The sequence below is a fragment of the Corvus cornix genome, chromosome 4 (assembly GCF_000738735.6).
Source record: "Corvus cornix cornix isolate S_Up_H32 chromosome 4, ASM73873v5, whole genome shotgun sequence".
NCBI lineage: Eukaryota > Metazoa > Chordata > Aves > Passeriformes > Corvidae > Corvus > Corvus cornix.
In genome coordinates, this window is record NC_046334.1 from 15614385 (window position 1) to 15750125 (window position 135741).

At 39.7% G+C, this 135741-nt stretch overlaps 1 protein-coding gene across 6 annotated transcripts; it reads right to left on the bottom strand.

Annotated features, from left to right (window-relative positions):
- Positions 1 to 2754: 2754 nt before the first annotated feature.
- Positions 2755 to 116175, bottom strand: PTPN13 (protein tyrosine phosphatase non-receptor type 13). Of its 6 annotated transcripts, none has more exons than XM_039550574.1 (48): positions 116099 to 116175; positions 89740 to 89859; positions 81933 to 82102; positions 78175 to 78240; positions 75343 to 75528; positions 72278 to 72371; positions 60235 to 60798; positions 50603 to 50698; positions 48856 to 48955; positions 42300 to 42519; positions 41282 to 41356; positions 40998 to 41172; positions 40634 to 40787; positions 40362 to 40500; positions 39779 to 39931; positions 38254 to 38436; positions 37088 to 37250; positions 33478 to 33901; positions 33213 to 33310; positions 31345 to 31401; positions 29544 to 29636; positions 28156 to 28263; positions 27313 to 27444; positions 26597 to 27063; positions 25497 to 25640; positions 23601 to 23694; positions 22734 to 22819; positions 22038 to 22200; positions 20943 to 21157; positions 20763 to 20861; positions 18733 to 19094; positions 18361 to 18535; positions 16871 to 17029; positions 16464 to 16635; positions 16149 to 16359; positions 15037 to 15107; positions 14307 to 14368; positions 13485 to 13641; positions 12982 to 13158; positions 11612 to 11694; positions 10364 to 10419; positions 9171 to 9274; positions 7902 to 8050; positions 7237 to 7327; positions 6242 to 6579; positions 5500 to 5715; positions 4617 to 4679; positions 2755 to 3605 (listed from the first exon to the last, which is right to left on the bottom strand). In XM_039550574.1, the coding sequence occupies exons 2-48, from the start codon at positions 89852 to 89854 to the stop codon at positions 3525 to 3527; spliced, it is 7560 nt and encodes a 2519-aa protein (XP_039406508.1). In that variant the 5' UTR covers positions 89855 to 89859; positions 116099 to 116175; the 3' UTR covers positions 2755 to 3524. The 6 variants fall into 6 exon arrangements, with proteins under 6 accessions (XP_039406508.1, XP_039406507.1, XP_039406506.1 ...); XM_039550573.1 differs by lacking the exon at positions 116099 to 116175 and adding an exon at positions 115817 to 115968; XM_039550572.1 differs by lacking the exon at positions 116099 to 116175 and adding an exon at positions 115821 to 115903 and having other exon boundaries at positions 25512 to 25640.
- Positions 116176 to 135741: the final 19566 nt, after the last annotated feature.

The window sequence follows — 135741 nt, forward strand, 5'->3', positions numbered from 1 at the left end:
TTGTAAGTCTGCTCTTCGTTGTCTTTTCAGTATATGCAATAAAGCATTTATTTGTATCAGCCACTTTTTGTCAGCATTTTCTGTCCTAGTGTTGAGTTGGCCTTTTCTTCTCTGCTGGCTTGTTCATTCATTTATTTGCCACTTTGCCCAGCCAGGAGAATATCATTCACTCAATGAATATTTGGTGAATGAATGCTCTTAATATTCAGAGTCCTTGCTGTCCTCTCAAAGCTGCTCAAATGCTGAGTAACATTTCCCTGAGTTTACCCCTGAGACCAGCTGCACAGAACAGACTCTCCACTTCAGCTGCACCAACATTCACAAGCCACTTGATGTTTGCCCCAAGTAATGATTTGCCTAACAGTGGATGTCACAAATTCAAACTTCCATCCAGATAATAGTTTAGTTTTAGAAGGACCTCAGTTGTAAGGAAAGAGGCTGCTCAGAAGTATTCAAGGAACAACAGTAATGAGCCCTCCAAACAGTTTCCAAGGAGCAACTGGAATTCTTCCTTTGTTGCCCTTCTCTTGTGGGCAAAGACCAGCAAGTAAAACAAAGATATGATAAACTACTAACAGCACGGGCTGCTTATGTGGCAAAGTGTTTGTGCTTCTGTCAGCTAATTCTGGCTGGAAAAACAAAAGGATCCTTTCTCTCTTGGGTTAACACACAGGGTCAGCTCTTTAATTAGAACTATAATGGATTATATATCAGTTTTTTCCCTAGTCTGGTAAACTTCCTGCTAAAAATCAGATACCTATATAAAGGAAAATCCCTTTCAGCTGGAGCATGTCCTGGATGCTTACTCAGTAAGGCATCACAGTTCTAAAAAAAAAAAAAAAGCCTCTCAAGATCTTTTTCCCCTGCAGATCATATAGTCAGCATAGTAAGAAAGCACACAGCAATTTTCCTCCCAAGGAAATAGGTTTCTTAATAATTTTACTTCTCATTTCTTCAAAGGGGGCATAAAGATTTTAAGTAACCTAATTCTTTGGAGAAAAAGATGAGGAAAAGATGAGCATTGGTGCATATTTCCAACCAGATTTTCCACAGAAAACAAGTTTAAGCCATCACACTGCATAAGCACATCCATGTTTTGGTAATGAGTTTTGAGCTGTGGGGTCTATTTCAACCAAACTGACCACATCAGGTGTCACAGAGGGGAAGTTCCACCAGAACAGACAACCTTCCAGTGTCGTCAGCAAGTGTCAGACTAGTGAGCATTCGGTCTTCATTTGATACTCTATTCCTCAGTGTTGAGACAAAAACCCAAAGAAATTCAGAGCACTTCTCTAAGGAGGCCAATGCCACCTTTTATCATACATACACCATTTCTTAGGAACACCTGAATGCTTTGTGTGTGTGCATGTGTTTCTTTTTTTGTGTGTGTCTCTGCTTTTTTTGTTTGTGTGTGTCCTTTTTCTGAGAAAGGTTAGCTCAAGTTAGTTATCTGCTGCTTTTCTGTGTGTCCATTGTTGAAAGGAAATTGGGTATAACATACCATACCATAGGATCATCATCATATCTGTGAGGACAAGCAGCAAATCCTGGAATCTTTTGCTGACTTGTGTTTCCCATAAGCTGTAATCTGATGCAAACTGTTTGTGCTGTACTTGGCTTCGTGCAGCACATTATAAAAAATCTGTTTCTGTTTCTACATTGCTTGCCATGTACCTGAAAACATTTAAAAGAAGAATTTAACTGCCTTAATCGTACTGTCTGGTTACCATAACACTTCTTTTGTTTCTAAAACCCAGACATGCCCAAACCCTCTGAACTCACTATTTATGTTAAAGCAGCAGCAGCAGTGTATTAACTAGCTGTGTTTACTTACTTTGCCTGCTGACAACTGTTGTCCCGAAAATCTTCTGTCTTCAGTTTATAGCTCCTTCATATAGGTATACTGCCGACATGGCTAATCAATTTGTCTCTGCTTCTATCTACACAGAATTAATTTTCCTTCCTCAAACTATGCTGCTCTGAAAAATGCACAGTTTTGCCATGATGCTGAAGGAAATACAAAACACAGTATTACTGTCAAGTGACACGTGAAAAAGGCAAGACATTAATGGTCTCAGTTTTGGGACACTGGAACACTGTGGGCTACTATTTTGAAGAGTGAAACCCTTGAATAATAACCAGCCTCTGAACTTATTTCCACCACTTCAATGCAGAATGCTGTTAAATTATACCCTTCCTGACAGCACAAGTCAAGAGCTTCAGTTCTGGCAAGCATTGCTGGGACAGGAATATTGCTCAAGCCCTCGAATGGCTACTCGAGGCTGATGGTATTTATTCACCATCCAAGGCTCCCACAGAGCTTAAAGTGAAAATTTTCTATCAGAATAGTTTTGACTGCTTATAGTATCACTAAACCTCTGAGCTACTTAGAATCTGATATCCTGCCTCCAACCTCAAACCTGGTTGCTGTGGGCAGAGTAGGTTACATTGTTGTCAGATCATGGCTGTAGCAGTGCAAACACCACCCAAAAAAGTGATATGGTCTCAATGCCCAGGTGTGCTGAAAAACAAGGAGGGAGGGAAAATAAACTCTTCCTTTCGCCATAGTAGAGAAACGCTCCAGAAAGGAGCCCACAGTTCTGCCAGATTTTTCAAACAGATACTGAAGAACAGAAGGACACAAAATTTGAAATGTGCACAGCCTTCATGTCTTAAGGGCAGCAACCACAAGGAATGATGCCATGTAAGGCCAAGACAAATCAGTCACAATTACATAAAAAAACCGAGACCCACTGACCAGTGTACATTAGGTATATTTTTATTTACAGAGTAGAGATGCCTAATCAATTATAAGGTTAGACACCCAATAATTCAGCTTTTTTTGTGTGTAAAAGTATATAAATATATACATGAAATTCTACGAAGTAAACATTATTAACTGTGATACAGTTAACATTCACTACTACCCTTATGCTAAGAGGCATCTTTTAGAGCTTAAATGCTGATTTCAAGATACCCTCTATAAAATAGCTGTAATTGTACTAGAAGGGCAAAAAATTCTGTGCCATGAACAAGCTTTCAAAATAGACTAGTAAAATGTCTTTGTAATAAAGTTTGTCAGGATAAAAATACTGCTTCATCCCTCCCACTTGCCCACCCTGTAAGAAACAAATACCCCCAAACAGTTGCAGAACTGCAGGAAGTACTATAGGATTACTTTTTTCTTCCCCTTTACTTTTCTTTTTAAATTAAAATATTTTTATTTCAGTATTTTATGACATAATAAGGAAGCTGCAAAAAAAAAAGCAGCTTTATTAAATATTGTTATACAAAAATCTCACATGTGTATCCACGGGGCTGAGTACAACAGTGGTATTTTATGAGCTATCCCTTTCCCTTAGAACTATATACCTTATTTGGAATGATGGAGAGACTTTATAGAAAAGACACTGGACAGCAACTGGAGAAAGGGATTAGAAAACTACTGGCAGGACAAATAAAATGCTCAAGAGCCTCTCAACCTCCTTGATTCCATATTTTAAATGCACTTCTGCTTCAGTATTTTATTTGTCTCTCTGTTGTTCTTCGTGTTGGAGATGATTCAGGACATAAAGGACAACTTGATAGCAGAAAATGTACTGATCCTGCAAGGAAAAGGAAATTACAGAACACGTGAAAAACGTCTGCACCACCTAAGTGCTCTCACTTGCACTTCACAGTTCCGTAGCACTCGATTTTAATACTAATTACTCTATTAAATAATAAAACCAACAACAACAACAACTCCCAAGGAGAACAAAGAAACCCAAACAACAAAAAACCCAAACAAACAAAAAGGCCACAGTGGAAAAATATGCAACCTCAACTTAAAGCAAATACAGACACTGATCTGCCACTAAAGATATATTTCATATGGGATGTTTATCCTTCTTTCACACCAAAACCACCTAAAGGAGATGAGGCACTTTACAGAAGTGAAATGAAGAGAGCAAGTGAATTTCAAGGTCTTTCATCAATGCCAGCAAATAGATAACTCAGATGACAGTGCAGCTTCTTACCTTAATCTCAGTGATAGAGGTGTGGGGGCTAATACATGTTTTGGGGTGTGAGGTGGGGATGAGACTGATAGTTTTGTGGTTTGATTTCAGGGGTTTGTTAACTATAACTTCACAATTCCTTCCCATTCAAAGAAAAAGTGCAGATTTTAACAAGACCTTGTGACGACCATCTCTAAAGTTAATTAGCTGTAGATCTAGATTATTCCTAAAAGATTTGAATTTCTGGCTGAATACCTTCCCAAAGGAGATCTCAAGACATCTCTGATAGTATCAATGATTCACAGCAGCTACACTTAGACCTTCTCTTCAGTTTATAATGCAACTTTAAGCCCAAAAAGCTTAGCTGACTTCCTCCAATAAACACATGCTTTTGAAGATGAAAATGCACAATTATCTTTTTAAAACGCAGATCAAAACAATACAGCATGTTAAAAACGGCTTGTGTTTATAAATGTTAAACACATCCTGCTACTCATCTGATTTAATTCCTGTGACACAAATGTTACATTACAGTGCACAAAGACAATTGCTGTGTGCATCGTGAAGTTCTCTAGCACATCAGATGGTTGAGTGGACACCTGGGGAATCCAGACTCACCTCTGTCTGAACCATTCCATGTCTCTGCAGACGCATCGTGCGCACCAGGTCTGAGATGTCAAACTACCAAAACAAACAGCAAGGTAAACATTCAAAAAAAGGCAGACATGCAGAGAAAAGAAACATCCCTAGCATCAAACCAGGGAATAGAATTAGGTAATAATAACAAATAATTCACTGTAGCCTCTGTATGTCAGGTAGACATGTAGTGTCTCTGGGCAATCTGGATGTGGTCCCACATCAGACACTCCCCCCTTCCCTTGTTTTCTTTCTGTACATATGTCCTCTTGCTTACTCTAAGCTAAGTGTGCAGAAAAGAGCCCCTCAGTCCAACCTAACAAAACACTTTTTTTTTCTCAGGTCTATAAAGTTCTAGACATTCAGAGGGTGCTTAGAAACCCAATTGAGCTAAGTGTGATGTAGCTCATCTTCTCCAGAAATTCACCAAAGTTTTGCTACCCCAGGCCACTGAAGGACATAAACAGGGAAGCTAGCACCCTCCTGTGGGTCACCCTAGAAGGCATTTCCCTGGTTGTGCTGGAAAAGTTAATTTGCATACCCCTTCCATCAATTGCCCAAGCCATCATGGCAACACCATTTTTCTCATGCCATATAGCAGAAGTCCACTATGGTAGAAGATGTCCTTGCAGCATACTTCAAGTGGCACCTGGTTGCTGAGGTGACCAGCAGACAGGACACTTAAGATTCCCTGAGCTAACCCAAGAACCACTAGATATTAGAGCTCTCCCCACCTGGGATCACCAAGAAGCAAACACGGTACTGCCAACAGCATGGCACGCTCTTTAAAAGATTGCATGGATCCAGTGGAACACATTTCCTGCAGGTCAGAAGCACCACTGAGCCCATCCCCTGGGATACTCACGTCGAGGTCTCTGCTGATCAGCCCCAGAACCACATCTATACAGATGAGGGTGCCCGACCTCCCGATGCCTGCACTGCAGTGCGTGATGATGGGTCCCGACTTGTGGACGCGCCGCATGTAAGAGATGAAGGTGAGCAAATCATCTGGCTGGGAAGGGGTGTCGTGGTCAGGCCAGGCGATGAAGTTCAGGTGGGAAATGTGCCGCACTTCACCTGTCTGAGGTTTAAAAACACCAACAACATGTAGCACGTGGCAGGAATAAAAAGAAAGAAATTGAGTTCCCAAAGAAAAGTCACAGAAAAGAGGGATTTGCCCAGTGAAGATGCTTTGTAACTCAATAAAACAAGAGCTGAACTGGAAGTAGCTAGTAAGTAATTTAAATGTGTAAGGTTTACTGTCCAGACTGAGCTGATCACACAGAGGAGTCAACCAGCCAGACTGAATTATCAGTGGATTTCCTATCCGTGTATGCTTCTGTGGCCAAAGGGAGATAAAATTTAGTGTCTCGTTAGCATAATGAAATCATAACCGGGCCCAAATGCCTTCTCCTATAAAGGTCACAGAGTAGCACAAGCTGCAATGGGGAACAGCTGCCCAGTAATGATCACTGGGCAAAGAGGAGAAGCCCTGGGTTACTTCTCGATGTAGACAAAGCAAGTGAAAGCAGGCAAGTCAGAAGTATAAGGATAAATATGGCAACACTCAGAAAAAACTCTAAGCATGCAGAATTAGATTCACTCACCTGAATCTCTTCGAGCTCCAGCACTCTGATGATAAAGCCCTTCAGCTGCTGAAGTCTCACAAGAGCAAGCCGTAGTCTGTCATTGATCATGGTGGTTTTATTGAGCACATCTGGCCAGTAACGCTGACACTTTATCTTTTCTCCCTCGACCTCCTGAGTCATCATGGCAATCACAGTACAGTTTTGTTCCCAAACCATTTGCCAGAAATCTGCTACAGTAGTAGGAAGAGGTCCTTGGCATGCAATGTAAACGAACTCCTCATTCCCCACGGGCATGTGAATGAAGCTGGCATTGATGTATCCACCTTCAACACCAAGAGGGACTCTGGTGGTGTCATCTGCAAACCCCACACAACAGAAAGACCTCATGTTAGGTGTGCACATCATCTGACCTTCACACAGTACAGATGGTGAGCCTTACACACTCACACACGCACTCATCTCCACAGATGTTTCCACATCTTGCTTTAAAAGAAATAATTCACTTAAATACTTAACTTAGGGTACTAATCAGTACTTTCAATAAAGAAAAAGATGTCTGCAGGAGAAATAGAAATCAGCAGACAGGCAGGATAAGCGATTTGAACTGCAGCAGCTCTGAAAAAGTGAGGTTGAATTTTTCTCAAACAGAACTAACCTCTGTCCATTCTTACTTCTCCTCAACACCTAACAAGTAGAGTTTTATGGCAGGAAATTTACTGACAATAGTACATGTGTCTGTTTTTCCAATTCTGCATGGGTAAAACTGAAAAAACCTTGCCTGGTTCCACATGTATACATCATTTAAGACATGGGACCTGCTGAAACTACTGAAAAGTCTATGACCATCCATCCATACCTACTGCAGCACAGTAGTATATTGTTCACTGATCTTAAACTGCTTTATAAATGCTTGCTTCAGTTTTTTCCTTACTAGGAATTAGGAATCCAATCCATCTGGCCATACAGGTGGTGACAGAATATGAACAGTGAATTCCAAATGAGTTAGGACTTACAAGGAAGTATGTTTTTGTATCTGTTCTTTCTCCTGTTCTCCTTTGCTTGTCCAACCAAACACTGATCCAGAGGTTTTAACTCCTGAAGGTTCTGTAAGGAAGCAATTACATGTGCATTAGGAAAGCACTGAATGGTAATAATATTAAGAGCAGTTATGTTATCAAGTCATTAACAAATAGAATCATTAAAAATCAAATCCTAATGTGGATATGCAAAATAATGCAGGAAGGCATCTTTTACACAGCCAAGAAAATGAAATAAACAAAAAAAACCCCCCAAACCAAACCCCACCTACTAGCCAGTAAATATTTTATCTCATTCAAAAAAGAGATCATGTAGCATGGCTGACTTAAGACTTTAGAAAGACTGGTTTCACGTTCAGCAGCTGGATTTCACAGCCTTTGTCTATGGCTGTTTACCTCATATTCACTTGGTAACTTACCAGAAGCAAGATTGATGTGAAAACACTTATGAATTGAATTCAAACTGATCTCATCTCTCAGCAGCTTGTGGGGGAAGGGAGAGAAATCTTTGGTGTTAAGTCTTTTCATCTCTTTTGAGCTTCCAATTAAAGAGCTGTGGTATTCAAGGCAGTAATGATGCAGCCATTCTATTTTTGTTTCATACTAGGAAAAAGGACTTTAAAGGACAGATAGTTACTCACTTCAATCTCTTTAGAAGGGACTCCCTGTTCCAGCAATCCACGCAACATTCTGATCACTGACTTCAACTTGGCTCCTGAATATTTGCCTCCAGGGAGCACATTCACAGTAGGGAGTGCAGAGATCTCTTCATTTGTCACTAGGGGGAAATCTAGCAGAAGATACAAATATAAATAAATAGCTAAAACCAGGGAAACAAGCTGTAGCTCACAGCCGGATTTGCATGTTGCTGTTCACCACTGTACTACCTGTTTTCTCTTGAATGCCCCCATACACCAGAGAGAACACACAGCTGTATTCTCAGTTTGACAGGCAAAACCAAATTAACTAGCAAAACCAGTAAGACACAAAATCGGCTCTGATGAATCCAGGAACCGAACAGAGTATTTTCCAGAACTTCCAATTTCCAAATACATTGAAACGAACTTTAAGTACATTTTAAATGTAAGTTCTTCACACAAGAACCTACAAAGATGGATGCATGCACACACATATGAATTCAGAACTCTCCACATTACAGCCTGTGACTTGTTTTCAGCACTAATACTCAACATGTATATAACACATCTTACAATTTTCACTTGGAAAGGCATTTTTTTGCCAATACAGCTTACCTCCCATCAGGCCTTCAGTGCTTCTCTGAAGCCCAACAAAATTAATAAACCAAGAATCTGTCTGGCATTGCAATTAGAAATGTCTTAAATCTACTTAGTCTGAAATACCACATGGATTATCCTTTTTTCTTTTAATGAACGCAAAGGACCGCTGTATATGAACTTCAGGAACTGGCATTTCTAATGCTATTCCAAAAAAGTGAAGATTAGATTCTGCCAAACACATCAAACTGCAGAGAGTTCCACTCTGCCACATCGAGCAGCACTGGAAGAATGACAGTCAAGATGGAAGTATTGCCTAATCTGAGCATGGAGTAGCTGGTATGTGAAGCACATGATGTAACAATAAATATATAAGTTTGATTGTGATTAGATTGATACAGCTTTTGTCAGATAGATACTAAGGAAGGAAATATTCAGCTGGTCCCAGCACCTGTACAACTACAGACACAACACTGCCAATACTTGTTCCTATTAACTCTCACACACCTGTCACACAAAGCTGTAGAGATCCTTTCCAGTGCATTGCTGAGCTGTTAGAATCCCCACTATACCTGTCGTGACACCCTCAAAACATATCCAGGACGTCTTAAAATTCATTTCTGTCTATTTAATGTGACCCTGAAGTTTTCCACTGATTATGTTAAATGTCCTTGCCTTTATTCACACGTTCCTGGCTGACTGATTCAATCGGCAGCTCATCGCTTCCCCACGTGATTTCATCCTCATCTGCCTGGCTCAAGGAAGGCTGTGGAGGAGATCTACAAGAGGACAAGGTATGGAGGTAAGAAAGAACACCTAGAACCAACACATTTGCAATCCAGTTAAAAAAAAACAAACCCCACTAGAAAGTAATTTATAGCTACAATTATTTCTGGACTGGACCCCTACCAGTGATCTCAAAAACCTAACTTTTCTTTCCCCTTTTTCTCTTCTACATCCCCAGAGGGGATCTGAAAAAGGTAACAGTGGAAAAAGAGCCAGGAATATACAAATCTAGTAATAACTACCACTGCAATTACTTTTCAGAGGCTAAGCAATTAAATAGCATCCAATAAGAGATTGGTACCACTCATACAATTCACTACACTTGAGTATCTACTTTCAATTGCAAGTTTTCTAGCTTTGTTGAAGATAGTGATGAATGTATTAAGTACTTTAGGTCATAATGTCATTGCCTGTGCCAAGTCTCAACCCCAAACTTCCCACAAGCTTAAAAGCATAAAAGCATATGCACTTTCACTGAAATTTCTCTTAGACCAAAATTATTTCACAAAGAAAAACAATATTGGGAATTTCTGAAGTTCAGAGTGGCTCAAAGGGACAGCTAATAACTCGGCCAGGCATATGCTTCATGCTTCATGGAAAAAACAGAAAGCCCCAGGCACCCAAATGGGAGCTGATGGAGCATAGCAGCTCTACATTTGAGTTGCAGTGCTTTAAAACCAGAAGATGTAACACTAATAAAGCTTGTATAGATTTGAACTGAAGACAGCACTGTTTGAATATTTTCCTCACATCTAAGTACCAAGTTGTTAGCACAATGCAAATTATGTTCTTTGGAGACATCTGAACACAGTCCAGTAACCACTTATGAAAGGAACAAATAAAAGCAGGGCATAGTAAACCACATAAAGCTGACTAGTATTCAGGCAAATGACAAACTTTTAAGTAAGGAATAGACCAAGAGAAAATTCAACAAGACATTGTACAGATATTTTATTGGGTTTGTTTTGGGAGTGGTTTCTTGCTTTTTTTATTGTTGTTTTTCTCTCATAACAATATACTACACATCAGACTTCCAGACATCACAGGTTTGCTGTCAAGCAACACTAGGAAAGAAATCTTACCTTTCTGGCACAGCTTTTACTCCACAATAGTCTTCACAACCATTTACATGTGTTGGCTAGAAGTATTTCAAAACACATTAAAGGACATAGTTACAACATTCACATACTGCAAATTTTAAACAATTAACAATTACAGGGACTACTTCTGAAGGGTACTAAGTTCAAAGCAGCACACAATGAAAGACTTTCCTCTTTTAGACATCTCATTAACCCAAAATAACAGAGGACGAGAACACTGAGCACTTGGACAGATACTCTACTGTAACAAGGCCAAAAAGCTATATTAAAATCATTCCTGACTCACAGCAGCAATAGAGTCATCTAAGTTTTCCCCAGTTGGCTTTTTTTGTTTCTAATACCTAGAAACCCTTTACGAGGTAAGCTTGATAAGTGAAAACTTCTGCCTTCTGTCAAGCCACAGTTCCTGTACTGTGGATATGTAGCATAACAGGGCTCTACCTCTAAATGACACACTCCTATTCACACCTTCCTCAACAGACAATGAAGACTCAGCACAGAGGAAGGCATTTCTACCCTTCTTCAAAGAAAAACTCTACAAAATCATTTATACTTTTTAGGCCAGCTTGCTTTTCCACTGCCATTCTCGGACAATTTTACTCCTGGCTCTCCCTGGAGCACATTGACACAGAGCCAGATTCCTGATTTGATTTTCAGCTCTACTAACTGGACAGAAAGCTGGAAGAGCCAGGTTGTGCTGGATAGAGAGTTATGCTGATTTGAAACAAGAGACAAAACCTAGGCATCCAGTGACTGATGTAAAACAAGACACATGATAATGTAGAGTAAACCACATATAGATGTTATTCAAGCTAATGAACTTATCCTAGCAAAAAGCAGCAGCAGAAGAAATTTCAAATACACATTTTGGACAGTAAAGCCTACACAGCATTCATTTTCACTGTGACTGCTCCCCTTCTCTGAGCAGGAATCACTGAAATCTTTCACATTAAAAAGCTGAAGTAGCATTAACAAGGTAGTTTATTACCACCCTTTTTGAAAAGAAAGCTGATGGACTTTATATAACAGTGTAAAATAACTGTATGTTTTGTTCTCTTATATAGCTAATTTATGACAATCACATGCTATTTAAAAGTAAATATTCATCCATCATTTAAAGCTACAGTGATGTTCTCATTTAAAAGACACGTATTGTTATTTCCACTAGTTCTATGTCAATAAGGAAAATAACAAATTGAAAGAGCATCTGCCAGCTTCTTGCCATCCTACCTCTGAAAAATCTTCAGGTAAAGATGACCCATCATAGTCTGTGTCCTCAGACTTATCTTCTGTCACCTTTCCATTCATCTCTACTGAACAGGAAAACCAGGAGATACAGCATAAACACACCAGAAGATGCCCAGGAGCCACCCTCTCACAGACACGAATCCTGTCCCACTTGTCTGGCACTAGACAGGGAATACAGGTGCCAGAATAACCAAGAGATATTTCTTAAGGCCCTTTGCTACCGGCGTGTTGGAAAAGAACTCTTACTGTATAGGATAATCAGACTTTAGGTTTCTTTATTTTGTAATTGGAACAGCTGCCATGATATGAGGTTGTTTGCACAGAATATCTGTGTCACAGCATAACTGATGGACAGGCTGCAGCTACTAAGTTATCATATTCCCCATGCCAGAAGTTTTTCTGCAATTCAGTTACATTTAGACCAGCAGTAGGTCCAAACCAGGATTCTGCTCACTCTTTAGATTAACAAAATGTAATTAGGACATGCCAGATAAAATCTGACTTGCATCTGTCTGCTATGGAAGCACCCTGCTGCCACACCTTACGGATTCAATTCATCTTGAGCTGCAAAACACAGCCTACAAGATATTGGAAGTACTGGAGCTCCAATGATATTCCTCAGCTGAGATCCTGGCACAGCCAGTCATCCCTGACTTCTAATGCAATGACCAATGACAAGAACCCAATGACCTTGAAGTCATGACCTGAAATAATTATAATTTTGGAAGGTGTATCTTGAGTTTTAGAAGGAATCTCTACAGAAGGAGCAAGCACCTTGCTTGAATTTTTGGAGCGTGCATACATAGTGTGACACCACAAAGGAACTACAAATCCTACTCCTCACTACATCTCAGTCAGGAGCCAAGAAGACAGAATGAAGGAAAAGAAAGATGTACAGTCAGAAGTAGGTACTGACAAAAAGCCAGTCTTTCTAAAAGAGACAAAGCAGGTTGGCAAATTGTTTGGTTTTGAGAGATCTCAACACATTTCCAGGTTGTGCAATCTGAAATCAATGAAATGCTGAAATGCTTCAGCATGCCAACATGACTGCAGCTGCAGGACCAGGTACCTAAACAATATGAATTTCACTCAAGAGACAACTCTAATAGGAATAATTTTCCCAGATTACTTAAACCAAAATCCAGACTGATCAAACCAGAACCTCACTTTTTACATTGCATCTCAAATTCATGGTAATTGGCAACTATTTGTCTGTGTTCAACTTGGGAAACTTCCAGTCCAGACATCAAATCAATGTCAACTCTCCCTGTTAACAAATCAACTGCTTACTTGGCACCTTGTTTCAAAGTGTTTTGCTGTTAATGATGTTCTTTTTCAATGGCTCACGTTACCTGGCAGGTGATTTTCTGACACAGCCTTCTTGAGATGCAGAAGACTCTGAGCCCCTGAAGTCGCATTAACCCGATTTAAGAGGTTCTGGGCTTCCTCATCTACAACATCCAACAGATACTGGACAACTTCATTGTGGTCATCCTCATCATAATACTCATCATCTGGAACCTCTGTTCCTGAAGACAAATAGTACAAAATGATAAGTTTTCCCAGTATAGGATGGTTTGGGAGAACTAAATTAAAGGGGCAGACCCATGGCATTATTTCTAGCTGTTACCGTGGCTGGCCTTCATTTCTCTCTAACACAAAATCCAATTTCTATAAATCTACTTTCAACATCAACTAACTCCTCTAAAGCAAAGCACAAGACTTGGAAATGATCTTCTAAAACTGACTGCCAGCCTAACATTTACTTATTTCAGCATAGTCAACAATACCATGATTCCCTTGGACTGGTACAATACAGACAGAATAATGCTCTTCCCATCTCACCTCCTCTTACCTGATTTGTCAACGTGTTTAGAAAAATCTGATATCTCATTGGCAAGTCCAAGGGAAGGTGCGTCTGCTGCTCCTGAGAGGTTCATTAGTGCTTTCGTGTGATGGATATTGTTTTCTGTATTTCCCTGAGAAGGTCCTAGGATGCCATTGCCATTGACCTGAGAAAGCAAAGAACAGTGCCCATTAACTCTTCAAGAGCCCGGCAATTTGCTGAAGCAGTAAACAACTGCTAAAAAGTTCTCCTCAGCAACAAATAAAAACCTCTATTCATACCATATTCTCATCTGAGATACCTGGGTGATGGGTGGGAAGTTTCATATGACAAGAACAAATAAAAAAAATTTAAAGCAACTAAGAAAAAAACCCACATGATGACAAAGCAGCAGCTTCTACAAGAGAATACATAGTAAAATTTAACATTATTATAACCCCTGTAAAATGTATGCAAGCTTCAGTACTTTTGGTCTCACAACACAGCATTTCTCAGAAAAAACTAAGGGAAAAAAGAAAGAAAACCACCTAGCAAATATAATATGCAAGCATCTGCAGAAACTGGGGGCTGAATGGAGAATTTTGGATGATAGCCTTGCATCCTTCTCATAAGACAATTTGTCTTTCAACAAAACCGTGCCAAAGAAAGAGCAGATCAATTAAAAAAACTTGCATATTTATTATGATCACTGCTTAATCATGTCAATTGACAATAGTGGGTTTACATCCTTTGATCAACAGATTGTTTCACTCATTTATTTAGTTTTAAAATTGTTTGAAGTAGATTCTTTTCTCTGGTTAATGGTAACAGGCACAAGACAGGAGCATTTACCTTGGGCCCATAAGCATCAGTTGTCTTTTCCATTTTATCACAGGGATCACCACAGGAACAGCCTAAACAAAAATGGGGAGAAAACAACAATCTCACAGCAACTTTTTCCCACAAACTAAATTTGCCTCCATAGATCATTTTTATAAAAGAAGCAGGGTATTTAATACCATGTTATGACAGGAATAGCATTTCTGCCTGGTTTCTGTGCGTTGCCAAACTTATATCTGAATGCCTACACTTCATATAATGGCTTTTTGAATGTTCTATTTGATAGGATCAGAAAGCATTAATGCCAATAAAAGTAACCACCTCAAAGCAAAGAGAAACGTTGATAAGTAGTTTAACCACTTACAGTGGAAACATGCACCTTTGGGAACAGGGTTGATTCCCTTTTCCCCAAAATGTACAAGATACAACCCCACAAACACCTGTCACTGACTACTTTTTTCTTTTTTTTTTAAACACTATCTGACATCTGGGTCCTTGTTCAAGGGGACCCTTTAGCTCTCTCTGTATTAGAGAGCATTTCTAAACTAGATGAGAAATGGCATCATAAAGACACTACTGCTGAATATTGCTCATGGAGCTTTTAGAAGAAAGATCAAGCAAACTCCTGTTTGAGCTGGTCACAGTAAGTTGGATTAGGATAGTATCTTAAGGCCCATATCAGTTCCTTTATTTTTACAAACAGGTGCATTTCACTTGCAATGAGTAAGCATGCAAAACTTACCATTAGCTTTCAGTGGCCACGGATTTGAGTTCTCAGGGCTTTTGGATTTTGGGAACACTGCATGGCCATCTCTGTGAAAAGAAATATTTACATAAATATTTATTAAGGAAAATAAGTAAATTACGATAATCATCAGATATTAAAGCAAACAGCACTATTGGTAAAACTGCTAATCATTCCCAGCCAGCTTGGTGTCATCTGTGACCTGAGTGAGGACACATTCAACCCACTCTTCCAAATCATCAGTAAAGAAATGAAACAGGGCTGGCCCCAGTACTGAGCTTTGGGGAACCTCACTAGCACCATTCACCACCACTCTCTCACTCCAGCCAGTTCTTAACCCAGTGAAGAGAACACCTGTCCAAGCCATGGGCTGCCAGCTTCTCCAGGAGAATGCTGTGGGAGACAGTATCAAAGGCTTCACTCAGTCCAGGTATAAACATCCACAGCCACCAGATGGGGAACCCAGTCATGAAAGCACATCAGGTGGGTCAGGCAGGACCTGCCTTTCCTGAACCCCTGCTGGCTGGGCCTGATCCCCTTGTTCTGTACCTGCTGTGTGACTACACTCAAGATAATCTGTTCTGTAACCTTCCCTAGCACTGAGGTCAGGCTGACAGGCCTGTAGTTCCCTGGATCCTCCTTCCAGCCCTTCCTGCAGATGGGTGTCACACTGCAGCCACCTGGGACCTTCCCAGTGAGCCAGGACTGGTGATAAACGATGGAGAGCGGCTTGGGGAGCTCCCCCACCAGCTCCCTCCATACCCTTGGATAAATCCCATCCAGCCCCACAGACCTGTGAGTGTCCAAGTGCCACAGCAGGTCTCTGACTAATCCCTCCTGGATTGCAGGGGATCTATTTGAACACCTGTAGTTCATAGCTGGACACAGCCATGTGTTCCCAAAAAGCACAAAGCACAGCAAGTACCACATTACCCTTGTGCTCCACTGCAGCACAAAAACTGTGAATTTACAGACCCTTTCTGTGGAGTCAGTCCTCAGTAACATTTGGTGAATTTCCTGTCATACCAGGAACAGGTTTTACTCATATACACATGAAATCATGCAAGAAAAACAAAAAGTACAGGGAAGCATTTGCTGCCAGAACATACCTGGTTGCTTTGAGCACCACTGTTGGAAGGTATGTTTCCAGCATTCTTTTGGCTTCTTTCAGAGTCATTCCTTGTGTGCTTACTCCATTAATGTAATGGATAATATCTAATACATGGAGACTCTCCTCTCTGGCAGCAACCGATTTGGGGAGAATGTCACTAATATACACAACTTGATAAAGGCTGTCATGGCCTCCTGATAATGACAAACCTTCACAGGGAAAGAAGGGGGAAAAAAATAAAAATCAAGCTTTCCTTGTAACTGAAGGGGAAGATTTTTCTTTAGGGCAAAAAAGCAGATTAATTCCGTGTTACCTAGCTCCTCCTTATGGCACATTAGTGTAATATCAGGCAGCAAATGAGGCAACACTGGCATCTTTGGTAACTCCAGAACACGCCCCAGCACTAATCTGACAGTCCTCGGCGCAGCACGGAGAAAGCTGACTGCATCAGTATGGCTCATGTTAGTGACATCGATGTCATTAACCTGCAACAACAAAAGCAACACAGGCGTCCTCGTTAGGTCCCAAGAAGGACAGCACTACTGAGGAAGCATTTACTGCTGTTCCTCAAGCACTATCAAATCATGCCTCTCAGGAGGTGCATGCCTTTGTCCTGTAACCACATTTGACTTGGCCCACAATGCAGTTCACTTTATTTTTTTAGACTCAAAGTTGTCCTTTTTGTGCAATCCCTGTATCCGAAAACATGAATTCCCTTACTTTTATCAGTCGGTCTCCAGGCCGTAGTCTCCCATCGCTCTTGGCAGGATCCTGAACGATGTCATGAATGTAGCAGCCAACATTATCATTACCTTTGGTCACTGTAAAACCCAGACTGCCCTTTTCTGACTTCGTCAGAGTCACTCGGAGCTCCACTTCCTAGGAGGACAAAACAGCACTTTACAACACGGGCAGTCAGAAGCAATATGAACATTTTACTGAATTTAAGACAGCTGGAAGCAGACAACTGATTTACCAATTTATTTAAGTGGGACACAAGCCTGGACCAAGACATGTTTCTTATAAGGCTCAGCTTAGCTGCTCCAAATAAGCATCTCTGATGAGTTCAGACAGAACCAAAAAATGTTTTGCATGGAAATAACATGTCTAATAATAATAAAATAATAAAAATAAAAGTCTATGAATAAACAAAATTTTGAAGGCACATATCAAAACTGACACCTTATTTTACCCTTATCTAGCTGCCATATATAAGAAAGCCTCTGTATTTTTAAATATCTCAATGTATCCATAATTATTCAGAACAAAATAAGTGAACATAGTTTCCTAAAGTGAGACACAATACCACAGAGCTTATCTTGAAACTGAACACATGCATGTGTTTTGCCCATTTTAATTTGCATTAATTTTGATTTGAAAGATATGGATCTGCCTCATTTGCATAAAAAAAATCACAGAGCACCAGGAAGGATGAAAAAAAACTTCTGAAGAAGGGACTAAGAAAAATACAGTTTCTTGTCAAAATGGAGTATTGGCTAGAACAGCTTTATAACCTGGAAGACCCTCCCAACTGGGACTACCAAGATTCAATCTCATTTTTTTTCAATCTTTGAACAGGTTATCTGAGGATATGGAAGTCCCTTCTGATACACAAGACATTTCTGTGGTGGCAAGAAGCTTTCACAGAAGAGCCTCAAAAAGAGGCTCCATCTTGCAGCAGAGCAGAAAATCTTTGGGATTCATAGTTATAAATGCAGCAAAGAACAGGGTCTTCTGATGCCCTTCATGCCTCAATTTATTCTCTGACCTCTGAACAACCCCCTAAAACTAAAAGATAGAAGCAAGATATCTGCCATTTAAGGTTCCTCTGCGTACATGGTTTAGAGGTAGTTAAATATTTATAATACCAAGGTTTCCAGGATGAAATGACCCATGAAATGGACATATACACATCCACCTATGTACACATGGATGCCTTCACATTCACAGATGGAAATGCATCAATTCTTCAAGAGTCCACACCGAAATTGCCTGCAGACATTGGTATGAGCAGCTGCAATTAACTGATTACAAATGGCACTTGTATGTACCATTTACAAGGCACACACCCAGATTAGTGCAAGTATAACCTACAACTATCCCATTTGTAAATCACTGTGCCTAACTTCTATCCAGTCACTCCCAAAATCATGGCTAAAACAACCACAGCAGGACATTTATGCTCCTGAAAGACAGAAACAGTGTATTACTGGCTCGTATTCTTCAGCATTTTTTTCCAGCTGGGTGAGTAATGAATCTATTTCTCCCAGTTGTGAAGTCAGCTCAGAGACAGGAGTAGCATAACAGTCATTTATTAAAATGGACGTGGTAACATCAGGTACAGTTCTACAGGTTGGGATCACTGGCAAATCCAAAGGCAGATCACTACAGATAAAGCAGAAAACAAAGAAAAACAGGGATAAGTGCAATGTGTCTGTCACTCATAAATTAATATATGAGCCAAGACTGACTTTATGCAGATCTAAAAAGCAAACAAAAAAAAGTATTTCTATGAATAGGTCCAATAAACTACTCTCTTCAACATTTCTGCAGTATGATGAGGATCATTATCAGCAGCATACCTGTCCTCAAGCTCTGCCTTGCCGGGAGCCTCTTGATCAGGATACAGGATGGTGCGAACAGCATCCTTCTGACCAGGGTGTGCCTCATACTGACTCTGTGCTTGTGCCTCAGCTTCCCCTGAGCTCTGGTACAGTGCAGAACTCCAGCCAAGGCCCACCTGCGCTGCTGAGTCCATCACCTCCTCATCACCACTTCTGCTGCTGTCACTGTAGCTGTCTCTTCTGGAGGGAGACTTCAGCCTTTTCTTGCTCAGATCAGTAGTTTCATTTTCATCTGAGCTGTCACCTTGTTCTCCATTTGATGGACCAGAGACTTCTCTGCTGACCTCTGGAAAAACTTGCTGGGGTGAATGGATGGGAGTCTGCAAGAGAAAAAGCATTTAATTCATCATAATCAAGTTCTGATGACAAAAGAAAGTTTCGAAGACTGCATAAAATTACCAAAATCAAGGAGTCAGTGGCCACTGACTGAACTGTGTAAACATATCATAGCACAGTTTCAAAACGTTCAATGCAACTTGGGCAAGACAAAGTGTGCAAAACTTTCAAACATATGCTGCTAATAACCTTTAAAGTCATCTAAGGAAAACAAAAATACTTTTGCCTTTAGCTTCACAAAACCTACTGACAGATGCTTTTAAGCTACGCCCAGCAGTCTTCTATACAATCCCTTCTAACCAGAAGCTGAGGCTCAGAGAGCTCCTGAAGTCAAATCGATCTCACAGGAGGCAAACAGAGAAGCTCTCAACCAAAAAGCAACAATAACAGACTACAAAAACTAAGATATTTTACACCAAATGGCGACTGTTAACCAAGTTATTGACTCCCACAAGAACGAATAACAATTTTGCCAATTGTCACACATTCCCAAGAATTATGCCAGCCAGCAGACAGAAAAAGTTTTAAAGCTTCATTTATGCTTTTATAGCCAGATTCTTGTGTACATGAACACATCAATCTGTGATAATGTTATAAAGAAAATTTTGACTTTCCTCTTCTTTTAATACATGCACTGTTTTATTAAAGTTCCTGTTAAAGTTCTATGAAGCTCTACTAAATTTCCTGTTATTCCACATTACAAACAGGTCTGTTACAGGAGTAGTTATTTGTATTATTAGTTTGCTCAGTTGCTTATCTCTTACTCCAATCCTAACTTCACTTAAATGTGTATTTGTACATTTAAACTTCTCTCATCAGACTTGAATGATCTTACTGTTTGAAAATAATGTTAAAGTAACTCAGAATCACAGAATCATAGAGTATCCTGAGATGGAAGGGACCCACAAGGATCATCCAAGCCCTGCACAGCACAGCCTCAGGAATCACACTTTGTGCCTGAGAGCCTTGTCCAAACACTTCTTGAACTCTGGCAGGCTTAGTGCTGTGATGAATTCCCTGGGGAACTTAAATTGAAGACCTGTCTCCATTAGTTTTACACTTTCCTGTATTACGAAGAGCCTAATTTTCAGGCTATTTGTCTTCTACACTCTCTTTTGCTGAAACACATTTCATTTCCACTTCTTCAAGCATCCTAAAATGGCCTTCTGTTCTTTCAATTCATTTACTGGAGCATTTTGAAAATATTCTTTGGGACACCTCTAGTTTCCAGGAGGTAAATAGGACAACCTTTTCCCTGCTTTTACATGCATCAACACCAGACAAATTGGTGTTTTGCAGAATATCCTTCACAGAATCACAGAAATATCCAATTTCTACTTGATATCAACTTCAAAACATTGGGCTGCAAAGAAATCTCCACCTCAGACACACTGTATTAAACCAATTTCTCACGTCTTAGGTCACAAAATGGAGGAAAAAAAAAAATCTTCAAGCCATGCATTCCTTTAACATTGCCACAAAATGGTTAGTGCACTCCTAAGGGATTTATTCCAAGAACCTCATTTCTATGAGCCCTCTCCCCATTTTTCCATCTGCATCTTGCATTTAACTAACCCACCAACCCACCAGAGTGAATGAATGAACCTCAAATAGCAAATAACCTTCAAAAAGTCACATGCCATACACCTTACCAGCAATGAAGGATCGATGTCTGGCAGTATTCCAGATGGCGGCCGGCAAAGGAGAAGAGAAACCTCTGGAGACGTTCCCCTCAGAGCAGAGATGACTTCCTATGGCCACAGAGGGATTCACTGTCAGATGCAGACTTGCAGGACTACCACAGTATGAGCTTCACTACTATAGGTACAAACCTGCTGGGACAAACCCTTCAGCGATGCCCCGTTCACTTTCAGAATGACGTCCCCGATCTCTATTTGCCCACTTTCTGCAGCTGGCTGCCCAGGGAAGAGCTTCTTCACCCTCACAATAGTTGATCCCAGCTGCTCCGGGGTAAGGTTATCTTCACGGCAGAAACTGAACCCAAGGCCCGAGCTGTTCTTCAAGAGCTTTACCTCAAATGTGTTGTCTGCAAATGAAACATTAAATCATTATTTCCTACAGTGCACTGGCCGTGAACAGAGTGTTTGGTGCTCTTATCCCAGACATGACAATGTGCAATCTCCCCCTCACATGATTCTTTCACTGTGTTGAACAGAAGCGTTACCTAAAAGACCCCTCCAGGTTAAAGAGGACAAAAAGCTATCACAACTTCCCAGTCTGCTTGCTTGGCCTGACAACATCAATATGCAGAAAGGCATATTGTCTCCAAAGGACTATTCCCTAGGAAGTCCATTAAGGAGCCTTTTAAAGCACAGGGTGACCATTCCAGCCACTGATCAGGCATTAGTGAGAGCAGCAACTGGAGTTCCTGGCAGACAGGATAGGTCCTATGCAAGAAGACCCAAAGTCTGTATCTGCAGTGGTTCTGCCATCTGGGCAGGCGTCCCTTCACTTGCACAAGTCACCAGCAAGAGAGGATGAATTATGTCAATCTCTAGTCAGGGGCACAAATCTTTCTCTATTCAACTAGCTCTTGATGTCTTCCCTCATCCAGACAGGAACTGCAGGACCCACAGAACCTCTCATTTATATATAACTATCTTAATTCCCCTTGGCACCCCTTAGCAGCACCCCCTTTACTCCAACCTTGCTACACCCTTGGCATGTAAGGCTGGTGAAATTGGAAACAACAGTGAGAGAGCAAACACTTAATAGCAGTTCAACAAAGTAACCAAGATGTGAAAGGAAATCTTAAACACAACAGCACAAAAAGAAAGAGACTGCATTATGTGCAAGGGCTTAGTAGAGATTCTTACCCGCTCCATTCCCATCCTAAGAAGTGAAGAAAATATTATGGAACTGAAGGATGCTTTGACAGTTAAGACAATTGCTCTACATGACCTGACCTGCAGTGACAAAGCTGTAATCTTTGGCATTTGTAGATTCTGTTGCTGGCTTCTCCTGCTGCTCACACTGCCCCACCTGGTTTGGGAGCGTGCACTGTGGTGTCACTGGAGCATGAGCCTTGGCCCCTGAAAGCTGACCTTTTTCCAACAGCAGGTGCACCACCTAAAGAGGTGAAATGTTCCCCAGTTAACTGGCAACAGCCACAGAGATAGCACAGTCTAGAGTACATGCTTCCTTCTAATTTCTCAGGGTAAACACTTTTACAGCAGCAAATGTTACAGACACTCCCCATCCCATATATATCCTCCAATTATTCCGTATTTTTAAGGGTTGTTAAATGACAACCTCCAAAATACAAAACTGGCCTTGCAAGATACTTGCCAATAGAGTAAGAAAGGGTTTTCTTCCAATAAAGTTGTGAGGGTGTTAAGAGGTGTCAAAGACAGTGTCATTTGCACATTTGTACAGGGGATTAAAAATATTTTATAAAGTGAACACAAGTAGTAGTCCTCAGCAGTTCTCAATGTGTACACTCACTGGCTATTTTCAGGTGTGCCAGGAAGCCAAGGAGTCTAAGAAAACACACCTAACCACAACAACACTGGGGAGAATTCCAGTCTTGAAGTTCCTTTACCTCTTTTCACTCATGGAGAACTGGTTTACCACAGACAGGAGTAGAAGCAGCAGCCACTCACCTGGCCAGTGTTTCTCAGTGTTTCAACAGCTTGCTTATGGGTAGCTCCTTCCAAACTAATCCCATTGACAGAGAGCACACGGTCACCTACATTAATAATTCAAGAAGAAGTAGGCAGAGCATCACCTATAAAACATCTGTGGTGCACAGAAACCTTCAAGTCTGAGCTATCAAGGACAGTTATTTATGGAAATTCTCCCTCCCCTTCATGCTCTGAGTCAAGAAGAGAACTTTGCAAATATATTATATGGTTCAAATCAGAGGTCTTTTCCAATCTAATGATTCTGTGGGATAATCCCATGTCAAAACTAGTGTTAACCACCAGAATGACAGTCTGCCACAAAGCTCAGACTCTTTATTTAGAATAAGTCTTAGTCCACAGTGGGAATGCTCACTTTAGTGAAGAATGTGGCCTGGCTTACGAATACGAAGAGCCATAACAATTACAGCATTTTCTGTATTGAGTTGCCAGGCATGCCAAGCAAGAAGGCCACAAATAATACAAAGCCGTGTCTCTCTGTGCCTGGAACAGGGAAGCATTCTCCCTTAACATAGGCTGCTTTAGAGAACAAAAATCCCACAGCCTATCTCCTATTTTTCCTCTCCACAGCCTCAGCATTCCTAGTTCTGCAGTTGTTCTACATCAGTTTTTTAATCTTCACCTGCAGAATTAGCTATCAAGGCAATATTTAAAATGACAACTGCAACAGCTTGGAAAAACAGCTCTTCTTCCCAGTGAAAAAGGTACAAGGACATGAGGCAAACAGAGTGCTAGCTCCAAGCCACAGGATATTCTCAAGTCCACCACAGACAGTCCTCTGCCCTTTTTTCACATTAAGAGTCCCCACTAAAAGAATGGAAATACTACCTTTTTCTATTCTGCCATCTGCTTCAGCTGCTCCCTTGGGAATAATCGCTTTCACATAAATACCACCATGCCTTATGCTAGTATTTACACCACCCTAAATAGAGAGTAAAAATAGGATTGTTAGTCTTTTTGCAGTTAGAATACTTAGTAATTAAACACAGCATCACACAAGGAAAACTCTACTGAGGAAGCATTTGGGCTACTGGCATGTAGAAAACCCAGACAAACTATCAAAACCAAAATGTTACATCAAGCATGTTCTGTGCAGTCATGCAATTTGCTATGAATGAAGTTGGGGTGGGAAGATTGTAAAAACACAATGCATCACAATGCAAATGCACAAAACACAAATAAATGTCCTTCAGCAGAAGCATGTCTGCATTTTGTCAGACTTTAGATGCTTGCATGCACACCAAAGCTCACAGATGTGCAAGAGCACAGCATGCCAAAGCAGGAGATGCACACCCATGCAGTGTCCTACTCCAACACAACTTCTCTGATGTAACAGGAAATTAAGGAGTGCTGCTTTCACTCAGCTCAGACAAGTTTGAAGGTCTAAGCTGTAAAAAACTGCTCAAGCTGAACTGACATTGTTTCTGGAGGGCCTTGGTCTTTCTGCTTATTGCAGCGGGGGTAGGACTAGGTGATCTTTAAACGTCCCTTCCACCCTAAACCATTGTGTGATTCTGGCTCACTGTGCTCCACAGACTTGGAGGGAAGAGGAAGAGCAACAGTGTGCTAATGTTCACTCCCAAAGCACCCAGGACTACATGCGAAAACTTAACCCACAGTTAATTGCACGCCTCTCCTCATCACCACTGCACAGGAAAACAATGTGGGGGCAGAATGGAGGGTGGAAAAGCGAAGGTCAGTGAAGACGCCACTTGGTCACCCCTTAAGGGAAATCTCTGCATTGGCTGGCATCTTCTAACATCTCTACAAAGCCAATGCATGCACACAGCAGGCCTGATGCTACTCAGTGACCAACTCCTGCTCAGCCTCTCTTCCTCCAACTGTCTCAAGCAATGGAACATGACTTGGAATAGCCTGGGATGCCAAAATAACAGAATTTCATTATGCTCCTCTTACACTCCTAGCCATACATATGCAAACAGTGATAGGCTTGCAAATTGTTCCTCCACTGAAAATAGCTGAATATTACAATACATTAAAATGTATTTTTTAATACAAGGAGAGAAGCAGTGGAACATGTGTGCATCTCAATTGTAAATTATTCTCTTCTTCCCTGAAGTGCCACTCTGCAGTATGACAGGCCCTAAACATAAAGCTACCTTCAAAATCTTATAGCCTTATATATACATATATAAAATTTTATATATATTATAAAATCTTATAGAAATCAGTCTTAAAAAACATATTTTGTCTCATATTGCAAGAAAGCAGCGTCAGCCAGGTCCCATTTGGGTTTATGCAGTTTTTTTGGTTTCTGCCTTTTCTCCAGCAGAGGGAGAACCCTGAACATGGTGAATGTGATTGAGCGTGCACAGATACTCAAAAATAACACTGCTGCTTCCACTGCCTGCTGTGCCAGTCTGGGAGGGTTCTCTCTTCCTTCCTTGCAAATTTGCCACAGGATTAGGTAGCAAGGGACAAAGACCATCTTGCCTTTTGTAGTCACAAAGTAGCATCTGTGATAAGAGTCTATTAGGACTTTGGGGCTCCAACCATAAAACAAAAAACAAGAATTACTTAAAAGGGCAGATGACAAGAAACGGGATATAAATTACTAGGACTACTTTTCAGCTTTGGTAAGATTAATCGTACATCAATAAATCTATATAATTAAAAGTGTTTCCAGAAAATATTTTGCTTCCTTGTAATTTAGCAATTTAATGGGTTGCTGGGAGTAGAGAAAAAGAGAAAACATCTAAAAACCTTGTCAAACAGTACCGTGACACTTATTCCCAAGCCGTTATCTTTTTTTGCTAGTTCAACCTCAAAGATATCTCCAGGTTTAAGAAATGTTGCAGAAACCTTTTTAGAATTCACTTTGTTTGCTGTATTCCATGAGGAAGAATCCTTTATTTACAAAAAAAAAAAAAAAGAGAGAGAGAAAGAAAAAGAAACAAACAAAACAAAAAGAGACAATGATTTGCCTTTAGAACGGATGTTCACAGGTAAGACCCTAAAGGGTGGGGTTTTGAGTCAGACACAGCCAGAAGGAGTCCACCTGGCAAAGTACCAATTAGTAAGACTCAAGGCTCACTGCTTCAACTCTTCCATTCCTGCCATTGAACAGGTTTAGCACAGAAATATGCTTGGCCTTTAGCAGCCAAGTCTTTATTGGCAAAGTGAGTGGGTTCCAGAACACTGAAACTGCAGTACTTCAGTATTACAGCAGCCTAGAGTCTGTTGGATTAATTAGCATGAGCTGCCACAATTTAATTGAATAACCTCCATCAGCTGAACAGAGAAATCACTGCAAGCTGGAAATAAATTTGTAGTACTTGTGATTGTGCACTTTTGGAAAGGTGAAGCAGCAAGCTGTGTCTGCTCAAGAGCGTGACTCACTGCTGAACTTTAATGCACAAGAGCAGTTTTTCATGGATTAGATCAATCCCAGAAGACAATGAGCTCTGCTGCTACCCACTCCAGATGTATCACTCCTACTTTCCTCTATCTGCCAAGTGAATAAACTTACCTCTAGGGGTGCTCACTAGATTATGAGCATATTGGGCAAACACACAGAACTGAAAGGTGGTTTCCGACAGCCTCAGCAAGTACACTATAGGCTCATCTCAAAGCACCATCTGCCTCTAGTAAGACACATCCTGTGACATTGGAAAGCTGCAAAGTTGATTCAAGCTACAGAAGTGATTTTCCCCGTTTATTTTGAACAAATCACCATGCTATTGGAAATCAGCTACTAGCATTAGCTGCAGGCTAGGCTAGGCTCTCTTTCCTCACACCCAGAGACAGCTATTTCAATACCACTATCCCACTGATGGGAAATATTCATATGAAATCCACTATGCCTTTTTAGCTGGCTGCTGCTCCTGACTGCCAGAGTAAGTTGCTTCATCCATGTCAGAATCCCCTCGGTCAGAATATTCCAGAGGCTCCACTACTCCAGGCCTTTTATTTTTCGCTCGAGTACTGTCCGATGAGGATCTTCTCTTCTCGATCACTTTGGAGCCCCCAGCCTGGGAATCACTGTACTGCTGGGCATCCTGCTGGGCTCTCCCACTTGGACGTTTGCCAAAGAACCCGGCTGGCTGGCTCTGGGACAGGCTGGCGCTCTCGGTCCTGGAATCCTGGGAGCTCATGCTGCCATCCCGCTTGCCTCCCGACAATCCAGACAGGCTTCCCGAAACAGGCCTCTGGTGACCACGGGACCGGTTGTGTTCTTCTGAAGAGGACTCTGCCTCGTTGTCCTGCACTGAAGAGGGCCTCCTCAAGTAACCCCTGGCTCCATTACTGATATGAGCAGTGTTAGATGATGCTGAAAACCAGGAGACAAGACAGCCATCAGCAGCTGGCAACACCTTATCTGCAGCACGACACCCTTTTCTCAGCTTACAGCCGAGTAAGTTTTTACCCGTCTGGACATTCCACAGAAAACTCTCTGTTCACACTGCACCTGGTGTGCCCTCACCAAAGGTCACCCTAACACATCTCTTCATTGTCTCTGAACCCAATTCCAAGCCCACGCTAGCTGGGGTTGCTTACAGGAGCGACTGCAGTTCCCTACCTTTGGACAGCTTGTCCTTGGGCTGCGAGATCACAAGCGTAACGTCCTCGGGAGCACTGTCCAGGATTTCCAACGCTGCATGGTGGCTGACGCCTTCCAAACTCGTGCTGTTTATGGATATGAGGCGGTGTCCTGCACAAAAGGGGTTGTTCAGATACAGCCTAACATCTACATTTTTACCCATCAGTGACAACACGGAGTACAGGTCTGACAACCTGTACACAATGCATGGGTTAAAAATTACTAAACTTCAAGTGATGCTGGAACAGGCAGCTCTAATCCTGAACAACAACAACAACAAAAAAAGCCAACCCAAACTAACCAGACCACAAGAACTGGTTATGAATACTTCCTCTTTTTAAACCTGCCAAATCTTTCCATAGATTTCTACCTTCTCTTATGCTGTAAAAAAACCAGATGAAAAAGCAGAAACCAGAAGTTAAGTGAGCAATATGCAGTTCAGTTCAAGACAGAGACTAAAACGAGAAGGAAAAAAACCCACATTTTTCTCCTCCTCCCCCACTACAGTTATGGTTATAGTATACGGTTCCACTTCACTTTTTTCAAAAATCAAAATATGGATACTGAGTTTTAAAAAATTTAAATTACAATGCATCTGCAAGACAGACAACAGAAAATAAAGCCCTTATTTTTATATGTGACTTCAATTTTCTGCTACTTCAAGCTTTATCATTTTTACTTTGATTTGAGTGACTGTTGTTTTTGTATAGTTTAACAAAGAAGTATCACTAGTTCTCAGAAATTATCTGGAAGGTAACTGAAGGTCATCATTGTAAGGAACTGTGATACCCAGAGGCACAGATGGAATTTTACACTATTCACCTGGTTTTAGAGTTCCTTCCAAATCAGCTGGCCCTCCAGGAATAACTGAATGAATAAAAATTCCCAGATCAAGTTTCCCTGTCTTCTCTCCACCGACTATTTGAAAGCCTAAGAAGAAAAGGCCCAAAGCACACAAAAATGTCAGTGATCGCTGTGCAACTTAACACAGTACAAGTGCACATTTTAGAACAAACAAAAACTTAGTCATTCTAATAAATATAAAGTAAAAAAACTCAGACACCTCAAATTTAAGTCCACATGGAAACAAACAGCATTGATTAAACTTTTTTGTATACTCTTGTTTTAAGCAATTAATTTAGACTGTCTGCCTGTTCAGGACACTCCAGCAAAGGCTACAGAAGGTAACTCTGGCAAGAGAAACACACACAAACAGGTGACATGAAATGTGCATTTCCTGAGCAGATAAAATTTGTTTTCTATCACATAAAAATTTCTGGTTTTCTCCATTGTTCCATGTTTCACCTAGATGTCTGACCCTGGTCTTAAGATCTGAGTTTTACATCTCCCTGTTTTATTTTGAGGCTTCTAATCTATTTCTGTTCATTCTACAAGGTAAACCTGGGACGAATGTTCCAGATGAGATATCAGGTCTTCTCTATTCTAGCTAAAACAGCAAAGTACCACAAATTGCATGGGGAAGAAAGAGGAGAAATAGTACATTTCTTTTAATTTTTTTTCCTTTTTGCTCAAGTTGTACATTACTGTGCAGTGTAAAGACTAAGTATTACTGTCTTGTAGGCTTTTTTGCCCCTCTCAAATTTACACTACAGTCTGATTTTGAATGACAGAACAATGTCCTTACGGAGACCCTAGAGAACCTTCCTAAAGCACAATACTGACACCAAATTTTTCATTACTCATACGGGGAAAAATTATGTGGGTTTATGAAAAAAAAAAATCAGTGATAGAGGAAGGAATGTAATGCAAATATCTCATCTCCCAGGCTCCTTAAACATCAAATCAGTGTTCCATCTGATATTACAGGAGTAAGAAGAACACTCCACAATTAGCTCATAATGCCTTTATTGTGTCTTTTTTTTTAAAAAAAAGCATTCATTTAAAGCATTTTAAGCTGTGAGGTTCCACAGAGACAAAATTCTATACTGAGCACAGAGACAAACTTTAAAGGCCAACTTCTAGGATGACTAGTTCACAATATAAATATTATCCTACATTTACAATACGGAAAAACTGAAAACCAGACTTGCTTAACATCGCAGAAAGTGTAACTTAAATGCCTTCAAAATACAGCTACTGCCTGCACTGCTTTACTCAGTCCTACAATAAATGCTTAAATATAGACCAGAAAATTTTATTTTGTTTTTGGCCTAGAAATACATGACAACAGCAATTTTAAAGCCACTTACCTAAGCCAAACTTTTCATCCTTTTTCAAGTTCACCAAAGTGATCTCTCTCTCTGGCGTGGCAACTCTGTTCTGTGTTGTTTGAAGAGAGTCAGCTGTAAAGCCAACATTTCATGATCAGAAATTACCTCAACACTTCCCTTCAGGTTTACTTTAAAGTTCTTTTCCATTAAAAAAAATGACTTCTCTGATAACTTGACAAGCTGTTTTGATCTAGTGGGTCCAGCTTTCATCTTCTAAGCCATGGCCAAAGACAGAAAAAAACCTCCACCACCCTTCTAACCCACTTCCATCTTTCGCAGTTGCAAATCTTTTATTCCTCCTAAGAAAAGCAGTTAGCACAGTCTCGTGGAGTGACAACATAATTGAGTCCTAGAATCTTCAACTTCATTAGTCTCAGTTCAGGAAAGTATTTAGATCTGTGTTTATATGCTCTGTTCATAGGTAGGGAGGATGCAAACACATTGGTAAAATTGAAACTGAGGGTCATTACATGAAGTTACTGAAAGGTTACTGAACTCAGTGAGTTCTCTTAATGGTGTCTCTTCATTAAAAACCAACCAAAATGAGAAACATCTACTAAAACCTCTCTTGCTTAAATTGACTTCCCCATTTGCAACTCCCAGAGAACTGCTGATTCTCTTCTAAAACCTGACCATCCTCACAATAGAACTCTGTGACTCCTGAGGCTTCCCATCAGGCTGAAGCAGACCCAGGCACTTCAGAAACCCAAGGAGAATAATTTGGTGAAGAAAAAACCAAAACCACAAACAAACACCAACAAAAAAACCCCACCCCACAAGCAAACAAAACAAAATACAAACAAAGAAACAAAAAAAGCCCAGTCTCCTGAGAAACTTCAGGAAACACCAACATACTGCAAGTCTGAACTCATGGACTTGTTTCCTAGAGAAGATATTCATATCCTGGAGTGCCTGGGATACTTTTGCCCTAAGTGGAACAGGCAATTCCAGAGCTGCAGAAACCTACTAAGCTCTACACACTGGTACAAGGAGAGAAGAAGTGATGCAGGAGGGTGCAGCAGACTGAACATCACCCAGAAAAGGAGTTTTTTCTCCCACAAAACCACATCAAGCCTAAAGAACGAAAGAACTAAAAAGATAACACAGAACCAGTAACCTCCTAAGTAAGGGAAATGAGCTTTCAAGAGCATGATCTGGTAGGTAAGAGCACCCTTCCAGTCCCAAACTAAACAGACACTATTCATATTCGAAAAATATTACACACAGATGTCTAAACCTCGCCCAAGAAGCAATCCAAAATAAATATCAGGGGTTGCATTTAGGAAAAGGTCCTATCCAGCTAACTGGCAGAGGCACTTAAGAATACTGAAGACACAGGACTGGCAGAACAGTGAAGTATTTGCAAGTGACTGTAGATACTAAAAAGCTAGGAGCAGAGGAATTTTCCAGCTGCTGCACAATTTTGTGAAGTTTTTCCTTTCTCATACGGCTAGCTGAGAAACAGTGAAGAAGGTTTTGTAAACTAATTCTCTGTCTCTGCACCTGGGGTTTGTTTTCCAGTCTTGCTTTGGTATATTGGAAAAAATATTTTGAATGGGTGTTAGAGAACCTCAGCCAATCCTTCTAAGGGGTGGTTGGTCAAAGGACCAATGACCTCCTACCACTCTTGTGGACCACGTTACATAAACTGGTTTATAATTAATTCAATTGAGCTATTCTCCTTGGACTTGTGTCGTGATTCTTGCCGTTTCTCGGTACAGCAGCGACGAGTGACAAACTGACTGAATTAATTCTATAGACAGATTACTTATCAACTTACCACTCTCTTTTAATGCTGCTGATGACAGATGATTTTCTGAAGTATTCATGCTAACACCTGTGACATGAACGAAAATATTAGACACTCATCAAATTTTTTTAAATATAGAAGTTACCAAGAATTATTTCAGACTTTACACAGTTCACATGAGCTCATTCACAATATCAAACTACTTCTTTAAAAAATGAATAAACATAAAACTAGCTTTGTATTAGCAAATCCAAATTACTCATGTGCTCTGGTTGTAGTTAAAGGTTCAGATAGATGGTAGCTCATGCAAAGGCAATGAATTAAAGGAAGGACAGAGGTTTGGCCTTTATGACCACGCTTAACTTCAGATAAAAGCAATGGATCTTAAGCAATGAAGTCAAAGACTAAATTTTCTATCAATATTGGATGAATATTGATTCATCTGAATCTAATCTGAACCTAAAAAACCAACACAACAGTACTCTTGTAAGATTTTGTAAAGGAACAAATAAGCTGCTGCAGTAACAAGCAATTTGAACTATTTCTATTTAAAATCGTTTGCATATAGAATCACATTTTCTTTGAAATTATCACAGCCAAGCAAATATGGCCCTACTTTAAAGAGGATAAAATAATAAATGCACTAATATATGAGAGTAAAAGAGGGAAGATAATTCCAGCTTCTTAGGAAAGCAATCCTGGCCTTCTCCAAACCTACGACCCCTAAAGTTTCATCTGATGTGTTTCACCACCCAAAGTCCCTCAGCATGGGCAGTGTGATCCAGCAGGACTTTCTGACATGTAGCTAAGATCCTCACCAGAACTGCTGCCCAGAAGATTATGGGTAAGCACATGACCATATTAATTGTAAAACTAAAAGCACAGGGTAAATGGCTGCCACCAGTCACTACAGAACCTGCACGCCTCATCTCACTCTCCAGCATTTATGCTCTCAGTACTGAAAACGCATCATTCCCAAGTCTGTCCTGGTTTCAAGTGCACTGGGGGCAGACGTGGGATGTCACATTCTGCTTTTTTTTGGTTTGTTTATACTGACCCCCATCCCCAGAAAGCTAACCATCCTTCACTTTTTCTGATGTTCTGTAATTACAGTAAAGCCAACAAGCAAGCAAAGGCTACAAACATTTCAGTCATTATAGTTTCTGTTGTTATAACAGGGAGCCTTCAAGAACCAGAAACTGGTTACACACAGATATTAAAAATTCATGTTCAATAACCCAACGTTAGTTTAAATCTATTTAGCTGCTCTGAATCTTTTTTTTTAAAAGTATAGTAAGACTACTTGTGTGCACTCCAATCCTTGCCAAGAAAATGGAGTAAGTACATCTGGCTTACCTCACTACAAAAGTGTTTTTGTGAAACACCCAGTGTACTGCAAAAAAAATTTAACTAACTTATTATATCTGAACAAAAAACCCCCGAACAAATAAAAGAAATAAAGCCTCCAAAGTGTGGAGTTACTACTCAGAGGCACTAGCCAACAACAGCTTATGCCAAACAGTCATTTCCAAAAAATCACTCCCTACATCCTTTCCATAGAAAACACAAAAAAAGTTCAGCATTCACAAACAGACTGAGAAGACTAGCAAATTATTAAAAGATCCATACAACCAAATGGCACTCTGAAGTGACAACCTGGAAGATGTTTTCTGCAACAGCTTTTACTTTACACCCCTGTGCACAGACTGGTGCTTACCAATGGAGGATCTTTTGGATTCACTGCAATAATGGCCTGGATTGCTTTAACATGTGATACTCTGCTCCCACTTTGAAATCAGAATGTTACCATCAGTTAATAAATATATCAAAGCATTACACCCAAAGCAATTTTAGAGGTTAGTTAGTAAATACAGTAATATTATTTTTTGCATGCTGACCTACAACATAGGCTTGACCGGTATCTTCAATGGATGATGAGTCTGATTCATTTTTCTTTCTTTCAGGGCTTCTACTTAAACCTGCATGAGATTTTGAACTTAAAGGGGAGAAGGAGAGAAGGGGAACCAGACAGAGGGAAAAGGAAGTTGGGAGAGGGAAGGATCAATGTAATAAAATAATGGCATGAATAATAAATCAAAACTGATGCAAAATGTACATTGACTGTACACAAAGATACTGCAGGGTGGTCAGAGAGACTCTTACTTGCTCGGTTTTAATGCTCCTGCTGCTGATCCATTATCAAATTTTGGCATTTGCTGAAAGACCCTGCCCATTATATCTTCTATTTTTTTGGGGGAAGAGTCCAAAGTAGTAATAACATTTTTCCTTGGGGGGTAAACAGAGATGTGACTCTGACTCAGATCGTGAAACGACTTGCTCATAACTCTGGGTCTTTCCTCCCACGGAGTCTTCTCGTTCTTGTCCCTTGTAGAGCCAGGAAGTGGCTGGAAGAGCGAGAGCTCAGAGCAGGACAGTCTCTTGAGGATCTCTGCTTGGACAGACAGGGGTCGAACAGCAAGTCTGTTCAGAGTGCTGCTGGCCAGGCTGCCAGTACTGATGGCTCGGCCCATGTTGAAGCCTTTGACAGAGTCCGCGTGAAGGTTCAGGCTCCTAAATGAAGCCCTTTCTGTGGAAATTTAAAAAAAATCAAACCAAAACCCAAACAACTGAAGTTATTCAGTAGAGCTATTGTGACCACCTTGTGTAAAGCATGCTTTTTAAACAACCAACTCACACAAAATGTATTTTCTCAAGATGCTTAGCAGTATGTAGCATCAACAGAGACATACAAACACCCACCACGGAGTTTGCTCAGGAAGCAGAGTTTGGAGTTCATGACACTACACTAAGCCAGAGTCCAAAAACACAGAATAGCAGAATATTTATCCTCTTACTAGCATGAAGACTCATATTCCCCATCAGGGTGCTGTACCTTATATGCAGGCACATCATCTCTTTCTGCAAAACAAGTAATATCCTCAAGCCAAGTGACCTGGAAGACTACACTTCCTTTAATCTGCTCATAAAAGCCTTTTCCAGGGTTTGAAAAAATAGGGCTCCCCCATCTCCACACTATCAGATCCTACCAAACTTCCATTCATCCACTGCATTTCTTTGTTTTGCATGAGCCCCTCCACATTTACAGTACACCTGCAAGGCCATGAGGGCGGGGCAGCATCTCTGCCTGGTTACAGAGCACCAGTCCACTCAGGTGCACTTAAGGACGTCCCCTGCCACAAACATCCTAGCACGAAACAGAAAGTGTTGACTGGGGCTTGCCAGACTTTTTGACTCATTAGCAAGGATTCCCTTAAGCAGCGGCAAGAAAGAGGTTTTGGACTGTAATTAAATCACTGTCAGCTGAGTTGTGGGAACTGTCTGGGTGGCTGTTCTTAGCTGAAAGCAAATTCATCATACATCTTAGCCTAAACCCCTCTTAATTCAGAGCAAAGCTGAGCAGGGCTCCTTCCTATTATCCTAACTGCCTCCTAAGGCTAGCACTTAAGTTCCTGTGGCTTGGCTTTCACACAGGAACTTGATAAGCTGTGGCGACTTGTTGGCTGGTTAGAGATTTTAAAGGAAATCAGGCCACCTGAACCCTTCATAAATTTCACTGATGTCCTGGAGTCAGTTCACAGGGAAGTCTCAGGAAAAGCAATCCTCAACTGCATATATATTTCTGATTTAGGCTTAACCCGTGCTTTTTTTAACCCTACACACATGTAGGAAACAAGCTGCTTTAGAAAGCTGCACTGTAACTCAAAGGGAAAACACTATTTTTTGGTACACATCACCCATGAGGTTTAATGCTAAATACTGTGGCATTTAGGAGAGAGTGTATTTGGCAAATGCAGCCTCAGTCCTGCCATTCCAAAAGATCCTCCTTCCTCCAGTACCCAGGGCAGGAATTAACTGCCACAGTAACTCAAGCTTTCTCTGTAATAGGCATACAGATTGTGAAGATGTAGTTGTGGAAGGTATGTTTTTCTGTTCTTTCATAAGGTGAATTAGTATACAACTACCACTTCCTTGTCCACACCAAACACCTCCTCTAGCCACAGCCACTAGACTAGATAAGCTACAGTAGAATGATTTTGCCCAATCAGACCAGAAATCCACAAATCCCAGTCTCCTGACTCTGACAGAAGGCATCAGTGACACCTGCTCTTGCTGTGTTCCCATCCTGGGAAAGAGTACCCTAATAAAACATGCTGAGATGTTCTCTTGACATTGTATTTACCCTCTGAGAACATCAAACAGAATTTCTATGGATTTCAGATGAATACTTTCACATCATTATCTATATAGACATCAGTTTTTTCAAACCTTCTGCCAATCCTGTAACTGAAAATTCTCATGTGCTCAAAATTCATCCTCCATAAGGTTGACTTAACCCTCATTTCATTTTTTTGTTTTTCCATATGCCCTTTCTGGAATCTAGAGTGTCCTTTTCTTTCCTGTTATATATGTCCTTTTCTTTACTGTTTTGCTGAGTGCTCCCAACTACCAGCTTTTACTAACATATTAAGAGTTCAATTTAGATTTAGTGAAGTTATGACAACAGGCAATTTTTTAATTGTTTTTACTTTTAATAATCAGTGTGATGGAATTAACCATAATGCCTATTTGTTTGCTTCTGATTATGAGTGACTGGTGGAATCTGGGACCTCTGATTTCCAAGTGATCTGTACTGCACAGAAGCAAACTATTGTTTTCCAGACTCCCACAGCAAAACACATAATCCATCTGTCAAGAGCAACCAAGTTTGCCAAGCCAAGAAATCCTTTCCTGTATTGCTTTTCTTTGCAATTCAGGACAAGCAAACTCTAAATCAGAGAATAGTACAAAGGCTTCAAGTCTCTTGGTCCTGTTTCTTTGCCTGAAGTTGGCTGAGCCCAACAGAACAGAAAAAAGGCTGGATAGTTGCTACATGCCTTTTCCCACTCCTACTGTTCGGTTTTTTTTTTTAAATTAGAGATCACAATATCCACAGCAATGGGGTCAAACTCCATCCCAGCTACACTAGTGGAAGTCTGGATTAACAGCAGCTGGAATGCAGACAGATAACAGGGAACAAAGAAAGCGTGAGAAGGCAGATTGACCAAAACAGCACTTCCAGACCATGCTGAAGGCCAGCCAGCCAAGTGAGCTCTGCTCCAAATAGTGAATAAATTAGTAGTACAGAGGGATTTTTTCAACGATTAATATCCAGTTAACATTTGCTATCTAAAAAGAATGCCTTTACATTTTCTATTATCCATGAAGGAAATGGGAATTATGAAGGAAACTGATTCTTGGTGTTGTTCCTTACCAGGTCCACCCAACATTAAGTGGAATAAAGACAGCTGTACCCACACCTGAGAGATACAGCACCATGGAATGCTCCTTATTTACTTGCACTCCCATGAGCACACCATTCTAGCTGTAATTCCACATTATCAAACCAATCCCTTTCACATTAAGCAACAGATAAAAATCCTGCTATTGAAATATCTTCAATTTATTTATGAAAAAAAGTCAAAAGCCTTTAATTAAAGGGGGAAGTACTATTAGTGACCTATTTTTAGATTCCTTTTAGTTTAGAGGAGCTGCTGTGTGCCAGCTTTTCTGTGTTCTCCCAACTCCTTTCTCACCCCTTAAAAAAAATCTAAACAAGCTTAGCTAGTAGTCTCTTCACAGTATAAACCATCCAAATGTAGATCTACACATACACAGCACTCAGCAGAATTACTGAAGCTCCAGTTCAGTTTTTCTCCTTACAAAAAGACATCTAGATTGCTATTAAAAACTAACACAGCATCACAGTCCTTACCAATGTCCTGAGTGTCTTGGTTGCTCTGCCTGGTTCTCATCTGTAGCTGGAACTTATGCTGGGAAGAGCAGAGATGCAAAAGGTACTGGCAAGTCTTACTATTGTCAGTCTGAAAGGCATGCTTGATGCCATCTGATGTGTTCTGCAGAGTTATTTTCTTCTTCTACACAATGGAGAAAGAAGAAAGTTGAAGACAAATTATTTCTTTTAGCCTACAAAGAATTCTGTTATTTGCTTGTGCACAGTTACAGCATTCAAACTTTCCTGAAGCAAAATGCACTGATGGGAGAGGTTTCCGTTAAAATAGGAGTCAAAAGTAATTTGAGATTTACAAAGTAGTTCTTTAAAGCTACTCCTGGGCTAGATGAGAAGGTGCATTATTATTATTTAATCCGTCTCTGTTACTGTCAGTGCTCAGTAATGACAATCAGAACTATTACATTTTGCAGGATGGGGCTTTCAAAGACCCCTGAGGAAGTCACAAGGGATGCTGCCATTTAAGAAAAAAATAACTAAAAGCTGATCTAATTACCAAATGTATCAGTTAATGTTCCAGGTGTTGAACTTATCTTTTTAGTGATTTTTAAACTTCAATTTATCAATTCTAGCGGAAACCATCTCACAGATGAAATAGGCTGTAGCTTTTCAATAAGGTATCAGACAGAATTAGAAGTGCTGTTTTCAATGCCTTTATAAAGGTTAGCATTTGAAGCTCAATGACTCATTAAAAACTGTCACATGATCACCAGATTACAGTTCTTACAGTTCAACCCACTTAAGTTGGCTGGTATTGTCCAGATCAAGTGTCAGCCTGTTATCTATTATCATTTAACTTAACTACCCTTGGAAATAGAACTTGAAAGCAACATAGGTGCATCTCCTAGTCATACTGAGTACTGGCATTTGCCTGTACCCAGTCCTCTAATGCAGGACTCTCAGTCTGCTGCTCCTTCACCATCCTTGTCCATGCAAGCGAAGGAAAAAAATGAAACCTTTAAAACATGAAAACTCCTATTTCAATCCCATAATACAACAGCTACACAAAACACAGTCAGATTATGCTGTAAAACAGCAGCTTAATTTGCAAAAACGACCAACACAAAACTCACAGTAACTGAAGACACAGATAGAGGTGTGTACACACAGAGGAAAAGAGACCAACTTACACTAAAGGATATTTTCTTTGTCTCTCTCCATGGGAAGCGCAGTACAGGTGTACGGGCACCATTATGAACTTCAAAAATGACAACTCCTTTGCAGCACACTCCCAGAAGGATGCCTGTTTGGGATCTCTTCTCAGGCAGCACGTGATGAAGGTGAACCCCATATTCTGTGAGCCTCTGGCACAACTGTACCGACCAATGCAATGAAACTTCTATGAGTATGAAGTTAAGGCCATCACAAGTTTTTCACACCACTGTATAAAAGTTTTCATTTAATGTATGGATATAAATGTATGGATTTTTGCAAAAATAACCCTCTCTGCCTGCTGATTCCGTTTACTTATAGTTTACAGCCATTATGACAGACACACATCAGCTCAGGGTTTTAAGACTTGGTAGTACTTTTGACCTGCCAAACTGCAGCAAATGAACCCAATGTTTATTAAAATCAAGCAGGGAAAGCACAAACAGAGAACATGTGTGAGTAAATCAAACTTGCACAAAGCAGTTGTTAGCAAGAAACTGTACCTAGACAGATGCACTAGTTATTAACACATTTTTTAAACGCAAAATCAAATTAACACTGCGATTCTGTGATCATATTAAGGCATCATATGCAGTTGCACTCACTTTGCACTCCCAGTTATTAATCCCTGTTGTCTCTTCAGTACTGGTGTAAGGGACTGATGTAATGAATCAACCACAGGAATCTAACTGCTGCCCCCACCAGATCCCCAGCCAGGCTAGGTTTTAGCTAGGATCATGTCCCCTACTTTGTTCTCTGTGATTAAGTTCCAAGAATACTTCTGTAAAATGAGCAATAGACTAAGAATGGATAAAGTCAGCTGAGTGCCTCTTCCATCACATACTCAAGGAGATGGTGGAACTACACACTGTGCCTGTGGAATTACAGTGTAATGGTTATTTGGTGTTTCAAACAGCAGTCCTTCACCCTCTGAACTCATTTTGATCAAGGCACAACCTGACTATTATCCCACGAGCAAACACCATAATTAGATTTCTCAATGGGTCCTTTTAGAATAATCCAAATATATCTGAGGATAATGGCTTTCCTATCATCTTACATAGAACCTGCACAAGAAATTCTCCTTGGCAGTGCTTCTGGCTTGCTTCATACCAAGTGCCACACACAGCATTAGCTGTAACAAAATTTTTTGTAATTTATGGGTTTTTTCCCCTCTACAGAAAGCACAAAAGACATGGGGAATACAGAGTGTGCTGCCTCATAAACAGAGCTTCCTTTAGAGCAAACACAAGGATCAATAGTTGCTTTTAGCTGGCTTAAGACTACTGATTGAAAAAAAGTGAGAGAACTTCCCATTGGTTACAATTTCTTTTTGTTTGTTATGATGTGTCTTTTGGACAAAATCTTTTCAGCTTTCTTCCTTTCAGTGTTACTCAGACCCTGAGTTGTTATACTGTGCTTTCACTTGAAGTTCATGCACCCATATTCCAACAAGGGAATTCTCCAGTCACAGATGAAGGAAGCCAATTGCTGCCCACTTACCTTCAGAAATTCTAATTCTGTCTCTTTTTCAGAGGCACCCACATAAGTGCTGTGCAGTTTTGGCAGCTCCTCCTTGATGTAGGATAGATCCAGCTTCTCCATCACTCTTGCTGGGACATAATGTTCTAGTCTGAAATAGGACAAGCCGTGCACCTGCAACACGAAATATTCTTGTGATGGCTCCTCCATATACTGCCCTATGAGCACGACTGAAGCACAAACATTTGTTTTTACAAACAACTATACATTATAACTCAGAGGATCGTAAGATTTGAGTAAGGGAAGGGAATCACAATCCCCATCATGACCCACAGCTTATTTCATATCAGTTTCTCCATATTCAAGCCTGACCCTACTTCCACTGAAAAAAAAGGCTTTAGCACCCAGATCTTGAACTAAATTCTGCAACTATCTGTGTTAGACTTTAGGAACACCTGCTCACAGTAAAATCTGCCAGGAGCTACCAGCTGAGCTTCCAGTCTGGAGGAGAGCTGTGGAGCACGTGTGGCAGATCACAGTCCAGTCTTTAATGAAGCAGCAAGATCACAGTTCAACAAGATCAAAGGTGAAATTGATGATGTACCTCTGCCTGGTAATCTCCATACTCAGCTTGGAGAGCTAGGGATGCTAATAATAAGGCTGTTTCATCATCGCAGTGCATCCTGTCCTCTAGGATGTCCTTCCGCAGCTGCAGGTAGTACTGGTGACAGGTCAGCGTGTGCCTAGAACAGGAATATAAAACAAAACCATGAAAAAACTTACACACCACCTCTGGTACTCCAGTATTTGATTAATACTCCATTGCTGTCCACAAATTTAGGGTTTAAGGGGCTACAAAAAATTTCATACACTCACTGTATAAGACTGACATCATCCACAAAAAACTTTATGCGAAAAAACAGAGTGAAGTTGACAGGAGGCTTGTTCTTCTTCTTTGGTTCTTCCTTCCATCCTTCTGGAGCTATTTTACTTAGCTTTATGTCAGGATCCACGAAGAAAAACTCATTGTCTGCCACAAACATGAAAGACAAGGACATGGGTAAAAGCATTAAAACCAAGTATTTGCTCCAGATGGAGGATAATGACCAGATTTATAACTCTGAAATTGGGCACCGAACAGCCAAGTTTTCCATTGACTAACAGTGACTTAATAAGAACAATATTCCTTCAAGGGAATACTGAATAAGGACAGAAGAAATAATTTAGTAGTTATTCTTACCTCTTAAAGTAGCCAATCCAAAGAAGTGATGCTCCACCAAGCCAATATGGGCAACGACCATATCAAAGACATCTTTACATATTGTTTTGGTGTCACAGGTCAGCTCCAGCTTCTGCCCGCTCAGAAGCATCACATTTACTTTTCGCCTGGTGTCATCATTCTTGCCTTTCTTAGTCTGCATTTTGTGAAATGAAATCTGTCAACATTCACGCTTGTGATAAAAACACATTTGTTGGTTTAACATACTTCCCCTGCCACAGATGGCTGAACAGCCCCTTTCTTACCAAGATAGACTTTGGTAGATCCAAGGAGATGAATGGCTCAATCGTCATTTTCACAAACTCTGGGCCAAAGAAATTCTGCAAATCACAAAAGAGTATGAGTGAACACTGTGTTGCTGGAACAACAGGCTGAGGCACAGTTAACTCCTGCCCTGAAAATGCAAAAGAGGGATCAAAGGCTAAAATTTTACCATTGCCTGCTACCCATTGTGTACTATATGCAAAACATCTTCACAAAAACCTCTTAAGGGCTGGGGGGAGGAAGAGAGAGGAGAACGAACCTGGTTAGGTAAAGCCTACATAAAGTAACTCATCTTAATGTGACGGACTGGAGACAGAGACAGGAATTACTACCCTGTATTAGGGCAGCAAGTCCCTGAGTCTTGTTTCAAGTTTTCCCGTCCTTACTTAAAAAAAAATATCCAGTTCATGGAAAGTAGCAGCAGAGGGCATCAAGCCATCGTCTATTCTACACATCAGACACTGTTTACTTATATACCTTTGTCTCCTCCTTTGTGTGTAATTCTATATTTCATCCACATACCAAGACAGCTGGGAAAGCACCAGGGATTTGCACAGGGATTCCGGTGAACTTAGGGGCCAAATGAATCCTCTCTTTACCTTCCAAACTTGTTCATTTAATAAATAACCTCTGATGCTGGTGGGGCACATCCACACTCCACTAAGAGAAATGCAAATGAAGTGGCTGAAAACACCACAGGATAGAGGAGAAAACCTACGCCTTACCTTTGTTAGGATGCTATATTGTTTAATTGATGCAATTGTCAAGCCTTGCTGTCTGTTTTAGCATCTCTTGATGCCACTTTAGGCTCTGTAGCCACTAATGCCACAAAATCTCAGAAGTTTTACCCTGTGAAAATAGGCCAACACCACACACTTGGTATTTAATCTGCTGATGACTGTTTATTACAGGACCAATTTATGAATCCCACAGGAGAGTTTCAGTCCAGACACTGCTCTGTTTCAATGTAAACAAGTTCACCTGAGCTCAAGGCATTACCCTCAGTTTTCTTTGTGTCATGGCTGTTTCCAGGGCTATTTCCCTCAGTGGGTCTCTGGTGATGTCAAGCACTGAGGATCTAATTGCATCCCCTGGGTAGAGGTTAGGCCGGGACTGCCTCAGAGCCATCCTAGCTTGCAGTTGCACCATTTCTTCTTCCTGACGCTTCAGCATCACTTCTTGACTTATTAGCTTGCCTTCAAATGGTGCTTCATGCTGCCTGTAGGATAGTCAGAGGGGATGGCAGATTAGCAGGTATGCCTAAGACATTCTGCTGCTGTAAGCACATCCCTAAGTGGAAACACAGAGCACAAGCACCAGTCATCAAATACTGCATTAAACACATTTATTCAGCAGCCAGGAGGTTACCTCTGTGCAGCAACCCATCACTGTGGAGTAGAAAACAAGCAAACACACCAGGTTTCTGCAGCTGCCTGTAGAACTGCCTCATTTATTCATATGAAAAGAAAGGCTCAGCTGCAGTCTAAAAAAATACTCAACACTACAAACCCAGTGAATCAGTGCAAAATTAGTAGATGCACAAGAAGAAAAGTATTAATGCTTTGCAAATATCTTAATCTCTGTGTTCAAGCAGGGACTACGAAAAAGGCACGCTCAAAAACATGTCATTAGAGAAAAAACTGAAATAATAGTGCATTTTCTCTAAGTAAATATTGCTCCAACACTTTCTGTTTGCATGGGCCTGATGTTTATTCCCTGATTTCTCCTGAGAAGTAGTACAGCTTGAAATATTTACATAAAAATGCCTATGTAATAACATCCTATATACTAAATTATTCTAAATATCTTACACTATTGCGTAATAATAATGTTTCCATTATTAATGGAAAAAATAATGTTTCCACAATCTTATTTGCTGAAAATGCTTCCTTTTTTTTAAATTCCCAAGAATGGCATGGCTGATATGCAATCATCACAATAACTAAATTAAATCTAAATTTATAATCTGAAGGAAAAAATAAGGAAAAACAAACAAAAAAAAGCATAAGTATTTCAAAAAACCACAGCAAAGTATCTACAGTTTCTTTTCTCAGCAAGTATTGATCTCAAACATCCTATCAGTTTTATTTTCTATGGAAGGAAAGAAATCATGTCTTGCTTGGGTGAACAAAAGCCATTTTTTGTTTGAAAAATAAAAATATGGTTAGGAAATGTGAAGAATTGAGAAATCCAAGAAAAGTAAAACCAACTTCCACTCCCCTTCCCTCTGTCCTATGATTACAAATGAACACCTTCAAACCCCAAACTAAACATAAACCAATCAAGCCTTCTGTAGAAATTCAAAAACAAGAAAAAGCAACTAATATAATTATACAGAGGCAACTTTTAAACAAAAATGAACAGGGGAAACTAAGGTAGCTTTCAAGCACAAAAAACAATTTTTGGCAATTCTAAACTGAATGTTTAGCACACCACCTAAACTGAGTAAAAACATGAAAAGGCAAAGAAAATGTTTAGAAGCCTGTGTATCATTGCAGTCATGTTTAAAAGTATGGATAAATATAGAGTAATCCTGCACTGACAGTGACACACGGCCCTTTGTAGTAAGGTAATATACAGGCTTTTTAAAAATACATTAAGTTTATAAACCTACTTCCTAGGAGAACCTAAAGATATGTTTGATGAGTGACAAATCTGTTAATAAACTAAGAGAAAAATGCACCTGTCCAAGACAGTACAGTTGTCTATGCTAAATTGGTGGATGTGATTTCAAATTTTATTTTCATCTTTTTACGAAGCTACTAATGAATACCAATGTTATGAACAGTGCATCACAGTCTCCTAATACTTAAGTGTCACTGGATCCAAATCCAGCACTAAAATAAGAGTTACATACAATGCTGAAGTTCCTCAAATGGAATTTCAGGGCAGACACAGAGTAGTTACAGAACAAAGGTATTAATATAAGTCCATTATCCTTTCCCCTGTGCAGGGCTTTCATAGCATTTTTTCCCTTCTCCCTCCTCTGCTTTTATCTACAATAGACTGAATAATGTGCACCTAAAATGACAAAGAAATGAGAAAAGGCCTCAGACCTGTCAACACATGTGCATGTGCTTAGCTTTTCACCATGAGGAAACTTGTTAGGATTAACATATATGGGAATATTGACAAAGCCCTAAGTTAAATACACCCACAAGTGCCCTTCAGATCAAGGTCTAAGGATGGGCTCTGAAATAAAACAAAACCAAACACTTTCTGAACATAAATATCTATGAATTATCAAAGACATATGAAAAAGACATGTTGCAACTGGCTCTATTGAAAAACTTGCTGCTGTGAAAACACCAAGTGCAAAAAAATATCTTGCCTTTTAAAAAACATACAGCACAGAAGCAATGAGAAGTTCTTTGTCATTAGGCTTGTTTTATCATCTCTGTTGATGCATATTAATTTCTCTGAAAACTGGAGTGGGTGTGGGATGTCCGTGGAGGAAGCTCAAAAACCTAAGGGTTTAAAAAATTTCCTAACTTAGTACATAAGCACTATCACCAAGCATAAATCTGCATGTTTCAGCATCCTGGGTCAGTTAAATTAACTCTGGCATGGTCAGACTGCCTGTTTTTTATGGGGAGCAACATGATTCAGTCTTTAGGTTCCAAGACAAGGAATGCATCTCTCCTACAGAAAAGGAAATACTGTTGACCTATACGGGAGAGCTCATTCGTGAAGTTCTGAATATGCAAGTGTTGTTATAAAAACAAAAAAAAATTAAAAAATAAAATCTAAATTACATTCCTAACAGATAGCATCACGGAAGTGTGTTTTGTGTGGTGCTTCATCAGACAAGTACTTGGCTGCTACTCTGTATTTTCATCAGTGTCTGACTGCAAACCAGAATCTCACAACTGCTTATTAACCTGCAGATGGTAGGGGAGCAGGAACCTGGAAAGCTGACGCTTCTGAAAAAAGGGAAGTGAATTCTCTCTTCACCTGGGGTACTTACCAAGAAATTAGCAGGTATTGGATCAGAGAAGGAAGTTGGAAGAAGGGAAGCAGGTAGGCATTCTCTAATGATAAGTGCAGTGGGAAGGTCAGGAGTAGACTGAGAAAGATGGATGCCTTTTGGTAAAGTAGGAAGGATATGAAAATGAAATCTACTGGAAGGAAAAGACAACAGAAGGAAGAGATCCATGTCAGCTGCTGCTCCTAGAGAGAAAAAGGAAGAAATAGTAAAGGAAGAAAAAGAAAACAAAAGAAAAAAAGGAAAAAAATAAGGAACACAAGAAGCAGAGAGGAAACAAGACACAAGCCATTGCCACAAGGAATGCATTCCAAGAAGCTTAAAGGATAACAACAGTCACAGACCACAAGAAGGGTAATACTGAATGTCTATGGCTTCTGCTAATTTAAGATCAGGTCAGCCCACCCAAACAGCACAAGCTGCACCTTCTGATAACTCTGAACAGCTTTTGTTGCTTCTTTTAAAAGAAACCTCCCTCAAATCCAGATTCTCCTAGTAGATTTACAACTCAGTTTTATAAGGATAATTCATGTATAATTAAACAGACTGGCTCTAAAAATATGTTACAGGAGCAGTAAAATGAATATGTATTGAAGTACAGGTGGTATCTCTTGAACACAAGAGAGACACTGAAACATGCTCCCAAGCGCTGATGGAATTTAAGTAATGGATTAAGTTGCATATACTTCCCCAGATCCTGGAATCAATCAAATGGCCAGCCAAAGCATGTAAACTCTGAGATCCTGCTCCTTGGAACTACTTGTTATCACTTGTTTTACTTTGAGACCTGAGGTTTCTGAAGCTATAAAAGCCATGGTTTGTTGGTACACGGATGTTTTACAGCAACATGCAATGTCCTGGACGAAGATACTAAGTTACTTTCTTAGAAATCCCCCACTTAACTAACTACCATCTGGGATGGAATTCCTTTTACACTTGTTAGCATCGGAATGTTTTAGGAGCTGCTATAGTAAGACAGCTGTTTTCTATTCAGCTCATATTACTAACAGAGGTATAATCAAAGTATGACTACAGGACTGAGTTCTGCTTGTGGCTGCTGTTCTGTTTCTCAGAAGCTCTGCAAAAAAAGCTAGTGAAACTATGTGGCAGCCTTATTTTTTCATCTTGGATATACGTACTGCCTGGTAGTTAGATTAATAAAAAAAGCCAAACTTGTTTACCTTAGGAAAATGGGTGAGCAATTATGAAAAACAGTAAATAATTATCTGTGGTACCCTACCACGACATTTTTGTGCAAGTACAGAGTGGTATCTTTTAGCAAAACCACAGAGAGGGGGTCAAGGATACAGGAGATTAAAAGAAGTACTAAGCCTTAAGATAAGGCTGTATACTTACATACATGTGAAATTCATTCCATTGCTAAGCACAACAGGTAAGTCTGTGCTGTGCTTGCAAAACATATTTTCCTTCTAGATTTCACACATATACAAATTATGTCCATTAAAGGTACCAGTCTTAACAGAGTAATATAAAATAATGTGAAACAAACCATGAGAAACTATGTACTGCTTTACCTCAGCATTTTCACTTGCATAATAGGCCCGATTCATTTACAACAATGACTCATTTACAATGTGACTCATTTACATACCACATACTACTTTCTGTTTCTGAAATACTTTGTAAATAGAAACAAAAGTTCTCTATCAGCATCCGCAAATTGCTGCCGGTTTATTTGGAAGCACAGCAACAGCGCTGAATGGGCAATTTCCTGGGTTCAAGGCAAAGCAGAATGAAGGTTGACTTAGCAGTTTTCAACACAATGAAAAAAAAAAAAAAGGCAAATAAGTTAAGAAAGCTATATATTGATTCTGTACAAACATTGGCAATAATCTGCTTTGCCATTTTAGTGTGCTGCTAAAACAGCATGAAACGCAAAGTAAAAATTTACAGTTCTTGAACAGGGTTACATGGATTATAAACCAGTAACCCTCCCCTTTAGAAGTCTGCTATAAACACACATATTAGCCAAAATCCTCTTCCTATGTGAAGATGGGCTGGATTCCCATGACTGCTTGGACACCACTAACACATGCAGCATTACACAGATAGATATCATATTCCTGACAAAAAAAGCCCCATGTGGACTCAGTCGAGCTGCATCTAACTACTTCTTCCCTGCAAGAAATGCCAATGTATAGGTTTCTAGATGACTCTGCATTTGTCAGGCAAAGTGCAGGTAGTAAGGAAACCAATTCATCAAACCAGGTAACCAAAAGCTGTACGACTTCCAAGGATCTCTTCTCTTGCTCACCTGCACTGAGATACAGTTCATTTGAGACCTTGCTTTACCCAGATCCATTTTTGGCACACTATATAGTGCAAGGAGAAGACACTCACTTATTTTCATCTCCATGTTCAAAGAATGGCTCTAAGCCCCATTAACTGCATATCACCCTTTGCATTAAGTGAATGTGGAGGACACATTCACCAGCAGTGTCACATCACCCAGCACAGTCCCAATCTCCACACACCTCCAAGTTTCTTTAATAGGACAGAGGAGGATTGCCCTCCAACTTACGCTGAAAATATATCAATATCCTAGAATATCGAGCACAGCAGCAATATTTCTCCTGCTCTATGGCATACAAAGCAAAAAGATGCCAAGAGAAGGCTTTGTTGTTATGAAGTGGTGAGGGAATAGGGGAGAAAGAGATCTGCCTTTATTTTTCCGCCTCGTTACAAAAATTATCTACATTTTGATAAAATATCCCAAGGTGATTAGGTATCTGGCAGAGACCGGAAGAAAATTTTAAATCCAGAAGGTCAATGCCAATAAAATTTTTCAAAATTTTAGAGTGGAACCGTTCTCAAAATGTAACAGGTATGGCAAGATACGCTTCTGCCATAGAAAGATGCTGTATGAAAGTGATGTTCAAAGAAGAACCTACTTTTTAAAGCTGTATTGATGAATGGCATTTGAATAAATGGAACTCAAACAGGTACAATACTAGAATACACTGCACAGCAAAGTAATTTTCAAAAAGCATAAACTGTTACTGAATTGGCCTGCTTAATAAGTGATGAGGTATTAAAAAAAAATTAATCCAAACACAAAAACATGAACTAAGAGTTTGCCAAAATAACCAAACCAAATATATGGCTTTTGACTTATTTCAAGGAAATAAGCATGCTTCCATTTCCTTATTAAAAGAAAAAAACCCACAAATAAATCTGTATTAATATCAGCAATTTGAAATATTTATTTTAGAAAAGTACAATTAAAAAATAATTAAATACTTCCAAGCAGAACATAGCCCTTGACCTTCTGACAGTTACAACAACTTGATAGAGTTCAACCCAGTCTCCATTAAACATGGGAATTGAATTTGGACTCCCAACTTACCTCTGCATCACAGTGTATCATGAGACTGTTGATTCAGAATGCAATAATATAAGATAACTATAACTTTCATTCAAGTATTACTTGCCTTTTTATAACCTTAATCAGAGGCTGGGATGGGAGTGAAAATCTTCACCTGCAGATTTAGAATACATTCTTTGATGAAGAAAAAGCACTCCAAGACACATTGTTTTCAAAGGGTTTACCTTGTTCTCTGAGAATTAGCTTGACTTGATGTGGAGATATCATCAGCACCTGATAACACACCACCGGCATCATCTCTCTTGAAACCTTCATTTCTTCTCACTAGCAAACCAAAAGACAAATTAATACCTGACTGGGCAACAAAGCCCACAGAGTAATCCCATCTAAAACTCGAGGATTTATCAGTCATATGAGATTACTCAGAAGGAATCGAATTCATGTGTTCTGCACAATGGCATTACAGTATCAAACAAATTAATGTTATGAAGCTGATTTCAGTTTTCAGAGCTATCTCAAAGGTTTACCCCAACAAAAATAGCTGATAGTCCTTTGAAGAAGAATACTAAGGAAGGCCTAAAAGAAATCACAATAAAAACCCACACAATTGCACAGACACCTTCCCAAGGCAACACATTTCTTGTCAGCCATGAGTTGAGACAAACACATGGCAGAGACATCATACAAAACCACTCCAGACCAGAAAGAGAGCAGCTAGTTAAGTATGCAGTACACAAGAAAGGAGTTAAGAAAGCAGTATCTGAAGTTCTAATCATTATCCCTGGAATCTGACTCCTCATTATAATTTATAATTGGGTTTTTTTCCTTTTGGCAATATATTAACCTGTGATTCTCTTTGTAAAATTACAGTTTTTGCTGGGAGATCTTCCTGTAGTAGCACCTGAGATGCTACACTTCACGCTTGATTTTGCAAACCATTACACTTCCCCCTCTTCCTGTACCCTCAGCAAAGAGAGCTGACAGTAGAGCTCTTGCAGAACACATTATAGCCACACTGATTTAGAAACAGTTCTTTCTGACAGCCATTTCATTAAGCCCAGATATACTACTACTAGAAGGCAGAAGGCAGCTCTATCTTGCCTGTACAAACTTAGGAGTTGTTGACTTTGGACTGGAACACTTAAACAGTCTGTTCCAAATTGCAAGCAAGCAAAGAGAAATTACAGGAGCCTCAATACTTGTTACTGCTCCTCAGGCTTCTGGATCAGTAAGCACAAGGACAGACAATGACAAAGAAGGTTGAGAGAGCAGCAAGTACATGGAGGCTGGGCCGGAACACTGTGCATGCAGAATACACATGGTGCAGGTATACTCCAGCTTCCTAACTATTATTTTCTTCCCTAATTTTCACCAAACGATTTGTCTCCATTTTTTACAATGATTCGGCAGAAGAATCATCTTTGTACCATCCTTTGTACCATCTCCTGCTTTTCCAAGCCGTTGATTTAATAGAAATTACTTAAATTTATCATACAAACAGCTGGTATTATGCAGTACTTCTGCATTACACTGAAATCCCTGGCATATAAATTATAAGCCACTTAACCCTCATAGTAAAACCCATCGACACAATTATACCATGGAGGTCCCATATAAAGCTTTTGTAATACACTGTTACTGTGCACTAACAACAACTCCATCATTTTTTTGCGGCATGTTATTTAAAAAAACCCCACTTCTAGGAAAAAGTTAACTATTTCCAGCTTTTCCTACCAAGTTCCCTTCCAGAGTGCTAAATGTCAAACTCTTCTCTGAACAAACTGCCAACTATGCTGATCTGTAGACGATGTTGTCATTTCATCATCTTACAACCTTGTATCAGGGCAATTATGAAGACTCCCACTGAAGACTTTTGGGATCTGGTTTTTATCTTGAACTTTTTTCTTTAGGTTTTTTGTTTCTGTGGGTTTTTGTTAGTTTGTTTGGTTGGTTTTAAAACATAGGTCTTACCTTGCCTGAAATCTGGTTCTGAAGAAATAACAGATGGACTTTCACTCGAAGTACTATAAACGTCGCTGTGATAAGACTTGTACCTTCTCAAAGGCTCTGAAAGTTGAAATCAAGGTATCAGAAGAGGAAAGCAACAGTCACAATGTAAAAATCAAAACCAAACATTTGAAATTTTTTGAAATATTTTCAAACCATTCTAAAATGCCTGTCTGTGGCTATGGAGTCTAAAAGCAAACACCCAGGGGATGCTGTGCAGTCCCATTCTGTTCCCATGGCCTGAGTGTTCTGTGGTCAGCCTGGACCCTCTTGGCTCTCCCAACACAGCCACCTCCTCTGAACTTCTCTCAACATCAATTCCAAGTTAAAACTAGTATTTAAAAAACCCCAATGAGACACAAGACAAGAACAGATCCCTCCTGCAAACAAAACAGGTGCAAACATTTGGTGTGCACCTCTTGCATGTAAAAAGCAATCACCAGAACGCAGTTCCTGGTTCCTTTACAACACAAAAAGAAAAATATCCACAGAGACGAAGCAAGCACTGGAAAATTATAATTCAGCTCATCTCTGACATCCACAAAATATGATTAATGATCAATTAGTAAGCCCCTAGAGGATATTTAATTAACCAGAACAGTTAAATTGATGTGATGAGAAATCAATGCAGCAGTCTCAGTTCCGACTCTCAGGGGATTATGTAAATAACATACTGGAGCAAAAGACTCCACAGAAGCGGGTATGTACTTGACATTTGCAACCATCTCCCAGAACTTTCCTAAGCACAAGCCAACAACCACCCACAGAATGTGCACAGAAGCAGAACACACACAAAAAAAGTCTCTACATCTTGGGAATACCAATGCTTCACTGTCAAAGTGAGAGAAAAAATCTCAGGTGTCCTTATTTGCAGAAGGCTGTTTCTGGTCTGACTATAGTTAATGTTTTTGAAAACAAAAGCAGCGATACGGAAAAAACACATGCAATTGCTGCAAAAACAAGTGCCAGTCACTAGAGCAAGGAATAGGCAATGCAAGAATACAAAATGGGGAACACATGAGCAGATGCGTCCAGAGGCTGAAAAAAGGAGTTCCAACTTCCTGAAAACACAATGGCTAGTGAAAAACTCTGAGGGAACATTAAACCTGCTGCATAACTTCTATTAGGTCAGAGGACAGGTTAGTCAACAACACTTCTCATTTAGACTTCCTACAGAAGTAGGAAAAATTCCAAATAGGAAAAAAGCACAAAAAGAGGTAAGATAATGCAGTAGTCCATGAACTAAAGACTAGTTCATGTTCACTTTGGACTATCTGTTCCCAAAACCTTCCTCTTTAAAAGCCAGTATTTTTCCCATTTCTACCCAGCTCACTTGGGCTGTGCAGGGAACTTTTAAAAAACTGGGAAAGGTAAGCAAAGCTGCAAATCAACTCATGAAACCACCAGGGCTCACCAGCCCATCCCAGCTGCACAGTTTAGCAGGATAAAACCCAATTAATCCAAAGAACATTTCACACTACTCTCAGAAAGGAGCAGTGTGGACCTACAGCAAGATGAAAAGAATCCACTGGGGCTGTGTGGGAGCAGTGAGGTTGTTTCAATCTTTCACAATGGCTACTTTCAACGTTGTGGATTTTACAACAAACGAATCTGCCCCCAGTCTAGCAATTACTTGCCTACCATGGGAAATAAAAACCAAATTCAGTGGGTAGCTTTTGGAGATGTCTTTTTAAAATGCTCCCAGCCCTTAAGTGAGGCATCAATCCAAACATGACACTGGAGCTACAGTACTGAAATGTTTAACTAAAACCAGACCTCTTGTTTCCCAGTAGTTTTATTAGCTGTAGGTTTTTCAAGTCTGCTGAACTGACTTTGAAGCAAGATGATGGAGAGGGAACAATAAAATATGACATGAGATTTTAAACAGACTTATTTTTTTCCACTTAGTCAGCAGCCTGGGCTTCTCAATTTGCACACAAATTATGGCTCCATTCTGGTTCTTTGAGACATTAAATTTTGAAAAAAACCCCAAACGTGGTAAAACAGAAATATGCAGTTAAACCACAAGACAAGTGTTTGTAGGTGGTGGCATGATACGGGACTCTGCAGGGTGTTTGACTTCTCCTGACTCTCCTCTTAGCAGGAGCTGGTGCCATCCTGTAGGCCAAGAAGTCCATGAGCCCAGAAACAAAAAGCAAGATTTCCACACACTTTATCTCAGTGTTGTCACCGACCCCCACACAAGGCCCAACAAGGCTCAAACCTATGCACAAGTAGAGCTGGAGACAGGACCACACTCCTGTCTTGCCACATCCTTCTCCCTAATCAAGACTGTACAACTTTAACCCAAGAACACAAGCAAAGGTATTCCTCTCATCTGCTGGAGGCCCTGAACAACCTTTCCACGCAGGGCTGCACCGATGACTACCAGGCAAAGTTTAAAGGCACTTAAGAAGCTACATCCTGAAATTCCACGTAAATCCTCTAGATTTGTATTCATTTTACTCAGTTTAGAGTAAATATATACAGATGTGGAACTGATTGCTGCTGGAGCACCCTCTCTTTGGCAACTGCCTTCCAGTTCTCTGCTGGTCTACATAAATGTCTGTGTACATCCCTTACACATCCCCCCAGCACTGCACCCTGTCTTAACCAAGTGCCTTCTTTTCTGGGGCACAGATGGAATATGCACTGCAGACCTGCAAATACTCAGTTAAAATGTAAATATTGAGACTATTCTATCTATAAAGCTCCCATAGTCATCCAAATAATTTAGGCTCTCTCCTCTCCTCCAGCAAGTTCTCCTCAATTCTAACATATCATATTAGGATTTAACTTCAAAGAAGGCACTTGGATCGTGTCCAAGCTAAGCTTCTAATTAAGAATTGGCTTCCAAAGGTCACAAAGTCCCAGTTCTGGGATCAAATTAAAGTTTAGTTTTTCACACAGAAGTTTCAAAAATAAGGACAAACTTCTAGTCTGGCTGGCTGGGAAGGAGCTGAAAAATGCAACAAAAGCTAAAGACAACAATAAAACAACTTATCTCCCATATTTACATTCTTCCCTGGGAATTCTGAACAGCCTTGGTTTCTTGAGGTTTTTTCTGTTCATTTTTAAAAAAATGTTTGGTGACTGAAGAAAGACTTCAGAATTGATTTATTCTATAAAACACCAAACACATCGTAGCAAAAATAATTGTATCAGTTACTCTCCTTAACATCTCAGGGTTTTAGATTCCAGTTTCTTCCCAGAACACTTTGAACTACTTCATTCCTTAATAGAAAAATCAACCTGAGTTTAAGAACGTTTTAAGAGTTTGTAACTAAAATGGATACATAAAACTTGTACTAATAAGCTAAGCTAACATATGGTAGCTCCATGATGCAAAGGTAGATGATGCATTACAAGTTGAAGAATCTGTCTCTGTGCTGCAGCAGTGCTTGTTCAAACTCCCTATCAAAGCCAGCAGAGCACAACCTTCCAGGCACCTCACGCAGCATAAAATAACAAAACACGCTATTTACGCAAGGTGAGACGCGCAAGCCCAGACAAGTCTCTTACAGAGAGCCTCATCTCAGCCAACTTCAACAGAAATCTGAGAACCACATTCAGCTTGGAATTTCGTTATTCTGAACACGAGTCACATCAGATACACAGGTTTTCAAATACACATCATTACAGAATGATTTCTGGCTGCACAGAGAAGGCAGCAGAACTAAACCAACAGTTTCATGACAGGGAGAGAGCTCTTGTTGGCCCTTTGAAGTTTGCTGGTGGGTGTCTATTACAGGAGAGTGGTACTATAATACCACTTAAAACACATTAACTGTCCTTCAGTAGAGGCTGGGACTCACTTCTTTCCCATGAGTTTAATCTATAGGTTAGACTCATATTTACTCTTCCTTTTCTTTTCCTCTTTTCATCTAAGAAAATTTGAATTATCTTCAGCCAAGCAGCATAGGTTTAACAGGAGGGACATAGAGATCTAGTTCAAATTCCTGGTAAGGATTCACATCCAACAACTGACAAAGGAAACTAACCCATTCAGTCTTCCAGAGGAGCAGGCTCATTTTAACTTGCAAGATTTCCACCACTCATATTCTACATGAAAAAGCTGTATTTCACATGCAGCCCAAATCACCAGCCATCCAGGCAACCCCCTAGGGAGCCCAATATGATGCAGAGGGCCTGGCAGGATCTAATCTACAGAGAAAAATGCAGCCTTGTAAAACTGCAGAGAACACATATCTCTAGTGCTAGGCTGGAAAGGACAACAGACAGATCAACAATAACAATGCCAGGGTCTTGTAAGAACTCAAGAGCGCTCTATTTAGAAAGAGACCTTTCTTTTCTGGATCTGGATCATGCCATGTGGGATACGGTATGTAAACTAAGACAGGTCCAGACTGAGTTTGTCCAATAAAGCTGTTTGCCTGTTTTAATTTAAATACTTTATCCAACTGAGAATGTAATGTATTGACTAAAAATTGATAATCTCAGACTGTGTGAGCTGCTGAAAGCGTGATAGATGAGATAAAGCAGATGTCACTATGCTGTGCAATTATGCAATTGTAAGAGCTGGTTTACTACCTAATGTTAAGCTGTGTAATTCAGCACAAAGTAATAGCTGCTAGTGCCATAGTACTTGTACTTCACAGATATCCCACAAATATCTTTCTTTTTCCTTGAAAAGACAACTTCTGTAGTCTCAGTAAAATCAACAGCTGGAGTTTTCTAACCGAAATAGTATCGGTCCATAATCCTACCTCTCAGATTCATTAAAATTATTTGAGAATATTGTTCTACTGGACAGACCAACCACGCGAGAATCTATTTTGCCAGCAAGGAATTTAAATCACACTGCATCACAAGGAGACTTGCAAACTGCCCCTTCCTTTGCTTTCACATGCAAACAGATGTGCCATTGTGCCTGACTCCAACCGCCTACAGTGAACTCAGAAACCCAGAACACACAATTCAAGAGAAAAAGGAAGTATGAGCACTTCAATGAATTCACAGAGCTAGGTTTGTAAAGCAACTATTCCTTCCCCCCCCCCCCCCCCCAAATACAATCCCCCATTTAACCCACTTCTACAGAAGCTCCCAAAATCAAATCTCTGGGGCTTAATCTGCTGGGATAAATTTGCTACCAACAGCTGCCTGATTACCTGCAGAAATTTTCCCTTATTCAAAAATGCAACTTCAAACTAAGAGAGGGTTTAAAACCCAGATATTTACAGTATCCCTAACTGCAACATTTAACTGCAACCTTCAACTGCAACCTTCCTAGCCATCATAACATGGAAATTTTATAAATGGGGTCCAAATGAGTCTTCAAGGTAGTTAATGAGAACAGTTTCATGAGATAAACACATGGAAGAAGACTTAGGGGGAAGAGATCCTTCTCTAGAAATACAGAATATTACTGCCTCTTCCTGCTGACTCTGTGAAGCAAGAGCAGTAAGAGGACCAAAAAAAAATCTGAGGATTTCATAATCTGGGTCTTCTGTTGGGAAAAAAAAGGTAAAAAGAGAGAGGAATAAGCACAACTTGTGGCTCTGGAATTCACATGGTTCCCAACTGCAAAAACATTTAACAAAGGCTTGAGAATATTCCCAAACCACCCCCATTTCCCCACCCCTGGATTCAGCATTCCAGAGCTTCAGCAAGATCAACTTTTTCGGTATCCTCCCATCTTTTTTTGTCCTGTCTGCTATTTCAACCCACAGCCAGCTATATTACTACTCTCCTAACTGGTTTTGTCCTCCTGTATTCCACAAGGACATGGGAAAACTTTATGCTCCCTCATGCATCTCACTTACAATATCCTCATAAACAACACTGCATTTAAAACCATTTTAACAAAGGATACTCATTCACTCAAGTAACACATAAACCCTTTCACTTTGAACTATGCATGCACTCAAAACAAGGGGTGGGGGGAGGAGCTGCCGAAGCAAAAGGAGAGGTTCAGACAAGGCTTCCATTACCATCTCACAGCTTTGTGCCTTATTACTGAGCCATTTGAAGGCAGGCCTAGGATAGGAAAATTTGAGTGTGTGTACACTTCACAAGTGTCAGGAGATACCATCAGTTTGGTGGGTGAGAAGGCAAAGAAAACTGGAGCAAGGGAGAACAGACGACACTTTCATGCTCTTGAGCTGCAGCGTAAGCTTGCAAAATGTAAAAGAATATTATTTTCTTTCTGAAAGAAATGGGACACTATCAGTAGGTGCCGGGCAACAATTTCCAAGTTTCAAAATAACAACAAAAACAAAACCTGCTCTCCTGGTACAGGTAAGATGTTTGGGTTTAACACCTAACAACTTCATAACTGATCAATTCTGAAGTCACAAAACCCCCATCACAAATCAAGAATGAACAAAAGGGCGAAGATGCAGAACTTACTCTCTCGGTACAATTAACACATATTTTTGGACTCTCCTCTTAGTGATCAGAATTGGCTACACCTTAAGTAAAATAGCAGACTCTTGGCCTTGCCCCCATCTGGCTAAATGGCACCTAATCATGAACAATCATCTGCAGTGTAGAAGACCCTGAAACTGTACAGCAGATTAACATAAGCCAGCAAGTTCAAGAGCAAGGCAGTTGCAAGGACACTTTAGCCTTGTGAGGCTAAATCTGAGATGTTCCGACAGTAGATTATAGTGCACTTTAGATGGTCTGCAGCTCACTATAAACTATTACAGCACAGCTGTAATTAAAGCTCTGTCATTCTTTCCACTATAAACTCTGCTTTTCATGAGTTTATAATTTAGATTGTAAAAATCTGTTCTGAGTGAAAGCTTGGCAAACTAGAGCCTGTGCATAAGAACATTTTCTTTTTCCAAGGCAGTCAGCTCCTTAAGGTTTTATGAATAACAGAAAAGTTTTCCAGCTTAACCCAAAGTAAGTTAAAGAAAAATAAGCCACATGTCACTTAAATTCCTTTGTAGTTTGAGGAGGGAAGTTTTATCTTGCCAAGTTCAATTCACAGAGAGTCCAATGTCACTTCACAATTCAAAAATGGAAAAACAATATATACAGCCAAAAGCAGAGGCTTAATACAATTTACACAGGCTTAGCTGTAACCTAGACCTGGGCTCAACTGAACTGAAAATATCCCCAGACCTACCAAAGAGAAAGCAGACTGTGTCCCCTCTGCTACACCCAACTATAACCCTGTTTCCTGTGACTCCCCCTCCAAATGGAACTGAACCCTTATTCCAAACTGCTGAACTTTTGAAGTAAGTTATTCTCCTTCTCTAATTTTTGCTCATACCTCTCAGCTATGCTGGTCAGAGGAGCAATTCCACACACACTTGACACTTGATAGTGTTGGACGTGGAAATATCTGTCTACCCACTAAGTACTTCAAAATTACATACAACAGTAACGCACAAAAAAACTCAAGACTGTATTTTTCATTTCTTTGACAGATGAAACTGGCACTAGACTTTTTATGAAAGATCCCAATGGACATGTCTGGTGTAAAAAATGTAAGATGAGGAACAGTACAACATATGGAACAAAAAAAGGAAAAGTGAAAGAGGTCTTCATAGGCTAGCAGACTTTATGTATTCAGACTTGTGAATCTGCTCACTAAAGCAGAGTAGATACTTCCAGTCAGGCTTCTCAAGCCCTATAAGACATAACAGCAACTAACTCCTATGTGAAAAAGCATTCATCATCCATCTTGCTAAAATACTCCTTTAAACTGGCTCTCATTAAAAATTCACATTCACAACCAGGTTCTGGTCTAAAAGATTTTCTTTAAGTAGTTAACTGACCAAAGAAATCGAACAATGGAATGCCTAAAATATAACAGTAAAGCACACTCCCAACTTCAAGAGCGAAACACACCTTCCTTGAAAATAGAGAACTCTGAAACCCAGCTACCTGTTGAGAAAATGTCTTTACTTTTTTCCTAGCAAGTAATGACTGAGTTCAGAAGGATGGGCAGTGATTCACTGGCTATTGCCTCAATCTTCCGTGTACTTGTTTGTCACTCAGCCTCTGAGACTATTAAAGTCCAGCTCCCAGTTTACTTTGACTGCACTTTCACCCATTCCCCTTATGAATAGAGTAGTTTCACACATCTGACCTATCTCAGTTTGCAAGGCATGGGCATGTTTTGTTTTCTGCCATCTCCCAATCTGCTCGAATTAGAATGATAAACCCATTGCTCATCAATGGGTTTGGCCATGCTTTTGGTTTTGCTCTTGTGCAACACAAACCTGCACAAAGCTGCACTCCTGAACAACAAGGCTATTGAGCTTTCCCAGTGCTGGGAGTGGCCTCCTCTTAAACTTTGTCAGCTGCCTATCTCCAGCAATCCAAGTTGACTCATATACTTGAGATGGACCCTGTCGATTTCAGACTCTTAAACCAAAACCCAACCAAGCTTCCCTGTACCTCATCAGACATCCTGGTAGATAACAACAGATAGTAAACTTCTATAAACAATGGTATCTCCACAGTGCTGTTTTCATCTATGTTCATTTCTTCCCATGATAACGTAACCCTCATCAGAAGATGATAATTTGTCAGCACAAGAGAACTCCAGCTGTACAGAAATGACAGCAGCTTTTTTAACTGCCTATGCCATTTCAGTAACACTCCTCCTTTCTGGAACAAAAGGCTCACACGCACAGGAAAGGACTGGCTTCCCGTGCTAATTGCAATACAAGCATCTCCCAGGATGGCCACAAAGGGCATGGGCAGGCATTTTCAGAAATTCAGCCTTGACAAAAGGCTTTATCATCTCTTCCTAATCTGGAGGTGTTCACACCTCTGGCAGAAGAAGGAGGCCAAGGTAGGGTGTGTTTTCACAGTTACTTTTGTCACACAACAGGCAAGCTAACTCATGAGTCTTTGAGTGCACCTGAGTAAATGCCTGAGCTAGCTCTGTACATACAGCTCTTGTACAGTGTACATTAGGTAATCAAGTTATGCTTTCTGGCCCAGCACATGCAAAATCCAGCTCTGCTCAGTTTCTATCCAACTGTCTCAAACTTAAAGCCCCTGAAAATCACATCACAAAACCAAACCAAGCAAAACATGCAGTTCCACTTACAGGGTTCTGCATCAAGATCATATTATAACTTTCTGCACAACAACTACAAAGACTTGTTTTCCCCCATGCATTTTTGTAATGAACTGATGGAACTTGTGTGAAGTATTCCCACTGAAGTAAAGATCTGAACATGAGGCCAAAAAAAATTTCATATTTAAGGGCTTTAGTCCAGAGCTAAACAGCACTAAAACAGAGACCTGGAGATGAAATTCTGCCTTTCCTCGGGCATAAATCCATCTCTAATAGCTGGAGATGAGAATCTTCCTTTGAGGAAAATTACTTGACAATTGGCTGTTACCAGTCTTTTTTTTTTCTAATTGTAATTGATGAGCTTGATATTGGTTGACTTAGAGAGATCAACTGTACTAAGTAAACAATCTGGACAAGCACATTTATCTTCACTGGCAACAGATGCTCTAATGACTTCACTTTATGTAAAAAAGATGAAGGAAAGATCTTGGCCATTTCAAGAGCTGCTACAAGAGAACTCAAATTTATCACAACAAGAAATCCTTGTTTGACGACCGGAATACTCAGACAATCAAAAAGCTTCACTAACCTTCTACATTCATAGCTTCCCTCAGAAGCTGCAACTTCTTCTGTCTCTCTCTTATCCTGTCAAAGGCACTTGATATTGCTGCAGAAGCTGATGTCTCAGGCATGTGGCGTGTTTGGTCCAGTTTCTGTGGTCCGAAGACATCCAGTGCTATGCTCCCATCAGAGTATCTCGCTTCCTTGTTTCTGGCAGTAGTAGAAGTCCGTACTGTAAACGTTTCACACTGATGGCTGTGCCTGTGAGAGCCTCCAGCATGGTCCCTCTCAGCTGCCTTGTCAGTAGTGCAAAGCAAATCTGTGGAAGAAGCCCATATTTTCCGTTTGGGAGGAACATCTGTGTGAAGGTGACATTTTTTCTCAAACTCACTGGTTTTACACCTATGAGGACAGAAAGCATCTTCCTGACCCGAACTGTAATCTGCAGAAATGCCCTGGAAAAACTCTTCCTCATCTTGTGTTCCTCTAATGGACAGAAATCCCATAGACTTGCTAAGTCCTTTGTTAAGGGTGGTCTGTTGGGAGAAGTGAGCTCTGTGTCCATCAGGTGCATCAACCGCCAGTGTTTTTCCTGGAATAAGGAGACATTTCATACATGTAATTTTCTACCTAATACACAGGAGTCCAACACAAATTAGTTAAAGTATATGATGAACACATGCTTGGGCATTGGTTTTACCAAGCAAAACACTGAGAAGGCTACTTAAAGGGCTCCCTCAGTCAACAAAGACAGAATTCCAACTGCTTCATGCATGACAACCATTTTCTTTCTTTTTTTTCTAAAATACTCAAGAAAAAAAAACAACCTACTGTAATTCAGTATTAATACTAAAAACCCCCAAACTATCACATAATTGCTGAAAGTTGTTTTCTCATTAGTTTCATTTTCAAAATAGCCCGGACTATCTACTATTTAATACTACTTAATAATCAATCTGAAATCAGCCATTCCTCTCACACCCAAATACACCGCCTACAGGTTTTAATAACAAGTCCAGGTTTGTTCAACAGATTTACTGATGCCCTGCAATAGAGTCAGCAGTAAGAAAAGAATGACTGTGTACTTCGGAATTATAAAAATCCTGGATCTTTCTCTAGTGACTAATTTTAGTGACTGCAGTCTCTCCAGATAAAGAATATTCTGAAACAAAACCAACAAAGCCTCCAGGGTTAAAATGATTCTACGAGTCTGCACCCTTCATGTTTCATCCATACATGGATCCACCAATACTTAGGAAGTATCTCTTCTCACTCTCCCTTCTCGTGAAATTACTTCCAGAATAGAAGAAACTGTCAGAGGTAGAACAATATCAATGAAATATGTGGTCTCTGAAGAATATCATATCATGGTGACCAAGAAGCTTTGACCCAGGTGGAGTCATGGCCTGTGATGACTTCCTCAGAGCTAGCTCCCTCTTTATGTGATATTCCCATGTGCATTCTCTAATGAGCAGCAGCCTTGAAGATTGCATTGCAAAAGCAAGCAGTCATGAGTTCAAAGTAATCACTGTACTGTATCTACTACTCTTAAAGAATGCTACATAGTCCTGCCTGCATCGATTGAAATTAACTGCCCCACTTGCACAGCAGGCTCCCGATGATCTTTATCTAGAGTGTTATCATTCCAAACAGAATTTCACAGAATGCTTTAGGGATGTTTGGAAATGTAGTCACTAATGCTTGAAAAGCTTATGGCTTTTAAAGCTGTAAACACCTTTCAACTCTGATATTCTACTTGAAGAGGGGCTGTGCTTTTAGTTTGTAGGTTTTATTTCTGTGATATTTAGCTAGCAATCAAAACCAGCAAGACTAAAGCCAAATGCAACCAAGTAATTCCTTGCTTCCTACCACCATGCAAACATGTGATGGTAAAATGTTAGGATTTGGATTAAAGACACTAAAAAGTGTCTTGTAAGAAATCACACAGTTTCCACATGCTCTAGCCAGAAAAATAAACAAGTTTTGCCAATGAGAATGAACTAATCTTCTAAAAGATGCCTCGTTTCATATTTTACAAATATAGCTTTAATACTAAACTAAACATAATTATCTCTGTGGTCAAGTAAATATTACATTATTACCTTATTCTCAGACTATACATCATCCTAAGGCTGGTGAACTATGTATAATATTCACACACAAAAAAAGCCTTTTAAAAATAGGTGTTCATTGTGAAGTTCCCACTATCCATCTAAAGCAGCGGGATGATATCCATTCTTGCAAACTTCTTCACATTCATGTACATGCAACCAAGGACAAACATTCCTAAAAAGGATTTTAACTCAGTAATTTGTGAGATAAAAAACTAAACACTGCAGTTTGCTTTTTAAGATGGTCAGAAACGCAAATCAAAAAGAGCTCTGAGAATCCTCCCCAGTAATGAAAGCTCCAAGATAATTTTAGGCCAGAAAAAAACAGAACAGCCTCCTCTACACACTGTTTTCACTTTTTTTTTTTAAATGTAAAAAATCCCAAACACCCACTTCTTTAACACTGAAAGTATTTACATGCAGGGACCTTTCTGAACAAAACAAAGGCAAACAAAGCAGAAAAATACCCAAGAGAAGCACAGAGCTGCAACTCCAATACAATACCACAGCTATACATGCAGGATTACTCAGTACAGCATCGGTCATGACTCAGAAGAACATTCCTGGTTCCAAAGATCATTTAGGTCTCTGCACACTTAAGCCTGATCCTCTTGCAGGATCACATGCAATGAAAAGAGTCACAAGGTACTTTTAGTACCTGTGGGTATCCTCACCACAGCACCCCAGAGACACAACCCTGTCTTGCTGTGTGCTGGTGGGAACAGCAGTGAAAGAACCCACCTCTCAGTCAAAAAGAGTGCTGGGGGAAAGGAGCTCCTCACCAAAGCTGTAGTTCCCATGGACTTGGATATACCAGAGGCTATTTCCTGTTTGTACAGAGGCACTGAAGACGCGAGCTCCTTTGCCTCAGCACACAAGAGATGCTCTCTATTCCCCACATCAGCCACTCACTGGGGCTCCCCTCACAAGAAAAGGTGAAGTCCACGAACACTGCCTCATGGGCAGTGACTAGCAAAGTACTCATGGCTACAGCTTTGCCACTCAACCAGCCAACTGCATTATGAGACTCCTAGGAGATGAGCTGTCCCATCAGGAAGCAGCGCAGGAGGTGTTTCACTTCCACTCCACAGCTCTAACTCAGATTCACACTGACTTAAGCAGTCAACATGAGATTTTTATATAGTAGCAAAATTTATCTACAGCTGGCTTTGGTATTCAGGCTTGAGATTGCAAAATTCTCTTGGATGTCTTCAATCTTTCCTTTATTACTCTCCCCATTCCCACTTCTGCTTTTCGTCAGCCTTGCCACCTCTGCAAAACCTATCCCTCTCTACATTACATTATTTCAACAAGCTCTGCCCAAACTGACTGACAGTGCCAACATGAGCTGCTTAAAAATCATCCTCAGAGAAGGGTAAAGAAGAGATTTTGGGGCAAGGTGTGTATAACCTGGGTATCTTGAGAGGGCAAACTGAAACAAGGCAGCAATAGAGAACTTTCTGACCTGTACTTTATCCCAGCCAAAACTGCATGCTGTTTTTAGCACCAGAGTGCAGAGGCCAAGGATCAAGGGCAAGACTTCTCAATACATAAGCAACTCAACTGCAGATACCAGTAGTAAAACTGGATTAGGCAACCAGCAATCAGTCCAAGCCAATATTTCTATTTTTAATAACTTAAATCTGTCCTCATCCCTTCTTCCTTTTTTTTGAAGTACTATTATAGACTTTGTAAGTCACAGGATCAACTGTTAAGGTATTTTCACTTTTTTAATCCTGGACTTCTTCCACCACCTCAGCATTACTTGGATCAAGAGTCTTAAATGGCTTCAGGAAGTCTCTCTCAGCATAAGGCTCACGTATCCAGCTTTCAGAAAACAGTACACCTCCAAAACAGAGCAGACTGGAATAATACGCCCTTCTTTAAAACATGGATTTTCAGTTGAATGGCAGACTCAAGACCAAATTCATTAAGTCAATACATGGTTTATCCTTCAGCTTTTTTCCCCTAGCTTTTATGGTGAAATGTGTGGGAAAAGGAAGGAAAGAACTACCAGCAGAAACCTATATATAAGGAATGAATAAGTATCTAACTAATGACCAAAAAGAACCTGCATAAGGGAACTTGTACGTCTTTATAATGCACGGGTAGAGTCATGTTAGCACCTTCCTTTAAAAAAAAAAAAAAGGTTTGTATTTATAATGGAAACTCTGGAGACCTATCCCAAGTATCTTGGCTCGACTAAAGACATTAATTATATCACCTGAGACCACACAGAGCAACTCCAGGCTTCAGTTACCCAGGTGTGTAATAGGACAGAGAAGTGCCTCCCTGTTTGTCAGTGCAGGTGATAGAACAAGCCATTAGCAATTAAGATGCTGCAGCATGTAAGCAGCTTCAAAAGGAATACTTTCCCCTTCCCCAATTACTTCTCTGTTGCACTAAACTCTCCTCCTTGCTCATCTGAAGAGTGTCTGGGTTCTTCATTTCTCGTATCGCCCTTGGGTGTTTATCCTCTACTTGATGTTACATTAGTGCAATTATTTATAATTACTGTAAATAATTCAAATGCAATTACAGCAACTGTATGATTCCAACGTATAATATACAGTGAGGGAATACATACAATAAAAACAGCAATTAATCACCAGGAGTTCACGATTAAATTCCCTTGTGGTGCTAAAATGAAACTCCAGTCTTCCACACACACCTTCAACTGGCAGATATTATATTTTCTAAATAACCATAGATCTGTTTCCTTCTTCCTTTGGTGTTTTCAGCTATGAATGCAACTATACTCTCTTTTACACCAGTGTCATTCACAGACCATCTTTCACTCACGCTGACAGTAATCTGATTGATTTTCCTCTGAGAAAGAGTTGTTGTCTAGTTCTAACTAAATCCAGTCTGTCTGCAATTACTTGCAGACAGCTTGATCAAACAGGCAATTAATCCAATATTATGTAAGTGCAAACACAGTCAGTACCATCACATACTGTATCTGTTTTTACTGCTTAAACTCAGCTCAGTTTTCTTTAAAATCTTTCTGCCTGCCCCTTCCTTTTGTTTGCACAAAACTGAACACCTTTTTCAACTGTTATGGATTGTTATGTTATTCAACTTGTGGATGTATGTACATGCACACATATGGGAGTGGGGGGTGGTTAGGAAGAGAGAGGGGCTGGGGCGGGGAGCAGAGAGAGACTACCCACATGTGCATGAGAATGCACACCATCACTTCCAGACTGGAAGGTCTCAAGAGAGGAAATTATTATACAGGAGTTTAAAAAACATCTCCCACGCCATCTTTGTGTGGAAAACAAAGCAACAGAAGAAACCTCTTTCTCCCAAGACAATGCGGTTAGTTTCTAAAATATGAGTGGGTAGCTGATGGAGGAGTTGGGTTTGCAATCCCTTTGGGGCAGGCTAAAAGCCAAACAGAAGACAACACAGCCAGATGTGGCCTGTGGGTTGACTGCTAGGAAAGGCACCCCCTCTTTTCTTTTACTTTCTAAATTGTTGAGAAAAATCCAAGTTTCAGCCAGAAGTACTCCTAAACAATGCATTCTCTGTGAAGGAAGAAATGAACTGGACACGGGGACTGTTGAAAGCACTATATGTAATGGCCAAGTTATAAATCCTGTATAGCAATTTGCATTCTGCGTTGGACTGACAGCTCTTCTATCAAAAACCACCAAGCAGCTCCAAAAACCAGGCGTCTTGTTCAGAACAGTGGTAGTGAGCCTTGCCAAGCAGCACTTCATATTTCATAAACGCAACATTTTACCTTTTCCCTTCCTCAGCATCTCTGCAAGACAGACAGCCATCACTCTTTCCCACTCAGCTGTATGGGCCAATTCTTTTTTTGGTACATTTCTCAACCAAGTAGGCAAAAGTTCCACCTAGCTACTCTCTTCCTGGTTTTCTGTGTATCCCAGGAGAAGCTCAGTGATACAGCTGCTTTTTTGCACAGAGACAGCGTTTGGCATCTCTGGATTGGTGTCCTCACTGATCTTTGTCTCTGCTCTTGTTTTGTCTTCAGAGTTCTGAGTTTGTCCTCAGCACCACTGTGGCAGCATTTCCAATAGTGCCAGGCTGGAAGCTCCCTACACCTGGAGAAACTATATCTAAATTTAAAAGATCTTACCAGTGCCAACCACCAGTACTGTTAGATGCAAACAGAAACACTTATTGGAAGAAAACAGGCATGGTTTTTGTAGTGAAAAATAATACTTTTTTTTTTTCTTTCAACAACAAACTTTCATCTGGCTTTCATTTGGTTTTGCTGAACTCTGGAAGTTATTCTCCACCTACTCAGTTCTTTTTTTCTAGAACTGAGGAGCCAGGGGAAATAAAAAATAAAATAATTTAAAAAGGACTATATTTAGTATATTTACAGATGACAGATTTTCAAGTCAATGGAAGTAAGTTTGTGCTGCAGTTTTTGATAATTTAAGTCTGTGTGTTTGGATTTATCACGATAATGTTTAAGCTACTTCAGTTCACACACGGAGGTCATCACTACAAACCATTTCTTTATAGACTAAAAGTTGTGTTTTCACCCAGATCATAACTAAAACATAATCCACAGTCAACTTCCCTGGATCAAAAGAAAAAAGGGTACATTTTCATTTATTTGAGAGGTTTTTGTTGACCTTTTTGTTTTGTTTTTATGGAGAGTGGTAATTAAAGGCTAGAATATCTTGTTAAAATTAAAAGCAGCTTCACTTAGCCTGAGCATTTTTCATTCAGTTTCCAACACCTACCATTTTTGTTACATCTGATAGTGCATGCAGTGTAATTGAACAGATCAACATCCACAATTTTGATCAGTATTTCCAAATACTTCCTATTGTGTACAGTTAAGGTGAATCTAAATGATCTTTTAAATTCATTTCAAGCCTGCATTCATGTGACACATATTTTTGGCAGAGACAAAGGTCAGAATACAACTGTAACATTATAATATACAAGTTGGACTTGTGACAGTCTACCACATCGTAAAAGTCAAGTTAAAATCAGGGATCCTCATGGTAGGAAAGCCAAGACACCTGTTAGCTGCATCTCTTTAGAAGATGAAACATCTCTGGCAAAGGTCTGTCCTTGGTGTTCGTGGATCATCAACATAAACTGGAACTTTGCAAATAAACACACAAGGTGCAGGATTTCAGGTATTAGATGTCTGGGAAGCAGGTTTCCAGGCAAGTACAAGTTAGGGAGATTCCAACTGAGCACTAAATAGCCTACACATCCTTTTCAAGAATAGTTTGTGGCAAAGAGTAACATAGTGAATTAATTCTTGCTTTATATTTGGAAGAGTCTGACAGTTACCTAATCTTTTGTCACACCAAAAGAATTTTATGAAGCCAATCAAGTAACTTTCACATATAATTGTTGATGTAAAAACTCTTTTAAGGTCTAAAGTGTTTTAACTACAAAAATTAAGTAACTCATTGTTTCAGATGACTCATGACAGGTCTTATTGCTTTTATTTCTGCTGGCTAAGTCAGTTCCTAAACACTGTGTTCTGAGTATGACTTGACTAAAAGCAAACATTCTGTAATATTAATTTACAATAAATTACTTCTGCAGCCAGCCCTGCTGTAAAACTCATTCACCAAGATAACCACAGAAAGTGAGTCACGGAAGAGACAAAAAATAAATTTATCTGGGGAGAATATTACACAAAGCTGTTCATTAATTTAATAATCTTCCAGACATAAAGATGGAAATGAATAGCTGAAAATATCAAAGCTAGCTACATAAGGAGAGCAAAATATTTGATTTAAACATGTGAAGTGGAAAAATTTCAAAACATTTATCCTAAGTCAACAATAAAGTCCCAGCAATCATAACTGTGGATTAACATGGTATGGAAAACTGATCCTAATGAAAATGAAATTCAAATAAAGGAAAAATCATAGCATTTTTCAAAGACTGCAAATATCTATGGTATTAGTTGGCTACTCTCCAATTAGAAGCACATCTCTCTTACTGAACCATTTCTATATTCATGACCTGAGCACGATTTAACAGCTAGCTTTAGTTACATGCTCCAAGTAAATTTCCGATACTCTGAAGTTCACAATAAATGCCATACCCCTATGCTGTTTTTTTCTCCGTATGACAGCTGTTCTATTAATCATGAATTCTAAGATTCTCACAACAACTCAACAGAACTTCATCTCAGTGAGTATCAGACAAGTCTTCTGTCCTTTCCAGCAAAGAGTTTAGATCACTGTATTTACTTGACTTATAATACACTGGGGAAGTGGCTAGTAAAGTTATACACATCCTTATGTGCACCATCTCGCCCCCTCCAATCATCCCAGTGCTAAACTTGACCCAAAACATGTTCTCAGAGGCAGTTAAACCCAAGAAAAGGGTAAAAGATGACTCAAAGAACTTCTCACTCATTAGAAAGACGCACTCAAAAATCATAATTCTGTCTAGTAGCTTCCTGACCTTCTAAATGTTTGCCATCTTGCAACAAGACTAAGAGTCATTTATTCCAGCTACACACAGCAAAAGGACTATGTGCACTCCTGAGCTGTTTTGATTTTGTCGGCTTTTTTTTTTTACTGTAACATTTTTCTTAAACCTTCATCTGGCCTTCTACTTGTGGCTCCTCAATGTATGAGATTATCAACCAGTATAATCAGCCCTGCATTCTATAGCTCACTTTAGCAGAAATTTAAAGCTGTGCCCCCAGGGCAGCTGATCTGTGCTGTTACTGACAGAATTTGCACCAGCAAACCAACACACCACTGCAGGAAAAGAAATAACAAGCACTGAACTGCCCTGAATTAAACACAAGCTGTCTCCCACCAATATCAGACGCCCAGTTTCACTGGGCCCTCACTTACTTCCAAACACATGACTCAGTGTACTTAACATCAGTGTAAAATCAGAACTGAAAACAGCTAGAGCTGGTTTGGTTATTTGAGGGGTTCTGTTTTGTAGTTTACAATTCCCTGAGGTCTCAGCAAAGTGGAGATAAAGCAATGTATCTAAGATTGAAATAAAGAGAAGATGGTGCTATTAAGGCATACTAAGAAAAGTGACTGATAACAGAAGTAGAATTGGGAAAGGTTTGGGAGAAGCTAAGAGGGTTGTAAAACTTCTAAGGAAAAGGAGAAAAATGAGTTCCACAGATGTGATACAGAGAAACTGGAAATGGTCGAGTGGAAGCAGGTCAGGCAAAACATTAAACAAAGGAATAAGTGATGTCAATTTATCTTTTTTTATGAAAATAAAGACTCAAATACAAGAACATATGAAAAATATTTTCTGCTTCTAGGGATAGGGGGAAGACAGAATTGTAATACCAAAATACCATCAACCCCACAAGGTAAATGAAAAGCAATTTTTGCTCGTTGACAGTTCATCTTGAAAAGAATAGAAAAAGTCAAGTATTCAAGAGCATCTCATTAGTAACTTGTACCTTTCAGACCAGGCTTGCAATGATGCAGACAATATAATGTTTGCACTGGAACAGTGATGCACAAACATTTCTTCCCTGGGGTGTCACACATTATCTGTAACACTCTACACATGCAAGCACTTTCAATGAGCTTCACAGGAACAGGTGTTAAGGGACGAGGGCTATTCAGCCAACTTTATAGTCTGGGGGTTATCAGTACCTCTCATTCCACAAATATTATTTGAGTAAAGATTCTGTTAAATTAGAACTCTTCAGATAATATGAAGTTACCTAACAAGAGAAACCCTTCAGAAGGTCATTTTGACCAAGGCGGCTTAAAACTCTCTGTTGGACTTACTGGTTGATAGCAGCTGAGCCAAGTGGACTTGGTCTCCAGGAATAAGAGGAAAAAACATTCTAGCCACAACATTTTTTTCAAGTTAGAGAATACAGTAAAAAAACAGCAATTGGATCATCTAGTCTACTTCCTTTGAGTTAAAGAGAGAGTCCTCAGAGAAAGTTTCAGACATTACATGTGCTGACCCAGAAAGCCATGAAGATATTGGCTGGAGCTACTACAGCAATCTTCAAAATTTAGTAGATCCTAAAACCAAAGCTTTTTTATTAAGATATAATGAAGACACTGGGGACAAGCATTACTTCAGGAGAAAGAAAAATCTGCTAAAAAGCTTAAACGAAGTTGTGGGTAGGAAAACAAATGGACAAAGAAACAAACTCCTTAAACCACAAACATTTTAAAGAAGTTAAAGATTTTCTAAGAAAATGAATAACAAAACAGCAAAAGACTGGTCAGTTGTATCAGAGAACATGAAAACTAGAAACAACATAGAAAAGAATAATCAGAATTTGCTAATGCAATGAGAACAGACTTTAAAGACAACCCTGCTACGTCTCCAAAACTTTACAAATACTTTGATCGTTACTAAAACACAGTTAAATATGATTATGGAATAAAAAGAAGAATAGATTATGGAAAGAGGGTATAGAAATGAAAAGCTTGAGGTAGTAAGGCATTCTGCTTAAATAAAGTTCTTGAAAAAATATGGAATAGGGTAGTACTGGCAAAAGAACAAAAGTATATAAAGAAACTGTTTATTGGACAACACTGGAGACAGGGAAGCATAGGGTTAAAGAAAACACAAATTAACAACCAGAATAGTAAGGTTCTGGTTCAAACTTTAAAATTGCTGGGAACCAGGAAAAGAATTTATTTTGAGAAAGTGCTTAAAAAATTCAGAAAAGGCAGACATTACAAGGTTTACAAACCCAGTCAACTAGATTGATCCAGTCCCAAATCCTGTATTTCTAAAAGATCTCCCTATTGCTACAGAAATATTCTGGAAAAGAAGAAGAAGAAAAAAAAAACAGTAAGAAAACAAAACCCCTGAGAAAGCAGTCAGAACAGTGAATTTGTGCCAGAAAATGAAGAAACAGCTTGTACCAGAAACTGTTCCTGAACACATAGTGCCGGAAGGGCTGACAACCACTGCCATAAGTGTTTTATATCAAGCAGTAGCCTAATCTAGCCCCATCTCAAAGAAAAAAAAAAAAGAAAAAGAATCAATAAAGGAAGACCACCAATCCTTTGCCAGACTTGTACCTAACTTTTGCAGTTTGTATTGTCACTGACAGCTCCATGGGTTATTTCAGCTCCTGCAATTCCCTGCACTCTTGCTTGACACAAAACTAAAGAACTGAGGAGCAACTCAAGCACATAAGCAACGTATCTTTGTTGCAATGACTTACACTGGTCCAAGCTGATGCCTTATAAAAGGCTCCACCTCAGCTCCACAATTCTTTCAGAAAAATCAGAGACCAGCCTTTTGGAAGAATATATCCTCTCGTCTGAAAAGCCTAGCACAGAGCTGATGCTGCCAATGACCTTAAACAACAACATCTATGACCTTAAACAACAAAAAATCATGGCAAACATCAGCATTCAACCTACATCACTTTATCCTTTTTCCTCCACAGTGGCAATAGCAACTGTCTGTCTCCTCCCTGGTCTCCCAGTTTCCTCTTTCCTTACTTCCCTGAAGTAAAGTACAGCCCTGCCTGGCCTCCATATCTACTTCACACTGTCAAAGCATAGCAGAACTGTGATGGAACATATATCACTTCTCTTCAGAAAAAAAGAAAAGGCAGCAAAAAAAGCTTTGTGTGCAGGGAAAAGAGTCCAGGGCTGCCCTGGAAGCAGGGAGAGATGTTTTGTGCAATTAGAGTTAAGATGAGAGAGCAGAGTCCACAGGAAAGAGGGAACAAGGAAAAGCTGCTTCCTGCTCCTCTGGCTGACCAACTTTCAGCACCTCCTTTCTCCAGAAACAAAGTATTTGGCCAAGAACCTTTAAAACCTGTTCCTACCATAAGGACTGAACCAAAAGAAGATAAATATTTTCTTGAAACCATTATTCTCCTGCCACCATCATCAACATTTAGCTAGACACTGAACCATCAGAGAATTCTGTGAATGTAAGCAAGTCCTCCTCTATTTGATTTCTTTGCTTGCAAAATCTACCCAAACTTGGTCTTCCACAGGGCTGCAATGAAGCACTTACCTGTGGGAAGCCCTTTTCCCCTCAGCCTCTCCCGAATAGCCTGGCTCCTGTCTGGCTGCAATTTTCTATCTCCATTACAAGACAGCTGATCCATCTGCAAAAAAAGGCAGCAACATAAAGTCAAAATGTTGGAAGAGCTCATATTAGTATGAAACAAGCATTGTTTTTATGTAAATGCATGATATTAGTCAGTGCCAAACAGTTAAGTGCAGCACAGGCATTCAAACTTTTTAATAAAAAACTGATTAATCAGTGAGAATATCCCCTAGAATTATCCATGTTTGAATAGTCTGTGCATTATTTTACAACACATTTGGTCTACCTTTTTAACACTAAGAATAAATTAAGTTCACAAGCATGTAACTTAAACACGTTCCACCCCTACAGCAAACTGAAGGAACAACAACACTCAAAAACCATCTTCCATGATTACAGTGTGACTAGAACTTGCCTAGTTCTACTGATGAGTTTTCTGTATAGCAGGAAGAACTGTCTTGTACCCTCACAGGACTTACTGCACATGTCAAATCACATGCAGGCATTTGTGAGGAGTTTCTGTTGCCCCTCAGGCACATTCCTTTCATGTGTCAGGCTTAACTACTCCCACTAACTCTTCACTCAACCTTTTTCTTTTAAAATCACTACTTCCCTAGGAAAAACTTCCACATGTATAATCATTCAAAGAAGAGTTTATTTGCTACAATGAAACATTTTTAGTGAGATCTTTTGATATAGTGGGAGCATAACCTGGACAGCAGCTTAGCTGAGAGGAGGGAAGGTGAAATCAAACAGACTTCACAGTTAAAATACAACTCAGTTAACATTAAACAGACTGAATCAGCCTTGGGCTATATTGCCCTTTACAAGGCATATTAACATGGCAAATGAAAACATTCAAATGGGACCTCTCAGCTATGCTTCAGACACCACCAAATGACCAGTTACAGAGATAAGACCACTTGAGCCTTTGATAAGGCCCATCAAGATTAGAGGCATGCCAACCTTGGAATAGTAAGTTGTACTCTGCCTCTAAAAAACCAAAATTTATACATTTTTCTTGTTAACTGAAAAAATTCTAGCACACATACAGAGCACTGAACATTAAAACCAGCAGGGATGGCTGGCTAAGGTGCACAAAAACCTGGCAGCACAGCTATGCTGTCACTGTTCTGTCAACTCTTGGTTTTTTTCTTGTCTTCTTGCAAAGCCAGTGCAGTGACATGTTCAGAATTGAAAAGGTTACTGGCAGGGGAAATGAGCAAAGCTTCAGCAGTGGATAACTGCTAGTCCCACTCCTTCATTAACAACATGGACAGGAAATGTGAGCCCACTTGCTGGATTCAGGTCTCCACTGGATTTCAGTACAAGCATTTGGGAGCACTGTCACTGTCTTTGGCAGGATGGTCTGGATCAGTCTGCCGCACTAACCCCAGACTCCCTGAAAGCCTGCTGACAAGAACAAGAGGAGGGAAAGAAGAAAATGTGCTAAGCTGAAATGACCATCAACAACTTGGAGAATAATGACTCACTTTCCAGAGTGGCTGTTTCTATAGCTTGTGGCCTGATTTAAAATTGGATCTTTATTTTAACACTGATGAAGGCCCTGTAGCCCTTTATTCCACTGAACCACAGACTAATTCCACTTGGCAACTACACAAGACTTCAGACACTACAGTAAGGAGCACTGGACTGACAGACATACCTCACACACTAGACAATGCTTCATGGAGCTCAGGCTCAGCACTGTTTCTGGAGGCTTGGCATAATCAGCTGCTGTCAAATATTAGACAAATGCAGGGAACTCTCGCTTTCTGCAAGCATTTCCAAACCAGATATATGAAGAAACTATCTAACAATTAGATCATAACTTTTTTTTTTATAAAGAAAAGGAAGCATCAGCAAATTAAACATTTTTCATGCCATGTCAGTGCTGCCTCTCTAGACACCAATTTTTACATGGACCTGCTGGGGTGACTCCAGAGGAGGGACATCAAGTTGATTAGAGGGCTGGAGCACCTCTCCTATGAGGAAAGGCTGAGAGAATTGGGGTTGTTCAGGCTGGAGAAGAAAAGGCTTAGGGGTGACCTAACTGTGACCTTCCAGTACCTGAAGGGAGCCTACAAGAAAGATCGAAAGAAACTATTTACAAGAACACGTAGTGACAGGACAAAGGAAAATGGCTTCAAACTGAGAGTGGATTTAGATTAGCTATTAGGAAGAAGTTCTTTACTGTGAGGGTGGTGAGGCACTGGCACAGGTTCCCCAGAGACGTTAAGGATGCCCTTTCCCTGGAAGTGTTCAAGGCCAGGCTGGATGGAGCTCTGAGCAACCTGTTCTTGCAAAAGGTATCCCTGACCATGGCAGGGAGGTTGGATCTAGCTTTAAGGTCCCTTTTAACCCAAACCATTCTACGGTTCTATGACAATTTACGGTCTTCATTTATTTACTTAAAATTATTTAACTACTCTGAAGTTATGCTGTAATGGTTTAGGTGAAGAGAGACGTTGCCCATCAGGAATAGTAACTTTGTGAGATGAGTTCACATAACTTCTTTCACTTCTAAAAACAGTTTGGTCATTATTACTCAATAAAATCATCCACAATTCTCATATTCAAGAGCTGAGCAGAAGTGCAAGAGAATTGGCACACTGCCTAATCAGTCCTTCTTTCTGTTAATAAGCAACTCCCAAAAAGTCAAGCATAAATTCAAGATAAAGTAAACTCACAGCAATAATTTCTGAAGCATTTCAAGTAGCAACAAGTCTAAGGCTTGCCCTACAGTTCATTACCTTGTTCTTCTGTTTCTTCCTACCTTTTTTTTAATGAAGACAGTTCACAAAATGACCTCCTCAGAAACTCGTGAATGCATGTTCCAGGAGGAATTGTCAAGAGGACAGACTGCTACATGGGGAAAGAAGCAGTTCTCTCCTTTCAACACTCACCCTTGTCAAAATTGCAACATATCAAAACAAGAGGAAGAATGACTGCAGAGTGACTGTGAATTAGCACTTTTGCTCTTTTCCTGCTCACCTTTACTATTTCCTCAAACGCTGACACAGACTTACCCCAGACAGGCTTCCCAGAACAAGTCTGACCAGCTGCTTCACATATGAAAAAGAAGGGGCACAGTTGCTGTTCCTTATGTGGGCACTGCAGGCATCCAGAACAGTCCGTACAGACACACGGGCATAAATGACATCCTCACACATGCCCAGCAGTATGCTGTTGAGATGGTCTCCAAGCTTGATAGGCTAGTGACAAACAAGGACAGGGGACACAGGAGAATCAGTTTTAGCAGTGACTTGGGGAACACTCAGAAACAAAAGACATTCAATAATGTACAGTACCTATTCATGAGACTTATTGCCTACATTATGTGAGTGCCAATTTGGAAGTCACCACCTAGGTGGTGGAAAACATAGTGGCTGTAGAACAGGAGACAGGCATTTAGCCTCTGGATTCAACTCCTCTACAGCAATCTGGCCTAAACAAGCTGCCTGATCTGTAAGGTCAGGACACCAATGCTTTCCTTTCTCAAATGCTTAATGAAAAAGTAAAAATAAAATGAGAGGGAAAAGGTTCAGAGAAGCTTTATTCCTTGATTTTGAACATTCTGCCAGTCAGGAGTATAAAACTCAATCCTCATTACAATAATTTGGAGCAACCCTCTATGTTAATTTTCTACAGTTCTTCACCTCACCAACACTTTGCAGCAGATGTGTTAGCATTTCCAAATTCTAGTGACATCACCAAACAGTATCAACAAAAATTAAGGAATAAAACAACCAAGCCACTGGTTAATGAAGCAGAGCTTCCTAACTGCAGGACAACACCCATACAGTCTAAAAAAAGTAAATCCAGATGTCTTTCTGCTCTCCCCATTCAGTGAATGCAGACACCGTATGTGGAATATCACTCCCCAGGGTATGCAGCACTTGGTGATAACACTTGTTCTCAGATGCTGCAGGCACTTGGGACCTGAGCTTTCTGATTTGCAACTCTCCCAAAGTGAGTGGTTACCCACAAACACTGTCAAGCTTATTGCATCACAGAGTGCTTCAAACAATTGCAATCTTTCAATCTTCCCCATGTGAGCACTCTTAAGGTGAGCCTTTAAAAGGCACTCTGGACCACCCCGATTTAATTAATGTAGCCTTTTCCCATCTATCTGTTTATCACTTCTAACTAATCATAAAAATCACGTATGTGAATAAGATATGAATCTCATGTTCAGCCACACTCCCAGCAGAGAAGCAGCTCATTAACGAATGCAGGCAGAAAAATACAGAAAAGTATTAAAAAAAGGGGGAAATCTGCACATGCAAATTAACACTCAAAAGTAATGCCATACACAAGACTGTCCTTTTGCCTACACTAACTCCACAGGACAGAGGATCCACCTGACAACATCCCAAAAGCAAATTCCTTCCAGGCCTCCCCCCCACACACTGTCTTTGGGAAAATACTCTTTTATTAACAGGTAGATGCCTTCCCACTGCATTACTGAGAAACTGTTGCTACACTCTTAACACCAAAGTAAGAAACAAAGAGAACAGGGACTAAAATTCATGCCTACATTCCTCTCAACACCTATCTCTACCTACTTTAAGTCACTCTCCTACTACTGCTGAATACTGCTCCTCTCATCTCCTACAAGACAGGAAAGCAAAGGAAGAGAAAAGCCCTAGTATCTAGGAAAACACTAAGGCTTTTGGGACAGGCACAGTAGGCCTTATAAACAGGTACCCTAAACAGTCAGAGTTTCAAAGTTTTTTACCTCACTTAGCTGCATTCAGGCAGCTACTTCCAAGTAAGTACAACTGAGATCCCAACTACCACTCTGTTAAAGAAAATACTAGGAACTGAACGCCTAAAATGCTGAAGTCATTAAAAATTTCCTTCCTTAGTCTTATACATAACATCAACTAGTAGGAACAAATCCAAATATGAACCACAAATTGCTTCTTCCACAACTGCAAGTCCATCATTAAATGCTTTTTCAGAAGCATTTCATCTTATTTTCACTCTTTTAGATATTTACTTTTAAAAGTTTAACTGGGAGCAGGGAAGGAGCACTCAGGAAGATAATGAATCACATTTACCTTCAGTCAGTTTTGGCAAGACAGTCTAAGAGCTCTGCTGGGTGTGTAAAATAACCACATTGAGCAATAACACTCAGCTCTACGCAGTCTGCAACTGCATCTGCATTGACTGACAAGTCAATAGCAAGAGTCTACTCCCTGCTCCAAACAATTCATACCCTTTCTTGGCCATTGTGAAAGGTAGGTATCTATATGTGCCAAACCCAGACTCACAGAAGCTATGGCAGCATAGAGAACAAGTTGTTTTGTTATGTGTAAAATAAGTGTGTTACTTCAATACTTGTTTTCATATAAGCCTAAACCAAAACAAATTATTTTCTCCTTTGTCAGCAGCTTGAACTGCTGTCTTTCAGCCTGTGGCATTACAGGCTAGACTAGGCCAGATACATCTTCATGGAAACTAACAGAAATGTACTATCAGCACCTTCTCCCTGCAAGACAACACCACACTTCACAAGAAAAAGCTCCAAGTATAGGAAAGAAAACTTCTGTACTGTGCAGTGACTGCACATTGGAACAGACTGCCCAGAGAACCTGTGGAGTCACCTCACTGAACCATGTGGACACAATCCAGTGCCAGGTGCTCTGGGATCACCCTGCTTGAGCAGGGAGGTTGGACCAGATGAACCACTGTGGTCCCCTCCAACCTGACCCATTCTGTAAAATTCTGGGAAAGGCACCTTTCTCCTAAGCGTCTCAGTATGACAACCCTGCCCTGTAAACTTAAATGCAGAGTCAGTCCAACGATATCAAGTCTGAAGTTGCAATATTAAACAAAACCAAATCTAAACTTACCTGACTTTGAGGAACTTCGTGGTCAGCTCCCCAAAAGAGTGCCATACCAAGAGAATAAATATGGACCTGCCATAAGACACAAGATACTTGTGAACTTATTGAACAGGAATGGAAATGCAAAGCAGACTTTTAAAGGAGAGCAACTAGCTTAACATCATTTTGCTTATAAATACATTTCTGGTATTTAAGCTCAGTTGTCTTTCAAATCCTACTTCTCCTTTACATGAGGTTCAGAGAAGTAAATCCTACTGCTACAAAATACACTGCATCTAATTAGTGCCCCCATCTTCTCTGTTCAATTTTGAGCTTTCATCTCACATTGAAGCCAGAAAGTCATGTAATCCATACAATCAGCCTGGTGTGGGGTAAAGACTGCATGGTTGTGCCCAAGGATCCTTAAAATTTGAGTGTGAAAGTAAGGCAGACCTTAGCACGACTTAAGCAGGGGGCTATCCTAATGAGATTACTAAGATTGGGATCAAAGGAAAAAGAAGGAATGAACAAAACAATATAAACATTTAAAGCAGTACCTTAATCTATAACTGATATTTTAAGGTACAAATACATTAACCATTACACATTATAATTAACGATTAATATATCTTCAACATAATACACCCATCAGTACAGGGAATAAAACCTTTAAATACTGCAGAATTAAGAGCACAAGCATATGCTGGCTCTGTAGGTGACTGTCAAAACAAAACAGGTAAGTGTAGAAAGAAAGCACAGTTTTTCTGGACTGTATAAGTAATGTACACTAGTGACGGCTCCCTATACCATGTTATTAGTAATACTTATGTTACTTAAAGCAACAAATTTATTGAATAACTCTGAAGGCAATGAACAACAATTACAAGGACAGAGATAAAATAAAAGTTCACTTAAGTCAGCCTCTTCACCAAAGCAAAACATCTTAGTTAAGTTCTAGATATATAAATTGACAAAAATCTGAACAGATTAGGACAGTAGTCAGAAAAATGCATCAGGGGTTCTCAGTTAATACCACTGCCCCATTCAATCAGAAACATTCTCTTTCAAATACTGAGAAAATTGCTCTTTATCTGGTTTATTACCCATTACCCTTTCAACTGAAATGCTACAAAGTCTTCCTTATATATCAAGATATACTGCAGCTATGCAGAAAGAGGTGAACATGCTTTCAGGGCAGTAATGAATGCAAAAAAAAACCTTTTCAGAAAAAACAGGCAACAAAACCCAAAAGAATCCAAAACCAATCAAGAAAAAAAAACCCAAACAAAAACAGAAGCTTGCCAACTCTTTCAGTCCCCCAATAATGCAATAACAGCAATTGAAAATACTATTATAAAATTAGTTACTTCTAATTAGAGACATTGTCATTGTCTTGAGTCTGTCAGTGTTCAAGAAAAATTTGGACAATGGTCAAATACATGATTTCATTTCTGGTTGCCCTCTCTGGAATCTGGAGTTGGACTTGATGACTCCTTGACCCTTTCAGCTCAGGTTATTCCATCATTCTATGACTCTGCGCTTCAAAGTAACAGAAGATATTTCCAAAAATGCTATGTGCGATCAGTCCTCTAAACTAAAACATGCTACTCTACTAATCTATCTGAAAACAGCTTTCAAAATAAAAGCATTTATTCAAAAATTGTAATTAATTTCTGTACTATGATACTTTAAATATGTTCCACAATATATAAATCAACATGAAATTAATTTCCCAAATCAATCTTCATTCTAATATTGAATGGTTTGGTTACTCTATTTCCAATAAGCCTGCAGTTACCTCACACATATTTGGATTCAAGCTGACTGTGTGTCTTGGAATCAAAAGGGTATTCACTTATTGATGATAATTTTTTTTAGCATTTCTCGTGAATACACTTAACTTGTATTAGCAAACACAATCATAACTGAAAAGACAAATGCAACCCCATCACTGTCTGATACAAGGCCTTAAAAAACAAGGTATTTTTCTGCTTCAGCAGCTTTTAGTAGAACAATCAAAAAGGAAAACACCAATGATTTCCAGTAAATGAATTCAGTGAACTACAGCCAGTTGTGACAGAAGAAAAAAAAAAAAGTTTAAATGTGTTAAAAGTTACCACAGTCAGCAAAGCAAGATCTGATTCTGTGATCTAAGAAACATGAAGTCAACATACTCCTTACAAATAACCAGTGTACCACCTGACACAGAGTTTAACAGGAACGCAAAGGGAAGCAGTCAAAAAAAGAGGGATGCACGTATAAGCTATTTATCAGCCCTACGAACTTCAACGAATAAAGTCATAAAAGGACACTGGTTTTTGGACAAAGCTATGTTTCAGTGAGCTTTCTTCTTCCACATAAGGAAGTAGGTGGATCACCTTCCATCCAGCAAGCAAGGTTATGCTGACACCAGGAAAGTAATTCACACAGCCCTAACCAGAGAGGATTAGTTAGCGCTGCACACACACAGAGTGCCAGCATTTGGTCATCGCCTATTGATGTGCTCTGTGTTGGTGTTTACAGGCCACAGAGGTCCCTCTGAGGGTTTCCTTCCTAAAGATTAAGAAACACCACAGCATGGCTTTTCATAGTAACAGTCCTCCATTTATTTCAAAAAGAAAAAAAGTAGCATATTGAATACTGGCACAGAGCAAAGAATGCAATCAACTCTGACAAAGGTCACAAACTTGTCCCTACAAAACTATTTTTTCTGCCATTTTTAAAGGCCTGTTTTGTACATTAACTTCAGAGTTGGCACTAGAGGTAACATTACTGTCTTCGAAAGCATTGTCCCTCTTGAAAGAAAATAAACAATTCCAGCAGTATGACTACAGAACTTGGCAGCTGCATCCTACATAACTGAACCTGAGTCTTCATTATGTCAGTGCTATTTTTATTCCTCTATTATTTCTCTAACTTTCAGCCTAGGTTTCTAATTGTTTATAGTTTTGACATAAATAAAACTGTAAACATATTTTATCATACCATTAATTTTGACAATATGCAGGTCAAGAAGGATGTCTAAAGGACTTGGGAGTAACAGAGGGTTTACAGTAGGTATTTGGTGATAGAGCCCTAAAGAAAACTGGCTATATACAAAAAGCTGTAAACACCAAATATTCAACACAGAAATACAGGTTTTAATAGTCCTTGTGCACACAACAGCTACCCATGCCAATACCACTTTCCTCTGGAGTAAGAGCTGTTCTTCCTGGAGGAACACTGCCAAATGCCATAATTGTTCCCAGTCTACAACACTGGCTGTGGCTAGCTTCCCTCTAAGGATTATTGATCCAGGGAAGCCAAGGAGATAGAAATAGCTCAGCTTCCTTTTCACTCCCACTGCTAAATATCTTTGACTAAGCCAAGGCAATGGTTTTCTGGGGAAAGTGTTACCATTTGCAACAAATTCTTAAGAGCACAGCTGAGAAGATACTCATTTTAACTGTACCTGTCAATGACCTGGAGGAGATCACATATACAAACATCATCTGTCTGAACATTTACCCTTGTGAAAGGGTTAAAAAGGAGAAGTGGAAATTCTGTGCAGCCCTTGCTCAAGTATGCACACGGCCAGGTGCAGTAGAGACTCTTCCTCACAACTGCATACAACTATAATTCCACTTTTACCAGGAAAAACAAAGTAGGAGGATCCCTCCCCTCCTCACAAAAGAAATTACACGAATCACAAACCATGGGGAGATAAAAAGGACAGTTTAAAGCTATTTTGTGAAGGGATCAACAGCAAAACACCAGAGCTGTCTGCCAAGGAAGAGGCACTCTACCTTTTCAACATCTGACAGGGATGACAGCGAATGGTTCTGCAGAACCTCTGGTGCTGTGAATGCTCGCAGGTCTTGTTGGGACACATTTTCATCAGTAAATGACACACTGCCAGATGGAAGCAACAGGAGAGACCATGGAGAAATGATGAATCCCAGAGCAGCAGGATCAGCTGTAATTGAAAAGGGAAAAAAAAACCAAAAACCACCCTGAAAATGAAGCAATGTTGTGTTTGATGCCCTTGCTTGATGTTCTTTTATTATCAGCCTACATACTATTAGTGGAATAGATTCATACTTCCTTTTCCACCTGCAGTGTTTCGTAACCACAACAACCACCTCGATTTTAATCACACTGAGGAGTAACACCTATCTTTTATGACTGTTCTTATTCATAACAGCAAGCTCAGGAAGAGCCTGCTAAAATACTCACAAATCTTTCCCATCCTAAAGTTATTTCAATTATGCTACAGTTGACATATAAAATGTTCCCCTTCTGTAGTGCACGTCAATAATGCTAATTCCTACAATAGAATGGAGTTTGCTCCTATACCATCATAGCATTACTGCAGCAGCAATGTTTTGAAGACAGTAGACAACATTAGTGGAGAAGGAAAATCCTCATTAGAGTGGCTAATAGAAGGGGACAAAACAGAAGAGTTTTGTGGCACAGAAATCCTTTTTAGTCTAAAGCAAAAAAAAAATTAAAAATACCTGAAAATATCAAAACAAGCACTGAAATTGCAGAACCAAAAGTGATCTAGAATATGCAATTTGCCAGATAGATTTTTGATGTCCAATAATACTGCTGTCAAACTACTGTAACACAAAAAGGCAGGAAAAATAAATACCATTTCCTTGAGTCAAAATATTTTTTCTACAACTCAAACATGAATCAACCCAATTTCACTGGAGGAGGCACAGGATTTTACCTAAGTAAAACTAAAAGTTAATTTTCATTTTTTCATAGGCAAAAAGGCAATATCTCTGTCTTCTGCTGCACAATATATCCAAGATGTGAGGAAACACATGTTTGAATGATACATCCTTTTCCCTTGATATTGTAAGGAAAACCAGCAGAATAATAATTTCCTCCTTCAGCATCACCATTAACATTTTCCACTCTCCATCTCAGGATATTCCTACAGTGCTGGTTCCTAGACTGCTGAACTATCTTGTAATCTAGAATATTTCTAATCTCCTAGGAAATGTATTAAATTACTGCTTGCAGGTATCAGGTGTAAAAGGATCTACCAAGTAAGTCCTTCAATTTTCTAACCCCACTTCCTTTGAAACAAACAGAGTAAGTGCTGTTCACTGTTGTAGCAGTAAGTTTAGATGTTAAATGAAAGAAACATAAAGATGGACAGACCATTCCTACTATATGTAACAAGAAAATACTACATTATATAGCAAGGCTTCCAAAAACATTTTTAGGAAGACTACCTTAGATGGCCACTGACTTTCAAAAATTATCCTGAGGGTAACTACTGGATTTTTCACCACTTCTGTGTGTATTCAACACTGATATAAAAACCCTAAACAAGCAACATCTTAAAATATTGTAAGATTTCTGCTTATAAGTCCCAACTCAAGAACCCTAGGAAATGTAGATGCTTTTATCTTAATTTAACATTTTGTATAATATTTGAAATGCATAAAAACTCTTCATATTCTGAAACATACTAAGACAAAAAATTGATTTAGTTTTGAGAACAATTAAAACCCCTCCCACAATTAGTCTGAAGTCTTCCCGATATTAATTTCAACAAACTTTAAAGCATTTGTCCCCTACAGATGTAGAGTCTGAATTTATTGATCCACCCCTACTCAAGAATCTTCATGACCTGAAGCAATGTAAAATTAATGTGACAAATAATAAGTTTAGGAAAGGGACTGGTTTTGCCAAACTCGTTCTATTGACATTTTTTTAGCTTTCTCTTTCAGTAGCTTACAACTAACATAGCAGATCATACTGCCCCATCCCAACTCCAGGGAATCTAATCTATTGTTACAAAGGATGAGGACAAAACAATTAATTGTCCAGTTCCTTCCTTAAGGCGTGCTTCATAAACCAAAATAACTGTCTCAAAGCTCCAACTAGGTAGACCTACCTAGGAAAATACTCTTCAGTAACATTACTCTTACTTTAACAAAAAAGTAGCAAAGATGCAATGTGTCAAATAGCCAGCAACTATAAGACAACAACAGAAACTATCTTCCAGTGATAATATTCATGTCATCTTCTGTTTAGGCTTTCAGAAGAATTTACAAGAGCAGTAAGGGTAACATACTCCTGAAAATACAGAGGAAAATGACAAAAAACCCCCCAACCCCTTTTTCTAAAAGCACTGGAATTCAGGATATGGCTCCTGGTCAATTTTCTATCCAACAGGTTTTCAACTGTGCTAGAGCTGCCAGCCTTCTGAGTTAATTCCAGAACTATGCAACTCGGTAACAAAACACTTGTGAGAGCACAGTATATCAAGCAGTGCCAAGACAGAGATAAATAGCGTGGTCTTACTTAAAGTGAGAGAGTGAACTGGCTTTAAACACAATAAAAACAGAAATAATCTTCAGCTACAGAGCATCTGCCAAACAAATGAGAGAAGGGAAAAGTCCTTTATGTGCTTTAACAGCATACAAATAGCCTAAGATAAAAAAGACCCACCATATTATAAGGGACATGAATACAAATATTTGAAATGGATCTATTTTACAATATTGATGGCAGGTAATTTTGAATTCCCAAGCTACAGTCACAATTCAAGTCAGTCCTTCAGGATCTTTTTCCCCCACTTCTCTCTTAGGCCTCAACCATTAGCACAGAACACACACATCGACAAAAATCTCTAAAAACCACAGAACAATCCAAAAATATACATGAGGTTTTCAACACCCATCTTTGCTTCCCTCCGTAGCCCTCACTGAGACACGTAAAATTTCTCCTAGAGCAAAGGACCCTGAAAATGTGTATGCTCAGGCCAGGCTGGAGGCAGGCAGACCACTGACTCATCTGCAGCCTGGCCAGGATTATGCCAGCACACAGGACCACTTATGCTGTAAATCCTCTCCTCCTTGGGCTGGTGCAGCATGTCCCTGCATGCCTGGTGTGCAGGGCAAGCAGCACTGCAGCGTCTCTGCTCCCTTTCCCTTCGGCACAAAGGGATAGGAGAGCTCTGATGGGATACTGAACCCCTTGGAAAAGTGAAATTTACTCTTTCCTGAGGATACTGGAGCAAGAAACACGGTGAACAATTAATTTCTGAGATCACATATGTTGTCCCTGAACTGCCCCACAGTCAGTCTAACACCACACTACACTGTTGTGCTGACTACATCCAGCAGAGCTCTGCAAAGAGTGCACGTAGTCACCAAGCCTCTTTGGTGTGAGTAGGGTGGGTGGAGGAAGGGATGAGGAATAGAAACTAAAAATTTTTTAAATCCCAATAAAATTACAAAAGCTCAATCTCTCTCCTTCTCAGCAACCAAAAAATCAAATGTCACCAGATGATGGGGGGGAAAAAAAAAATCATTCCCTAACAGTTACTGGCAAAGGGAAAAAGCAATCATTTATTCCCTGCCAACAAGGACTAGCTAGAAAATGAGGATTTGGGTTTTTACCCCTTCCTATTGCATTTTTCCTCTTGTCAACCAAACCAATCCATTTCCTGCTCCATCCCAACTAGGTCTATGACTACTTTGGACTCACCACTAGTCCCCATCAGCACATTTCACACTTTGCCTTCCTTCTTTTCATTACACCTACTCAAGCTAAGCAGCTACAGTAGTTTGACTGTCAACAAGATTTACAGGTCCCTGAAAACCATAATCTTCTTTCTTCACATCCACTTTCAGATGATACAACTTTTCTTTACATAAATCATTTCCCACATACAAATTTGTAAGACATTCAACTTGCAAAGACTCTCTTTCTTTGCTCAACCTGTCTTTTTAATATCAGACTCACTTTCCCCCTTCTCTTCCCCCTTCATTTAGATACACGTCTCCAAATTTAAGATCCAATTATTTTCAGAATCCTCAACGCACACTTTAGAATGGGAGTGGCTTAAGTGACATATGAAGGCTTTCCCACTTTCAAGCTTAGATAAATCTTTTCCAGTTAAACCTACCAAATTAGAGGGACGCCTGTTTTATAATTCTCAGCAGCAGCGAGCACAGCATTCTCCTTACGCTTATACACTCACATTTGAGATTACTTCAAAGACTTGTTCCTTTGACCTCATGGAGTTCTGAGTGCAAGATACAGCACGTCTGAAACAGCTGATACACTCTTTCAACAACAAAATAGTTATTGCAGATAATTAAACAGATGTAAGAGAAGGGCAGGTCTGGTATCGGCCTTTTCAAATCTCCAGATTAATCTCAACATCACCAGTGCAACTGATGTCAGATCTGCAAGTGAGTCCTAGATTGTCTTTCTCCTTCATTTAACAGCTTATAATATGCTGACAAGACAGCTACCAGAGTTGATCTTCTGAATTGGTGATTAGCAACTGGGCAATTCAATCCAAGCTTTCATTTTTTATAACTATAGAAATAAATTTGTGAAGTATTTTTAAGGAGTTCAACATCTGCTAGAATTGTAAATATGAAGAGGGATAAAAATATGCACATTTCTATATCTGTTGCTGAATCAGACATGATGTGATATGCAATTAACCATGTAAGACAATGGATTTTCATCCTGTGCATCTTTTATTCAGTGCTTTGATGGATAAGTAGACCCACTAAAAGACATGCACAACTTTTATATATAAAGAAGCCATCAAATCTGTAACAGAAGCTTGTTTTGGACACTTTTTTCTAATTTCTAGAAACTAGCTTAAGTAAGAAATTAATTGAAGAACAGGTTCTCAGTTGACAGAGTAATAGCAAGATTTCCAACTTGAAATAAACTACCAAAACTCTACCACGACTACATACATAAATGAATTATTACTTGGACTGGTAAATCCTTTAAGTTTGTGTGGTTCCTGGACTGGTGTGGAGAGGCTGCCAACAGGTAGCAGTTTAAGAGTTGACATGGCCTTTTTTATCCCCCTCATTTCAAAACAGCTGGAACACAGACTGTTGACCAATATGCCTTATTTAATTTTTTTGAAGAAACAATGTACAAAACACTCAGAAAACTTATATTTTGTTACAGAACAGCAAGTTCAGGGACTTCAGGACTCCGTACAGGAAGGAAGAACACTTTTGAGAGCTGGTCAAAGCTGAACACGCTGTGATCTTGCAGAAGCTAAAAGCTTGACCTATTGCCCTCTGCCCAGGAGTGATCAGTCAGTTCTGAAAAATTTTGGAAACTCATCCTCTGCCATAAAATAGCTCTTCCATGCCATATCCATGGAAGAAATGGGCCTGAAATTCGACCAAGGAAAACAAGATTTCTTTAGGATTCCTTGCTACAAGTCCTCCACAAATAAAGAACGAAATTGAGTCAGACAAGCCTACAGGAACCTCCACATTTCCACATGGACATTCCTGCATGTCCACGACACCTTTACAACCCAGCATAGAAACTGATATTCAAGATGACAAAAAAAGTCTCTAGACTGCTTCATTAGTGAAGACAAACCTTCATTAAAGACTGTCTGGTTATTCAACTCTTGCTGGGAGGAATTAGATTACCTTTATCAACCTTAGCTACACAGAAAAGCTCTTTCATTTGAGTGTCTCTTGAAGTGTGTTTTACCAAAGGCTATATCCCAGGTTAATTAATAGCATGCAACTGAAAACAGTTTGCTGAACTAGCAGAAAAACAACTCAATAAAACAGCTTCACCTCCAAAAAAGAGACAGATTCTTCTGGCACTGATTTTATCTGAATTTGTGTTTTGGTCTTCACGGATAGGAAGCAAGATCAGAAGCTTCTGCCACCTTACCCAGTCCTTGCTGGCAAACATTCCCCTGCCTTAAAAACACATATCAGAAGTCCTGGGGCATATTTCTGTTTTGTGCTCTCATCTTTCAGTACTTGTTCTTCTGAAGGAGCGCTGACTGTGTTCTCATTGTGGATGCCTGCCTGCAGTCTTCATAGAAACTATGATAACTCTTCTGCACTACTCTCAGGACAAGAAAGGGTGAGTTCTTATTTTCAGTGGAGACTCCCTTCTGGAAAAAAATCTAGGACAAAATTTTAAGTGGTTTCACTGCTATGGGCTCATACAACTGCAATTTTGCAGGTGGATTAAAAGATGGAGCTTCATGTGTCAATTCCTGCAAAGTTTACAAGAGTAAACCTCTAATCATTCAAGATCCTTCTTAAGTCAAGGTCTTAACAACCTGCCCTCTTAAAAGAAATAATTCTCCTGACTGTCTCCAAGAGACAACAAAGAGTGAAAGAGAGAGGAAAGCAGATGTCAGCTTTCCCTTTCTTGCAATATGAGAAGCAGCAGGACAGGTCAGTTGGTCAAACTGCAACAATAAACTCAGCATTCCTAATAGGGAACGCTTTTTACTACACATGGCCTGTGAGAACACAGGTAAAGGGAAAAAGGTAAATTTGAATGGGATGTCAAAACTACCTATAACTCACCTACCAAAAAATACATTGGAGAAGTTGATAACATTCATATTTGTAAAGCTAAGTCAAGCTTGATCAGAAATCAAGCACCATATAGCAGGTTTTACCCACATCTGCCTTCTCTGGGGCCTGTGAAGTATCCAACAGTCCAGTTGAGACCAGTCTCAGAGGCTGCACAATGCATAAGACAGAACCAGTATCTGACTCAACAGATTGTCTAAACCAAATCTTAATAAAACCAACCCAAAACAACTTCAATGTTGAATCTTAATGAAATTCTACATCAAATACTTGCAAAAAATACAAAACATTTTTCCCTCAATAACAAAGATGTGCCCTTTGCATCGTAATGTGGCAAAACAATGACTATTTTCAAAGTGTGACCCTTTGCTTTTCATTAATAAAACTGAATAAGCTTACATATACATGCTTAGATACAAGGGGACGACCCCCCACAAAGGTGCTGAAATACTAGGTGCATCATGGGAATATATACTTTATCTGAGAACAAGTTAAAGATGTTACTGAAGTTCAATATTTGGGTTAAGCATTTATTGCTATTAAAAAAAGCAAGAAAGGGAGGGAAGGGCCTTAAGGATTTACAGATTTTAAAGAAAAGGGAGGAAAATACAAGGAAGGGGAAAGGTTCCATATTGAGACCTAGTGCTAAAATGTGTATTATTAGCAGTATTTCAGACGCTCAACCTGGAGCCTACTAAGGTGGGAGGGGGGAGGGAGAAGAAATACTTGTACTCCTTTGAAGTCCAAGACAACACCACATTCCTCTCAGTAGCGTGTAGGTGTTGCCACTTGCATTCTGGGGAATCATACCTAGCCCTCTGGTCAAGTTTTCTGTTGCTCACCTTTGCCTCCCCTGAGACTGAATCTCTTCAGAGCACACTGGTCATGACTGCACAGTACTGTACCCATTTCTGTGCCCCCTTCGGTACTGAAGTGTTCCAATGGTCTCACACTTATTTATCACCTTTTTCCTGTGTTTTCAGCTCACTCCAATGAGTCTAAAATAATTGAAGTTACCGCCACAAGAAACGGGATATGCCACAGACTCTGGCAGAACTTGAAGTGATGGTTGAAAGCAACCTTTGGGCTGGGGTGCAGCGAGGCACTTACCCAGAGACAACTTAGGAGCAAGTTATTGTTTGGGTTTAGAGCCTAGGAAGGACAAGGCAGTTTACTTTTATGGCACCTGAGCATAACCAAGACGTTTCCAGCTCTGTATTCATCAGTCTTTAAAAACGCTTACCTTTTCGGAATAGTTCTTGAAGGCTCTCTGCACTTTGATTCAAAATAGCCCATATTTCCTCTTCCTGCAATGGTCCCCCCCGAACCTCCAGAGCCTCTGCTAGTGACACATGCATGTTACCTGGGAAATAAACAGACTGATGTAAGACTAAATAACACTTTTCTTCTCCTTGCATGCAGTATTCAAGTGATGCCTTTTCCCGGTCTTAAAATCAAGAGTCAAACATGGTTAGAAGCGAAAAAGGGATTTTACCTTGGTATTTATTTGAAGGATCCTTAGGTGCACATGTCCAGGTTGAATGCACCCCAATGCACACCACAATGCCCACCCCCCAAAGGATCTGGTATAACATTATAGGTTTTACTAATTAGCACATCTATCAAAGATTCCCCCATGAGAGGCTCGAGTGAGTGCCCCTCTCCCCAAGGAACCTTCCCCTGGATGGTTCTATCTTAGTTTACAGAATGTGTTCTGGAGAGGACCTTGGGGTCTGGGGCATTTTGATCCCTAACTACGAAGCTTCTAAAATGTTTGTTAAGCTAGGAGACTCAACAAGTCCAAGAATGGAGGCAAAAAGCCAATACCATAAAAAGGTATAAACGGGGTATACAAGAAAAGGCAAAAAATCATCATGGCATCACAAGTAGTAATAACCCATGTTCAACCCTTAGTCACAAAAATTCTCCAGCATTAACAGAACCCACCAAATATAAATAATACAAAATGTTCACTATGGCGATAAAGAATTTTGAGCACCTACTCCAGAAAAACTCAGGCTAAGAAAATAATGATCTATATTAATGTTGTAGACTCTACATCGATAAACTCAACAAACTGGCATCAATCCATATGCTATGGGCAAGAGTTTGCTGTGTTTATAAAGATGACAGATCGATCAGTAGTTACAGGTTTATTAAAACAAATCAGCTATTAACACAATTTTGACAGGTTCAAGTCAGTGAAGCTGTTGGTAGGAAAGGAAGCTCTTCTTCCTTTCACAAGGTTGTTTATAGTATTTCACGACCATATTATGAGAAGCACTACCAGCAAACATGTACACAAGCAAAACAGCTATGGAACTGATAGTGAACTCTTCTGTTCAGCTTCTCCTTGCAGTTAAAAAAAAAGTAAAACTGTTAGTGGCACTCTACTTATTACCTCCCCAGAAAACATATCAAGGTTTCCTTCCCTGGATAAAAGAGGTTATGCTTCAATATTTTTTCAAAGAGCTAAACCATTTTGACCATACTACAATATAATGTTCTGTTGTCCAAAACCATCTTGAAAACTGAAGAACACATCCTTAAATATTCTGGCAAAGTCAAAGCTTCATCCGTTTGAGCTCAGAGCAAATAACCCATGTGTCTACTTAATTACTCCAGCTTTCTATGGAATGTTCTCAGACTGAGCATTCATGCCAATTTATATTTCTGATTAGGATGCAGCTGCAGTGGCTTCTTTCTCTGCTTCTCTCCAAACCCCAGAGAATAAAATCTTGAGGCAGTGAGCTGTAGTACGAGCCTAAGGTGTACTGTCAGTCATCACTGGTAAGTTTGTTATGTCTCAAAGGCTCCAAAACTGCTGCTGGAAATGGAAAATACAGTTCCACAAGCAATGCTCATTGTCTGGAAATCAGTAATTGGTATCAACAGTTTTAGATGACCCAATGGTACTGCTGGAGGCTCCTCCCCCTTCCTTTAAATCACCTACCCAGAGCCTCCCCATCAGCACAAAATCCCGGCTCAGGTGTATGGATACTAACTCAGATATTAACCTAACAAATTTAAAGAGGGACAGGCTTACAGGCTATATTTAGTTTCCCAACTGTCTAGGCAGCTTCATGCCTTCCATGTCGTTTTACTTACAGATAACCAGGCTTATACACATATAATGGCAACATAAAAGGCTGAATATCCTGTAGTTTCTAACTGAAAACATGGGTTTTGACAGTACTTGCTAAAATACTAGCCTTTTCACCTTGAATTCCATACAACTACTGAAAAATTACATATTGCTGGCTGCTTTTCAGCACAGCTTATTTTTCCTTATTTCACAACTTGCCAGCTTCCAGCATTCTATTACTGTGCGTATTTACTAAGCCAGATATATTTTCAACAATAAATGTTCAAAAGTCATCAACAAAAGATGATGGAAGGGAAAGCAAAATCAGATCACATTTAAAAGAAAGATGAAATCTGCATTCCCAAAGAGAAAAATAAATAAACCATTAAAAACACAAAGGTAGGGGCCAACACAGACTTGCAATAAATGGATGGAAAAGCAGAAACAAGTGTGTTTCGAGTCAGCATGATATTCACATACACCTGGGACAGAGTGAGTGCCTGGTCTATCATCTGCTCTAGGAAATTCTGTCATTTCATGCCACTGTCTCAAATTGCAGTATGCACATCTAGAATCAAGCTATCTGGATTATTCAGATTAAAAGATCTCATCTTCTCCTAGGGACTAAAAACACATGAACTGCAAATGAAAACTTTTTGCGATAAATATTTTAAAGGAGTATGCTGAGCATAACACCGACAATAACACCCTTTTCCCCAGCCTGCAAAACCCTGAATCTTTTCAGCTGTGATTAAATTGTGTGGACTGTTCTGTAGCAGATATAAGCCAATTCCCTATTTAACAGCACAACAGAGACCATAAGCGTGTCTGCTGAAACTCCCAAACACATTACATCCACAGCAAAAGAATCCTACAGCAAACAATTTCTTGATCACAGTAAGAAACATATGAACATACACACCCAACCCTCAGCTGTAGCAGGGCAACCAACAAGATCTGCTTGCATTTTACAGATACTAGGAGCTTGACAAATAAAAATCAGACACACAACACACCGAGCCCAAACCATTTCAAACTGATTTTGAAAGCCCGAGCAGAATCCATCACAGAACCAGTCATTACAAGCACAGCCACATGCAAAATGCCACAAGCTGGGATTTGAGTGGGATTCTCATTGAAGTAGATGTTTCAGTAACTTTTTGGTAACTTTCTCTGTAACTTTTCTTCCTCAAAATTATCTTTAGCTGCAGTGCTTGTCTGCCTCAGCAATGAGCCGGCCAACAGGCTAGTTATGAGGATTAAAGAACCTCCCACAAAGTGGTTCTCTAGCATGGAGGAACTGACTGAGGCAAGCTGGGGTGAAGTGGTTGGCAGGAAAATGCAAGGCCAGGTTTCTCCACCTGTACAGTGCAGCTGTTATCAGCCAGGCACGGATTTGGAGCTGACAGTGGGAGTGCCTGTCACAATACATATTTCTCCCCCACCAGTTTGTTTGTGTCAGATGTTTTTCACAAGAAGATATTTGTAGGAATGCTAACGTTTACAATGCACAACTCTTCCAAATTTGCTGTCTCCTTAGATTCTGGGAACCTTCAACAGTGCGTGGTCCTATGAGAATACAGAAACCTAAATGCTCAATACATACAAAAGCTTTTGGTTCTATGCAATACCTGGACATTACGATAAACTGCAACATAAGGACTATATTGAGTAATTTTTCTATGGGAAAAACATTTAAAGTTTTCATAGAATACCATATCAAAATTTTTTAGTGTTCCAGGTTGACTGGCAAAGAAATTTAGATGCACTGGCAGAGTTCTCTGTGGACTCTTAGTCAGTTCATGTCAGGCCATTTTTCTTGCAGTGAGTCATCTCCCTGCCTCCTCTTTATCTAAGGAAAGGAAGATCTGGAATCCTGTGCCCTGCTCCTTTCACTCCTTGTAACAAGAATGGACAGATTAAAGAACACTGAAAGGTGCACCTTCCAAGGACGAGTTGACTTCCCTTTTTCTTGGGACAGCGTTATGATGGTATCTTAATATGAAGCCACACGGACACTTGGCTGGAGATGGGATTGGGGTAGGCAAGTCACAGGGTTAGGGGGTATGAACTCCACATGAACTGCTAGGGCATGGACAATCCATACACCCAAAACTCAGACGAGATCACAGCCACAGCATGTCCAAACAGGGACATTCACACAGCAGAGAGCACAACACAGTGTAGGAAGACAGTGGACAAATTAAAATAGTTAGTGCTGGAGGTGCATAGACATGAACTTGACAGGTTGCTTGTTCTGGGGCAGAATTTCCTCCCAGACCACACAGGAGTACTATTTCCACAGGAAAGGAGTTGCATCATGTGGAGGCAGCTTTTATGCTCCAGGACAAGAGAGTAACTTCAGGTGTAAATCATTTGTATTAACAAGCTCTGAGTGCAATTTCTCAGCACCACTCAGCCCTAAGCCATGCAGGCAGCACAGTCACAGGGAAAAATGTTGCCTAAGCCAGAAGCCTCTCCCGTATCTCAGACACTTTTTAAAAAGAGCCTGTCTGCCTTATGAGGACCTCCCTCTAGACAGACAGCTGACACACTCCCCAATGGGTGGGATGGAGCTCTGTCTCTCACCTGAAAACAAGCTCAGTGACCTCTTGGCTTTTAAAAGTCTCATTTTAAAGTCCCAGCAACCCATGTTAAAAGCACACCACCTATAGAGCATCCACAGTGCCAGCATGGCCCATGAGGCAGCCTCCCACTTGCTCTGTCCCAAGTAAGAGGGAAAGCACAACAGGAGCAGCCCTTCACACCATGTAACTCCATCAAAATTACTATCTGCAAGGTATATGCTTTTTCCCCTACCACTTACAAAGTCTTCACAACACCTCACTTTTTAATTACTTATGTATGCAGAACAGAAATTAAAAATGCTCAAAATTCTCATTTCCACCAACCACCACCATTTTTCCTTACACATTTTAAATTTGAAATTGAAGGTCTCCAACAGCAACAAAGAATTAGGAAAATTGTAATGGCCTGTTCTTTCCAAATTTTATTGAACTGCCACCAGACAAAATATTAAAAAGCTATTGCTATAACTGTGATTATTAGACTGTAATACAGTAATTTTTTGTCAAAAAGTTCCTAAAAACAGACTAACAGTCAAAAGGCTAAACTGCTTCAACTTGGTGTTTCAGTTTTAGTAAGACATATCCCTTGCTTTTTTCTCACCTTGAGCATCAACATTTTTCATCAATGTTATAACTTCAGAACAAAAACTTTTAGTCAAAAGCTGTGCTTTAACATCAGCTAACTGCAATGCCTGCACTACCCCATACTACTTGATATTTCATAGGGATATGATGCAAAGAAACATGAAAAGCAGCTGCTCTAGGCATCCACGCTGCAGGTGCTTTCAGATGTGCAAGAAGCAGTGAAAAAAATCTAGAATATCAAACACTGTTAGAATTTCTAGATAATCACATAAAATACTCTGATATTAATTTTTACCCTTTGACAAAATTTAAAACAAGTAAGAGAGAGCAAGAAGGCATACAAAATACTTCCTGTGGAGAAAAAACCCACCTTATTTGTCCCATAGAAAAACCACTGTTAGCTGACCTTAACTGTCCTGAATATGAGCAATACTGCTCCTTGTTCCACAGAGACAATTAGGGAAAAAGTGGCAGGTTCTGAGGAGACTGTCTCTTAGAACATAAGCCAAGAGCCCCTTCTTGGCCCCTCCTCTGTAGATATAAATGCCTGAAGCCAGAAGTACATTTAACAAGACAATTCTATCCAGAGAACCTCTTAAAATTCACCTTTCTTAATGCCATGATTAGCTGCCTGAAAATAAAACCCTGACACTTTCATTCAGCACTCACTGAGCATGAAGTGCTTTCTAAAAGCACTCGACAGGCACTGAACTGCAGCTAGATCTGGACAGTTTTGAAAGTCTGGTCTCTCCCATTTCAGAACCTAAGCACCTTAAGTCATTACCATGCCCTTTAATTTCAGAATCCTGGCATCCATCCTATTTATTTACATTGGCCCACACCTTATACCCCCGAACAAGATCTGGACTACATCTACCAATTAGTTTATCCCCAATAATACTGTTGCTGAAACTGGGCTGAAGCGCAGAACCCTGGAGCCAAGTTAGAAAGCTTGCACTTCAGTAGTCTTTGAAACCTTATTTTCAAATACACACATAAAATGTGGTTTTCCTATGGCTGCAAGTCCAATTTGCATAGACTATCCAGAAACTAAGGCATTATTTGCAAATAGTCAAGTCAAGCATGCAATCAAGTCAAATACACAAGCTAATCAAGTCAACTGTGCTTCAAGAATTTTTTTCTTTTAGAGTCCTGCTCTCGAGTTAATTACTGCACATTATTCTCAATTAATGTCTTGAAGGACAAGGAAACAAACCCTTGTGTCATAACCACTTTTTCATTTCTCCTATAGATACAAAGAGGGGACAAACAGCCCCACAAGATCCAAATACCATCTCCCCCCTGTTTTTTCAAGTATTTAAAGAGCTGCCAGAAACCAGGTGAACCAAAATTTTTGTGAAAAAAACCCCACACTTTCATGGTGCTTTTCATTTAACCTGTGACCTGACAATAATATTACCTCAGCACTATTCCTTTTCATTTTTCAGAGGTCAGCAGAGATTAGTATTACCACCCAAGTATTTCTCCCCTCCTCCAGTTATGGAACAGGTTAGCTTCTTCCACTCCCATTTTTCCCTCCATGTTCTCCTCTTTCTCCCCCATAGGCAGACAGGATGAAATGCCAGCAAAACAAAAATCTCATGCTCCTGGGCAAATCCTCAACCTATACCAAGAAAATTTCTTTAAAACTGCATTTCCTCTTCAAACTGATAGCTTGATGCTTGAGCTCAGACCTCCCAAATAAGGAACAGAAACTAGCTCAAATTTATGAGAAAACACAATATGAAAACACTCCCAGAAGTATAAATGAATTTTATTTGAACACACACAGATGATCAGATGAGATGTTAGCAGTTTTCCTCCCAAAACCTTAAATTGGTATTATATTCCCATATCTGGAAGACAGAGGAATGTGACATACTGAGAATCTTGGCTCGCACCTCCAGGACAAGCAGTGTTTATTTTACTCAAAAAGTGCTTGCTTTCTTTCCTGGAAGGTGGAAAGAAATCAGCTTTTGGCATTGGCCTGAACACACAATGGAAGAGAAGCAAAGGTTAGTGTTGACTCCCTCCTTTGCTCTTCTGTCTCCATCACCAGAACCAGATAAACTTGTTTATCTGAAGCTTCGTGTTAGGCAAACTAGTAAAGCCAGTCCAAATTGTATATAACGATCATGAAAGTCATGTTTTCTAGGCAACTGTAGAATGCTTTTTTATACATGAGGGTAGCTGATGTTTCACATTTGATATTAAAATTTTATTCAGAAGAGTATATAATTATCACTACAAAGTAAGCTTAATCCACATAAATCGTAGCATGACTCTTGTATCCCTCTCTTTGTTTAATTGTCGGCGTAAGATTCTTGGGCAACTCCCTTATTTTGCTGTTGATCTGCTCCACCTCGGAGAGGGCACGTCTCCTTGATGCATTTCTCATACTTGCAACTTTCATTTTAATTGCTAAGCAGGAGCAGAAGACCTGTGACTAAGGCAGGCTTTAGAAAAAAAAAGAAATTTCAGGACTACAAAGCAGCTTGGCAATAGTGACACTTTTCAAACAGCACATGAACCACTAACACCCTTCTTCACATATAACAAATTAAACCCTTCTAATGACCTGATATAACCACAAGCAAAAAGGCATCTTACTATTGACAGCATAACTTCACGATGGAGTGATGATGTGCTGTCTATCAGACAAAAGGCACTAAGAATGGCACCTCTAGCTTTAGTCCAGCAGTTATTCCATTGTTGCATGCAAAAGCCATGCATTCCTCACATACTCTAAAAAGGTCATGACTGAAGTCTGTCCTTACTCACTCAGCTCTCAGCACAGCTGAAGAGGGAATGAAAGCTTTTGTCAGGGGAGCAGAAATAGTAGCAGACAACTGATTTAAATGTCATGGAGCCACTAGAAAGCATTATTCTAAGTCAGTAAGTACTACTTCCCACCATCTGTGACATTCTAAAGCTTTCTACAAATAAAATACTGGGGCTCTGGTCAGCACATCAAGGGAGCAGTGGCAATTACTTAGTACAGTGACTGCTTTTTCATTCACTGCAACATTATTTTATAATTATATTGTAATATTATTCATAATCAGTCCCCAGTGTTTGAGAAGAATAATGCTCAAATATTTAGCACCAAGATATAAATTACCACAGACTAGAAATTCAGTGACTCTACCAATAAGTTTCACTAATGGATCATCTTACTTTAGAGTAGATTTGTAAAAGCTTAGTTAAGGCCTCTCCATGGTAATGAGGTGATACAGCTTTTACTGTATCAGACAAATTCTCTAGTACCAAAGGGCTCAGATTCTGCAGATGCAAACTCTTTCAGTCTCAGAGAATGTATCTTCCTTTAAAAATGCCTTTTCTTGGTAACATGGCCCCTTGCTGTAATGTAAATAATCAGTGTCATGAAGGTAGCACAATTTCTGGATCAGCAAGAAATTAAGTCAAGTGAATAAGAGTTCTCTATTTTCTTGGATGTGACACTCGAAAAGTCCTTCAGAGAGGTACAAAAATATTATGTTAATGTGCTATAATACTGAGGGGGGGAGGAGGGAATCAGTATCACCCACCAACCTTAGTAATAAAGAAAAGTGCTAGGTTGTTTGCAGTATATTTGTAAATAACATAGAAGTCAACATACACAACAGGTATAAAGACCGACCCTACCATATATTATTTCAAAGCCTGACTTTAATCCTACATATTCACATCCAATCCTTCCACAAATGGCTTTTTAGGCTTTTCAGGTGAGTAAACTCCATGGTTCTCTTGGGTTTTGAGATTTCTTCCCCCTGTGGGAGAAAAGGTGGATCTGAGCAAAAAAATCTTTGTCAGCCTCATATATTTGACTATCAGACATTTTGGAGAAAGAAGTTAGTAGAAAAGATACCATCACTATGGCATATCAAAGCAGTTTTTCCATAGTTAAAAATGACCTCATGTACGGTACTCGTGAAAAATCCACTGGATTCAGAAGGAAGTGCTGTGTTCTTCATTTGAAAGCAGCACCCTTACACACTCATGAGAAGAAAGAGAGCTGCTGACTTGTGTACTCAACCAGAAAAAAGTCCTGGTGTTCAAGGACAGTTCCTACTAGCAGCTACCTCACATGCCCTGCCTGGGAAGGAAATAATATTCGATAATGGAGATAAAACTGGCTGAGTAACAGAACCAAGTTTGAAAATGACATTCACCTGCATCTGATTCCTCCAGGACTGCTTTACCTCAGGTGTATACAGGTAAAGAAGCTGCAGTGCTACAACACAAGGATTTTTTTGTTTAAGCACACATTTAATTTGAGTGCTAACAAACTCCCACGTGGATCACCCCATGTACCAATATTTCTACTAAACTGCACTTGTATGCTTGTGTGGGTTTTGCCATGAAAATTAAAAAGGAAAAAAAAAAATCCAACCAATTTAAAAGTTACTACCCAGCCAGCATTCTCTGCAGCTACTGAGTTTTCACAAATACTCCAATGGCTTTCTTACCCAATGCCCTAAGCTGAACTACATCCTCACACACATTTTTTCTCCCTGTGACTTAGTGAAAATAGCTGATGAGAGTCCAAATAATTACTGATGGAGAAAGATCATCTGGAGGGTCTACTGAGTCTTCAGTCTTTGATGCTCAAAAAAGTAATATTCCCAACTCCTGGAAAATTTAGATTTCCTTAAGCAATTACATATGCTCTACAGCACAAACAACACCACAGACACCCAGAAGTTGCAGCAGAAAAAAAAAAAAAGTGTGTTGCTTTCTCATACAGTTATGATTTCTTAGGTTCATTTTTGTGAAAAAAGAAAAAAAAAAAAAGAGGGAGATATGGCATAAGAAACAGAACATTACAAGGTCTGCAGATAGATGACACCATGGATATCTTATCTGTGAACTCACCTGTCTGGGAGTAAAGCTATTATTCAAGTGATGACTAATTATTATTGTGAAAGTCTGAATTTCTAGCCTGAAAAACAGACAAGATGGAACAGAGGCCTACATTTTAGCTGTCAAGAACTGTACACACAAGAAAATCTATCTCTAGGACCAAGGCATAAGCTCAGAGATACCTGCTCTGCTCTCCTGTAAGTTGAAATAAAGACTAATTCAAGCACAATAGCAAATATCAAGTCTTATTCAGAGAGTACTCCATTTTATCCACTCTTCTGTAACAGAAAAAGAAAAGTAACTTTGCTCTCAGGCAGAGAGCCTCTACTCAGACATGGTAGTACAAGGCATGAGATTAATACTTTTTATACGCACCAAAACACAATTCAAAATGTCTGCAATATCCTCCTGTTAGGTGTGAAAACCTTTACAAAGATTTAAGCAGGGGGAATCAGTGACTAATCTTATAAAGCAACTTCATACACTTCCAATTGAGAACCATAACTCACAATACCCTGTTCTCACCCTGACACTTCATCAGGAAACATGAACACTCCAAGGGAATGGCAGAGATGTGAACAGGCAGCTGGCTGGATAATGAAGGCAAGCTGATCCTAAGGAAATGAGAAGCACTGGCAAGTGAGGTTACATACCTGGCCCTCTGCACTTTATGTCTGTCCGCCTTCAGGAAGGATGTGCTTTTTCAGGGCACACTCATGTTGAGAAAGCGTGTGCACGTCCCCACACATGCATGTGTTACCCACTATCTATATAAAAAGTGTGTGTCCACTTGTGTGCACACATATACTCCATACAGACCAACCACTTCAATTTTGCTATATTCTTCTGCTGAAGGACAAGAGAAAAACCCTGAAGGACAAACAGAGTTACAAGATCTATCTTGAGAAGTCAACATTAACTACCTGAAAGCCTTGTTAGAGGGTCCCTAAAGCCTATTAAAGGTTTTGGCCAAGGCAGATTTAAGTAAGATACTGCAAGGATTTGTAAAAACAGATTTGATACCAGCAGATGGGTTGCAACTCTAAAAACAGACCTCCATCTGTCCAGAAACCAGCTTGCCACTCTACACACACGGTATTGCAAGTGTAGCATTAGCAAGTCTTAAAAGGTAGAACCATTTCCAGCAAAGCACTTCAAAAGTATCCATCGTCTTTATATACCCCTGTCCTCAGAAGAGACCTCACAGCACTTTCTTCTCTCCACAAACTTTGCAGAGAAAAAGCTATCTATTCAACTGCTACTTCTTGAAAGCACTTAATTGCTGTTCAAGTGATAGGAAAGATATTCCCTTTCCTGAACTAATGCTGAGCTGAAGAGCAGACTGTTGGAAACTATCCTTGAACAGGACACATCTCAGTTTTTCACCTAGTAACTTAGAATCCATCTCTGTAATGTAATTTAGGTGATCTACCAATAAGGTCCAACATGACCTACATGAAACAGCATTCAGTAAACCATTAACGACAAAAACCCCAACCGGATAATATGAGATACCAGACCTCTGAGTTAAATGCATACAGTGCCAACACAGAGTTTTCTTCTTCTGCTTAACACGTGCCTGTCCCAAGCCCAGAGACTGTTTCCACACCACAAGGTGATCATTTGTCCTCTCTGAATGTAGATCCCTTCTTTCTCCACTTTCTTCCATACTCATGCATAGAGAAATTAATTTAAGACTAAAGCTGTGCTCATTCTCTGCATACACACTCCTAACCAGTAACCAATCTGCAGGGCACTTAAAAATCTGAGAGCAAGCAGAAAACATGCTGTATATTCTTCCATGCTGGGAAATAGACCCACTACCCAGAAAATAGAAGACAAGCTTTTACATGAAGGATATTATTCCCTATGGGGTCATATAGGATTTCCCTAAATTCTGAATTATCTGCTGCTGGTGATTTCATATTTCAGTATTTCCCAAGTTCTTTGACTTCTCTGTTAAATCTATCATTAGCAGGGTCTTTAAGCACATTACCCACCACCATTCTGCAAACACTGAAAAAATACTGGATTTTAAAGTCAGATTTTCCTTATCCAACCATCCATAGCTGATCCATTTCCTGCAACTGATGGCGTACATCAAAATTTACCTATTGTTTGCCCACTCATCTCTTTAGATGTGGTATACACCAAGTACTGAAAACAGTACAGTCTGTGAGACAACTATTTAGCAGCACATCTAGAGATAGCCATCAGTTCAAAGATTCCACATAAAACATGAAGATTTTTGGTCATGGAAGCCTGCTTTTTAAGTGAGCTCTTTATGGAGGCCAAAACCTTACTGAGCAGCTTATACTGTCTAGTTTAAATCCTGCTATTAGGAGGTTTTAGCTCCAGATTAATTAGTAGACAAAGGCACTTGAAGACTTGGAATGCCTATGGTTAGGAAATCATGATCATCCTTCAAAACATGAGTTGACAAAGCACATATGGCTTTGTGCCAAAATCATACAAGTTAATCAGAACCTGACCAGTTAACTTGAGTCCCTCAGCCTGTCACTCTGCTCACTGCACTTCAGAAAAATATATAATTATATACTGCATGATTCAGTAGGTGTTTACAACTGAACAATTGTTAAATTGACTATACTGCCCCTTGAACAAATTTCTTACACACACCCAATTTATGATTCATCTTAAATTCAGTGGTTATGCATGATTTATTCAGTCCTACAGCCACGACATTCTCCATGGCTTAACTGCCCTCAAAGGTGGTGTGATTATTAGTCCTTTTCCTGTTAGATGGGAAAACTTGGCATTTCTCTTTCAGAAGAGATTCATCTACTTGTTATTCCTGCCCAGCCTCAAGTGCTTACCAAGCTTATGGTTTCTGAGCCAAGAAAGTGAATGGGATTTGGAGTGTAAAAAAGACCCTCACCACAAAGAACATAAGCTTCAGTATCACTTGACAGCAGCATGAAAAACCTGCAAGAGTGATTTCTACAACTCCTCAGCAGACCTTCCACGCAAAACACACTGCCTGATCTATAGCAAAGACAAATAGTCCATGTGGCAACAGATTTGATTTAGCTTCACACACCAGAATGGACAAAGAACTCCATCTGATCACTATCTGCACTCCATAATGTTTTGGTACTTGGAGAGATTACAGGAAAGAACAAGCTACAGAAGATGGCACTGCCAAAAAAACAGGAAAAACAAGACAGCAGCACCTCCTCCCATGGCATAATACTAAGCCTGCTATCACCAAAAAAAACCCCCAGAGTTCTGGGAAGTTTTGCTTTGTCTGGATGATAAACATTCATATTAGAAGGACAAAAAGCCATATTACACCCTTGGGCTGCATAACAAAGGCATATTAGCAGAAACTTTTCCTCTACAGGCCTAGAAACGGAGAGGAAAGTGATTCACAGCATCATCCTTCTTTCCTTTTCTTTGAAGAACATTCCTACGAATAGTAATGGAAGGCTAGCCGGACTGAGGACATACACAGGTAATGCCCATGTACAAACTGTGTTTGCTATACTGGAACAGAACCAAGCAGAAGGTCACATTAATCTCTGAAGTCACTGGGCTGGTGAGAGACTAAGTGAAAGGAGAATATAACAGCACTTGAATCTTTTATTCATGCAACTGGACCAAAGGGAGTTAGACCAGTTGAGGAATGCATCAAATTTTGCTACCTTCACAATCAATTTGATTATACCATGTACAACAGCTTAACTCTGTTACTGCATGGAGACCCAAGAGAACACTGACTACAACTGCCTAAAATAAACAGAAACACCAGACTGACACAAAAAAACCAAAAAAATCCTGCCTTCAAAACATGAGAGCTCAAGTCTTATATAATATAGTCAGCATACAATATACCAACTTTCATCCTTTCCATGTATGTCTAGAACTTTGACAACAATCCAAATTTTCTTCCAGTCCTGAATATAGTATTTCAATTTTATTCTTGCAAACTTAAGAAAATGGGTATGTTATTTAAAAAGCAATATTTACATTTTCAGTATACAAACGGCATAAACTCCTAGGAGAAAATTCAGCTTTTACAAAAAAATTTTCACAAATCTGTGTGAAAAAAAAAACATGGGCTGAACCTCTTCAACTCCTATTTCCATCTTTTATTGCTAACTAAACACTTTAGAGGTTATTCATTGATACATCACACAGAAAACTCATAAAAAACCACTTGGACAGCAGTCTGAAACAGATTTCAAAACTTTCAAATGTTTTACCAATAGTTTCAAAACATCCTCCCATAAACTTTGCTTACAAAATACTGAATTTGAATGATAGTTTATCAAACTGGACCAGTTGTACTGGTTTACCTCAGCTTGCATACACACTTACCTGAGAAAAAGTAGTAGCAGCAATCAGTGAGAAGCATCAAGTGCTCACCACTTACAGAAATACCCAAATTGGTAGTAATGTAAAGAGGCAAGGAGGGAAAAAATAAAGGAGGGGAGAAACAAAACTTTACAGTCTTGGGATGGAAATCTTAGAGACAGGAAAATGTATTATCTTCTTAGTCCACAGTGGGAAGTTATCCATAGATTCCTCACTGTGAACAAAAGCACAGGAGCTGGAACCAAGACTTCATCAGAGAGTTGAGAGAGAAGAATGGAAAGAAAGTGTGCTTGCACTAAAACACACATAGGCTGTGTGCTTTATTTAGCCAGGGAAGAAATACCAAGCTTACAGAAAAAGGAGCAGTCAGGAACATTAGAAACTTTCACCAAAAAAAAAAATTTAAAAATAAACTAAAATAAATTTTTAAAATAAATTAAATATAAATTAGAATTATAGATACCAAGCCTTGCTGGCAAAACTAAGGGATTCAATGGACCATTACTAATCAACTCCAGAAGAAAAGTACTTTTTCCTCAAAAAATTGTTTTACCATTTGGTTTTACACTACTGACCCTTTTTCATCCACATACATAGATGCTGAATATTAACCCAGTTATTCAGGGGGAAATAAAGGCATAGAACTGTTTACAGCCTGCATTTTAAAAGGTAGAGATTAAAATTTTGAGCTTTGGCAAAAAATTTAACTGAAGACAGCTGGCAGTAACCTATGTTTTGCTTCCTACCATGCTGATGAGTGACCTCTCCCATTTTTAAGGGATCTTTTACAATAATTACTTATATGGAAGTTGCTGTAAGACTTCACCCTTGATTTTACACCATCAGTCTAAAAACAGGCAATAAAAAACCCAATTTCTCCCATAGACAGATGGGAGTGGGGGAAAAAAAAAAGGTGAAGGAAAGCCAAACCTTCCCAACCCAGAAGTCACACACAATTTACAGCTGCTCTATATACCCAGGCGCCTGCTGGTGACTAATTACAGCTTTTTTCACACAGCAAAATCTGAATTCCACAAATTCTTTGGAAAGAGTTGGAAGGCTTTATACCTTGGGGTTCCAAAACTATTATAAAAAGCAATCTCTCTTTTTAGATGCATATTAGCTCTTGGCACAACCACGGTGTTGTTTGTTGCTAGGTTTTTTTTGAACTGGCATTTATAGCCTATCACTGAAAATACATTGTAAGCCTTGAAATGAATGTTGTCTACATAAGAAATATATATATATAAACTATTAAAGTCTAGACAGGCAATAGTTTCTCTTCCATTTCTCCAAAACCACTGAAGAGGGAAGCAGAACAAACAGATTTTGCATCAGCAGCAGACTTCCCAACCAGCAGTTCATATTACGGTGAAAAGTCAGATTCTGTGATCTTCAGCTCTTTAATATTCTCAAAGCAAAGGCAATGGGTGGGACTGAACCAGTGATAATTAATGTGTATCTCAAAGAGCTCAGTTAATGTCAAGCACAAAAATATTTTCTGTAACACAGCAAACTGTATTCTGCACTGCACAAGCACCAGGGAAATTTCCACATACCAGGTTAAATTCAATTTCTAATTCAATTCTATTCTGCTCATTAATACTGAGTAGTTGGAGACACAAATTCCTTCAGTGTCTGACGATATCACAAAACTAAGGGCTCTACATTGAAGAATGCTCTTTCCAACCATTCTGTGCAAGGCCAAAGAGCACACACAGCACATGTGGTAGAATCAACGGAGCACAAGAATCTGATGTTGAGGGAAGCAAGGACAAAAAGAATGCCTCTTCTTACCACAGACTGTCCTTCCCTTCTTAAGTAATGTTTCTCATCTGTAAAAGGAATCCAATTATTTATGTCTCCACAAGTTGGTTTCTGTTGTGCTTTTCATGTGATGCCATTTAAAATGAGTTTACTTACATATTTTCCTATTTTATCTAGCAGTATATTTTCACTTTCCCATTCACCTAAGACTACAACTGAAACTGTGATATCACCAAGGTGTTCCTGTCTTTTTCTCCTCTCTTCCTGAGCAGCTATTTTTACTCTAGAGTCGCATGCATGAAAATTAATTCCCCTGATAACCTGACCATCCATCATTTAATCCCCTCCTTATGTGATCTGAAGAAAAGGAAATACAGATTCCATGACACAAAGGATGAGAAAACAAGCAAGGAATTGCAGCTGGAACCTGACAGCTGTTCTTCTCTGAACATCAAGTCAAGCCCACGTGGACACACATGAGCTTCAGAGGCAGATTACAAAAGATTTCTTCTAAGCTTTTGGGTTTTTTTTTTTTTTTTTTTTAATGGGTTAAAGAAGTTCTTTGTTTGAAAGAGCTTCCCATTTCTGTGGGTTTAGAAACTTAACCAATGTTTAATACAAGAAGTACTAAGCTGGATCAGGACAGCTCTCCCATCCCCTTTCCTGGCAATCACCAGTTTATTGAGTTCCTGAGCTCAAGCTGCACAGTCAAATCTAATAGCCACTAATGGTTTCTGTTCTGTTAACTTCTCTAATCCCCTTCTGAGCACATGTACACTTTCACTCCACATGACATTTTGTTCCAGCAACACAGCTGCAATTAAGCAGTTCACAAAGAGTATTTTCTTTTGTTTGCTGTAAGACAGCAACTTACTTCTCAAATTTCACTAGAGAAGAACATGCTAAAGGTCTTGAAGGACCCAGACACGCCTCAAAGTTGCCTGACTTTTACTGAACAACAGTAAATGTTTGCAGCTACCAAAAATAACAGAAAATGTTTTCTTCCAACAAAACCAATCTTCCAGCATACTAAATATTTTCTCTTCTTAAGGCACTGCATGGACATAAAATTTCAAAATTATTATAAAACCACTTTTTAGGATTTTCCTTAGCAGTTTGTGACAAAACAACAAAAACCAGGCTTAACGTTTTCTTCCTTTACACACCATATTCCTCAAATACACCGAGGATCAAACTGGATCACAGATCAAGGAAAAACGGAAAAATTATTCTTACCAAAACTGTTTGCCAGCAGATTAAAACAAACTAATGTGATTCAGTGGTATCAAAAAACCTCTGAAAACAAGAATAATTAAAAAGAAATACTTCATTTTTACAATGCATCACACTTCTGAAACATGAAGTCTTGTGCCACTCATGGTGAGCATACACATTTTAAATTGACATGAAGGAGCTCTACAAAGCTATTTCAGTAATTCAGTTCTACGTGTTAGCCCATGTGCTTAAAGCTCCAGGCTGGTTTGGCTGTTCCACACATGTGATAACCTAACTGCAAAGCCACTCAATAAACGAGTCTATATTTCTGATGAAACAAACTTTCAGCACTGCCAGCTAGCAAATCTTTTATAATCAGATAATCTTTAAATTCTATATTAAGGTCATTCAAGGGATTCAGTGACAGGGCACACTGAAAAAAGAAGCTGTTCAAAATTTAAGGTTCTTGAATATTAGCTTGTTTTGATATGCATCATCAGATTATAAGGTTCAGAAGAAACCTCTTTCAGGAAATCTAAGTCTGAAGTTCTGGGGTTCCTCAAAAACTTATAGTGTGTATTTCTTGCACTTCTTATTAAACAGATCAATATGACAAGACTTCCTAGACAAATTTCTGATTTTCAGTCTGAACAACCTTACAAATAAAAAGGGATAAGAGGATAAATACTTCTAAAAACCTACAAAAAAAACCAAGAAAACAAACAAATAAAAAACCACAAAATACACATCAGATAGTTATTAACCCTTGAAGACCTTAAACATAACCACTAAGCTGGGAACACCAAAAGTACTTGCAGCTATGAAGGTCTGAAAACTCATCCCAATCTTTATGAGGAAGAAACCTCAGCTCACAGAAGCCTCCACCACCAGCACGTGAGATAGGGACATTCTGGTAAGCCCACAGACCTGAACTGGAGGCAACTGAAGGTATCCCAGCACACCTTGAATGAGTCCAACCCTTTCTTTCTCTCCCCACTTCTTTACCTCACCTTCCTTTTTTTTCTCCAAGCTGTGTGCTCCTCCAAAAAATAACCATTTTCTAACATTTTTTTCACAAGCTAGACCTTCTAGGTCAAAGTTTTCCAGGTGCTGTGCAGGTACTCTGGCTACCTTGTAAAATAATTTCTTCCATTGTCAGAGACAAGCCATTTAACAGCTCAAAACTGCTACTCTTGTACAGAGCACTGCTAATTTACAGACATACACTGCACTGTCAACTGTAATGTTATGTATCAATAAGGATGTCAATAGCATTTCTATTCCACTTGCATCCCACTCCAATTCCCAGTGAAGTTAGTAAGGAGAGACTCATTGTTCTTCAGGGTGCATCAATTCAGAAGCCAAACAAAACCATCAAAGTTATTTTTATGGAAAAATATAATCAAATTCTTAGTTTTTGCTAGACTGCAACTTTTTTTTTATTATGCCAGTGGATTCATTAGATGTGCTGTTATTTTTTGCTGCCACTTTCTGTACAGTTTTCTAACATTAATTAATAAGCTGAATGTTTCTGCAAGTGTTTCTGAAGCTTTGTCTAATGGTTAAGAGGAAAGCCCTTCAGGTGCAGGGCACTGGTCTAAGAACATAGAAAAGATAATTGAAGATACATGAAAACTCTAAAATACAGTCTGTGAAGGCTGGACAGAATCTCTTTCCTCCTAGAAACCTACCCAAGATAAATCCTTTACCAAAAAGTGCAGAGGGAGCTTATTAACAAAAAAATCTCTGAATAATGCTTGCATACAGGCAGTACTCTCTTATTTCCTAAATGTCAAAGTAATGGGAAGAAGTCCAATTTCAAGACTTAGAAAAGTTGAAAGCAAACTGGCTTCAGAAGAACAAACAAAAAATGCACCTCAATCACCGAAAAAAAGTTAAAACACACTAAGGCACTTGAAAGAAATACCATAACAAAACCTCTGAAGGAGAAACTAGTACTTATCACCTGTTGAAGCATCCCATTTAAGGAAGTTACACATAGTCTTTAATTAGGCTGCTGGAGGGATAGCTCCACATCAACCTAACCACACAATTGTCCAGTCAGTGACACGTACTGAGATGTCTCTCAAAGCAACACGTGTGCTGTTCCTCGCTGACATTAAAAAGCAAGGCATAAAAGCAGCACTTGGACAACCGTATCGACCACTTGCTTGCCTGGGATTCAAACTCCCAAGTGAATTCATCGAAGGCAAATACAGCTTTGCACTGACTTGACAAAATAGAGCTATTATTTCACTGACCATAATCCTAAGCACTAGGAGGGGATTTTCCACCTACTGATTTTACAGTAAAAGTACTAAAAGGCAAAACTTCTGCTCTATTTCCCTTCTCTAACTTTTCTCTGTTGAAACACTAAATTATGTTAAGAGAGAAATGGGTAAAATCAGAAATAACATAATGCTGGCCCTTGATGAATTGTGATGAGAGAAGAAAAACCCGCAAGATATTTTACACTACTGATATCCTGATGAGCAAACTAGGTAGAAAAGTTAGACTATCTATGTATGACATGGTAAAATATCCACATGCTTCATTTTTTACCGCTCTATTACCTAAGGCAATACCCAAGTCCAAATATATCATCATTTAAACCAGGCATGGCTTTGCCAGGAAGCACAACTATTTCTAACAGCTGAAGTTTCAGACTTTAATTTGGCTCTTTTTAAAATTACAATATACAGAAGTGGTTAGCAGAAAAAGTCAACAGTCCCCATCAAGAAAGATGGAACACATTCAACACCAAATTAACGTTGCTTACATGTTTGAAATATTGTAGTTAATATTTCAACAGCAACATTCCACAGGGTAAAGCAGACATTGTTTTATGAGTCAAGTCCCATTACCTTTCCCTGGTGACCCTAAGAAAGCCCTGGAACCACGTGCGTCACACAGGTTTATTGGGGTGGGAATTTATGCCCTCCATGTAGCCATTCATGTCCATCTGAAAACTGGAAAATACAGTGAACAGGCACATGCTATTGAGATGCTGAATAAATTAATATTGAAAAGGGAAAAACCCTAATCTGAAACATAAAATTTATCAGTGGGAACCAATTCCCCTGCGCAAACAGGGAGCTGCAAATGAGAGTGTCTATAGCCCCAGAGATTATGAGATAAGCCGTGTTCTGTCTGTCCTCAGCAGTAACTTAGAAAAAACCTTTGCACTCAGCTCCTTGGGTTTTTTTCTCTAACAGGTTTTGAGGGCCTGCCCACTACATGAGCAGAACATTGGCTGTTCCATGAATAAAAATAAAGACAGACTTACAGAATGGACACGAGACTCAGAGAAGCTTCCAACTCCAAGCACGCAATTTTACTACAGAAACTGTTTACATTAACAAATCCTTATGCCTGTCAATGTCTATTCTGAAACAGTACTTAAGTCAACAAAAAATGCAGCAATTTCAACAACATTGGCATAATTATGCTACTGCAATGAACTAGTAGTGTCAGTTTCATACAGCACATAGCATGGTGCTAGAGACAATCAGCTGCACCTACATACGTATACAGATGTAGCCAAAACAGCTTTTACAGCTGTTGTGAAACTGCATATGAAACACAGGAGAACCTGTGTTTCCACTGTTTTATCCAGTTAAGAGTTTTGCTTTCACGATGATGAAAAGCACATCAAAAAATTAGGAATTTGTACACTCTAACAGCCTTCTCCCCTCAACAAACAAAACTGGCTTTCAAGGAAAAGTCTGATAGGAAAAAGCCTCTTCCTTAAGTTCTTTTACTTGAGAAATAAACAGGAGTGTTTCCTAACAATCAATTTCAGCATCAATTTCAAGCTTACAGCATGAATGTAAGTCACATGCAACAGCATTGCTCAAGAAAAGTCACCCAAAAAGACTTCCAGCTCCAGATCTACTTTTCTGAAGAAACCAGACTTCAGATATGCCACTTCCAAGGTACCTCTCTGCACATGCCTGAAGCCAAGTACCCACACTACATACAAACACTCAGAGAAGATGTCAACACCACATGAAAGCCATTTCCAGGTTCACTTTCAAAAATTTCAGCAAGCTCTATAGAATGTTCCCACCCATATTTCTCCCACAGATACAGACAAATGGTCTTTTGTAAGACAACTTCCAAGAAACACACACAAAAAATAATCTTTAGGCAGAGCTGGACAAAGAAACCATGAAACCCCAGAAAACCACATGCTTCCTCTGACAAGGCAGAAGCACACAGAAATTTGAAGAAATCAAAAATCTCAAAGTCTACTAAAAAAGCGTGATATTTTGGACAGCATCAGATTAGTTCATGAAGAGGTTTGGTTCCAAACTTCTGCACATAAATTTTCATCACCCTTACCTCAGTCAGTTCTCCCTGTGCTTTACTTTTACCTGCAAAACAGGAGATAAAGCTTTCCTCTCCTTTCCAAGTGCCCCATCTCACCTAATTTAATGACCACTTCTTAGAAGCAGGAACCACAAGCCGACACAGCACCTAGTCCAAAATCTGACATTACCCTACCACCTGCAAATCATTAAAAACACTACACGTCCTGCAAAACTCCAGTATTCCCTACAAATACCAGCAATCAAAAATAGGCAGTTTTAATAGCAGCTCTCCTTTAATTCTTGACATATTACTTGCAGACATTTCTGTGGCATATTAAATTTACATATAAAAGATAAAGGACAAATGAAACCCTGAGAACAAAGCCTTCCCACGTCTGTTATTCTTTCTACAGTGTCACAACTGGAGCAGATCTCTATCCTACCAAGTGAATTTCAAATTCACAGGGCATATCACTGTCCCAAGGCAGCCTACTCAATTAATTGCCTTTTATGAAAGCATTTTAATGGATAATGATGCACAAAGAACATGCCTGGTTCCTCACCAGGTATTTAAGTGGCCCAGGAGAAAGAGAAGCCCGGATGAAATAAAAAATGGCACCAAAGAGTCGTCTTGTGCCCTTCCCATCTGTAAATGCCATCTTCCTTCTCTGTACTTCAGGAGGAGGTGGGGCTGGGAAACACTTCTTTCAGAAGTTCCACCCTTCTTTACAGATGCACAGATTTCATTAATAGTTAACTGGCGACATACAACATTAACTTACTCTGGTATTCACAGCTTTCCATCCACGCTTGTCCCATGGTAAGCGACAGCTTGGGGCAACTGCTTACAAATACACACTACCCCAAGACTTGCTTTTTAATCTTTTAGTCTCACTAACTAGCTCACTTTGAAACAGTAAAATTCCAGCCAATTCTTTCTGTAAGCAGAGGGAAAAAAAAGTGACAGACTGTTGAGCAGATAACCGACACGCCTTCCAAAAATGCAGCAACCAGAGCAATACTTAATGTTCTTAGGTTTAACAAACTACTGGTGAAATCACTTTAAATTTTACCATCAGTGGACTAAAGGTTCTAGGCTTGTCACACAAGTAAACTGGAAAGCTCTTCAGAAGAAAATCAGTCCCCTTAAAGAGCTGATCTTACTCTTGTTCAGGTTAGTAAGTTTTCACATGTGCTCTGGAACAACCACTACAGACGCTCTTGAGTGTAAGGTGACACTGAACCGTGCCATAAATCAAATCCCTCCTGATGGGAGAGAATTTTCTAAAAGTCCTTGCAAGGAGTTTCAAAGATGAATGAAGACTTTTCCTTGAGTTTCAATGCTGCTGGATAGTTGTTTATTAAGTCTTATCAGAGGAACAGAGCCACTAGCATGACCCAGGTACAGCATAGAGCACAGAAAGCAGGAGAGAAGTCTCATTATCAAGACTTACATGGTCTTTTAAAGATAATTTAACCAATAGTTACTAAAAACATATATTATTTTCACTTTCCTACCAATTATTCAGTAACACGGGCAGGAACTGCGGAATTCTCTGTCCAATCATTCCAAACTACTTTTACTGCAGAACATGGAGTAGTAGAAGAAGGAGAAGAAGGTTTAGAGAACAACAACAATCCTTCATTTTGATATTTTTTTACTCTTATCTATTTACTACAAAGAGAAGCCCAAAACCTCTAAATTTTTCTCCCTGTGACAATCTTACATAGTAGTCTATCACCTAATTCACACCACTGTATTTTCTATTTCTTGTCGGTTCATTGGTAATTTTTTCCAAGGTTGGAGGTTAAAACAGTGTTGTTCAGGGGGGTAAGAACCCTTCAAAATAGGCAGAGAAATATTCTCGGCACTCTGGGTTCCTACAGTAAGGTCTCCTTCACTGTAAAGAATTTTGAACAAGAGAATGTCAATATTAACAAGGCCCTCTGGGCCATAATGTCGTGTATTTCAACATGCAAATATTTGAAGCCATATTTGAAGCCATTTAAGTACAGCACCATTCAGAGACCTTAGTGATAAAGAAGGGCTTTGTGAAACTGACAGGCACTCCAACAATAAACTCCATTTAAGAGTCTGCCCAGTCTCATTTTATCTAATTACTTACCTCCCTTGCAGGAATAGCATGCTATTAAGGCTTGCTGATTAAGATTTGAAGGCACTTTGAAGATTTATTGTACCATACAACCACTAATTATTATTGTTCATACCTGCATTTGGTTGGGAGAAAAATAGCTGTGTGCGAAATAATTTCTGTTCCACATGTAAAAATAAAAATATTTGCCCTGCTGTGCTCTTTAAAAAGTAAACAGCTAAAAGACTGTATTTTTACTTTCAGGTCTTCACTGTGATAGTCAACCTGTACGAACCACGTGGCTGAAAAAGTCCCACCATAAGGGAAAAAAAAAAGCAAAGACACTACAATTTCCTGCCACCAGAACAAGTGACATTTGTGTCCTGGTAGCTTCCCACTCTCAGGAGTGCAATCTCATCCCTTCACTAGGCTTCTTCACTACTTCCCTTCAAGGCATTGAAAACGACAATGCTATGCACAAGTTATCACAGGCGCATGATGACCAGCCACAGTGGTTATTTACCACTCATCCACACAGTCCATTTTCACTTTCACAGGCCTGTGAAGCTGTAAATAGACGACTAGGTCACATCATTTCACGAGGCTCTGTTATCCTAGTGAAAATAAATGCAGTGTACCCACTTATGCTTTAACATTCTGCCCAGCCTTCTCACACAGATACTTCCTTGCTCTTCCATCCACTCAAATGTCCTTGAGCCTGTGGTTCTCACAGCCTTCAATTCCACTCAACAACAGTCTCAGAATTAAGAGGCATTTTTTTCATTAAGCCATTAGAACAACACCCTGTCATACAGCCTGTCTCCTTTTACATCTGGTATATTCAAAAGTACTTACTTTTACTGCACCTTTAACTTAAAAAACCCAAACAACCACACTCTGATTAGGAAAAAATCAATATAAAAACCCTAATCTAAATTAGGTTCACTTTTATCATGCACAAGCAAAAGACAAAACAAGTCGCATTATGGAAGGAATACATTATGTGCCTTTCCACTCACCAAACAGGGTTGATAGGTGAAAAAAGAGTTACAAAATATCTTTAAAAGTTAGATTGTAAGTTTGTCTCTCTTGCTGTCATTCTCTTCTTTCCTTAAATTACTACTTAAATTCTAGAACTGTTCATGGAAAGACATGCTTGTTGGCAGATAAAAAAAAGACACTCCAAGTGAAACACATCTGTTGCATGTGAAAACTGAACAGATACGTCTGACTGATAGCACTAGGAGTGGTAGCAAATTCTGTCGTAACTGCACTACCAAAAGATCCTCTGACTAGATTTACTCTTTCCTCATCAGTATTTCTTGCACAAGACCCAAAATGTTTGTTTTCCCATTTGTACCTCTATCCTGGCTGATTCTAACTCTTGCAGAAATGCCTTTAGAACCTATTTCTGGCCATCCAAAGACAGACTTGCAGAGGCCACGTTCAGTCAGAGCCTTGATGCTTAATGTGAACACCGACAGCAGTACTGCTCTGGAATGGGTACTAAATGTCACCATTTCACTAACCTGAGCCCAAACAAATGACCTGGGAGTCATGACACCTCGGAATATATATATTCAATGACAGCTTTCTCACATGAGGTTCAACCCTCAGGAAAATGTCTGTGGATTCTGACCCAGTTTCACAAAACAAGTCCTCTTCCCTGAAAAGGTTTCAGGAACTGATCACGGTTACTGCCCCAGCTAGTTCCACATGCAAAGACTTTCATATTCCTTTCTCCCAAACTCACACCTTAATAAGATGGCTAGACACAGATTACCTGCAACCAACCTTACAGTTTCCATGTCCTACATTTACTTCTGATCCTACCTACAAAACCAAACCGGTTCCCAAATGTTTCCCCAGTAAACAGGAGGGGTACAGAACAGCTCCTGGCGGTTCCCTATGAAGTCACTGACTTTGTTGTTTTAAACATGCAATTTAAAGAGAATGACACAATCTAGAATATGAGAGAGATTATCCTGCGGTCTGCGGAGGTGTCGATTGCTAGGAGATAAAAAGCCAATGACACCTACGCTATTTCTCATCACCGGCCAACAGATTTATCCTTCATTTCTGCTTCTCCAAAAACGTTAATGAGGAAAAAGTTTCCTCTCTGTTAACAAGTGCAGGGCTGCGGGGGTTGCTTTGTTTGGCTGGCGCAGGCAAACCCAAGCCCTTCTCGGCCGGCAGAGCGCGTCCCGCTGCTCCGAGCGCCCAGTCCAATCCCACGGGACCCGGGCTGGAAGTTCCGATGGGAGCACCAACATCTCCCGCCGCTCCGTGCGGCCTTTTTTCACCTCTCCCACACCCCGCCGCCGGCCCCCCTGCGATCCGAGAAGCGAAGCCAGGCGCTCACACGCCCACCGGCGGCCATCCCTCCGGGAAAGCCCCCATCCCTCCGGGAAAGTCCCGCTCGGCGGAGGCCGCCGCTGGGCTCACTGCCCCGCTCGGCGCGGCAGCCGCGCACCTACCGCCCCTCTAGAGCCGCCGTCCGCGCTCGCAGGGCGGCGATGGAGCCGAGCAGCGCGGAGCTTCGCCCGGAGCGGCCGCGCAGGGCTGCGCTGGGAGCGCGGGCAGGGAGGCAGCGCGGAGCAGCATCTCCTCCCCGCCGGCCGCCAGACCCGGCGCGGAGAGGGCGGGAGCGGCGGCGCTCCCCGCCCCCTGGCTCCCTCCTTCTCCCTCCCTCCCTCCCTCCCGCTGTGCACGGCCGGCCCGCCGCCCGCAGCCGCCCCTGCGAGTGCCCCGGTACCTGCGGGTACGCACCGCGGCCGCCCGGCCCCGCCGGCCCGGCGCTGCCGCTGCCGCTGCCCGCTCCGCTCCGCGTCGCTGCGCCGGTCGCTGCCCCTCGGGGCCGCCAGCAGCGCGGGGAGGCGGGAGCGCACCGCCCACCGCCCCCGACCGCCGCGCCTTCCTCCCCTCCCTCCCTCTCTCTCTCTGTCTCTCTCTTCTCCTCTCTCTCTCTCCCTCCCGCCCCCGGGGCAGCGGGGAAGATGCTGACACACGCCCGGCCCCGCCCGCTCCCTCCGCGCCCCGACCGGCCCCGGCCCCTTCCTGCCCTCAGGGTGCAGCCGGAGCTCCACAGCGACTTGAGGATTGACTCGGGAGTTGCCTCTCTTGGGGGCGAACTTCAGCCCTAGTGACGGCAGCCTGTTCTTGGCCCCAAAGGCGTTTCTTTGGGGTTTTTTTGTTTTCTTTTCCTTTTTTTTTTTTTTTTCTCGGGGATGATCTTCTGGCTGTTCCCAGACTTTGGCTCTTCAGCTGGAAGTCTTGGTCCTCAAACAAAAGCCTTAATGGCAAAGCTTTCAAACACGGCCGATTGTTCGTAGCTGTCAGACAAACTGAGGTGAGGGAAAGGTCCACTTGATGAGGTGAAAATTGGGGGTTTTGTTTTGGGTTTTTTTCTTTCTTTTTTTTTTTTTCTAAATAAGGCTTCTTTTTCCACTTTGAATGTGATATCCACTCTGGGAACCCACTGCCCACTTATGCAGTGGGGTTGGAGCTTCCCCAGTGGGTTCCTCTGGGGTTTCTGCAGTAGCTCCCTCCTTTGTGGAGACAGACTGTGAAAGAAACTAGTCACAGGGCAGGGAAAACACTTTTAAGTCGCAAAGAATAATCCCACCAGAGATGTGCCCCCAAATTGGGGCTGTGTGAAAATGAACTTCCAGAATGATAGTCTGGAAGAGTAATTTCCATTAAAAAAAAAAAAAAGTGGAAACAGTTGCATTAGAGTAAATAAAAATGTTTGACTGTAACTGTTTCCTAGTGAAATACCGATTGCTTTGTATTAACTAAAGTATTAAGGACTCAGCATAAAAGTCAGTCTGCCGTAACTAATAGTGTCAGGGACTTTGTGTAAGTCATAACAAAAATAAAGATGAGTAGTAAAACGAATTAACATTGTTTGAAGTAATTTAAATAATTTAAGTAATTTAATTGTAATTTAAATATAATTTTCTTGTAATACAAGTTCTTTAAGTTGATAACTATCTACTTACATTTTAAGGTGAACTGAGTATGTTGGTATCCACATTTCCAACAAGAGCTCATTTTGGTCCCTGTGCATTTAAACATTCTATGGCACCTCCTCTTTCTACAGGTTAGTGTCTCAGTGAAAGAGATTTTTTTATAGGTGTTAATGATCTAGAGTAGGTTTTATCCTAAACCTCTGCTTCCACACTTCAGATCAATTCACAGTGGCCCTAACCCATGTCACTGTATGTTCTGTCTTCACTGTATTTGAAGATAGGGCACAGAAAGAACTCTTTGTAGGAATATGATTTTTTGGAAAGATGCTTTATTAGTTCAAGTAAACAGAACGAGTGAAGCGGGACTGGGGGATGTGTTAAAACCCAACGTACACAGCAAGGTAATATTGTATACTTGTACTAGCATATGCCTCTGAATGTAGAAGTCTCCTCCCCAGAGAGTCACCTCTCTTAAAAGACTGTAAATTTGATTGTAATTTACTTTCCTCAAAAGAAGATTTAGTTCCTTGTTCTTCATTCTACTAACGAGCATCTGTTTGGGACAGCATTTTCCTTGGCCTTGTAAATGTATGTGAATGCCTTAACAATTATCTCATTAGACTATTTGATTATATTTTTAATTAAACATCTTCAACAAGGAAACTTGGAGCTTAGGATCAATGGAAAATATAATTATCATCTTCACCTACTGTGCATTTTACAGGGATGCAAATACATGGAAAACATTGTCATAACTTTAGAAACTTATTACATCACTGACTAAAAGAAAGACATAGCATGTTGTGCACAAAGACTGATGCCTTGGAATGCCTCCACTGTGGAAAAATGAAATGGCTTTTGCCAGTGCGGTACTTCTGGATTTGTTGTGAACACAACACATTTACTGCAGAGATTGACATTCCAGTACTTAAGAGATTCCTGAGGGTGACTTTTTCCATAGCTGTTCAGAGAAAGTTTCAGAGAAATGTTAACCAGAGATGCAAACATTAAACTTTCCTCTGAAGAGATTGTCTGGCAAATAAATGTCCTCCAATTACTCCACCATCAAAATCTTGCATCATTTACTTATAGCTTATGTTTAATGTAGTGCAACTTTGCTTAAGAAAAAAAAAAAAAGAACCCAATTTATGTTATGTACTTGTTATGTACTGTTCATGTTGAAACTTCTTTACTGAAGAGTTGTGCTTCTTATCTATGCCTAAACTGGGAGATTCAAGAGCACCTCCAAGTTCCTGGTTTGGGATGCATGCCTGGCCACACCTTGACTGTATATTAGGACAAAACCTGTACATAAACTGGACAGAACCCTCCCTTAAGCTCATGAATATGGGCAACTGAGAATCAAAAACTGTGTGGCTTGCTGCAGTGTACATGTAGAGGTCAGTTTAGAGGGACACTAAGTTTGACAATTCATGCTTTGCAGCTAAGGTAAACCATAAAAAAAAAGAAAAAGAAAAAAGCCCAACATAGGTGCATCTTATAGTAATTCACACACAAGTCCTTGGCCCACAAAGCACCTTCTGTTTGTCTGTGTTAGGTGTTTTCCTTGTATTATCTAAAAGATCCTAAGGAAATTATATGAGTGGCTCAGAAAGAAGCAGCAAAGGGAAATAGCTACCACAAAGATTAAATCTCTGGGAAATATTAAGACAGTACAATGACTGTCTGGGATTTTCAAAAGTGACAATTAATTCTGGGCGTTTCCCAGTTTTGGTGCACAAATGGGGACCTTATTTTCAAAATGTACAGAACAAGTGGTATCTGAAGTTTAGCAGCTTGATTGACAGATCCCTTTAGAACTACTGGCCATTTTATGGTTTTTGGCTAAATGACAATCAAGGGATAGGGAAAACACTGCCTACAAACATTTGATGAGGCTCAATGCCAGTGGAAGTATTTTCGGTCCCCATCTGCAATGAAATCCATTGGTAGGCTAATTTCAGTGAAGGCTGTAGTGCTCTTGTTGGCCCTATATCAGTACAGTTGCAAAAAAGAAGCTTGAAATATATTTGGGAGTATAGTTACATTGGTACCATGTAAAAAAATTGAAAAAAAAAATAGGAAGTTTACTAGGAAAGTAGCTCTTACATCAAGACTTACAGGTCTTGAGGACAATCTTCAAGAAAATCTGATTTACAGGAGCCAATTAGCTCTAGATACTTAAAACCAGACTGGTTGAAATAGTAGTAAATATACAGTAGAGAACAATCTTGCCCAGACAGAGAGTACTTGTTCAAACTGGTCCTTTCTGCATTTAGCTTTGGAGTCTATCTTAATGAAGGTTTTGTTTAGGAATATTACAGTGAAGAGTTAAATCAGAGCAGCGGAAGAGAGACATTAAAATGTATAGGAAGAGTAGGAGAAAAGGACTTGTTTTCATTTAAGATTTGAAATGAGATGAAGGGTCACTGAGGCTGAGAAATACACAAAGGCTGTCCCAGACTGCAGCCTGTTTGGAAGAAAAGGCTCTCACATCAACAGTAGCTAGATTGTATGGAGGGACAGACCAAAGTCTAGACAAGTTGCCAGGGGTACAGGGGGGCACACAGATTTTTTTTTTTTTCCAAAATTGTAGTGTTTCTATAATTTCTATAATTCTATAATTGATGACTCTCGGCTGACCAAATTGTAAAGGCCAGGCATTGAGGATTTTGAATATTCCTTTGTTGTAGCTCTCCGGCATCTAAAAGCATTGTGCTTATCTTCAATCAATTCATTCCTCTTGCTGCAATGCAATTTAGCATCATCCTGTGTGCAAGTGATAGTACAACTTCTGCTGAACACAGCAAGAGCTTCACAGTTCCTTCAAACAGAGAAGGTGCTGACTTGTACAAATGACAGCTTTATATTTGGCCATGATCTTTGCTCCTCACAGGTCAACAAGAAATGCTGCTTATCTAGTGGTGAATTCTATGATTTGGGGATCATCCTTTATTTTTGTTTTTGATTTCATGCAATGGAAGTTGCACAATGACAGTTTCAGTAGGTGGATGTCTACAGGTAAACAATCCAACACGTAGTTCTGGCATTTACAATGTGTGCACTGCTTTATTACACTTCCCGAGCTGTTGAAATTCCTCAGGCTTCTCACATGAATTTGTTCTGCTTGATCAAATCCCACTTGGCTATTTGTGATAGAAGTGACTGGAAACAAAGTTGTTCATCTTTAAGGATTGCACGATTTTCCTATTTTTGACTAGCAAATATGCCCATATTCAGATGGATGGTCTTAAACCTAACTGGAAGGGATGGGAATTGAATGCATGAATTGCAGCACTTTTAATTAAAAGGTAGTAAACCAAGCAGAAGATAACAAACAAAATTAACACAACCCAACTTTCTTTTTCTTAACTTTTTAACCACTGATTGTTGACATCTGTAAGATTTTTTTTTTCCGTTTCTACCATTGATAGCATTCACTCAGGGACACGGGTCATAGCAACAACCAGTTGTAACAAACTCTTGGTGAACACTGTGCTCAATATTTCCTTTATGCTTTTGCATGTTCCCAGTGACATCTTTACAGAGGCAATACCAGGGTCCTTGCATTTCCTAGTAGTAGCAAAAGGTACATAAACAAATGTCTGACATTACAGGTGATGAAATATTTCAGTAAAGGTTAAAGTATCTGTGGATGAAGAGATAATAATAAGAGACACTGATGCAAACATGTCTGTTGAGTCATTAAATGCTTTGGAGAACCAGAAAGAAAAAGGTGAAGATAGACTCCAGGAGAACATTGTGAGAGAAACATAGAATTAAAGAAGTAGAATCCCTATATAAACTACTAAAAGAACTATCAAAGAGTCAGAAGAAAATAAAAATAAGAGAATATATCTAATGACATAGAAATATTGTACTCACTGTAACGGTGCTTGAATTTATTTCCATACTCATAAAAATCTCTTCTGCCTTTCTGTAAATCACTTAAGGGTATCATTCTCCAGAAGAGTTCCACAAGAGTTATTCCAGAGTAATTACATTGAAATCTGTGGAATTAGTCCAGTTTTACATTGAAGTTACAGTGATCATAATTTGACTGTAGGTGACAATTACTGTGACACCTACTTACTCTGTAAACCATTGTAATTTACATTTCTATTCACATTTGCCATAAAAAGCTGTGAACTAATTTGACCAAAAAGTTGTCTTGTGTCCTCTGTAATAATAAGGATTATTTTAATATACTTTTTTAATGCTATTGTACAAAACTGTGCTTTTAAAAGCTATGTGTTGGGATATCTGATGATAAATTTGGTTTGACTAGGTAAAAAACTATTTTATCAAGATAAAGGGACTGTGTTCCACCCTAGAAGTTAACCTTTTCAAACAGTTGCACCCACTGAAGTGGATTGCTTTTAATTTTATTGGAATAATAAGCAATAATAAGTACATGCTCTTGCATTTGTGCAAGATTTTTTCAGGATTTTACCTTGCTTTCTTAATTGCTTATTAACACCAAGCTTTCATGGTAATTTTACATTTTTTGCCATTAATTATCAATTAGTTTTGCTCTCATGGATTTTAAAGCAAGTGCCTTTAAAGAAGAAAGAGATACTTACTTTTGAAGACAAGAACTCCTCCCACAGAGTGAGCAGCATCCCTTCAGCCTGGTAAATTTTATCTCCAGTAACCCATAGGCCATCCACTCTAGCTGACTTCTGTGAGAGTTGCATGTGAACATCTTGTGAAAGTTTCCCACTTTGGTGATTAGAAGAATTATATTGATTAATATAATTATATAATAATTGTTGGATGCTTCTTTCCAACTTCCATTTAGTTGTGTCACACTGCTTCTCTCAGTAATGTTTTACTGCTTTGTTAATTGGAAAATATTGAAGTGTGAAGCAGATGGAGCAGTGTGATGGACAGCCTTCTTTGTGTTGCTTTTGTACTACGTATTTCCACAACTTGAATCATAAACAGATTTTCTAACAGTCATTAGCCCCAAAGAGAAAATTCTTTAGTATCCCCTGGCCATAAATTACTTTTAGAACAAGAAGAGACAGGAAACAGTTTGCAACAGAAACACGCCCTTGGAAAAGTGTCTCACTTCTCAGAGACGGGTCATCGTTTAATCCCTGTGAAGGAAACACTTGACAGTTGGGGTGAAGTGTTAATGAATTGCTTAATTTTCAATTCTGCCTTTATAATTCCAATTATATATTTTTATGTATGCCTGACAATATTTTGGCATCTGTAACTCCTGCGTCTTGAAGATTTCGAAGCAGGCCGCTATTCGGGATTTGCTAAATCTCACAACAAATGGAAGGGTAGTATTATCTACATTTCAAAGAAGGAAAATCTGAGGCATGGCTTGATATATTCAGGGTTATGCAGGAAACTTGGTGCAAAGTACTGCCTTGGTGTAAAGTTTTAACTCCTAATCCCACACTCCTCCTCCAGAAGAGCTGGTAGTCCAGAAGAAATCAGACTCTTGCTTAGAGTCTGGAAGGTTTTCCTCTGGCTACATATAGCAGTACTTAATAATCTATTTTCACTTCACTACCTTTCATAGTGAGTCCTGTATTTTTTTTAATTTAAAACATGCCCTTTTCTCCCTGCGACTCCAAGATTGTTCGGTAGAAGACTATCTTATTTACATTTCAAAGGGCTTCTTTGCAAAATACTTCCTTATGGTGGAACCACTAGTTTATGCTTTTAAATAAAATCTTTACTCAGCATGTTTAAAAATTACAGGGCATTGCACACAAGGAGCATTTCAGGCTACATTTGCAAGCAAATTTAGTGTGTACAAGTGCAGTCAGAGCATAAGAATGTTGTGATCTTTTGAGTAACTTCCGTTGTTCTGAGGTTGCCACTCTGGCTCGACACTAACTAATGTACACGAGCCACCTAAAAATCAAAGAAACTGTATCTCATTCTTTTTGCTTGGCAGCTTTATTTTTATTGTATTTTTAAGAATCCAAGCATAAAATGTACCACGTATACTTACTTATCACATGACTAATTACAGCTTAACTACTTTGCACTCATGGAATGCATCATATTGTGTCAATTACAATCAGGCATCATCAGACCCACACAACTTTGGCTGAATCCATTAATAGGAGAAATGGTAATGCAGAGTGAACTGAAGCGACAGCATGTGGTGGTACCTGTCTCTTCATAGCATCGTTAAATCCACAAGCACTTCAAACACCTTCTTTTCAAAGTTAGCCCCAGCAGTCCATGGCACAGTGTCATCAGTGAACAGGCACAGAAGGGTACAGCTGGCAACAGGAAAGTCTGCTAATTCCAGTGCTTTGCTCTGTGTCTGGACAGGACAATCTGTGACATGGCATATGAGTGATGAGAAAACACCGCCACCAATGAGACATTCTCTGTCTCTTATCACCACTGGTGTTAAGAATAATCTAAAAAAAAAAGAAGGTTTTAAAAGTGTTTAATTCCCATTTAAGCAGGAAATATGGATTTTTTTTTCTGCTTCTTGTGCTAGGATTTGACTGCATTGTCCACATCTCAGTGTAATTTATCCCATTGCATGGAAAGAGAAAATAGTAGTGCTCTAGGGAAGGCACACTTACCATGAATGCAAAATATATTGAAGGGATATGTCCAAATCACACAGCATGCCATGACAGCAAATCATAAGCACATAAGTAAAGATGGGAGGATAAAAAAAAAGTTTTCATTAACAGAGCTTTTATTTCTTGGATTATGCTATTGCACAACTACAAATAACACCGAGTCCCCTGTGAGACATATCATAGTCGGTCTACCTGAGGTCAGAATTGGGAAACTGCCATTATTTACAGAGAAAAATACAGGCATATGTTTTTCCACAGTATATTTTCTAACCCTCACGTACCAAAAGTCCATAGAGATGTACCCTGACAACTTCAAGAACAGCAGACTCATAGAAAAAAAAAAAAATCAGGGGAATGCACCCAAATGCAGTGTGACCAAATCTATCTCTAATTTACCCGGTTTGCATGACAGTTTAAAAGGAAGCTTAAGATAGGAGGGTTAATCTCTACCATTGGATCAAACCCTTAGCTGAATGTGACTGGGGAGAAGTCTCTCTTCTTTTACAGGAAACTATTTGGATTCAATTGTTTCCTTTACAACTTTTAAATAGACCCATTGTCTCTAAGGCTTACCAGGCAGAGATTTACAGAAGTAAACTTAGCCATATGTTCTGTACGTTCAGGAAACAAAATATGAATAAGTATATTTTTCATTTCTTATTTTAATCCTGATTAAATTATCATTGCTAGATAACGGCAGGAATACATTCGAAATGAAATAACCAGAGGAAAAGAACCATATCTTTTAGGCTGTATAAGGGTGGGAGTAAAAACATAAATTATTGAAAGGTATTTTATCTGAAGTTCACTGAAAATTTGCGGAATTTATCTGTTCCTGGAGAAATAGATTAGTATTTTTTTAAATAGTCTCTAAGATTTGTGCTGCCTACTGCTATGGCTGCCTTATTCCAATATGAGCAGTGTATTTTCTCTAAGAAAGCCTGACAGATTCCAAGATTATGTTGTCACTTTTCTTTATTCTAAAGAGAAGCAGACATGACATTACTCGATTTTAATATGAATGAACGGTCTTTTTTTTGACAGTAGGCTGGGCAGTGTCACAATATTCAACAAACTTACCTGAGTGGTGGAACAAGGCTGAGAATTGGAGCTACATTAACTCAAAAGTTTCTGAAGTGTTTAGCCAGAGAAGTCTGCCCTCTCATTTAAGACTTCTCTGCATGTAAACTGTGAACTTATTTTTTGAGTGGTCTGATCAGTAGTGTGTGTAAATATACAAGAGCCTGTGTACTCTGGTTATTCAGTCCTTGAAATTATTCCAGCAGACCAAGTGACTGCAAACCCAAGCCAAATGCAGTGGTTGCTCTTCCATAAGCAGGCACCCCAAATTTGGGAGCTAAAAGCGGATGTACATGGCAAGTAAGAAAAACCAAGATTTTCTGTCTTGGTGGGCCCCAAATCTGAGTCCTTTGAGTATCACTGTGCATAAAATGGTACTGAGAAGAAAAGTACTTACCAAAAGAAAACCAGGGAGGACCAGAGAAGTCTATGATGTAGTTTGGAAAAGGCAAAAAAAGGAACCACTTTCAAAATTCCACTCTGTGGGCAGATTTTTTTTTCTTCTCAAATCCTTAAGAGTTTTTCTTGTCTTTCTTGGGCAAAAATTAAAAGACGGAACAAAACAACCTGTACAGAGACCTCAAAAAATAATAAATAAATGAGCTGTCAACAAATCAGCAGTTATTTGAGTTGTACACATTAACTTCCTCTCAACTCACTCCAAGCTACAGCAGGGGTTTCCTGTTACATCCCTGTACCTCAGTCTTCTTCCCTGGTGTAAACTGATATGGTACAGGAGACTTCACTGGAGATAAAGGACTCCTAGTTGTGTCCCACATGCAATGACCATGTGATCTGCTCTTGGAACCTAAATATTCCCAGACCCAGGGAGGTTAGAGTTCTGTGGCAAGTCCACACTCTTTCTCCAGGAGTGCAGATGACATGACTTCACTCTTAGTTGCCTTCTTAGCCATTTCTTTGTCCAAGTAAGGCTTGCTGCTCAGGGGTTGGTAATTCTCTAAGGGCTTGTTTCATCTTTTGACTTGAAACATTCTCTGTATTTCCATCCACTGGCTCATCTCTTTCCATCTCTTTTCTGTCCTGCTCAGTCTGGGAGCTGCTTTCACCAATGATGCAGCATCCACTTTATTTTATACATAGAAAATATAATTTTAAAGCAGTTTATTTTTTGTTTGAAGTGCATTAGTCTACTCCAATGCCAGTGTCATTTGTCTTTCTATCTAATACTTCTGATGTTTAAAATAATGGTATAAAGCATAGTTTCCTATAAATAATAGGAATTACTCTGTTTTAGAAGATGGAATTCAATGTGGATTTTCTCTGAAGGGAGATATTCCAAGTAAGTTAATTTACTGATACTGCCACAAATACACCGAAGGCAATGGAGCTGCACTGATTAACTATGCCTGCTAAAGCTCAGAATGACGTCCTTGTTACCACTGGTTGTGCAATTATTACCCAAGAAAGCGCTCAGAGGATATTTTTTATGACACTGCTAGAAAGCTTTCTATTATTTCTATTTTGCTAGCAAAACAGTAATCCAAAAGCAGGTATCTTAATGTACTTGCCCACTTGCAACTGGCTTAACGCTGCTGATACTCTTTTCTGCTTCAGAAACACACTTTACTGCAAACCTGTTCCACAGACACTTCAAGTCAAGCAGTTAAAAGTTCAAAAAAAAAAATCTGAAACTCTGCTGATTTTGTTAATCTCATCTTGGGAATGCTGCAGACTGCAGTGCATTTCTTTATACAAAGGACAGTAGCATCTGATGTGCATCTGTTCTGCTCTGAAGAGAACAAAGCAGCTCTCTTTTCACCCTGTTCATCTTTTTCATTGTTAAAGCAAATAATGAACAAAAGCAGATAGTCTCAGAAATGCATTTGAAATTAGCATGCTATTTAATCTTTCAGTCTATTATTTTCCTGTCTGCATCACTGGGTGTTAGGCCTGTTTTATTTTTATATAATCTGCTTCAAGTACTTGCAGTGAAGCTGCACTTTCTTGGCACAGGTTGCAGACCATTAACATGACTGCTGTGACCAAAACCTCTGTCTGCTTCCACACACCAGAACAGGCAGCTTTCTGCAATAACCCTATGGTCCTGTAATGCTGTTTAAATAAACAGAAGGGTGTGGCTCAAATTCCAGTACTATTCATACAAAATATTTTCACAGATGTATTTTCTCTGTACCATCTTTTACTTTCACTGTAGTTTAATTTACCTGCAGTCTCTTGCCAGCTCCTGCATGCTTTAGCATCTGCAAATGAGTTAATAACAAATTCCTTACCTCTGTTTCTTCATTCTGCAGGCATGCAAGCTATCTGTTTATCATTTATAATAAGTTGATATCCGACTTCACAGATTCTTATATGCAGGGACGTCCAGGCAAGTTTATTTCAGACTATGTGCAGGATAATAAAAAATGTATTTGCAACATCAGCATAACAAAAGTACTTTAATATACATCTTAGGGTTGTTATTTGAAACTCCTTTGACAATATTTTATTTCTGATAAAAGCAGGTAGGGAAGAGGGAGGTGATTGATTTTCTGCATGTGATTTAAGTGGAGTTGTAGCCATCTTGGGAAGTTTAGCTCCAAATGTCAGAGACTGAATTTGCAACTTGTTTAAGAGAACATTCAAGGATGGCCTGTTCTGATTTGCAGCACTTCTAACTAAGAGAAGTGGGGAATCACAGGGTGCTGTGGATAGCACAACTATTATGCAAATGCACAGCCTTAATGTTGTGCTGCTTGCACCAGTAATTTCGTACAAATCTAATGTCAATACAGAATGAGTTTCAGAGTTGCCTCAATAAAACCTGGTTTAATATCCTGCTGGTGTTGAAACTTCAGCCAGCTGTATGAAATGCTAGGCATTTCATTTATGTCTAGTATCCTAATCACAATTACAAGAAAACAAATGACCAAGATAAAATATGAAAGTCACTACTTTTTTTTTTTTTTTCCAACTGAGAGTATCTTCCTATTTCCATTCTAATCAAATCACTCATTGCATAAAGTTACATCTTTGTATAAAAAGTATTTATGAAGAATGTCGGGAGGAAAGACAAAGTGAGTTGTGGTTGTAAATGGATTTCAGTAGCTAAAAAAACCCAGTTGTAATCGAAGCACTGGAGTAAGGTATAGGCCACATTTTTATACCATTCTTCAATATCAAAGTATTTGAAAACAAACAAAATAGAATTAACCCTGGCAGGAAATTGTTTTCTTCTTATTATTATTCAATCTTTGCTTATCTTGTAAAGGAAGTGGCTGAAAAGATGGTATCATGTCAAATATTTACCACCAGAAGCCAGAGTATTCCCACAGCACAGAAACTGAGTATATTCACTACATCTAAATTGCAAGACGAAGTATTTTTTATTTGCTTCGCTGTTTTCTGGAGAGCAATTGCCAAGCATGTCTGCACTTCATTTGATTATAATGATACTCTTGAAAACAGGGCTTGAGAGGTGAAAGTGCATGAAGCAGTCCACACTATGACTCTTTCAAAGACTTGCTTTTATTTTGAGTCACGTACAGAGTTATTCATACAGACAAATTTTAAAATCTTGAGCATCTTTTTGGTTCTTCCTTCTAAAAAGATATAATTAGTTCAGGATGGAAGACACATGTAAGTCATTTCCTGAAATTATTACACTTTTCTGAAAATCTGGTGGTGGTTGGAGTTGAAATTCAGGGAACAGAGAAGGGAATGGGGCTGTCAGACTCTTACACCATACAACTGTAAAGGAACTACATTTAACTCCTCACACCAGAAAAAAAATGAGTCACTATCAGTAAAAAAGAAAAATGAGCCAAAACTATTTGTCCTGCTATTTATTTAGTTACATTACAGAAAATAATTACACTTAGTCTCAGCAGATAAGGAGTTTCTTTCTCAGTCTCCATCTCTATATAAGGCTTGACCTTGATTCTGACCTTGTTCAGCCAAATCTCCTCTTAGACAGTGAAGGAGGAGTTTTGTTTGAAGAAGGGATCCTGTGTGAGTGGTGTTAGTAAAGGAGAATGCACACATGAGGTCTGAGGTGCAGAAATGACTGCAGCAAGTACCTGAATTTCCCTTTCTCAGTGAGGTTTTAACTCTGTTCTGCTGTGGCATCCATGACTGAGATGAGGAGGAGACGGTAATGCATCTCACTAGCGAACTCTGCTCCTACAACATTTTGTCCTGAAAAGGGAAGATGAGATTTTAGTGTGTCAAGAAGATGGAGGGAAAGAGTTAAACTTTAAAGGGTACTTTATAGGATACAAGCACACCTCCCATACTTTTTCACTGTCACATTAGTCCTTTTAATTGCTGTTTTAAGTCCTGCTCAGTTGAAGAACAGTAATTTTCTTTCCCAGCCTTAAGAGCTGCCTGCCTTAGTCTTTTAATTTTGAAACTCTCTGAATGCGTAGGTCAGAACCATGTGAGTTAGTTAGAAGAGGCATCCCACAGGCAAACCATGGACTAGTTCTTAGCCTGTGTGACAATAAACATTCCAGTTCCCACTGCTGAACCTCAGGGAAAATATTATGTGCCAACTGAAACAAAACCTACAGGTCAAATTATTTGGCATCAAAGGCCACAACCCCCAAACCAGCAATTGTTCTCAGAGCACCACACAGAGTCAGAGAAGTCCTCCTGGCGTGGAGAGGAATGATGGGGAATCCACTGCTTCAGTGCAGTGCAAAACCAGCACACATGTATTCATATGGTGGGATAATGTGTTGGCCACTCCCAGCTCTCCCTTTTTCCCTACCTTGGCGTGCATTCATGTGTGTAGGTGTTTTAGGGGTAATCTTACACATGGTTACAAAAGCCTAAAGCTCCAAAAACACATGTGGCATTTAACCAACTTTTGACCTGGGCTGAAGGTGAAGTTCTGATTTGGTGTTATGAACAACCATTTGCCTACAGGGAGACTCTTTCCCATTAGCAGGTGTTGTTTTGTTCTATTATGCTCATTAAGCTTAGTATTTCCTAAAAGAGTGATGACTGAAACCAGCGTGGCTGTCAGGCACTTATTCATCAGTTCAAAGTGCTGAACATAGCATCAACAACCAAATTGCCTGTAGTGTCAGAGCTGTTTCAAGCAGCTGCTCATCAGTCCAGTAGTGTATCAGTTCATTTGGGTTGATTATTGCAAAAAGAATGCCACTGTGGTAGATTAACTTGTTAATACTACTGAGACAATTGTGCTCCTCAGCAGTTATGGAAGGAAGAGTACATAAAATATCCTCTGCATTGCAGTGACCTGGGGGCAAGCCTACACCCTTATTTCAGTGTTGTGTTGTAAGAAAAAAAATAAAGCAAGCTTTTGTGCCAAAATGTTTCCAGGTTTTTTTTCTCCAAACACCTGCTAATTGAAATGAGCTGCTGCCTGTATGCAATGTCATGTACTTTTCTAACTCACCTTTGAACATACTGAGCACTGTGATCCGACTTAAACACACATAGCATAGCACAGATAAGAGGTGATTCGTGCTTAAAGAAACACCTGACAGAAACTCACTGCCTGAAACAGGCCTTACTGGATTCTGTTTTACAAAAGATTTGGTAAGGAAATATTTTACATTTGGCTTGTTGAATGAATTGCACTTTTTCAGGTAGCCTCTTAATGCTCTTCTGTGAAGAAAAGAATTAATATGCATTTACTGTGTTCTGTAGCTGTTCCCTGCATATTAACTCTAGACCATCTAAAACATCAAGTGACAATAAGAATTTTGTCACTTGATGTGATGTCACCCTTGCATGCATTTCACTATGTAGTGAAAATCATTAGCTCCTCACAGAAAAATTGCAATGTTGATGCACTAACATTTTTTCCTTTACCTGTAATACACTTCTTACAGGCAATGCAGCAGGAATTTGCATGTGATCATCATTTCAAATGGCTTCTCTGACATGGTGAAATGAGAGAGGTGATAATTACTGAATGCTATTATCTTTTAGAGAACTCATTTCCTGAGCTGATGGAGTAGGCCCTAATAAATAAATGCACTAGAGCATGAAACAGAAGATAAAAAGCTGTGTCACTTGGAAAGATGCGTGGGTTTTAAAATGTCACCATGTTTGCTCTATGTGGGAGCAGCAGGTTTGATTGTACAGATCTAAAAGAAAGTTTAGCCTATTACTAGTGGTCATTGGCTGTTTCCACTGCTAAAGAAGTCGTTACAGAGGTAAGGAATAATTAATAATTAATTAATATTAGGATAAGGTTGATCTCTGTAGTTTGGTGGTACTGGCTGAGTCTGCACCTGGAGTGCTGCAACCAGCTTGGGAGTCCTCAGCACAGACCCTGTTGGAGTGAGTCCAGGGGAGGCCATGAAGGTGATCAGAGGGTTGGAGCACCTCTCCTGTGGAGACACGCTGAGGGAGCTGGGGTTGTTCTGCCTGGAGAAGAGAAGGCTCTGGGAAGACCTTGTAGCACCTTCCAATACCTAAAGGGGCCTTCAAAAGAGTTGGAGAGGGACTTTTTACAATGGTGTACAGTGATAGGACAAGGGGGAGTGGCTTCGAATTGAAAAAGGGCAGGTTTAGATCTGATATTAGGAAAGAATTCTTTACTCTGAGGGTGACTCCCACAAATTTCCCAGAGAACACCTTTGTGTTAAAGTGCACATAAAAAAACCCAACCAATCAACCAACTAAAAAAACCCAAAATAACCAAACAAAAAAGTAAAAGAAGACAAATAGAGCATAGATTTGAAAATAACTCAACACAAAGGAATTTCCCAAAATGGTAGTATTGTCCAATTGTCCTGCTGTCAGATGGCTGAGCTATCTAAATGGAAGAGGAATATGCTAACATAAATTTTCTATTTGGACATAGCTTTGCATGCTCTGTTGGAAGAAGTCTTAACTACATAATTTCTAGTTGGTCACAGACCAGACAGTTAAAAATTCATAAAAGGTAATTGTCTAAATTCTTTCTGCCCTCTTACTTTCAGGACTCCAAGCAGTGTTGAAGAGACTGAGGGTGCTAAATCTACCCACATCCCCAACTGGTTTAGCACCAGTCTCTTCTACCCCTTAGTTCTGCTCATTTGACCATCTTTCTTGTTATCCCCTGTGCTACAGGGAGCCCTTTACATTCAACCATACAGAATAACTACTGGAAAAGGAAGAAAAAAATAACAAAAACTTACTGAAAAGGTAGAATTATGCTTTGGCCCTAAATCTGGAGCATCTAAGAAATGCTCCAGACCATTAAGTACACAATGAACTGTCCAGGGTCCATCTGGCTGGAGAAGAAATCTACAAGCAAATGATTTATTGGCTGAAGAGCTCGCTTAAGTTTGCCCTTACTGGGGCCTTGAGCACATATGTGCCTTTAGGTGTCACTGTTCACCTGCCCGGTGCGTCCTCCTCGCTGTGCCTGTGTCACACCAGCCGAGTGAAGAAAAATTCCAAGGCTGCTCTGTTGCTACAGCTCTGCAATACCACATTCAGAGCAGCAAGCGGAGTGCAACATTAAACTGAGATGAGGGATCTAATTTAATACAGAGCAGAAGCTGGGACAACCATGGTTGTCTTCCTTCAGTAACACTGCACATTCTGATTTTTAATTTTTTTCCCCCCTCCCCAGTTGCTGGATGCTCCTCTGAATGGGCTGCAACACAGTGCAAATTTGATGTACAGTCACAGTCCTGCTGGATTTAGAGTCACACAACAGTGGTAGGAAATTTTTTGCACACGTGTGTGCGATAACTGCTTAGAAATCCAGCACTGAAAGTGCTGTACAGCTTGGCAGTCCTGTCAGTTTGTTCATGCTCATAATTATGGCCAAGAAGGGAAATTAAAGCAGCCTTCATGTATTTCAGAAATCACGTGACAATGTTGGCAGATGAATTATTTCAGCAGTGCATGGTCTAATTTGTTGTGTCCACTAACCCTGTCTTGTGCTCGTGACAAAATGTCAGGAAGCTTAAATTGATGAGTACAACTGTGCTGAAACCTGACCAGCATTGTCCCACTGACCCACCTGCAGTCGGCAGCATGGTATTGTGTTGCAGTGTGGTTCAAGATGTTACTTTTCTCCTTTCTGACAAAAAACATGAGAGTGCTGTATTTTGCCAAATATTAGTGTTTTCCTTTACGCAGAGAATTGTAATAATCCTTCAACTAACTGGCATTGCAGAAAGACGTGCACTAAAACCCTCAGAGTACTCCTGCTCTGAGAACATAGGTGTACTTTCTGATCTGTTACACAGCCTTAGGCTTTTGAAAATGAATTTGGACAATGTTCTGACTGCTTGGACCTCTGAAATCAGTGGTATTCAGACATTAGGTTTGATTCCTGGACTATTTCTCACAATGCTCATTGATTTTAAAACCAGAGCTTCATCCTTTAGTCCACTCAGTGACATGCTGGACCTTACAGTACTTCTAATTTTACTGAAGGGAGATTTTGCCCAAACTCTGAATTTATCTGAGTTCAAACCCTGTTAAGTCTGAATTGAGGCTGACATTAAGAAAGAGAGTCCATTTCCCCCTGAACACCCGTATCAACAAATCTTTACCTGAAAGGCAGACTGCTCCCTGGAAAACAGATGTGGGGTAGGCACATTTAACAGCACCCTGTGGTGACATACCTCCAGGACTTTCAGTGTTAGGGCACCCTGGATAATTATTCATATTAAAAAAAAAAAGAAGAAAACCAAAAAATGAACATTTATTCTAGCTGTGATTTAGCATTCTGATGATACACTTAAAACATATCCTTTTCCTTCTAAGATGATGCAACTGAACTGAAAAGATAAGACTATTCTAAGAGCAGGGATATCATCTACAGAATGCTGAGGACAAATCCATCAAAGCATAGGCATAAATGTATCTTCCAAGGCAAAAAATTCCAGAGGTAATAGACATTTCTATAGTATCTGCCATCAATTTGTTAATTACTATCAGCTTAATCATGTAACATCAGACATGTCTTTAAGTAGCTGGTGTTAACAGCAGAAAGGGGTCTTTGTACAGCTTTTTACCTCATCTACACCTTAAGCCATTAACTGTTCTGGAGAATAGGAAGGGTATTTTGTTGCATCAGCTACTTCTTTGTAATTTCTGCCTCATGGTTTTGTATCAAAAATAATTTCCCCTATTCTCCACTGATAGATGAGGAGTAGAGTAGGGAATAACTTCACACATTTTAAATTTATTTAGCCTGGAGGAACTCTAAATGCCCCCATTGTTAGTGCCAGGCTTATGATGCGAGAAAGGCTAAAATCTTCCAGACAGCAACAACCAACCATTCCCCATAATGGGACTTACTTAACAAAAGCCCCAGTCTATCCATTAAATAGACATATTCAGAAAGAGAGCCATTTTATCCAGCACACTAATTCCTATTTCATATATAAGGGCTCCTGGAACGGGGCAGAACATCATATGGAAGCATCAGGAGACAAACAACACTTACCCCTTCCCAGCAGTCAATTTCAAAATAAGACAAATACATTAGGAAATTTGAATTAATTTACCAGCTAAACTTTCTCCCTGGCTCCTTCCATTATACAGGAAATCATGTTTTCTTGGAGGCAGAGCAGTTTTGCAGTTCAGGCTCTAAGCCATGCCATTAACAGAGGGGCTGGGAGAGTATGTTGAAAAGCAACAAAAGTCTCTGTCTGTATGTGCTTGAAGAGAGTCCCAGCCATGGAGCAGTGCATGGAGCCTGCAGAATCATTGCTTCCTAAGCATCAGCACGTGGAAACAATAAAAACTGAACAGCCTTCGCCAGAAGGTTCCACCGGAGAAGCAAAGCTTCACCTCTGCCGTCAAAGCAGAGAGCAAGAGGCCACAGAGTCACACTTACCGTGAGGGCACTGTGGGCTGGTCTCAGGGCACCCACACGGGCCTCACAGCGCCGTGCTAAATGTTCATCGGCTGGAGCCCAGGGCTGTTTACTGACCTTCATCCCTCAAGCAGAGAGGGAGGGGGGCTTTAGCAGAGGCACTGTGATCTCCTTCCACACAGACGAGTCCATCGATCTGCCGCAGCCCTCAGCGTGCAGCACGCACGGCCTCGCACCGCACACGGGGTGTTCAGGCCATCACATGAGCTTGTGGGAAGCTACATCACAGGGCTTCAGATGTGGATTCAGTGATGTATAAATCACTGAAACATGGCCATAAAAATTGAGACTCCTGGAAAGGGCAAACCTCTCAAAAAAAAGATGACTCTTCAATTGTTTCAAAAAGTACCCAGTAAAACAAAAAAGCTGGTCCCTATATGAAATGGGTCCCCTGTTTTGCAGCAAGAATCACAAAGCCAAAATTCCCCAGCCACTGGAAATCAGAGGTTTCTATTAGATGGTGTAGCTTGGCCAATCTCTGCATATACAAACTGGGAGAAGAATAGCAAGTCAAAACAAGAGTACTACTGTTCATAGTAGGCTTGAAACAACATTCAAGTACCAACGGCTATAAGAATTTCTTTCCTTACAGTTCTTAAAAGGTGCTTTAATTCATCCTTTTCTGCAGCTCCCACCTTCAAATTGTTTTGGCAGAAAGCTGTTTGTGATTTTAATTTTCATCTCTATACATGATAAATCCAAATACAAAAATGTCCTTTGTTATTATGGTTTGATTTGCTTGGAATGGACATAGATAGCTTGTGCAAGAATTAAAAAATCAGCAATCTTTTCCAAATGAGAGCACCTCTCTGCTATTTGTTCTTTTTTTCATCTAGGGTGAAGTGTGTTCAAGTGTGTTTTGTGAAAAATCAGTCTCCAAATAACTCTGAATTTGGTATGGGGGTTTGGGCATTGGTTTTTTTGTTTGTTTTTCTTCTGTGTTTGTTAT

Excerpts from the sequence above, each read along its gene's own strand:
- PTPN13 (XM_039550574.1), bottom strand. The coding sequence starts at position 89,854 with ATGCATGTGTCACTAGCAGAGGCTCTGGAGGTTCGGGGGGGACCATTG. Across the intron at positions 22,201-22,733 it reads CACTGAGAAACACTGGCCAG|GTGGTGCACCTGCTGTTGGA; the intron begins GTGAGTGGCTGC and ends TCACCTCTTTAG. Across the intron at positions 20,862-20,942 it reads TGAAGGGTTTGTCCCAGCAG|GAAGTCATCTCTGCTCTGAG; the intron begins GTTTGTACCTAT and ends CTGTGGCCATAG.